This window comes from Tachyglossus aculeatus, chromosome 26 (genome assembly GCF_015852505.1).
Source record: "Tachyglossus aculeatus isolate mTacAcu1 chromosome 26, mTacAcu1.pri, whole genome shotgun sequence".
Classification (NCBI taxonomy): domain Eukaryota; kingdom Metazoa; phylum Chordata; class Mammalia; order Monotremata; family Tachyglossidae; genus Tachyglossus; species Tachyglossus aculeatus.
Window position 1 is genome coordinate 6,522,916 of NC_052091.1, and position 139,324 is coordinate 6,662,239.

At 52.1% G+C, this 139,324-nt stretch overlaps 8 protein-coding genes and 2 non-coding genes across 14 annotated transcripts in view; 5 read left to right on the plus strand and 5 right to left on the minus strand.

The window, feature by feature from the left end:
* Positions 1–8,840: 8,840 nt before the first annotated feature.
* CLDND2 (claudin domain containing 2) lies at positions 8,841–11,550 on the plus strand. Of its 2 annotated transcripts, none has more exons than XM_038767589.1 (5): positions 8,841–8,910; positions 9,690–9,868; positions 10,543–10,692; positions 10,881–11,000; positions 11,377–11,550. In XM_038767589.1, the coding sequence occupies exons 2-5, from the start codon at positions 9,700–9,702 to the stop codon at positions 11,448–11,450; spliced, it is 513 nt and encodes a 170-aa protein (XP_038623517.1). In that variant the 5' UTR covers positions 8,841–8,910; positions 9,690–9,699; the 3' UTR covers positions 11,451–11,550. The 2 variants fall into 2 exon arrangements, with proteins under 2 accessions (XP_038623517.1, XP_038623516.1); XM_038767588.1 differs by having other exon boundaries at positions 8,845–8,923.
* A 3,845-nt stretch (positions 11,551–15,395) lies between these two features.
* Positions 15,396–22,072, plus strand: ETFB (electron transfer flavoprotein subunit beta). Its single transcript, XM_038767178.1, has 6 exons — positions 15,396–15,474; positions 18,302–18,460; positions 19,335–19,493; positions 19,621–19,683; positions 19,838–19,996; positions 21,841–22,072. Exons 1-6 carry the CDS (start codon positions 15,418–15,420, stop codon positions 22,009–22,011), a joined length of 768 nt encoding a protein of 255 aa, XP_038623106.1. The 5' UTR covers positions 15,396–15,417; the 3' UTR covers positions 22,012–22,072.
* Positions 22,073–23,307: 1,235 nt separating this feature from the next.
* VSIG10L (V-set and immunoglobulin domain containing 10 like) lies at positions 23,308–35,997 on the plus strand. The gene is made up of 10 exons (XM_038767229.1): positions 23,308–23,678; positions 23,935–24,270; positions 25,509–25,775; positions 27,791–28,075; positions 29,121–29,372; positions 32,173–32,451; positions 32,632–32,922; positions 34,190–34,303; positions 34,828–35,009; positions 35,441–35,997. Exons 1-10 carry the CDS (start codon positions 23,360–23,362, stop codon positions 35,492–35,494), a joined length of 2,379 nt encoding a protein of 792 aa, XP_038623157.1. The 5' UTR covers positions 23,308–23,359; the 3' UTR covers positions 35,495–35,997.
* Positions 35,998–37,479: 1,482 nt separating this feature from the next.
* Positions 37,480–69,377, minus strand: IGLON5 (IgLON family member 5). Its single transcript, XM_038766979.1, has 10 exons — positions 69,287–69,377; positions 68,757–68,894; positions 68,638–68,715; positions 50,213–50,291; positions 47,759–47,991; positions 40,404–40,523; positions 40,029–40,160; positions 39,562–39,682; positions 38,545–38,699; positions 37,480–37,838 (listed from the first exon to the last, which is right to left on the minus strand). The coding sequence occupies exons 1-10, from the start codon at positions 69,375–69,377 to the stop codon at positions 37,741–37,743; spliced, it is 1,245 nt and encodes a 414-aa protein (XP_038622907.1). The 3' UTR covers positions 37,480–37,740.
* Positions 57,446–57,637, minus strand: LOC119946264. Its single transcript, XR_005456370.1, has one exon. It is a non-coding gene; the product is annotated as a U2 spliceosomal RNA (small nuclear RNA).
* A 5,892-nt stretch (positions 69,378–75,269) lies between the features above and the next one.
* Positions 75,270–82,399, minus strand: LOC119946046 (sialic acid-binding Ig-like lectin 13). The gene is made up of 8 exons (XM_038767417.1): positions 82,221–82,399; positions 81,344–81,718; positions 80,758–81,057; positions 79,623–79,670; positions 79,198–79,476; positions 77,215–77,320; positions 76,151–76,262; positions 75,270–75,568 (listed from the first exon to the last, which is right to left on the minus strand). The coding sequence occupies exons 1-8, from the start codon at positions 82,282–82,284 to the stop codon at positions 75,371–75,373; spliced, it is 1,482 nt and encodes a 493-aa protein (XP_038623345.1). The 5' UTR covers positions 82,285–82,399; the 3' UTR covers positions 75,270–75,370.
* Positions 82,400–94,443: 12,044 nt separating this feature from the next.
* Positions 94,444–94,581, minus strand: LOC119946289. Its single transcript, XR_005456395.1, has one exon. It is a non-coding gene; the product is annotated as a small nucleolar RNA SNORA7 (small nucleolar RNA).
* Positions 94,582–98,655: 4,074 nt separating this feature from the next.
* On the minus strand, positions 98,656–115,863 carry LOC119946160 (beta-1,4-galactosyltransferase 3-like). 4 transcript variants are annotated; one of them, XM_038767598.1, is made up of 8 exons: positions 115,779–115,863; positions 103,123–103,219; positions 102,305–102,724; positions 101,704–101,939; positions 100,745–100,932; positions 100,190–100,312; positions 99,603–99,707; positions 98,656–99,025 (listed from the first exon to the last, which is right to left on the minus strand). In XM_038767598.1, exons 3-8 carry the CDS (start codon positions 102,582–102,584, stop codon positions 98,875–98,877), a joined length of 1,083 nt encoding a protein of 360 aa, XP_038623526.1. In that variant the 5' UTR covers positions 102,585–102,724; positions 103,123–103,219; positions 115,779–115,863; the 3' UTR covers positions 98,656–98,874. The 4 variants fall into 4 exon arrangements, with proteins under 4 accessions (XP_038623526.1, XP_038623527.1, XP_038623529.1 ...); XM_038767599.1 differs by lacking the exon at positions 115,779–115,863 and adding an exon at positions 112,446–112,543; XM_038767601.1 differs by lacking the exon at positions 103,123–103,219 and having other exon boundaries at positions 115,779–115,848.
* Positions 115,864–119,952: 4,089 nt separating this feature from the next.
* CTU1 (cytosolic thiouridylase subunit 1) lies at positions 119,953–130,240 on the plus strand. The gene is made up of 3 exons (XM_038767382.1): positions 119,953–119,984; positions 125,466–125,961; positions 129,166–130,240. Exons 2-3 carry the CDS (start codon positions 125,466–125,468, stop codon positions 129,738–129,740), a joined length of 1,071 nt encoding a protein of 356 aa, XP_038623310.1. The 5' UTR covers positions 119,953–119,984; the 3' UTR covers positions 129,741–130,240.
* Positions 130,078–139,324, plus strand: part of KLK14 (kallikrein related peptidase 14) — an 11,667-nt gene continuing 2,420 nt past the window's right edge. Inside the window, exons 1-8 of the mRNA XM_038766980.1 lie at positions 130,078–130,094; positions 131,286–131,322; positions 131,452–131,563; positions 135,658–135,711; positions 138,467–138,525; positions 138,620–138,636; positions 138,807–138,883; positions 139,079–139,241. Of these exons, the coding sequence (XP_038622908.1) occupies positions 130,078–130,094; positions 131,286–131,322; positions 131,452–131,563; positions 135,658–135,711; positions 138,467–138,525; positions 138,620–138,636; positions 138,807–138,883; positions 139,079–139,241 (536 nt within the window). The remainder of the gene's footprint in view (positions 130,095–131,285; positions 131,323–131,451; positions 131,564–135,657; positions 135,712–138,466; positions 138,526–138,619; positions 138,637–138,806; positions 138,884–139,078; positions 139,242–139,324) is intronic.

Below are 139,324 nucleotides of genomic sequence, written 5' to 3' on the forward strand. Positions count from 1 at the left end.
TCTGCACAAATATTCAGTCCATGTTTCCCCACTCCTCAAGAACGTCCAGTGGTTGCCCAACCACCTCTGCTTCAAACAGAAACTCCTTACCATTGGCTTTAAAGTAATCACCTTGGACCCTCCTACCTTACCTCCCTGATTTTCTACTACAATCCAGCCCACACATTGCACTCCTCTAATGCCAACCTACTAACTATACCTCAGTCTCATCTATCGCAACACCGACCCCTCACCCACATCCTGCCTCTGGTGTGGAACGCCCACCCTCGTCATATCTAACAGAGGATTACTCTCCCCACAAACAAAACCTTGATAAAAGCTCATCTCCTCCAAGAGGCCTTCCCTGACTAAGCCCTCATTTCCGCTTCTCCCTCTCCCTTTTGCAGCACCCTTGCACTTAAATTTGCACCCTTTATTCGCCGCTCCCTCAGCCCCACAGCACTTATATCCATATCCATAATTTACATATTTACATTAATGTCTGTCTTCTCCTCTAGACTGTAAGCTCACTGAAGGCTGGAAACCTGTCTACCAACTCTGTTTATCTTGTACTCTCCCAAGCACTTAGTATAGTGCTCTGCACATAGTATGCACTCAATAAATACAATTGATTGATTGACAATAGAGTAAATGGACATGATTCCTGCTCTCGGGGAGCTTACAGTCTGATCGGTGGGAGGAGGCAGACATAAAAATAAATTACAGTTAAGGGAACCAACCTTCTATCTCTCTCTCCTCCCCACCCAAGATTATTATTATTGTATTTGTTAGTCAATCATATTTATGGAGCATTTACTGTGTGTAGACCATTCATTCATTCATTAAATCATATTTATTGAGCACTTACTGTGTGCAAAGCACTGTACTAAGCACTTGGGAGAGTACAATATAACAGAATAAATGACACCTCTGCTCACAATGAGCTTACAGTCTAGAGAGGGAGACGGACACTAATATAAATTTTAAAAAATACAGATGTGGACATAAGCGCTGTGGTTATTGTGTGTTAAGCACTATTCCAAGTGCTGTTTTAAGCACCCCTCCCAAATCCAAGAGGGATTTGGTCCCACCAAGTCCTTGGTGGGAGAGACTGGGGCCTGGGGCTGTCATCACTGAGAAGAAGGCTGGTGGGGGGAGGGATGACTCTGGGGGGGCAGAAAGGCAGTGGTTGTGAGGGGCATCCCAACTGGGAGGAGGGGTTGGGGGGGAGGGGGAGGGCAAGCCTGTGTACTGACAGGGAAAGGAGTGGGTAGGAGTAAACTTGGCCTGTAAGGGAGGAGGTGGGTGGCCCGTTTCTTTCCTCAGAATAGCCCATCAGTGCCTCGCTGCCAGCGGCTCAGCTGTGACTTCAGACCATTTACTGGGTCTACCCAGGCTTCCCCTTTGCCCACCCTCCCATCCAAGCTCCCCTCCCCTTTCCCCTCCAGGCCCCTCCAGCCCCCACACTCTTGCTGAATCCATAAACATCTTTCCCTCCTGGACCTGGACATGGAGATAGGGAGCGTAGTGAGGGTTGAGTTCCTGAGCAAGAACCAAGATGACCCCAAGAGAGGCTGTAGAGGCCCTTCCAGCTGCCTCGGGTGGCAGACTCCTGGAGGAGCAGGGCAGGACCGGGCAGAGAAGCCGGTGATAGCAATGTGGCCTAGTGGAGCATGGGCCTGGGACACAGAAAGACCTGGGTTCTAATCCTGTCTCGGCCAATTGCTTGCTGGGGGACCTGGGGCAAGTCACTTAACTTCTCTGTGCCTCAGTTTCCTCAACTGTAAAAGGGGGATACCTGTTCTCCATCCTACTTAGACTGTGACCCCCATGCTAAATAACTTGTACCTAACCCAGCTTTAAGAACAGTGTTTGATACATAGTTAACACTTAACAAATACCATTAAAAAATGATGAAAAATGGGAACCTGCATCCTTGGGCTTGTGGGGGGAGGGGGCGAGGGGGGACCTTCAGAGCTGCCTCAGCAGGGAATCGAGACCTGAGCCCACCCAACCTCATTTTTCTCCCTCTCTGCATTCTTGTCTTGTTGACTCTGTCTCCCTTCACTTCCACAACAGACCCATCTGCTACGAGCTGAGCCCAAACCTTATTCATTCAATTGTATTTACTGAACACTTACTGTGTGCAGAGCACTGGACTAAGCACTTGGGAAGTACAGGTCAGCAACATACAGAGACGGTCCCTACCCAACAATGGGCTCACAGTCTAGAAAGGGGAGACAGACAACAAAACAAAACATGTAGACAGGTGTCAAAATCGACAGAACAAATAGAATTACAGCTATATGTACATCATTAACAAAATAAATAGAATAGTAAATACGTACAAGGAAAATTAATAGAGTAGTAAATCTGTACAAATATATACAAGTGCTGTGGGGAGGGGAAGGAGGTAGGGCATGGGGATGGGGAGGAGGAGAGGAAAAAGGGGACTCAGTCTGTGAGAGTCACCAAGTGACAAGCCTCAATCTTGCCTCTAAACGTCCCCCCGCCCCACACTGTAACAGGGGAACCGCACCCCAAAACAAGTGAAAAGAATGAGATTCAGAGAACATAAATGGCACACGATCACAAATGTTACAAACATCCACACATAATTGCAGGTCATAGACTGTGAGCCCCATGCAGAACAGGGAATGTGGCTGACCGGATGGCTTTGTAATAATAATGATGGCATTTGTTAAGCGCTTATTATGTGCAAAGCACTGTTCTAAGCGCTGGGGAGGATAGCCATCCTAGCACTTAGAATGGTGCTTGAACCATTATAAACTCTTAACAAATACCTTAATAATAATCACAATGTGTCAGTCAGTCGTATTTATTGAGTGCTTACTGAGCACAGAGTACTGTACAAAGCACTTGGGAGAGTACAATATAACAATACAACAGACATATTTCCAGCCCACAACAAGCATGCAGCCTAAAGAGGGAAACAGACATTAATATAAATAAACAGATTACAGAGTGCTGAGGGGCTGGAAGGGTAGATGAATAAAGGGAACAAGTCAGGGTGATGCAGAAGAGAGAGGGAGAAGAGGAAAGGAGGCTTTAATCCGGAAAGGCCTCATGGAGGAGATGTGTCTTCAGTAAAGTTTTGAACAGTGGGGGAGAATCACTGTCTATTTAAACATGAGGAGGGAGGGTGTTTCAGGCCAGAGGCAGGATGTGGGCGAGTTGTCAGCGGCGAGGTAGATTGAGAAGGTTAGCATCAGAGGAGTGAATAGCAGGAGAACTGGCAAGGTGGGAATAACCGCAGTTTAGGCCGAGTCAATCAGAGAGGACCTCCTAGAGGAGGTGGACTTCCTTTTCAAAGAGAGAGGAACAGGTTTGGGGAAAGGGAGGTGGATTGGAATATTTCTGGGGGGGAATGCACTGGCCCATGCATCAGAGGCAATCCCCACTGATTACCGTTCAATTCAGAAACAAACCATTGGAAGCCAGTCCATCAGAATGTAAATTCCTAGTGGGCAGGGATTGTATATCTACTAACTGTATTACACTCTCTTAAGTGCTTAGTACAGTGCTCTGCACATAGTTAGTGCTCAATAAGTATGTTTGATCGAAGCCAAATTCATCCCTGCAAAGGACCCCCTCTTCTCTTCTCCCAGCAGGGACATTCACTTTGCATTGGCACCAAGCCACACTGTTTTCCTCTTCCTGTCTCACTGGTTGACAGCCATTCATTCATTCAATCAATCATATTTATTGAATGCTTACTGTGTGCAGAGCACTGTACTAAGCGCTTGGAAAGTACAATTCGGCAATAGTCGAACCAACACATTCCACACCCTGGCTGAGGACAAAGTGCTTGCTCCCTCAGCTGAGGACAAAGTACTCACTCACTCAACCCAGGATGAAGTGCTCATTCACTAAGCTGAAGACAAAGAACTCACTTGCTCAGCTGAGGATGAAGTGCTTGCTCAGTCAAGGACAAAGTGCTCCTTTGCTCAGCTGAGGACAAAGATACCACTCCTTTGATAACTATGCTGTTCCCCTCCATCAGGCAAGTGGGAAATCCACCTCTCTCCCAGTTTCATAATAATAATAATAGTATTTTTTCAGTGCTAACCTTCTAAACTGTAAGCTCATTGTGAGCAGGGAATGTGTCTGCTATATTGTTATATCATACTCCCCCAACCTCTTAGTACAGTGCTCGGCGCACAGTAAACGCTCAGCAAATACAGCTGATTGACGGATTGTGCCAAACTCTACATACTAACAAGATCATCAGATTGGATCTGATCCCCAACCCACATGGAGCCCACAGTCTAAGGGGGAGGGAGAGCAAGCATCTTAGCCCCATTCTACAGATGAGAAAACTAAGGCCCAGAGAGGTCACGCGGCCAACCCAGGGTCACACAGTGGGTCAGCGACGGAGCTGGGACTAGAATAATAATAATAATGGTGGTATTTGTTAAGCACTTACTATGTGCCAGGCACTGTACTAGGCCAGTAGTCTATGCTACCTCTCGCCAACAGAGCTGTGATTCTTGCCTTCTACTTTCCAGCTCTAGTAGGTTGTTTGTGAATAGGATGTGGCCACTGAGAGAAGTTGTATCAGACACCAGCTTTGGGGGCAGATTCCCTCTTCCTGTTATGGGGTAGGGGTTGGTAATACCTCTCCCCAGGGCTGTAGGCAGCTCAAGCAAGTTTGTCCCCGATCATCTATCAATCAATCAATGATACTTATTGAGTCAGTCAGTTATATTTATTGAGCACTTACTGTGTGCAGAGCACTATACTAAGCAACTGGGAGAGTACAATATAACAACGTAACAGACACATCCCCAGCCCACAATGAACCTACAGTCTAGAGGGGAAGACAGACATTAATATAAATAAATAAACTACAGGTATGGACATAAGTTCTGTGGGGCTGGGAGGGGGGATGAATGAAGGGAGAGAGTCGGCGTGGCACAGAAGGGAGCGGGAGAAGAGGGAAGGAGGGCTTAGTCAGGGAAAACCTTTTGGAGGAGATGGGTCTTCAATAAGGCTTTGATGTGGGGAGGGTGTGCAGAACACTGTACTAAGCCCTTGGGAGAGTTCAGTACAACAGACCTGAGAGACACGTTTCCTGCCCATAAGGAACATACAGTCTAAGAATTCTCCCCTGAGATTCCCGTTCCCCAGAAGTAGATTACCCTCTTCTGGAAAACTGTGGGCATCCAGCCCATTCCAGCCTCGCTGATCTCACCCCAGGGGGCAGGGGCACCTCTGGCTGCCGCTAAAGTCAGATGCTTTCTTGTAACCGTCCCCTAACTGAGGCAAACTGGGAAAAAGTGACCTTTAACTTGTACTATCAGTTGGTCAAGATGGAGGATGTGAGCAACAGCTCAGTATCTGGTGTGAAGTTTGGCTTTTGCTATGTTGGGTGAGGTGTTTGAGGTCCTTCTTCACACGGTAAGCGCTTAATAAATACAAGTGACTGACTGAATGAATTTAGGGCTGACAAAACAAATTGAGTTTTAAGGTGAGAATTGTCGGTGAGATGCTCAGAAGCCCCTCAGAGACTTCTGTCTTCATCTATAGCTTCTCTTTTTCCTTATGAGTCAGCAGCGGTTTGCTGTGCTGTGTTGGCAGAGCTGAGAGCCTTCCATCCTGCTGGTAGCTAAGCCAGACAGATACGATCTCTGCCTCGATATTTTCTGAATTTTAAATAGCCCAGGACACACTTCGCCTCTCATTAGTATAATTTTTGGCATATGTCACTATAATGTCATTATCACATATAATTGTAGTATAATGATGATGCTATCAATCGGTCAAAGGTGTTTATTGAGAGCTTACTGTGAACAGAGCACTGTACTAATCGCTGGGGAGAACGCAATACGTGTTGGTAGTCACGCTCTCTGCCCACAAACAGCGTGGCTTAGTGGAAAGGACTCAGGCTTGGGAGTCAGGGGACGTGGGTTCTAAGCTCAGCTCCGCCACTTGTCTGCTGTGTGACCTTGGGCAAGCTGCTTAACTTCTCTGTGCCTCAATTGCCTCATCTGTAAAATGGGGATTAAGACTGTGAGCCCCACGAGGGGCAACCTGATTACTTTGTACCTACCCCAGTGCTTAGAACAGTGCACAGCACATAGTAAGCGCTTAACAAATACCATAATTATTATTATTATTGTAGTCTAGAAAGGGAGACAGTCATTAAAATCAATCAATCGATGAATGGTATTTATTGAGCACATACTGTGTTCAGAGCACTGTATTAAGAGCTTGGGAGAATACAATACGAGTTGGTAGTCATGATTCCTGTGCACAAGGAGCTTGTGGTCTACAGAGGGAGGCAGACATTAAAATCGATGAGTGGTGTTTATTGAGCACTTACTATGTGCATAGCTCTGTTCTAAGCACTTGGGAGAGCATAACACAACAGAGTTGGTACACAAGGTCCCTGCCCACAGTGAGCTTACAATGTAGAAGGGGAGCAGATGTTAAAAATCACTCAATCAAGCAATCACCTAAAGGTATTTATTGAGCACTTACTATGTGCAGAACACTGTACTAATTGCTTGGGAGAGCACAATACAACAGAGTTTAGAGTTAGTAGACATGATCCTTGCCCACAAGGAGCTTTCAGTAGATAAGAGAATTGAGAGAGTAGAAGGATATGTACACAACGGATGTGGGGTAATAATAATGGTATCTGTTAAGAACAGCTTTACAAGTGTCTAACACTGCGCAAAGTGCTAGGGTGAAAAGAAGATAACGAGATTGGGACACAGTCCCTGGCCTGAGCTCATAGTCTAAGCGGGAGGGACATTGGGTATTTTATCATTTTATAGATGAGAAAACTGAGGCCTAGAGCAGCAGTTAAGTGACTTGCCCAGGATCACTCATGTGGACAGGGGCAGAGGCGGGGCTGGAAACAGGGTCTCCGCTTGCAGAGGGATTCTTCACCTGAAGTCGCCAGCCCTGCTCGGCCACAGTTAGATTTTTCCAGGCCTTAAACGAACCCTAAACAAACAGAGAAGCAGCATGGCTTAGTGGGTAGAGCCCAGAGCTGAGCGTCAGAAGGACCAGGATTCTAATCCCAGCTCTGCCACATGTCTGCTAGATAACTTTGGGCAAGTCACTTAACTTCTCTGTGCCTCAGTTTCCTTATCTGTAAAATGGGGATGAAGAGCTTGAGCCCCATGTGGGACAGGGACTGTGTCCAACCTGATTAACTTCTATCTACCCCAGTGTTTAGAAAAGTGCTTGGCACACGGTAAGTGCTTAACAAGTACCATATTTATTAATATTTTTAGTATTCATCAGCACAAAGACCACAGAGCAGTACACAAAGAAAACAGGGCTGAGGAGAAACCCGAGGATGGAGAAGATTCTGGAGGAGACGGTGAGAAAGTCGTAGGGGTTTCCCGCTTGAAAGTGGAGGAAAAAAATGACACGGGTTATCCTGAAACCAAATCCGGGAAAAGATTCATCCCAAGCCCCAATTTTTTGCTGTCCATCTGTCCAGATGTGCAAAATTCTACAATAAAATACAGGGAGGAAGCAATAGTCCTCTAGACTGCAAGCTTATTGTGGGCAGGGAACAACATGTCTATCAACTCTGTTATACTGTACTCTCCCAAGAGTTTAGTACAGTGCTCTGCACACAGTAAGTGCTTAATGAATACAATTGATTGAAGCAATAGATTATAATGATGTATAATAAGGGCTCCAGTGAGGTATAACTACCTCAAAGGCTGAGGTGACACGGAGTGCTGAGGTGAGGTTGGGAGGAGAGGTTAATCAGGGAAGACCTCCAGGAGGAGATGAGAATTCAACTGCTGACTGCCCCATCTCCTCTGGGACAGTGGGGCCTCAGACAAGTCCCTTCACTTCTCTGTGCCTCAGTTTTCTCATCTACATAATGGGGATGAAATACCTGTTCTCCCCCTCCCTGAGATTTGTGAGGCCCGTGTTGGGTAGGGACCGTGTCCGACACGATTACCTTGTACCTAACCCAGTGTTTAATAATAATAATAATAATAATAGCATTTGTTAAGCACTTACTATGTGCAGAGCACTGTTCTAAGCGCTGGGGGGGTATACAAGGTGATCAAGTTGTCCCACGTGGGGCTCACAGTCTTAATCCCCATTTTACAGATGAGATAACTGAGGCTCAGAGAAGTTAAGTGACTTGCCCAAGGTCACACAGCAGACATGTGGCAGAGCCGGGATTCAAACCCATGACCTCTGACTCCAAAGCCCGGGCTCTTTCCACTGCGTCATGCTGCTTCTCACATAATGAACACTTAACCAACTCCACAATTATCATGACAATTATAATGAAACAACATGGCCTAGTGGAGAAAGCACAGGCCTGAATTCTAATCCCGCCTCCATCAATTGCTTGCTGTGTGACCTTGGTCTAGTCCTTTAACTTTTCTGGGCCTCAGTTTCCTCGGCTGTAAAGTGGGGATAACTGTTCTGCCTCCTACGTAGACTGTAAGCCCTATGTAGGACTTGCCTGTCTACTTGTTTTGTTTTGTTGTCTGCCTCTCCCCTTCTAGACTGTGAGCCTATTGTTGGGTAGGGACTGTCTCTATTTGTTGCCAAATTGTACTTTCCAAGTGCTTAGTACAGTGCTCGGCACACAGTAAGTGCTCAATAAATACAATTGAATGAATGAATGGGACAGGGACTGTTTCCAACCTAATTAGCTTGTACCCACCCCAGCACTCAGAACAGTGTTTGACATGTAGTAAGCGCTTAACAAATACCATATAAAAAAATTACTCTTAGGGATGGGTCCAGAACAGGTCTGCAGAACTCTGGTGGGGTAGTGATGCTATCATAGGGGGAAAGGGTGGGGGATTCCAGAACGTGCCACCTCACAGAGCCTCCCTGCCTCTTGGGCCTTCACTCCTCACGCCGTCTCCCCTCAACGAGGGAAGGACTCCGATCAGGACGGCGGAGCCGGGTGTGAGTCCTGCAGGTATCCATAGGTTGGGGAGGGGCAAAGCAGCCTGGGGTTGGGGAGACCTAGGACACAGCAATGGGAAGGAGCAGCGTGACTTAGTGGACAAACCTGGCTCTTATCCCAGCTCCGCCACTTGTGTGCTTTGTGTCCTTGGGCAAATCACTTCACTTCCCTGTGCCTCAGTTACCACATCTGTAAAATGGGGATTGACACTGTGAGCCCCATGTGGGACAGGGACTTTGTCCAACTCGATTTGCTCGTATCCACCCCTGATACAAGTTCATAGTTCATTCATTCAATCGTACTCATACTGTGTGCAGAGCACTTGGGAAGTACAAGTTGGCAACATATACAGACGGTCCCTACCCAAAAACGGGCTCACAGTCTAGAAGGGGGAGACAGACAACAAAATCAATCGTATTTAATCTATCAATCGTATTTATTGAGCACTTACTGTGTGCAGAGCACTGTACTAAGCACTTGGGAAGTACAAGTTGGCAACATGTAGAGACAGTCCCTACCCAACAGTGGGCTCACAGTCTAAAAAAACAACAAAACAAAACATGTGGACAGGTGTCAAGTCGTCAGAACAAATAGAATTAAAGCTAAATGCACATCATTAACAAAATAAATAGAATAGTAAATATGTACAAGTAAATTAGAGTAATAAATCTGTACAGACATATATACATAGTGAGAGCTTAAAAAGTAGCATGATAATTCTTATTATTATGGGGAGGGTGAGCCTCAACAGGCTTTCCATCTTCCCGTGCTCCCCCAGATGCCCTGGGATGGGGGTGAAGCGGAGCTTGCAGATTGCAGGGCTGAGCCTGAGCATCTTTGCTGACCTACTCCTGTTGCTGGCCGCCGCCACCGACTTCTGGATTCGCAGCCCCGAGGGTCACCGGGGCCTCTGGCGGGAGTGTCACCAGGGCACCTGCTCCGCCGCCACCTGCGAGAGTGAGATACAGCCCGTCCTGGCCCCTCACCTACCCTCAATCCCACCCCTCCCCATTGTCTCTCCTCTCACCCTCACCCCCAGATTCTACCCGCCTCACCGCCTCTTCTCTTTCCCTCATCCCTAGTCTCTACCACCCCACTATCTCTCCTTTCCCCCTCACCCCTAACCTATACCCTCCCCACCATCTCTCCTTTCCCCCTCATCCCTAGCCTCTACCCACCCCACCATCTCTCCTTGCCCCCTCAACATCAGCCTCTATCACCCAACCTTCTCTCCTCCTCCCCGACCCCCAGTCTCTCCCCACCCCACCATCTCTCTTCTTCTCCTAACCTCCAGTCTCTACCCACCCTACCATCTGTCCCCTTCCCCTCGTCCCCAGCCTTTACCAGCCCCCCTGCCTCTCCTCTCTCCCTAACCCCCAGCCGCTACCCCAATTCCACAGACTCTCCCCACCTCCCATCCTCTCCTCTTCCCTTCATCCCCAGTCCCTACTCAGCCCCACCGCCTCTCCTTACCCTCCAATCTCTCCACACCCCACTGTGTCTTCCCTTCCTCCCAGCTTCTTCACACTCTGGCACCCACCCTCGCAGCCTCTCCCCTTCCCCTCAGCCCCTACCGACCAACGTCCCCTCTCCTCTTCCCCTCACCCCACTCTCCCCTCTCATCCTCACAGCCATGGTGGCGATTTCAGCTGCCTGCCTGATGCTGTCGATGGGGGCGGAGGTGACGGGCACCACTCTGGGCATCTGGGTCCTACAGGGTCCGAAGAACACAATGGGGGTGCATCGGGGCCGTACAGCCTGGGCCCTCAGCTTCCTGTCCAGTGAGACTCAGGGTGGCAAAGGGGTGGGACACAGGGAGATGGAGAATGATGTGTGGGTGGGTGCTTTGGGGGGTGGGAAGAGGGCTGGAATTGGGTGGCCATGTAGGCAGTGTGGATGCCAAGGGTGGGAACCAGGTGCCTGGGGAGGTTGGGGCAGGGAGAGAGGTGGCCAATGTCTGATCCATTAGCGTTCCTGCTGATCATGGCCATGGTGGTATTCACCATGCGAGAGGTGATGCGTGGAGACGTCTTTTTCTCCTGGAGCTATTTCTGCAGCTGGTTGGCCCTGCCCTTCACTATCCTCTCCGGTGAGACCTCCCCTTCCCCACCCGGGACTCCCGACCCTTCCCCAGTTCCCTCCCGCCCGGATTTTCGCCACCAGCTCTCCCTGATCTTGTACCCGGCCCAACCCTACGCTGGGTCCCTACTACCTCTAACCCATCCACGGGGACACAGACCCTCTCTCCAGGCCCCCTGCCCAATGACCTACTCTTTAGCTAATCTTCCCTTTCCCAGCCTGAGACCCACCCACCAGAAACCCATCAGTCAATCATTCAATCCTATGCATTGAGCGCTTACTGTGTGCAGAGTACTGTACTAAGCGCTTTGCAGACTTCCCCCAGCTCTGCTCCTAGGCTCGCCAACCCCCTCTCACTCCATCTTCCCCCTTCCCCTCCTTGCCAGGCCTCTGCTTCCTCTTCGCCGACATGATCATCCAGGGGAATGACGCAATCCGAGAGTTTCCCGTCTGCCTGTGACTGCCCCTCGCCTCCTGCCCATCACAACTCCCACCCCCTCTGAGCATGGTGGGGACCCCCCAAGACCGATATGAGGCAATAAAGGAGCCGCCCCGTTTTACCCCAACCTCGGTGCCTGAGACGTCTTGTAATGGGGAGGGAAAGGGCCCAGAAAGGTGTCATGGGGAAGGTGCTTTGAGAAGCAGCATGGTCTAGGGGATAGAGGACACGCCTGGGAATCAGAAAGTCCTGGGTTCTAATCCTGCCTATGCCACTTGTCTGCTGCTTGACCTTGGGCAAGTCACTTCACTGTGCCTCAGATCCCTCATATGTAAAAGGGGGATTAATACTGTGTGCCCCATGGCATAGTGGATAGAGCACGGGCCTGGGCACGGGCCATGACCCTTCTGGTCATGGGTTCTAGTCCCAGCTCTGCCATTTGTCTGCAGTGTGACCTTGGGCAAGTGGCTTCACTTCTCTGGGCCTCAGTTACCTTCTCTGAAAAATGGGGATTGAGACTGTGAGCCCCATGTGGAACAGGGACTGTGTTCAACCCGATTTCATTGTAACCACCCCAGTGCTTGGCGCATAGTTAAGTGCTTAACAAATACCATAATTTATTATTATTGTACCATTTGCAATTCCCAAGCGCTTAGGACAATGCTCCTCAAAAATCTCCAGTGGGTACCAATCAACCTACGCATCAGGCAAAAACTCCTCACCCTCGGCTTCAAGGCTGTCCATCACCTCTTCTCCTCCTACCTCACCTCCCTTCTATCCTTCTCCAGCCCAGCCCGCACCCTCCGCTCTGCCGCTAATCTCCTCACTGTGCCTCGTTCTCACCTGTCCCACCGTCGACCCCAGGCCCACGTCCTCCCCCTGGCCCGGAATGCCCTCCCTCCGCACATCCACCAAGCTAGCTCTCTTCCTCCCTTCAAAGCCCTACTGAGAGCTCACCTCCTCCAGAAGGCCTTCCCAGACTAAGCCCTCTCCTTCCTCTCCCCCTCCTCCCCCTCCACATCCCCCAGCCTTTCCTCCTTCCCCTCCCCACAGCACCGGTATGTATGTATATGTTTGTACATATTTTTTACTCTATTTATTTATTTATTTTACTTGTACATATTTATTCTATTTATTTTATTGGTTTATATGTTTTGTTTTGTTGTCTGTCTCCCCCTTCTAGACTGTGAGCCCGCTGCTGGGTAGGGACCGTCTCTATGTTACTAACTTGTACTTCCCAAGCGTTTAGTACAGTGCTCTGCACACAGTAAGCGCTCAATAAATACAACTGAATGAATGAATGAATGCTCTGCACATAGTAAGCAGTCAATAAATACGATTGAATGAATGAATGAATGAACCCAATAAGTCTGTATCTACCCCAGTGTTTAATACAATGCCTGGAACCCAATAAATTTGTATCTAACCCAGTGTTTAATACAGTGCCTGGCTCGTAGTAAGCACTTAACAAATACAAAAAAAAAAAAAAGTGCCGAGGCTGCAGGGCTGGGGGTCACTGGAGAAGAAGGGTGGGTTGGTTTCCTTCTCCTACTTCCCCAGCCCCCAGCCCCCAGCCCCCAGCCCAGCATTGATTATTATTATTAAGGCCCAGGAGGCCTTCCCAGACTGAGCCCCCTCCTTCCTCTCCCCCTCCTGCCCCTCCTTACCTCCTTCCCCTCCCCACAGCACCTGTATATATGTATATATGTTTGTACATATTTATTACTCTATGTATTTATTTATTTATCTTACTTGTATATAGCTATTCTATTAATTTTATTTTGTTAGTATGTTTGGTTTTGTTCTCTGTCTCCCCCTTCTAGACCGTGAGCCCACTGTTGGGTAGGGACCGTCTCTATATGTTGCCAACTTGGACTTCCCAAGCGCTTTGTACAGTGCTCTGCACACAGTAAATGCTCAATAAATATGATTGATTCATTGATTGATTTATTACTCTATTTTGTTTTATTTGTACATATTTATTCTATTTATTTTATTTTGTTAATATGTCTTGTTTTGTTGTCTGTCTCCCCCTTCTAGACTGTGATCCCGCTGTTGGGTAGGGACCGTCTCTATATGTTGCCAACTTGGACTTCACAAGCGCTTAGTCCAAGTGCTCAATAAATACGATTGAATGACCTCCTTCCCTTCCCCACAGCACCTGTATATATGTATATATGTTTGTACATATTTGTTACTCTATTTATTTATTTATTTATTTATTTTACTTGTACATATCTATTCTATTTATTTTATTTTGTTAGTATGTTTGGTTTTGTTCTCTGTCTCCCCCTTTAAGACCGCGAGCCCACTGTTGGGTAGGGACTGTCTCTATATGCTGCCAACTTGGACTTCCCAAGCGCTTAGTCCAGTGCTCTGCACACAGTAAGCGCTCAATAAATACAATTGATTGATTGATTGATTACTCTATTTTATTTTATTTGTACATATTTTTTCTATTTATTTTATTTTGTTAATATGTCTTGTTTTGTTGTCTGTCTCCCCCTTCTAGACTGAGCCCGCTGTTGGGTAGGGACCGTCCCTATATGTTGCCAACTTGAACTTCCCAAGCGCTTAGTCCAAGCGCTCAATAAATACGATTGAATGACCTCCTTCCCTTCCCCACAGCACCTGTATATATGTATATATGTTTGTACATATTTGTTACTCTATTTATTTATTTATTTTACTTGTACATATCTATCCTATTTATTTTATTTTGTTAGTATGTTTGGCTTTGTTCTCTGTCTCCCCCTTTTAGACTGTGAGCCCACTGTTGGGTAGGGACCATCTCTATATGTTGCCAACTTGGACTTCACAAGCGCTTAGTCCAAGCACTCAATAAATACGATTGAATGACCTCCTTCCCTTCCCCACAGCACCTGTATATACGTATTTATGTTTGTACATATTTGTTACTCTATTTATTTATTTATTTATTTTACTTGTACATATCTATTCTATTTATTTTATTTTGTTAGTATGTTTGGCTTTGTTCTCTGCCTCCCCCTTTTAGACTGTGAGCCCACTGTTGGGTAGGGACTGTCTCTATATGCTGCCAACTTGGACTTCCCAAGCGCTTAGTCCAGTGCTCTGCACACAGTAAGCGCTCAATAAATACGATTGATTGATTGATTGATTACTCTATTTTATTTTATTTGTACATATTTTTTCTGTTTATTTTATTTTGTTAATATGTATACGATTGATGACGATGATGATGATTGTTGTCTGTCTCCCCCTTCCAGACTGTGAGCCCGCTGTTGGGTAGGGGCCGTCTCTATAGGTTGCCAACTTGGACTTCCCAAGCGCTTCGTCCAGTGCTCTGCACACAGTAAATGCTCAATAAATACCATTGATTGATTGATTGATTACTCTATTTTATTTGTACATATTTATTGTTTATTTTATTTTGTTAATATGTATACGATTGATGATGATTGTTGTCTGTCTTCCCCTTCTAGACTGTGAGCCCGCTGTTGGGTAGGGGCCGTCTCTATATGTTGCCAACTTGGACTTCCCAAGGGCTTAGTCCAAGCGCTCAATAAATATGATTGAAGGAATGAATGAATGAATCCTTTTAGTCCAGTGCTCTGCACACAGTAAGCGCTTAAATAAATAGGGCTGAAGGAATGAATGAGTGTATCCTTTGACATACTTGGCGTGAGAACCTCGAGGAGGGCGGGGGGGAGGAGGGCGGGGACTCGCGCCTTTCGCACCTCCCTGCCCTCCTCGGATTGGTCGTTGGCTCCCACAGCCCGCGCTCCCATTGGCTGTCCTTCCCTCCCCCTCCCGCCCCACCTCTTCTGATTGGGCCGGAGATTCGAGCCCCTCCTGACGACTCCGCCTTCTTTTTCTGGCGCTCTGATTCGCCAATCGCCGCGGGGGCGCCGGGCGCCCATTGGAGGAGCCGACCCTGATGGGCGGGCGGGGGAGGAGAGGAGCACGCAGGCGCAGAGAGCGTGAGGGAGGTGGTGGCAAGGGCAAGATGGCGGAGCTGCGGGCCCTGGTGGGCGTCAAGCGGGTCATCGATTACGCTGTGAAGGTAACATCCGGGGACCTTGACTTCGGCCCTGAAGGGAGAGGCCTTCCTTTCAGGCGTCGTGAACTTGGAGGCCTTGTGAGGTCATACATAAAATAAAAAAAAAATAAATGATAGCCTGGTTAAGCGCTTACCATAAATAAAATAAAAATAAATGATGGCACTGGTTAAGCGCTTACAATGTGCCAAACACTGTTCTAAGCGCTGGGAAGGTGATCAGGCTCTATCAATCAATCAGTCGTATTCATTGAGCGCTTACTGTGTGCAGAGCACTGGACTAAGCGCTTGGGAAGTCCAAGTTGGCAACACATAGAGACGGTCAGTCAATCAATCAATAGTATTTATTGAGCGCTTACTGTGTGCAGAGCACTGGACTAAGCGCTTGGGAAGTACAAGTTGGCAACATAGAAACGGTCAATCAATCAAACAATAGTATTTATTGAGCGCTTACTGTGTGCAGAGCACTGGACTAAGCGCTTGGGAAGTACAAGTTGGCAACACATAGAGACGGTCAATCAATCAATCGTATTTATTGAGCGCTTACTGTGTGCAGAGCACTGTATTAAGCGCTTGGGAAGTACAAGTTGGCAACATATAGAGACGGTCAATCAATCAGTCGGTCGTATTCATTGAGCGCTTACTGTGTGCAGAGCACTGGACTAAGCGCTTGGGAAGTACAAGTTGGCAACACATAGAGACGGTCAATCAATCAATCAATCATATTTATTGAGCGCTTACTATGTGCAGAGCACTGGACTAGGCGCTTGGGAAGTACAAGTTGGCAACACATAGAGACGGTCAATCAATCAGTCGTATTTATTGAGCGCTTACTGTGTCCGTACCCAACATTGGGCTCACAGTCTAGAAGGGGGAGACAGACAACAAAACCAAACATACTAACAAAATAAAATAAATAGAATAGATATGTACAAGATAAATAAATAAATAGAGTAATAAATATGTACAAACATATATACATGTGTACAGGTGCTGTGGGGAAGGGAAGGAGGTAAGATGGGGGGATGGAGAGGGGGATGAGGGGGAGAGGAAGGAATGGGCTCAGTCTGGGAAGGCCTCCCCTCCCCAACGGTGGGCTCACAGTCTAGAAGATTGTGGGTAAGGACCGTCTCTATATGTTGCCAACTTGGACTTCCCAAGCGCTTAGTACAGCTCTCTGCACACAGTAAGAGCTCAATAAATACGATTGAATGAATGAATCAGGTTGTCCCATGTGGGACTCCCAGTCCTCATCCCCGTTTTGCATCTACCCCATCTGTAAAATGGGGATTAAGACTGTGAGCCCCATGTGGGACAACCTGATCCCTATTAGATTAGCGTGGCTCAGTGGAAAGAGCACGGGCTTTTGAGTCAGAGGTCATGGGTTCAAATCCTGGTTCCGCCGCATGTCTGCTGTGTGACCTTGGGCAACTCACTTAACTTCTCTGAGCCTCAGTTATCTGTGAAATGGGGATTGAGACTGTGAGCCCCACGTGGGACAACTTGATCACCTTGTATCCGCCCCCAGCACTTAAAACAGTGCTCTGCACATAGTAAGCGCTTAACAAATGCCATCATTATTATTATTATCACCTTGTAACCTCTCCAGTGCTTAGAACAGTGCTTTGCACATAGTAAGCGCTTAATAAATGCCATTATTATTATTATTATTTACAGAGGAGGTCACTGAGGCCCAGAGAAGTTAAGCAACCTGCCCAAAGTCACACAGCTGACAATTGGCAGAGCTGGGTTTTGAACCCACGACCTCTGACTCCCAGTAGTAATAACAATGATGGTATTTGTTAAGCGCTTGACTATGTGCCAGGCACTGTACTAAACGCTGGGGTGGATACAAGCAAATCGGGTTGGACACAGTCCCTGTCCCTTGTGGGGCTCATAGTCTCAGTCCTCATTTTACAGATGAGGTAACTGAGGCCTAGAGAAGAGAAGTGACTTGTCCAGGGTCGCCCAGCAGACAAGTGGCCAAGCCGGGATTAGAACCCATGACCTTCTGACTCCCAGCCCCGTGCTCTATCCACTAGGCCATGCTGCTTCCCAAGCCCGGGCTCTTTCCACTGACCTCGTACAGATTGAGAGGGGATTGCCCTGCATCAGGTTCTGGTGAAGGTCATGACCTCTTGTCTTTTCCTCTCCTCCTCCCCACCCCCCGGCCCTACCTCCTTCCCCTCCCCACAGCACTTGTATATATATTTGTACAGATTTATTCCTCCATTTATTTTACTTGTACATATTTACTCTTCTATTTATTTTGCTAATGATGTGCCTCTAGCTTTAACTCTATTTGTTCTGCCGACTTTGACACCTGTCCACATGTTTTGTTTTGCTGTCTGTCTCCCCATTCTAGACTGTGAGCCCGTTGTTGGGTCGGGACCGTCTCTATATGTTGCCAACTTGTACTTCCTAAGCGCTTATTACAGTGCTCTGCACACAGTAAGTGCTCAATACGATTGAATGAATGAGTGAATGGAGGACGCAGCCTGACGCCCCCAAGATTGAGTCCCCTCTGCCCCATTTTTCTCTGCTCCCGTCCCTCTCCTGCACGTGACCTGAGGGGCAAAGGTTGTTGGGGAAGAGGACTTGGGCCCTGGGCTGAGCAGAAGAGAGGGAGGCAGGGGCTTGGCGGGCCTGGGAGGAGCCAAGCCAGGAGAGAGTAGACCCAGAGCAAAACCTGCATTCTCTGATCCCCGGGCATCACGGAAGGCGATGGACCCCTCCAGAGTTGAGGGGTCAGAGGATCCTGGGTTGGACCACACAGTCGTCTACCTCTCTCTTTGCCATCCCTGTTTTTCCACGTCCCTTTCTCCTCCGACAGATCCGGGTGAAGCCGGACCGATCGGGCGTCGTGACGGATGGCGTCAAACACTCCATGAATCCCTTCTGTGAGATCGCCGTGGAGGAGGCCGTGCGGCTCAAGGAGAAGAAGTTGGTGAAGGAAGTGATCGCGGTTAGCTGCGGTCCCCAGCAGTGCCAGGTGCCGATGGACAGCTGGGGACTGTGCGGAAGACGCCGCTCCCCTCACCGCACAGCTCCCCTCACAACTATGAGAAGCAGCGGAGCTTAGTGGAAAGAGCCCGGGCTTGGGAGTCAGAGGTCATGGGCTTTAATCTTGGCCCCGCCACTTGTCAGCTGTGTGACTTTGGGCAAGTAGCTTAACTTCTCTGCCTCAGTTACCTCATCTGTAAAATGGGGATTGAGACTGAGCCCCACGTGGGACAACCTGATTACCTTGTATCTACCCCAGTGCTTAGAACAGTGCTCGGCACATAGTGAGCGCTCAACAAATACCATAATTATTATTAACTCCTCTGATTTCCCCCTTCACCCCTCCACTCGTGCTCTGCATTGGACCCAATATTCGCTCCAGGAAATGCCCTAAACCCCTCTCCAGGCTATTTCTCATACACCTTTCCCCCTTTGCTTTTTCATCCCTACCACCCCCCGCCTTCAATAATAATAATAATGATGATGATGGTATTTGTTAAGCGCTTACTATGTGACAGACGCTATACTAAGGGCTGGGGTGAATACGGGCACATTGAGTTGGACACAGTCCCTGTCCTTGTGTGGGGCTCACGGTCTCAATCCCCATTTTACAGATGAGGTAACCGAGGCCCTGAGAAGTGACTTGCCCAAAGTCACACAGCCAAAAGGTGGAAGGTCTGTTTGTTATATTGTACTCTCCCACATACTTAGTACAGTGCTAGTAAGCCCTCAATAAATACGATTGAATGTATGAAGGTGGAGGATTCAGGATTAGGACTCCCAAGCCCGTACTCTATCCCTAGGCCATGCTACTTGTACTTCTCTCCTCTCGACCCCAAGCTAACATGTCTCCTTCCTTCCAGGAGACACTGCGCACAGCCCTGGCCATGGGAGCCGACCGAGGGATCCACGTGGAGGTGGCGGCCGCTGAAGCCGAGCGACTGGGGCCCCTCCAGGTGTCGCGGGTCTTGGCGGCCCTAGTCAAGCGGGAGAAGGTTGATCTTGTGCTTCTGGGCAAGCAGGTCTGACCTCTACCCCCTCTCCCTCCTCTCCGACTTTTCTCTCGACTTCTGCCACCTCCCTTTTTCGTCTCCTCCTCTCCCTTCTCTTCCCCCCCCCAGCCCCTCACTCTCCCCGTCTGCCCCCCAGGCCATCGATGATGACTGTAACCAGACGGGACAGATGACGGCTGCCATGCTGGACTGGCCCCAGGTCGGTGTGGGGGGATAGGGAGGGTCCCGGGCGCTGGGGCTGGGAGCCGAAGCGGAAGAGAAGAGAGGGAGGGTGAGAGTGCGGAGGGGAGGGGGTGGGAGGAGCTATGGAGTGGGGGTGGGAGTCACCGCTGTAACCACTTCCCCTTCCCCAGGGCACATTTGCGTCAATGCTGACCCTGGAGGGGTCGGCAGTGAAGGTGGAGCGGGAGGTGGACGGGGGCCTGGAAACCGTGCGGCTCAAGCTACCCGCCGTGGTGACCGCCGACCTCCGCCTCAATGAGCCACGCTACGCCACCCTGCCCAATATCATGGTGAGCAGGAGGACGGACAGTACACGGTCACCTACAGGGACGTGAGGGGTGGGGAGGGCCCAGCACCCCCTCAATCCCCTACGCTTGATTGCAGGACTCACCATCGTAGGTCTTTGCCGGAAAAAGTCCGTGACCTGAACTTTCACCCCCTCACGTTGCTGAGGGAAGAAATCACTGGGGCCCTGTAACCAATCAATCAGTAGTATTTATTTCCCCTTTACTCTGGGAGACTAAGCACTTAGCCCTCAAGGACCTTACAATCCAATGGCAGGGACCGACATAAAATTGGCACTTAAGTGCTACTGAAGTACCCCTTGTGAGGGCAGGAGGTAAGTACCCAAGTGATTAAGTGACATGGAAGTGCAGAAGTAGCAGGGGAAAGGGTAGGGAGATGACACATTAATCAGGGAAGGCTTCCTGGAGGAGATGTGCTTTCAAAAGGGCTTTGGAGATGGAGAGAGGAGTGGTCTGCTGGATGTGAAGGGGCGGGGGAGTTCCGGACAGGGGATAGAGTGTGAGCGAAAGGTCAGGTGGTTTCAAGAACTAGACACAGTGTGAGTAGGTTAGCTGGCAAGCCGGGGTGTGGCGGGAGAGGGGTGAGGATCAGTAAGGGGGAGAGCCTGCAGCAGTGCCTTAAAGCCAGCATTTAAATGCCATCATTATTATTGTTACTAACAACAGTCAGAAATTTCTGTATGAGGTGGAAGATAGATGGGCAACCATCAGAGGTTTATGAGGATTGGGGAGACCTGGGCCAAACGATGTTTTAAAAATTAATGAACCGGGCAGCAGGGTGAAGTAATGACAGGAAAAGGGAGAGATTGGAATAAAAGAGATGGGTGAGAAGGCTGATGCAATAGTCAAGTCAGGATGGAGGAGAAAGGGAAGATCCTGGAGATGTGAAGGAACAAACGACAGGATTTAGTCAGAGACTGAGTAGAGGGGTTGAAAGAGAGAGGGGAGTTGAGGATGATGCCACGGTTGTGGGCTTGAGAGTATGTGGAGCGTGGCCATGTTGACACACTGTGATGGGAAAATTGGGGATGAGAGGATCTGGGAGGGGAAGGGTTCAGTTTTGGACATTCATTCATTCAATCGCATTTATTGAGCGCTTACTGTGTGCAGAGCACTGGACTAAGCGCTGGGGAAGTCCAAGTCAACATATAGAGACGGTCCCTACCGAACAACGGGCTCACAGTCTAGAAGGGGGAGACAGACAACGAAACAAAACATGTAGACAGGACGTGTTGAGGTGGCGATGGGACATCCGTGCCGTACCGTCCTGGAGGCAGCAGGAGCTGTGAGTGCAGAGAAGAGAGGTTGGCGTCAAGGGAGGCGAGTGGAAGGTAGCTTTTCCTGGAGGTGGGGGAGTAGACTCGATGACATCTGAGGGCCCTCCCCCATGATGGTATCATGAGTCTCTCCCCACCCCGGACCTGCGTGACAGCCACACTAGGGAGGAGTCCCGAGGCTCCCGACCAAACAGGAAGGAATGAGATGACGGCTGGGAGGCAGCGGAGTCACCCGACGCGACCAATGAGGGTGGTGCCAATACCCACAGGGAGAGGTCATTCCAGTCATCCCCCTGCCTCCACGTGGGGTGGTTCCTCTTCCCCTCCAGACTAATGGCGGGGGGAGGCAGGAAGCCTGGGAGCGGGATGGGGAAGAGGGCCGAACTGGACCCAGCTGCAGTGGTCAGTCAGCAAGGCGGCGGTATGCGGCCTGACTGGTCAGGAAAGGGGCTGGGGTCCTGTGGAACCTGGGCAGTTGGGGGGTGGAGGTGCTCCACTCCGTGTGGCCTCCCTCACCATCTCCTCCCCTCCCATCTTTCCGGTGCTCCCCAGAAAGCAAAGAAGAAGAAGATCGAGGTGGTGACGCCACAGGGTCTGGGCGTAGACACGAGCTCGCGGCTGACGGTGCTGAGCGTGGAGGAGCCGGCTCAGCGCACGGCGGGAGTCACCGTGGCCACCGTGGAGGAGCTGGTGGCCAAATTGAAAGAAGCCGGACGCGTCTGAGCCCTCAGGCCCGCACCTCCTCTTCCCCAGTCACCCAATAAAGTTTCTAGGGCAAACCCTCTCCAGGTTATCTCTTATCTGGGGAAAGGCAGGGCTGCATGGGGTTTGGCAGGGTGGAGAATGCGGTATGCTGCCTACTGGCCTTTCTTCTGAGGCCATCGATAACTGGAACCTGATGCTAGACTAGGTGGGGGAGCACCAGAGAAAAATGTGAAACACTGAGTGCTTCCGCGGACCCCAAATGTGTGGCTTGTACCCCAAATTCCAGGGCTGTGACTGAATGGGTGGACTAGGATCAGGGGTGAGAGTAGCAGGCCCAGGGGCCTTCTTTTCCCATAGAGAGCAGTAATAATAATAATGTTGGTATTTGTTAAGTGCTTACTATGTGCTTAGCTTACTATAGCTTAGCATAGTGCTTACTATGTCCCCCCTTTTAGACTGTGAGCCCACTGTTGGGTAGGGACTGTCTCTATATGTTGCCAACTTGTACTTCCCAAGCGCTTAGTACAGTGCTCTGCTCACAGTAAGCGCTCAATAAACGTGATTGATTAACACAGTCTAAGCACTGAGGGAGATGCCTCCCCACCCCCCCCCCACCCTACCTCCTTCCCCTCCCCACAGCACTTGTATATATATTTGTACAGATTTATTACTCTATTTTACTTGTACATATTTACTATTCTATTTATTTTGTTAATGATGTGCATATAGCTTTAATTCTATTCTGACGATCTTGACACCTGTCTACATGTTTGGTTTTTGTTGTTTGTCTCCCGCTTCTAGACTGAGCCCGTTGTTGGGTAGGGACCATCTCTATATGTTGCTGACTTGTACTTCCCAAGCGCTTAGTACAGTGCTCTGCACACAGTAACTGCTCAATAAATGATTGAATGAATGAATGAACAAGGTTGTCCCAGCTGGGGCTCACAGTCTTCATCCCCATTTTAGAGGTGAGGAAACTGAGGCCCAGAGAAGTGAAGCGACTTGCCCAAGGTCACACAGCTGACAAGTGGAAGCGTGGCTCAGTGGAAAGAGCACGGGCTTTGGAGTCAGAGGTCATGGGTTCAAATCCCAGCTCCGCCAATTGCCAGCTGTGTGACTTTGGGCAAGTCACTTCACTTCTCTGGGCCTGTTACCTCATCTGTAAAATGGGGGTTAAGACTGTGAGCCCCCCGTGGGACAACCTGATCACCTTGTAATCTCCCCAGCGCTTAGAAAAGTGCTTTGCACATAGTAAGCGCTTAATAAATGCCATCATTATTATTAGAGCCGGGATTAGAAGCCACAACCTCTGACTCCCAAGCCCGGGCTCCTTCCACTTAGCCCCTCTGCTTCTCAGTAACCCCAAATGACTGAGGGGGGGGCTTGTCCTCCCCTGCTTCCAACTCAGGTGGGCCTCAGGGAGGGTCTCTGCACTCCAAGGGGCAGAGACCAGCTATCCCCCTCTTTCTGTCCCCCTGTTGAGCACCCACTCCCCGCCCAGGAAGCGGCTGAGCCCGTCCGACCCGTCTGTCCCGGGCTGGGCGGGAGATGCGGGGCGGGCACCAGAGGAACAGGATCCTGGAAGGAGGTGGGGGAGCGACCTGTTGTCCAGCTTCAAGCCGTGCCCATCACTGCCATGGAGCCCTGCCAACCCCTGCCTCTGCTCCTGCTCCTGCAGCTGCTTGGTAAGGTGCCCCTGGGCCTGGGAAAGATTCGGGGGAGAGGGGCAGTGTCCAGTGGGGATGAGGCTGAGGCCTCGGTTGCCTGGGTTTCCTTCCTTGTGGTTTGTGCCCATCCGCAGGGTGCCCAAGAAGGGGACGTCTTAGGGTCCTTCGCAGCTCCTGGGATGGGCGACAATGCCTTCCTTGTGGCCTAGTGGATGGAGGGGAAGGAGGAGGGGGTCCCGGTCACCCCCAGCCCGGTGTGTTGGTCCTTCCGCAGGCCAGGCAGGGGCGGACAGCCTGTCGGTGAGCCGGAGCCCGGTGGAAGTCCTGAGCGGGAGCCCGGTGACCCTGCGGGTCTCCCTGACCCCACCGGAGCCCTTTCCCCTCCTCGTGTGGCGCTGGAATGGCACGGCGCTGGTCACCGGCTCCCTGGACCCCGGGGCACCCCCACCCCTCCTGGCGCCCACCTACCAGTCCCGGCTCCGCTTCAACCGCTCCGACGGGACCCTCCAGCTCGGCCAGGCCAGGCCCTCGGACTCCGGAGTCTACGCCGTCGAGGCCATCCGCGTGGGCCGGGAAACGCTGCAGGCCCAGGTCACGGTCCTCGTGTACGGTAAGCGGGCCTGGGGAGGGAACCCCCAGGGAGCGGGGACGTGTATAGCTTTAGTTCTATTTGTTCGGACGACTTGGACACCTGACTACATGTTTTGTTGTCTGTCTCCCCCTTCTAATAATAATAATGTTGCTATTAAGTGCTTACTATTGAATCATATTTATTGAGCGCTTACTGTGTGCAGAGAACTGGACTAAGCGCTTGGGAAGTACAGGTTGGCAACATATAGAGACGGTCCCTACCCAACAGTGGGCTCACAGTCTAGAAGGGGGAGACGGACAACAAAACAAAACATATTAACAAAATAAAATAAATAGAATAGTAAATACGTACAAGTAAAATAGAGTAATAAAATGTACGAACATATATACAGGTGCTGTGGGGAGGGGAAGGAGGTAAGACGGGGGGTGAGGGGCAGAGGAAGGAAGGGGCTCAGTCTGGGAAGGCCTCCTGGAGGAGGTGAGCTCTCAGTAGGACTGTTCCAAGTGCTGTGGTAGATACAAGGTAATCAGGTTGTCCCACGTGGGGCTCACAGTCTTCATCCCCATTTTGCGGATGAGGGAACTGAGGTCCAGAGAAGTGAAGTGACTTGCCCAAGGTCACACAACTGACAAGTGGCAGAGGTGGAATTAGAACCCACGACCTCTGGCTCCCCAGCCCATGGTCTTTCCACTGAGCCAGGCTCCTTCTCTAACTGTGAGCCTGTTGTGGGGTAGGGACCATCTCTATATGTTGCTGACTTGTCCTTCCCAAGCGCTTAGTCCAGTGCTCTGCACACAGTAAGCGCTCAATAAGCCCTACGGAGAGCTCACCTCCTCCAAGAGGTCTTCCCAGACTGAGCCCCCTTTTTCCTCCCCTCCTCCCCATCCCCCCGCCCTACCTCCTTCCCCTCCCCACAGCACTTGTATATATATTTGTACAGATTTATTACTCTGTTTATTTTACTTGTACATATTTACTATTCATTTTGTTAATAACGTGCACCTGGCTTTAATTCTATTTGTTCTGAATACTTTGACACCTGTCTCCATGTTTGGTTTTGTTGCCCGTCTCCCCCTTCTAGACTGTGAGCCCGTTGTCGGGGAGGGACCGTCTCCATATGTTGCCAACTTGGACTTCCCAAGCGCTCAGTCCAGTGCTCTGCACACAGTAAGCGCTCAATAAATACGACGGAATGAATGACAGGGCGGGACTAGCCCGGGGGGCTGTAAGAGACGCCTGTCCCCCTCTGCCCGCAGAGCCCTTGGGGAATGTGAGCATCAGCCCCTCGGCCCCGGAGGCCGAGGAGGGGGGCGCGGCGGTGACCCTGCGCTGCGGGCCCGAGCGGGGACGGGTCAGCTGGAGCCGGGACGGAGGAAGGGCGCTGGCCGGCGACCCGGGAGTCCGGCTGGCCGGAGCCGTCCTCTCCATCAACCCTCCGAGCCGCTCTCACCAGGGCAATTATACCTGCCGCATCTCCAACCCCTTCGGCCACGGGGCCAGCACCGTCCCGCTGACCGTCTACTGTGAGTGGCCCAGGAGGGGGGCTGGAGAAGGGAGGAAATGGGAGGGGGTCTCTGTCTGATTGCTGAATCTCAGGACCACAGCTGTGAACCCCCTCCTTCCTCCCCTCCACCTTTCTACCTCCCCCCTTTCTCCCTCCTGCATCCCCTGAACTTTCGACCTCCTCTCCCATTTCTCCGGCTTGTTTTCTCCCTCCTTTTCTTCCTCCCCTCCTACCTGCTTCCCCTTCTGTTCTACCTTCTTCCCCACCTGCTTCCTTCCTTCCCCCCTCCTACCTGCCTCCACTTCACTTTCGACCTTCTCTCTCATTTCTCCGGCCTGTTTTCTCCCTCCTCCTCTCCGTCCTTCCCTCCTACCTGCTTCCCCTTCTGTTCTACCTTCGCCCCCATTTCTCCCTCTTGCTTCCTCCTTCTCTCCATCCTCCCGTTTCCCCTTCACTTTCGACCTTCTCTCCCATTTCTCCCGCCCGTTTCCTCCCTCCTCCTCTCCTTCCTCCTCTCCTTCCTCCTCTCCTTCCTCCTCTCCTACTTGCTTCCCCTTCACTATCGACCTTGTCCCCCATTTCTCCCTCCTGCTCCCTCCGTCCCTCCTATTTGCTTCCTCTTCACTTTCTACCTTCTCTCCCATTTCTCCCAATTTATTTTTCCCTCCTCCTGTCTCGTCTCCTCCCATCTGCTTCCCCCTCACTTTCTACCTTCTCCCTATTACTCCCACTTGTTCTCCCTCCTCCTCTCCTTCCCCCTGCACTTTCTACCTTCTCCCTATTACTCCCAACTTGCTTTCTCCCTCCTCCTTTCCTTCCCCCTCCACCTTCTACCTTCTCCCTATTACTCCCACTTGCTTTCTCTCTCCTCCTCTCCTTCCCTCTTCCTACCTGCTTCCCCTTCACTTTCTACCTTCTCCCCCATTACTCCCGCCTGCTTCCTCCCTCCGCCTCTTCCTCTTCCCCTTCTATCTGCTTTCCTCCTCCCTCTTCTCTATTTTCTCCCCCTCCTACCTGCTTCCTCCTCCTCCCCATTCCCACCTTCTCCCACATGACTCCTGCCTGTTTCCTCCCTCCTCCTCTCCTCCTTTCTCTTTTCTTACCTGCTCCTGCTTAACTTACCTGCTCCTCCCTCCCTTTCTGCCTTCTCCCCATGACTCCCACCTGCTTCCTCCCTCCTCTCCCCTTTCGACTTTCTCCCCTCCTCTTCTTCCTCCTCCGGCTTCCCCTTTTCTTTCTACCTTCTCCCCTATGACTCCTCTCACCTGATTCCTCCATCCTCTTCTCCCTCCTCCCGCCTCCCCTTCCCTTTCTACCTTCTCCCCCATGACTTCCACCAGATTCCTCCCTCCTCCCATCCTACTGCTTCCCCTTCCCTTTCTACCTTCTCCCCGATGACTCCCACCAGATTCCTCCCTCCTCCCTCCCTACTGCTTCCCCTTCCCTTTCTACCTTCTCCCCTATGACTCCCACCAGATTCCTCCCTCCTCCCTCCTCCCATCCTACTGCTTCCCCTTCCCTTTCTACCTTCTCCCCCATGACTTCCACCAGATTCCTCCCTCCTCCCTCCTCCCATCCTACTGCTTCCCCTTCCCTTTCTACCTTCTCCCCGATGACTCCCACCAGATTCCTCCCTCCTCCCTCCTCCCTCCCTACTGCTTCTCCTTCCCTTTCTACCTTCTCCCCTATGACTCCCACCAGATTCCTCCCTCCTCCCTCCTCCCATCCTAGTGCTCCCCCTTCCCTTTCTACCTTCTCCCCCATGACTCCCGCCTGGTTCCTCCCTCCTTTCTGCTTCCTCCCTCCTCTTCTCCTCCTTTCTCTTTTCCTCCCCCTTCCCTTTCTACCTTCTCCCCCATGACTCCCTCCTGGTCCCTCCCTCCTTTCTGCTTCCTCCCTCCTCTTCCCTGCTCCCCCTTCCCACCTTCTCCCCGCATTTCTCCCGCCTGGTTCCTCCCTTCTTCCACCGGCTCTACCGTCCCACCCAGGCTACCGCCTCCTCCATGCCGCCCGCCTTTCTTCCTTCGTCCCCAGACGGTCCGGACCCTCCCCGCATCACCATCTCCTCGGCCCGTGACCCGGATCCGGGCCGCTACGTGACGGTGGGCAGCAACGTGAGCCTGCAGTGCGTGGCCCCGGCCCGGCCCCCGGCCCTGCTGGCCTGGAGCCTGGCCGACCCGGGCCAGCGGGCAGTGCCCTGGGGCCCCAGCCTCCTCCTGCCCCGGGTCACCCCCGCCCACGCCGGGCCCTACGCCTGCCTGGCCACCAACCCCCGTACCCAGCGTCGCCTCCGGGCCGTGGCCAACCTCACTGTGGCCGGTGAGACGGGGAACCGGGGGGACAGCGTGGGAGACGCCCCCGCCCCCCACGGGCTGGGGACAGCGAGAAGATGCCCTACCCTGGGACAGCGTGGGAAACGCCCTTTGCCTCCTGGGCCTTTAATAAATACTGTCACCCCACCTCCACCTTGGGATAGCATGGGAGACGCCCCTTTCCCCTTCCCGGGATTGTAGGAGATGCCCTTTCCCTCCACCCCCGAGGACAATGTGAGAGATTGATTCAATCGTATTTATTTACTGAGCGCTTACCGTGTGCAAAGCACTAGATGAAAAGCAGCGTGGCTCAGTGGAAAGAGCCCGGGCTTTGGACTCTGAGTTCATGGGTTCAGATTCCGGCTCCGCCAATTGTCAGCTGTGTGACTTTGGGCAAGGCACTTCACTTCTCTGGGCCTCAGTTGCCTCATCTATAAAAGAAGAATTAAGACTGTGAGCCCCCTGTGAGACAACCTGATCACCTTGTAACCTCCCCAGCGCTTAGAAGGTGCCTTGCTCATAGTAAGGGCTTAATAAATGCCATCATTATTATTACTAAGTGCTTGGGAGAGTACAATGTAACAACAGACACATTGCCCCTTTTCCCATTTCGAGAGAGTGTGGGAGGTGCCTCTTCCTCCAGCTCCCCCTTCCCTCCACACACACACACACAACCTCTGGGTATAGAGGATCCTCCCTAGGACTGTGGGAGATGCCCCCAAGGGACAATGAGAGGGACGCCTCATTCCCCCTTTTTTAGACTGTGAGCCCACTGTTTGTTAGGGATTGTCTCTATATGTTGCCAACTTGTACTTCCCAAGTGCTTAGTACAGTGCTCTGCACACAATAAGTGCTCAATAAATATGATTGATTGATTGATTGATTGATTCCCCCACCCATGGGGGACAGTGAGGAAGATGCCCCTACCAGAGAACTGTGTTGAGGCCCCTCTGTGGGTTTCAAAGCTTTGGAGCTTCGGGGACTTCACCCCCGCTCCCCTGTCTCTGTCTCTCTCTGTCTCAGTGTCTCTCTATCTCTGTCTCTCCCTCCAGAGCCGCCTCCTGGGGTCCCGCGCTGCACAATGGAAGGGGGTCCGGGGGAGCGGAGCCTGCGGTTCCTGTGCTCGTGGCCGGGGGGGACCCCAGCCCCCTCCCTGCAGTTTGTGGGGCTCCCGGGGGTTGTGAGACCCCCAGGCCTCTCCCCGCTGGAAGTGACCGTCCCCGCGCGCCCCCAGCTCAGCGGCGTCTCGGTCACCTGCCTCGCCCACCACCTGACTGCTTCGAGGAACTGTACCATGACCCCAGGTGAGTGGGGCAGCGGGATCATCCTTAACCTTCTCAGAAGAAGAATTATAGCATTTGATAAGCACTTACTATGTGCCAAGCACCGTTCTAAGAGCTGAGGTAGATGCAAGCTAATCAGGTCGGACACAGTCCCTGTCCCATTAGGGGCTCACACTTTTAATCCCCATTTTCTAGATGAGGGAACTGAAGCGCAGAGACGTTCAGTGACTTGCCCAAGGTCACACAGCAGACCCGTGGCAGAGTCGGGATTAGAACCCACGGCCTTCCGACTCCCAGGCCTGTGCTGTATCCATTAAGCCAGGCTGCTTCTCATCATTATCGTCATCATCGGTGGTATGAATTGGGCAGAAGCGGCATGGTCTAGGGAAGGAGCACAAACCTGGGAGTCAGAGGACCTGGGTTCTAATCCTTACTCGGCCAATTGTCTGCTGTGTGACCTTGAGCAAGTTACTTAACTTCTCTGAGCCTCAACTGGAAAAGGAGGGTTAGATACCTGTTCCCCTTGCTAGCTCCATGGGGGACATTGTGTCCAACCTGATTAACTTGTATCTACCCCAGGGTTTAGAACAGTGCTTGACACATAGTAAGGGCTTAAGTAAAGGGGGAACGGGAGAGGAGGAGGGAGGAAGCAATAATAGGGAGAAGGCAGAAAGTGAAGGGGAAGCAGGTAGGAGGGGAGGAGGGAGGGGAAGAGGAAGGAATAATAGTAACAATATTACAGAGCACCTGGGAGAAAACAATACAAGTTGGTAGACACATTCCCTGCCCACAGAGAGCTAACAGTCTAAAGGGGAAGGCATGATCATGATGGGGTGGGTTGTGTGCTTGCCCTGTGCATAGCACTGTTCAAATTTCTGGGACAGATCCAAAATAGGTCGATAAAAACACTGTCTTGCATGGACATAGAGGAAGTCCAAAGGAGTGGTGGGTCTTCCCTTACACCAACTCCCCTGTCTAGGCTGTAAGCTTATTGTGCGCACGGAACATGTCCGTTAATCCTGTGGTATTATACTCTCCCAAATGCTTAGTACAGTGCTCTGCACATAGTAAGCATTCAATAAATATGATTGATTGATACCAACCCTCAAAGTGGAGTGGAGGGATGACTGGAAATTCCTGGAATAGAAATGGTAGTAGCAATAATAGCAATAGTAGTTATCAGTTAATAATGCTTTACTGAGCACTTCCTGGATGCAGAGCATTCTACTAAGCGCTTGGGAGAGTACCATACAACAGAGTACAATGTAATTGAATTGGTAGACAGGATCCTTGCCTGCAAGGAGCTTTCAGTCTACGGGGGAAATGGGTATTAAAATATAAATTACAGGTAGGGGAATCAATCCGAGGTATTTATCAATCAATAGTATTTATAGAGTGCTTCCTGTCTGCAGAGCACTGAACTAACAGTTTGGGAGTGTACAATACATCAGAATTGGTAGACAAATTCCTTGCCAACAAGAAGCTTACAGTCTAGCATGGGGAAACAGATTTAATCTAAATAAATAATAAAAATAATAGAACATAAGGATATTTACATAAGTGCTGCAGGGCTGGGGTGAGGAGTAGCAATAGTAATAGTAGAAGAACCTGTGAACTTAAACACTGTGATCCCTGAGTCCCAAAATACTTATGTAAATATTTTTAGGCTCTACTATTTCCCCTATCCCTAATCTATTTTAATGTTTGTCTCAAGCTCCTTCGGGGCAAGGATTGCATCTACAAACTCCATCATACTATACTTTCCCAAGCACTTAGTTCAGTAGATGCTCAGTAAATACCGTTGATTGATATACTTCACTGTGGGCAGGGAATGAGTCTGTCAACTCTGTTTTATTGTACTCTCCCAAGCACTTAGTCACTGCACACTATAAGTGCTCAAGAAATATAATAGATTGCAAAGTCTATTATAGTAGTAACATTTATTGAGTAACATTATATATAGTAGTAACATTTATTGAGAGCTTACCAGATGAAGTCCTCTGTACCAAACACAAAACAAAGAAGCACTCCACTCTTTGCCCACAAAGAGTTTATAGTCTAAAGGGAGAAGCCTATATACAAATATTTACAAATAGAGTGCTCAGAATGTATAGTTGATTAAGAGTGTGTACTACAGTGCTGTTGATGATAGGTGTAAATACAATGGTGGAGGGTTTACATGAATTAAAGGGAATTAAAGGGGAAACGCTTACTGAAGGAGGTGAGATTTTAGGAGGACTTTGAATGACGGGAGAGTCGTGGCTGGTTGAATCTGGGGAGGGAGACTGAAGGTCATTGTGGGCAGGGAATGTGTCTGTTATATTGTTCTCCCAAGCGCTTAATACAGTGCTCTGCACACAATAAGTGCTCAATAAACATGATCGACTGAGGAGATGGGAGGTGACAGAGATATACGTTTAGAGGGCAGGGAATGTCACTGTTTATTGTTGCATTGTACTTTCCCAAGTGCTTAGAACACTGTACTAAGCGCTTGGGAGAGTACAATACAGCAACAAATAGTCATATTCCTTTTAGACTGTGAGCCCACTGTTGGGTAGGGACTGTCTCTATATGTTGCCAATTTGTACTTCCCAAGCGCTTAGTACAGTGCTCTGCACATAGTAAGCGCTCAATAAATACGATTGATGATGATATTCCCTAAGTGCTTAGTTGGGCTTTCAGCTCACCGAGAGGGCTCAGCAAATTGACTTTTGTTGGAGGATTGCGGTCGGTGGGAATCGTCCCTCCAATGGAGGGAAGGGTCTTCCTCTGCCCCCCCGGATGGAGTGGAACTTCCCGTCCTCCCCGTGTCTCTCCCCAGAGGCCCCGCGGGCCGTGCTGCTAAAGCTGTCGGTGGAAGAGAGTGCCCAGGGCGGGGTGACGGTGACCCTCTTGGCCTCCGGCTGCCCTCCTCCGGCCAGGACCATGTGGGCCCGTGAGGGGCGACCCCTGGCCACCGGGGCCGGGGGGCGGCTGGAGGTGAGGGAGGACGGGCGGCGGCTGCTCATCCGCAACTTCAGCCTCAGCCATGACCTGGGCAACTACTCGGTGCTGTGCAACGGAGCCCTGGGCGCCGGAGGGGACCGGATCACGCTGACCGGTGAGCCAGACCAGCTCTCTCCGAACCAAACCTTGCCTTTCTTCCCAGAACCCCCGGCCCCAAACCGAACCTTGCCTTTCTTACCAAGACCCTGCTCCCTTCTTGGTCATCCCTCCTCCCCCAGCCCCGGCCCTCGGCCCAAGGGTCCCCACAGTCCACCTCCCGCCCCTCAACCCTCAGGTCCCTCCATCTTATCGTGGCGACTGCAGCGGGTGCAGGAAGCGGTGGTGCTGACGTGGGACGTGGACCGTGGGGCCGTGCTGAGTGGCTTCCAGGTGCAGGCCCGGATGGCCGGATCGGCAAAGGCCTCTGGGGCCGCGAACTGGCGCTCCTTGCTGGTCCTGGGCCCTGGGGAGCGGTCAGCTGTGGTGCCCCTCCCCTCCCAGACTGGGGGACCCTGGGACCTCCGGATCCTCCCCACCCTGGGGACCCAGCCCGGCATTCCCTCCGGCACCAAGACCTATCAGGCAGGTAAGTCGGGGTACCGGTGCTCGAGGCATTGGCGGCAGAGCCGCGCATCATCATCAGTCGTATTTATTGAGCGCTTACTATGTGCAGAGCACTGTACTGAGCGCTTGGGAAGTACAAATTGGCAACATATAGAGACAGTCCCTACCCAACAGTGGGCTCACAGTCTAAAAGGGGGAGACAGAGAACAAAACCAAACATACTAACAAAGTAAAATAAATAGAATAGATATGTACAAATAAAATAAATAAATCAATAAATAGAGTAAAAAATATGTACAAACATATATGCATATATACAGGTGCTGTGGGGAAGGGAAGGAGGTAAGATGGGGGAGATGGAGAGGGGGACGAGGGGGAGAGGAGCATTGTGCAGTGGATAGAGCCTGAGCCTGGGAGTTAGAAGGTCATGGGTTCTAATCCCTGCTCCGCCACTTGCCTGCTGGGTGACCTGGGGCAAGTCACTTCACTTCTCTGGGCCTCGGTGATCTGTAAAATGGGGATAGAGACTGAGAACCAGGTGAGACAGGGGCTGTATTCAACCCAATTTGCTTCTATCCACCCAGGCACTTAGTACAGTGCCTTAGTAAGCGCTTAACAAATACCGCAATCATTATTATTAATACAATTACTAAGGAAACGCTTGTAAAGGGCTGTAAATTCCTCCGGGGCAGGGGCTGTGTTTTTCACTGGTCTGTGGGGTCTCCAGGCGCTCAGTACAGGGGACCCACCTACAGGAGATACCGTTGGCCCTGGAAATGATGAGATGATAGGATGAGAAGCAGCATGGCCTAGTGGCTAGAGCACAAGCCTGGGAGTCAGAAGGACCTGCGTTCTCTAATCCCTGCTCTGTGACCTTGGGCAAGTCACTTTATTTCTCTGGGCCTCCGTGACCACATCAGTAAAATGGGGATTAAGAGTGTGAGCCTCATGGGGGACAGAGGTTATGTCCAACCTGATTTACTTTGCATTCACCCCAGCGCTTAGTACAGTGCCTTGCACACAGTAAGCACTTAACAAACACCAGTATTATTATTATGATAGGATGAGGCATCCGAGCGCCTGGGAAACAGAGGCTTTATTTATTTCTATTAATGCCTGTCTACCCCTCCCGACTGGAGGCTCGCTGTGGGCAGGGAATGTATAGTATTGTTATACTGTAGTCTCCCAAGCGATTAGTACAGTGCTTCGCACAGAGTAAGTGCTCAAAAATTGCTAATGAATGAATGAGCTGGGAACTGGGTTCTAATCCTCCACTTCCTCCCTTCCAGGTCCCATCCTCGGCCCCGGCGCCATCGCTGGCATCGTGCTGGGCTCCTTACTGGCCTTTGGTCTCCTCGCTACGCTCCTCGGCCTTCTCATCTGCTGCCTCTGCCGGAGGAAGGGTCAGTGAGGGGGTGGGGGAGAAGGGGCCTGGCATGGAGAGGGGCTTGTTCCACTCAGGGAAGAAGGTCAGGAGAGGAGGGAAGGGTGGATGACAGCATCCAGTAGGAAGGTTAGGTGTGACAGCAAATCATTAATATTCTCCCAAGCGTTTAATACAGGGCTCTGCAAAGAGTAAGAACTCAATAAATAGGACCGAATGGATGAATGAAAGAGCTAATGGGAAGGGAAGGGACAAGTGGGGATGGGATGGAGGAGGGGGTTGGAGCCAGTGGGAATTTGGAGGTGGGGGTGGAAGTAGGAGCCATGGGGAAGGAGACTATGGCCAGTCGATTGGAATGGGGAAGGTCCAGGACACCCCCACCTTCCCCTCCCAAAGAAAATGGACCCTTCCCAACCCCCACCCACCCAGTGAGAACCTTGTGGATCATGTGGCTCCAATTTCTGGCCCATCTTTCCCTACTGGCCAGGGTGAATGGAGAGGGTGGATGCCCGGCCAATCGGAAAACTCTCATTTTCTTCCCAGGCAAGAGCGACAAGGAGCCATTGACCCTGGCACCCATCCCCCCAGTCCTCTCAGCCCCCTCCACCCCTACAAAGAAGACCCAGAGCGTGACCCCCGTCCGGGCTCCCCAGGCCCCACCCCCGCCTCCGTCCCCCATGGACACCACCGTCCTTTCCGCCTACTCTCTGGATCCCCGCCGAGCCGTGAGTGTGGGGGATGGCCCAGGGGCCAACGAGGTGGGAATTCATACTCCCCTTCCCTAGATCAGTCTGCTGTGTGACCTCAGGCAAGTCACCTCACTTTTCTGGACCTCAGTTCCCTCATCTTTGCAGAGACTGTGAGCCCCACATGGGACAGGGGCTTGCATCCAACCCAATTGATTTGTATCCACCCCAGTGCTTAGCACATAGTAAGCACTTAACAAATACCACAGTTATTATTACTTCTCCCAACATGGGGGAAACTGCCATTTTCATCCTCGTTCATGACTGATTCTTTTTCTGCTGCACCCCATCTTGGAGAGGGGGATCCAGGGAGGTTGAGTGCCTAATGAACTGGGAAGAGGAAATAGGTTAGGGTCCTAATTGGGATTAGAGGGCCTGGGTCTCAACCTCCTCTCCCGCTTTCTTTGTAGCCCATCGTGCTCCAGAGCCCCACACTCACAGTCCGAGCGGCCACGCAGGTGTGAGCGGGGAAGGCGAAGCAGAATTTTGGGGCCTCCACACCCCAAGGCCCAGGGGTGTGGACACGCCCCCAAGCCCGACACCCCCTGATGGACCTGGGCCTCAGAGAGCAGGTGACCACGGGGCCTGCTTTCCATGGGACGTCCATCACCCACGTCCATCACTGAACGGCCTGGGACCAGGACTTCCGGTCTTGGACCAGGGAAGAAGAAAAACTTTCCATCCTGAAACTGAGGAGTGGAACTTCCTGACCTTGCCCGGTCAAGGCCTAGGACCATTGGATTTGCACATTCAAAGGACGGGACTTCCTGTCTCCTCCACCCAGGGGAGGGGCAGGAGGACTTAGCCTTGCACAAATGAAGGACTGGATTTCTTTCTGCCACCCACAGCGGGGGCCTGACTTCTCTTCGGCAGGTGGTGGGAGCGGGGTTTGCTACCAAGCGGGCAGAGCTTAACGGGCAGTGAGCCAGTTGGGGGGCTTGGAGGGCCGGAATGAAGAATAAACTTGACCGCGAGGTTGGCCTCTTGTTCTGGGGCTCAGGGAGCAGAACGCCTGGGTCCTGTGACACCTGTCAGGACCGGGATTTGGGTCGGAAAAATCCCACTCTGCCTTCCCTTTGACCAAGAGATGCCAGTCATCCCTGGCTCTCGGGCACAGAGCTGAGGCGGCAGTTTGGAAAAGGCGTTTATTGGTGTGGTGGCGGCAACACTCCCCATGGATCGGGACACATAATCCCCGGGGCCCGGTCCCCTCCCCTCTCCCTACCCCTTCCCCCACCCCCACCCTGCCAGGCCCCGGGCATGGAAGACGATGTCAGATGTGTGGGCCCCACGCCCCCCTCTGAGGTACTGTCACTCCCTCCCACCACCCCCCCGCCACCCTCACACCCCTCCGTGTCCCCCAAACCCTCCGGCTCAGTCACTGTCAGTCTCACGGGTTTTCCGACCATAACGGGTTTTGTTTACACAGGGTCTCCAAGAACCAGTTCGGTTGTCAGGTGGTCTCTGAGGTTGGGAGCAGCTTCTCCCCTCGTTCCCACTCCCTCCTCCTCTTCTCCCCCTCACCCCGGCTGAGGCCGGTTTCGATGGTGCAGGGTGGAGAGGAGCAGTGGGTGCCCTGGTGCAGCTGCCAGTCAAACTCAGGAAAATGGCCCCCTGTGCCCCTCAGGCCCCCTGACCCGCCCGGCAGGGGGGCAGCCACCGCCGGCTGTGGAGGAGCTGGACTCAAGGCCAAGACACAGCTGGTGCTGGGGAAATATGGCTGAACTCAGCCGCTGGTGAGTCGGGGTGGGGAAGGGGGCGAGGGGACACGGTGCAGATGGCTGGGGGGTAGGGGGAGGCGGTCTTAGGCTTGAACGTCAAGACCACCAGTTACGTCCGGGAGCCCTGCCGGGGGGCAGGCAACGGCCCACCAGAGCTACAGGAAGCTTTGGGCGGTTTGGGAGGTGGGGGTGTAGGCGGCAGGTCTGGCTGGAGGGGAATGGGCGTGGGGGGGGTAGGGGGAGAGGGGTGGTCCGGCCAGGGGACGGAGCTTAGAGGCCAGCAGCCGGAGTTCAGGGCCTAGTCACCAGCCGGACAGTTGTGTGGAAGCCCTGAGGGAAGAAGGACTGAAGGTCAGGATGGCAACAAGAAGACTGCTCCAGGTGGCCCCCACCGGCTCTTACCCAGGAGACGCAGGCTGCCGCCCGAGATCCCGGGGAGCCTGGAAGGCCCCCATGATGGCGATGGCTGGGACCAGTGTGGGGAGGCTGCGGCCAGCTGGAGGGGGCCCAGGGAGAGGGGCAGACGGGAGCTCTGTCTTTCCCCCTGCTTCCCCTGCTCTCCCCCCTCCCTCACCCCCCTCACCCCAAGATGGCCACAGGTGGGGTCACCCACACCAGGTACAGTCGCAGGCATGAGAGGTGGGTGGGGCAGGGGATGAAGGCCTCACTCCTGGTGACTGGCAGGTGTCAGGAAGAGCTGAGAGGAGGGTGGGGGGGGCGGGGGGGGAGGGAGGTAGGGGGCACAGTCAGAAAGGTGGACGGTGACCAGAAATGGCTGTAGAAACGATGCATAATTTTCCATTTATCCCTCACAGTGATGGGTTCTCAAGATCCTTTTTTCCTGCTCCTCTTCCTCCTCCTCCTTCCCGGCTTGGAGACATCTCTGGGTCTCTTCCTTTCCTTGCGTCTCTCTCTTTCTCTCTCCCCTCCGTCCGTCTCTTGGCTCTGGCCGGGCAAGCAGATGCTCCGAGCCGAGCAGCGACGTGGTCTTAGATCTGCCACCAGAGCGTCCCCAGGGCGGAGAGGAGGGCGAAGGGGGACAAGGGGCGTCCCGCTGGGAAAGCCGAGTTCTCCAGGGCGCCGGGACCTGAGGAATACAGGAGTCACCAGAAAGCTCTTCGCCACCTGGCACCTCTCTGTCTCTGTCGCTGATCCTAACTCACATCCGTATCTGCCTGTCAGCCTCTCTGGCTTCTCCCGGGTCTCTATCTTTCTGTCTCTTCCCCTCTCAATCCCTGTTAGACCATCTCTGTGATCGACTGCCTCCCTGTCTCTGTCTGTCTGGCACTATCTCTTACCCCGTCGATCCCTGTTAGACTATCTCTTTGAATGCCCTGTCTCTGTCACTTACTCTATCAATCCCTGGTAGAACGCCTCTGGGACTCTTCCCCCCGTCCGCCCCTGTGTCTCTGTCTCTTCATCTCTATCTCTTACCCCACCAGGCCATTAGACTATCTCTCTGAATGTCCCTGTGTCTCTGTCTCTTGCTCCACCAGTCCCGCTTAGACTATCTCTTTGACTACCCTGCAGCTCAGTCTCTTCCCCATCGGTCCTTTAGAGACAAGAGGGGAGTCACAGAGATGGTCTCTGTGCCTCGGTCTCTCTCTTTGTCTCTTTCCCCGTGTGTCCCTGGTGGATTATCTCTTCGACACCCCCTACGTCTCTGTCTGCGTGGAGCTGTCTCTTACCCCGTCGGTCCCTGGCGACTGATCTCTTTGACCGATCCCCGTGTCTGGGGCTGTCCCCCTGTCCCCACGACCCCCCACCCCATCCCCCCCGAGGCCTGGACGCACGGAGCAGCCGCATGCTGGCGTTGGATGTGCCCAGGCGGTTGGAGGCGAGGCAGGTGTAATTTCCGTAGTGGCGGGCGCTCACATTGGCAAAGAGCAGCATCGAGCGAGTCCGCTCCGTCTGGATCTTCAGCCCTTCCAGGGCCCCGCTCAGTCTGCTGGGGGCGGGGTGGGGAAGGGAATAATAATAATAATGATGCTAATAATAATAATTGTGGTATTTGTTAAGCGTTCACTATGCGCCAGGCACTGTACTAAGCTCTGAAGTGGATGGATACAAGCAAATTGGGTTGGACGCAGTCCCTGCCCCACGTGGGGCTCACAGTCTCCATCCCCATTTTACAGATGAGTTCACTGAGTCCAAGCCCGCGCTCTCTGAGAGCTCACCTCCTCCAGGAGGCCTTCCCAGACTGAGCCCCTTCCTTCCTCTCCCCCTCGTCCCCCTCTCCATCCCCCCATCTTACCTCCTTCCCTTCCCCACAGCACCTGTATATATGTATATATGGTTGTACATATTTATTACTCATTTATTTATTTATTTATTTTACTTGTACATTTCTATCCTATTTATTTTATTTTGTTGGTATGTTTGGTTCTGTTCTCTGTCTCCCCCTTTTAGACTGTGAGCCCACTGTTGGGTAGGGACTGTCTCTATGTGTTGCCAATTTGTACTTCCCAAGCGCTTAGTACAGTGCCCTGCACATAGTAAGCGCTCAATAAATACGATTGATTGATTGACTGATTGATTTCCACTAAGCCACGCTGCTTCTCTCACAGTCTTAACCCTCATTTTACAGATGAGGTCACTGAGGCCCAGCGGAGTGAAGTGGCTTGTCCAAGATCGCCCAGCGGACACGTGGCAGAGGTGGGATAAGAACCCACGACCTTCTGACTCCGAGGCCCGGGCTCTAGCCTCTATGCAAGGGAAGGGAAGGGGGGCGGCAGAGGTGGTGAGAACCCCCCAGGCTCTCGGTGCCCCAAACCCCTCCATCCCCGCCAGCCCCCCAACGCCCCGCTCACTGTTTATCGTCCTTGAACCACTCAAAGTCGGCGGGCGGGACGGCCATGGCCTCGCAGCGCAGGAGCGCGGCCTTTCCGGGGCCGGTCCTCGCGCTCTTGACGTCCGTGATGGTCGGAGGGTCTGGGTGGGTGGCGGGGGGCGGGGGGCCTGGCTGGGTTGGGGGGGGATCGGCCCCTTCCAACACCCCCTCCCCCTCCTGGCATGAGATGAGGCCCCAAAATCCCCCCCAAGAGGGGATCTATTGCCCTGCCCTCTCCCCTCCCCAGGCTGGGCTGGACCGGCCAGATTTTCACCGTCGGTTGGTGATCAGGATGGGCCCCCCCTGCGCCCACCCCCTTCCCCCAGGTGTCCTGGACCGGACCGGCCCCTGCCAGACTCTCACAGTTGACAGTGACGGGGCCCCTGCCACCCTGTGACCCTCCCCCGGGGGGTCCCCAGTCCGGCCCGGCCCCTGCCGGCCTCTCACAGTTGACGGTGACCGGGACCCTGCGGCTGTCGGCGGCGCTGACCCCGTTGTGGCTGACGCACTCGTAGTCTCCGGCCTGTCCGCGCTGGATCTCCGAGATCTCCAGGATCTCGCCCTCCGAGGTGAACCCGTCTGGTGGGGCGGGGGGTCAGACACAAACACAAAACACACACTTACACACGGGACACGGGACAACGCACAACACGGACACAGGTCAGAGGAGGGGCACAGTCGGGGGGGGAGGGGAGAGGAGGGATGGGGAGATGAGGGGGAAGGACTGACCTGGGCCCGGGGGCAGGAGGAAGGAGGGGGCCTGGGCCATGGGGACAGGGGTTGGGGATGCCGGTGGGGGGGAAGGAGGAGCGGGACCCCTACCTCTGAGTTGCCTCCAGGTGACGGTGGGCTCGGGCCTCCCCACGGCCAGACACAACAGGTTCACATTGCCCCCCTCGTTCACCGTCACGGCCGAGGAAATGTTCACGATCCGGGCGGGGACTGGGAAGGGGCACGGGGGTGAGGGCCTCTCCCCTGAGCCCTCTTTCCCTTCTCAGGACCCAGCCGTCCTGCCGCCCAGGCTCCGGCTGGCCCCTCGCCCACCAGCTGCTCAGGTGTCCGGCTTCCCCTCCCCTTCCCCCCCGCCCCCCCACCGAACCACTGGTTTTCCAGGGAGCGGGTGGGCGGGAACCTCTTTTTCAGTTTACCCTGCACTCCCCCTAAGCGTTAATTATTATTATTATTATTATTTTTGATGGCATTTATTAAGCGCTTACTTTTAGACTGTGAGCCCACTGTTGGGTAGGGACTGTCTCTATGTGTTGCCAATTTGTACTTCCCAAGCGCTTAGTACAGTGCTCTGCACATAGTAAGCGCTCAATAAATACAATTGATGATGATGATGATGATATGTGCAAAGCACTGTTCTAAACACTGGAGAGGTTACAAGGTGATCAGGTTGTCCCACCGGGGGGCTCACAGTCTTAATCCCCATTTTACAGATGAGGGAACTGAGACCGAGAGAAGTACCTCCTTCCCTTCCCCACAGCACCTGTATATATGTATATATGCTTGTACATATTTATTACCCTATTTATTTTACTTGTACATATCTATTCTATTTATTTTATTTTGTTAGTATGTTTGGTTTTGTTCTCTGTCTCCCCCTTTTAGACTGTGAGCCCACTGTTGGGCAGGGACTGTCTCTATATGTTGCCAATTTGTACTTCCCAAGTGCTTAGTACAGTGCTCTGCACATAGTAAGCGCTCAATAAATACGATTGATGATGACGATGTTGGGTAGGGACTGTCTCTATATGTTGCCATCTTGTACTTCCCAAGAGCTTAGTACAGTGCTCTGCACAAAGTAAGTGCTCAATAAATACGATTGATTGATTGATTGATTAAGTGACTTGCCTAAAGTCACACAGCTGACAGGTGGCGGAGCCAGGATTTGAACCCATGACTTCTGACTCCAAAGTCCAGGCTCTTACCACTGAGCCACGCTGCTTCTCCATACTATAATAGCATAGTATAATAGTATACTATATAGTATAATAGTATAGTATAATGGTATAGTACTATAATAGTATTATTATAATATCATCATCATCAATCGTATTTATTGAGCACTTACTGTGTGCAGAGCACTGTACCAAGCGCTTGGGAAGTACAAATTGGCAACATATAGAGACAGTCCCTACCCAACAGTGGGCTCACAGTCTAAAAGGGGGAGACAAAACCAAACATACTACAAAATAAAATAGAATAGATATGTACAAGTAAAATAAATAAATAGAGTAATAAATATGTACAAACATATATACATATACACAGGTGCTGTGGGGAAGGGAAGGAGGTAAGGTGGGGGGGATGGAGGGGGGACGAGGGGGAGAGGAAGGAAGGGGCTCAGTCTGGGAAGGCCTCCTGGAGGAGGTGAGCTCTCAGTAGGGCCTTGAAGGGAGGAAGAGAGCTAGCTTGGCGGATGGGCAAAGGGAGGGCATTCCAGGCCCGGGGGATGACGTGGGCTGGGGGTCGATGGCGGGACAGGCGAGAATGAGGCCCTGTGAGGAGATTAGCGGCAGAGGAGCGGAGGGTGCGGGCTGGGCTGGAGAAGGAGAGAAGGGAGGTGTAGGAGGGGGCGAGGTGATGGACAGCCTTGAAGCCCAGGGTGAGGAGTTTCTGCCTGATAATATTTGTTAAACACTTACTATATGTCAAGCACGGCGGTGAGGGCCTCTATCCTGAGCCCTCGCTCCCTTCTCGGGACCCAGTTGTCCTGCTGCCCAGGCTCCGGCTCACCCCTCGCCCACCAGGCCCTCCCAGAGACCCAGGTGTCCGGCTTTTTCCCCCTTCCCCCCCCATACCACTGGTTTTTCCAGGGAACAGGCCGGCAGGAGCCTCTTTTTCAGCTTACCCTGCTCTTCCTCTAATTATTAATTGTTATTATTATTATACTTGTTAAGCACTTCCTATATGCCAAGCACTGTCTAAAGAACTGGGGTAGACTGTGAGCTCCTTGTGGGCAAGGAATGTGTCTACCAATTCTGTTCTATTGGACTCCCCCAAGCGCTTAGTACGGTGCTTTCTTCACCCAAGAAGCGCTCAAAAAATACCACTGATCGATCGCCCTGCCAAGCAGGGCTCAGAAGAGGAGCGCTGGGTGGGATGGGACTACGGCCTGCAGGACCAGGCGGTATATATACATATGTATATATGTACATATATACAACATATTGTATATATACAATATACATTGTATATATGTTTGTACATATTTTTTACTCTATTTTATTTGTACATATCTATTTATTTTATTTTGTTAGTATGTTTGGTTTTGTTCTCTGTCTCCCCCTTTTAGACTGTGAGCCCACTGTTGGGTAGGGACTGTCTCTATATGTTGCCAATTTGTACTTCCCAAGCGCTTAGTACAGTGCTCTGCACATAGTAAGCGCTTAAATACCGTCATCATTATTATTTTTGTGGTATTTGTGAAGTGCTTACTGTGTACACTAGGCACTGTTTTAAGTGCTGGGGTGGATACAAGCAAATCGGATTGGATGATGATGATGGCGGTGTTTGTTAAGCGCTTACTATGTGCCAAGCACTGTTCTAAGCACTGGGATAGACACAAGGTGATCAGGTTGTCCCATATGGGGCTCACAGTCTTCATTGAAGCAGCGTGGCTCAGTGGAAAGAGCGAGGGCTTGGGAGTCAGAGGTCATGGGTTCGAATCCCAGCTCCGCCACTTGTCAGCTGTGTGACCTTGGGCAAGCCACTTCTCTGTGCCTCAGTTACCTCAACTGTAAAATGGGGATTAAGACTGTGAGCCCCAAGTGGAAAAACCTGATCACCTTGTAGCCCCCCCCCCCACCAGCGCTTAGAACGGTGCTTTGCACATAGTAAGCGCTTAACAAATACCACCATTATTATTATCCCCATTTTACAGATGAGGTCACTGAGGCCCAGAGAAGTGACTTGCCCAAAGTCACCCAGATGACAAGTGGCAGAGCTGGGATTAGAACCCACGACCTCTGACTCCCAAGGCCTGGGCTCTTCCCACTGAGCCCCACTGCTTCCCATTGGGCACAGTCCCTGTCCTGCACGGGGCTCATGGCCTCAATCCCCATTGTACAGATGAGGTAACTGAAGCCCACTGGCCTCCCCCAGGCGCTTAGTACAGTGCTCCCCACGCCAATGGCGCCCCCTCGCGGCCTCGGGGGGGAAAGGAAGGAGCACGAGGTCCCGCCTCCCCTTGAGGATCCGCCCCTCATAATAATAATAATAATAATAATAATAATAATAATAATGGCATTTGTTAAGTGCCTACTATGTGCAAAGCAAGCAGCGTGGCTCAGTGGAAAAAGCATGGGCTTTGGAGTCAGAGGTCATGGGTTCAAATCCCGGCTCTGCCACATGTCTGCTGTGTGACCTTGGGCAAGTCACTTAACTTCTCTGAGCCTCAGTTACCTCATTTGTAAAATGGGGATTAAGACTGTGGGCCCTACGTGGGACAACTTGATCATCTTGTATCCCCCCAGCGCTTAGAACAGTGCTTTGCACATAGTAAGCGCTTAACAAATGCCATTATTATTATTACAAGGTGATCAGGTTGTCCCGCGTGGGGCTTACGGGCTTAATCCCCATTTTACAGATGAGGTAACTGAGGCACAGAGAAGTGAAGTGACTTGCCCAAAGTCACACAGCGGACAGTTGGTGGAGCTGGGATTTGAACCCATGACCTCTGACTCCGAAGCCCGGGCTCTTTCCACTGAGCCACACTGCTTCTCTAATAATAATAATAATGGCATTTGTTAAGCGCTTACTATGTGCAAAGCACTGTTCTAAGCGCTGGGGAGGTTACAAAGTGATCAGGTTGTCCCACGTGGAGTTTACGGGCTTAATCCCCATTTTACAGATGAGGTGACTGAGGCACAGAGAAGTTGAGTTGCCCGAAGTCACACTGCTGACAGTTGATGGAGCTGGGATTTGAACCCATTACCTCTGACTCCAAAGCCCGGGCTCTTTCCACTGAGCCACGCTGCTTCTCTAATAATAATAATAATAATAATGGCATTTATTAAGCGCTTACTATGTGCAAAGCGCTGTTCTAAGCGCTGGGGAGGATACAAGGTGATCAGGCTGTCCCACATGGGGCTCACAGTCTTCATCCCCATTTTACAGATGAGGTAACCGAGGCCCAGAGACGGTAAGTGACTTGCCCAAAGTCACCCAGCTGACACGTGGCGGAGGCGGGATTAGAACCCATGACCTCTGACTCCCAAGATTGGGCTCTTTCCACTGAGCCACACTGCTTCCCTTTTCAGACACTGCAGTGCTATTCTTTCAATTTTATTTAAATTTCCAGTTTTTTAGTCTATTCCTGATCTTCAATTTTGACAGTTAAGGAAAAGATCGTAGCTTTTATATGTGAGAGGTTAAAGCAAGAACTTGGGAAGCAGTGTGGCCAAATGGAAAGTGCTTAGTACAGTGCTTTGCCCCGCCCCTTTTCTTTTTTAATGGCATCCATTCATTCATTCAATCGTATTTATTGAGCGCTTACTGTGTGCGGAGCACTGTACTGAGCGCTTGGGAAGTACAAGTTGGCAACATATAGAGACGGTCCCTACCCAACAGTGGGCTCACACTTATTAAGCGCTTACTATGTGCAAAGCAGTGTTCTAAGCGCTGGGGAGGTTATAAGATGATCAGGTTGTCCCATGAGGGGCTCACAATCTTAATCCCCATTTTATGATAATAATAATAATGTCATTTGTTAAGCGCTAACTATGTGCAAAGCACTGTACTAAGCGCTGGGGAGGTTACAAGATGATCAGGTTGTGCCACGAGGGGCTCACAATCTTAATCCCCATTTTATAATAATAATAATAATAATAATAATAATAATAATAATGTCATTTGTTAAGCGCTTACTATGTGCAAAGCACTGTACTAAATGCTGGAGAGGATACAAGGTGATCAGGTTGTCCCAAGAGGGGCTCACAATCTTAATCCCCATTTTATAATAATAAATAATAATAATAATAATAATAATAATAATAATAATGTCATTTGTTAAGCGCTTACTATGTGCAAAGCACCATACTAAGCGCTGGGGAGGATGCAAGGTGATCAGGTTGTCCCACGTGGGGCTCACAATCTTAATCCCCATTTTACAGATGAGGGAACTGAGGCTCCGAGAAGTTCAGTGACTTGCCCAAGGTCACACAGCAGACACGTGGCAGAGCCGGAATTCGAACCCCATGACCTCTGAGATGAGGTAACTGAGGCACAGAGAAGTTAAGTGACTTGCCCAGAGTCACACAGCTGACAATTGACAGAGGCAGGATTCGAACCCATGACCTCTGACTCCAAAGCCCGGGCTCTTTCCACTGAGCCACGCTGCTCCCCACCCGGCACGAGGCTCCTCCCCTTTAGGATCCTCCCCCTTTAGGCCCCGCCCCTTACTTGGCCCCGCCCCTTGAGGTTCCACCCCACGAAGCCTCCAATGAGAAACCACCCCCGTTAGGCTCCGCCCCCTCAAAGCCCCGCCCCTTGAGGCTCCGCCCCTTGGAGGATAGAGCCTCAGGATAGGCTCTATCCCGCGAAGCCCCGCCCCCCTCAGCTCCTCCCCATGAAGCTCCGCTCCCACAAGGCCCCGCCCCCCTCAGACGCCCCACCCCCTTGAGGTCCCATCCCGCGAGGCCCCGCCCCTCGAAGCCCCGCCCCTCACAGGCCACACCCCCTTGACGTCTCATCCCGTGAAACCCCGCCCCGTCCGAGGCTCCGCCCCCTCGAGGCTACACCCCACGAGGCTCCGCCCCACTGATCTCCGCCCCTTTGAGGCTCCACCCCACGATGCCTCCAATGAGAACCCACCCCGTGAGGCTCCGCCCCTCAAAGCCCCGCCCCCTCGAGGCTCCGCCCACCAGAGACTCCGCCCATTCGAGGATAGCGCCTCAGGATAGGCTCTATCCCGCGAAGCCCCGCCCCCCCGAAGCTCCTCCCCATGAAGCTCCCCTCCAACAAGGCCCCGCCCCCCTCAAACGCTCCACCCCCTTGAGGTTCCATCCCGCGAGACCCCACCCCTATGAGGCTCCGCCCCCTCGAGATTTCACCCACGAGGCTCCGCCCCTCATAGACCCCGCCCATTACCTGGCTCCGCCCCCTTGTGGTTTCGCCCCGCGAGGCCCCGCCCCCTTGAGGCTCCACCCCACGAAACCTCCAATGAGAACCCGCCCCATGAGGCTCTGCCCCCTCAAAGCCCCGCCCCATGAGGCTCCGCCCCTCCAAAGCCCCGCCCCCATGAGGCTCCGCCCCTCGAAGCCCCGCCCCCTGAGGCTCCACCCCTTCGAGGATAGAGCCTCAGGATAGGCTCCATGTCTGCTGTGTGACCTTGGGTAAGTCACTTAACTTCTCTGAACCTCAGTTCCCTCATCTGGAAAATGGGGATTAAGACTGTGCGCCCCACCTGGGGCAACCTGATCACCTTGTATTCCCCCCCACCATTCATTCATTCATTCATTCAATCGTATTTATTGAGCGCTTACTGTGTGCAGAGCACTGTACTAAGCGCTTGGGAAGTGCAAGTCGGCAACATACATAGACGGTCCCTACCCAACAGTGGGCTCACAGTCTAGAAGGGGGAGACAGAGAACAAAACAAAACATATTAACAAAATAAAATAAATAGAATAAATATGTACAAATAAAATAAACAGTAATAAATACATACAAACATACATACGTATATACAGGTGCTGCGGGGAGGGGAAGGAGGTAAGGCGGGGGAGGAGGCTCAGTGTGGGAAAGCCTCCTGGAAGAGGTGAGCTCTCAGTAATATTAATAATAATGGCATTTGTTAAGCGCTTACTATGTGCAAAGCACTGTTCTAAGCGCTGGGGAGGATACAAGGTGATCAGGTTGTCCCGCGCGGGGCTCACAGTCATCATCCCCATTTCCCAGATGAGGAAACCGAGGCTCTGAGAAGTGAAGTGACTTGCCCCAGGTCACACAGCAGACACGGGGCAGAGCCGGGATTTGAACCCACGACCTCTGCCTCCAAAGCCCGGGCCCTTTCCACTGAGCCAGCCTGGCGGATGTGCGGAGGGAGGGCATTCCAGGCCGGCGCTTAGAACAGTGCTCCGCACATAGTAAGTGCTTAACAGATGCTGTTATTAGTATTATTAGTAGTATTATTATCCCGCGGGGTCCCCTCCGAGACCCCCGCCCCCGCACCGTGCACGATGAGGTAGACCTGCGTGGTGTGCGGCTGCTGGCGGGTCTGGAAGGAGCAGGTGTAGAGGCCTTCATCCCACAGTCCCACCCGGGAGACCACGATGGAGAACTCCGCCGCCGAGTTGGTGAGCAGCTGCACGCGGGGGTCGCTGCTCCACTTGTCGTTGCCCGCGTACAGGATGTTGGAGCGGTTCAGCCAGGCCACGCGTGTCACCTGCTCGTCGATCTCGCAGCTGCGGGGACAAGAAAGGGGCTCCCGCTGCCGCGCACCCACCCCCGAGCCCAGGGGGGCCAACGAAAAGCAGAACAATAGCAATCATAACGACGAGCGCTTCCTATGTGTATATATGTTGCCAGCTGGTACTTCCCAAGCGCCTAGTACAGTGCTCGGCACACAGTAAGCGCTCAATCAATACAATCGACTGATTGATTGATTGACCACGGCCAACTTGTACTTCCCAAGCACGCTCTGCACACAGTAAGCGCTCAATAAATATGATTGATTGATGTGCAAAGCTCTGTTCTAAGCGCTGGAGATGTTACAAGGTCATGATGATGGCATTTATTGAGCCCTTACTATGTGCAAAGCGCTGGGGAGGTTACAAGGTGAGCAGGTTGTCCCTCGTGGGGCTCACAGTCTTCATCCCCATTTTACGGATGAGGGAACTGAGGCCCAGAGAATCAATCAATCAATCGTATTTATTTGCCCACTGTTGGGTAGGGACTGTCTCTATATGTTGCCCACTTGTACTTCCCAAGCGCTTAGTACAGTGCTCTGCACATAGTAAGCGCTCAATAAATACGATTGATTGATTGATTGATTGAGCGCTTACTGTGTGCAGAGCACTGTACTAAGCGCTTGGGAAGTACAAGTTGGCAACATACAGAGACAGTCCCTACCCAACAGTGGGCTCACAGTCTAGAAGAAGTGAAGTGACTTGCCCAAAGTCACACAGCTGACAAGTGGAGGAGCTGGGATTTGAACCCATGACCTCTGACTCCAAAGCCCGGGCTCTTTTCACTGAGCCACGGTCATCAGGTGGTCCCCCGGGGGGCTCACAGTTTCAATCCCCATTTTACAGATGAGGTAACAGAGGCACATTCATTCTTTCAATCGTATTTATTCTAGACTGTGAGCCCACTGTCTGGTAGGGACCGTCTCTAGATGTTGCCAACTTGTACTTCCCAAGCGCTTAGTCCAGTGCTCTGCACACAGTAAGTGCTCAATAAATACGATTGAATGAATGAATGGAGCGCTTACTGTGTGCAGAGCACTGGACTAAGCGCCTGGGAAGTCCAAGTTGGCAACATCTAGAGACGGCCCCTACCCAACAGTGGGCTCACAGTCTAGAAGGGGGAGACAGAGAACAAAACCAAACATGCTAACAAAATAGAATAAGTAGAATAAATATGTACAAGAGCACAGAGAGTGCTTCAGCGCTTAGAACAGTGCTTTGCACATAGTAAGCGCTTAATAAATGGCGTTATTATTGTTAAGTGTACAGATCACTGTAAGCGCTCAATAAATACGATTGAATGAATTATTATCGATAATAATAATAATGAAGCGCTTACTATGTGCCAAGCGCTGTTCTAAGCAGCGTGGCTCAGTGGAAACAGTGAGGGCTTTGGAGTCAGAGGTCATGGGTTCAAATCCCAACTCCGCCACGTATCTGCTGTGTGACCTTGGGCAAGTAGACTGTGAGCCAACTGTTGGGTAGGGACCGTCTCTATACGTTGTACTTCCCAAGCGCTTAGTACAGTGCTCTGCACACAATAAGCGCTCAATAAATATGATTGAATGAATGAATGAATGAATTAAGTGACTGGCCCAAAGTCACACTGCTGACAGTTGGCAGAGCCCGGATTTGAACCCGTGACCTCTGACTCCAAAGCCCGTGCTCCTTCCACTGAGCCACGCTGCTTCTCCACTACGCAATAGGCTCCGCCAATCGTCAGCTGTGTGACTTTGGGCAAGTCACTTCACTTCTCTGGGCCTCAGTTACCTCATCTGGAAAATGGGGATTAAGACTGTGAGCCCCGTGTGGGACAACCTGATTACCTTGTATCCCCCCCCGGCGCTTAGAACAGTGCTTGGCAGAAGTAAGCGCTTAACAAATATGAAAAATTATTATTAATTAATATGCAGAGTCAATTCATTCAGCTAGTATTCGCATATAACTTTTAAATGCAATATTTTTATATAAATATGCAAATAATATTCAAATTATTCTAGACCGTGAGCCCGTTGTCGGGTAGGGCCCGTCTCTGTATGTTGCCAACTTGTAGTTCCCGAGCGCTTAGCACAGTGCTCTGCACACAGTAAGCGCTCAATAAATACGATAGAATGAATGAATGAAATGAATCCTGGCATTTGGAGTCAGGGGGTCCGGGGGTTCCCGTTCCCGATGGGAGGGAGACTGGAATGGGGGGCGTATGGGGTCGTTGCCTCACCTGAACGTAGCATTGTCCCCCTCGCACACGGTGTAGTTGTCGGCCAGGGAGTTGAACTCGGAGCTCTGGGACAGCAGCCCTGGGGGGATTGGGGGGAAGAGGGTCTGGCTTTCACCCCGATCCTCCTGCCCCCGACGCCCCCATCCACAGCAGATCAGTCGCCAGGACCCCCAGGGACCGGGAACGGGCAGTTGGATTCCCGCAAAAGTTCCTGTCACACCTGCCAACTGGACCCCCAGAGAGCGGGTCTGCTGTCTTCTGTCTTTAGGGGCCAATCGCCCAGACCCCTTACTAATAATTATAATAATAATAATAATAATTCTGGTATTTGTTGAGCACTTTCTATGTCCCTGCACTGTTCTAAGCGCTGGGTTAGATACAAGTGTATCGGGTTAATAATAATAATAATAATAATGGCATTTATTAAGCGCTTACTATGTGCAAAGCACTGTTCTAAGCGCTGGGGAGGTTACAAGGTGATGAGGTTGTCCCATATGGGGCTCACAGTCTTCATCCCCATTTTCCAGATGAGGTAACTGAAGCCCACTGTGAGCCCACTGTTGGGTAGGGACTGTCTCCATATGTTGCCAATTTGTACTTCCCAAGCGCTTAGTACAGTGCTCTGCACACAGTAAGCGCTCAATAAATACGATTGATGATGATGATAAGTGACTTGCCCAAAGTCACACAGCTGACAACTGGCGGAGCGGGGATTTGAACCCACGACCTCTGACTCCAAAACCCGGGCTCTTTCCACTAAGCCACGCTGCTTCATTCAATTGTATTTACTGAGCGCTTACTGTGCGCACAGCACTGTACTAAGCGCTTGGGAATTACAAGTCGGCAACATATAGAGACGGTCCCTACCCAACAGTGGGCTCGCAGTCTAGAAGGGGGAGACAGACAACAAAACAAAACATATTAACAAAATGACATAAATAGAATAGTAAATATGTACAAGTAAAATAGAGTAATAAATACGTACAAACATATATACAGGTGCTGCGGGGAGGGGAAGGAGGTAAGGCGGGGGGATGGGGAGGGGGAGGAGGGGCTCACATGGGGCTCACAGCCTCAATCCCCATTTTACAGATGAGGGAACTGAGGCACAGAGAAGTGAAGTGGCTTGCCCAAGGTCACACAGCAGACAAGTGGCAGAGCCGGGATTAGAACCAACCTCCTCTGATTCCCAAGCCCGTGCTCTTGCCACTTAGCCACAGTGCTTCGACGTATTGGATCCGTATTGGATCCCAAGCAATGGATCATAGTGACCTCAACACCACAGGAAGGATCTTTTTTTACGGTATTTGTTAAGCGCTTACTATGGGCGAGGCACTGTACTAAGCACTGGGATAGAGTTAAGCTAATCAGGTTGGACACAGTCCCTGTCTCAGTTGAGGCTCACAGTCTCAATCCCATTTTGTACGTGAGGTAACTGAGGCGAAGTGACTTGCATACAGCAGACAAGTGGCTGAACAGGGATTAGAACCCAGGTCCTCTGACTCCCAGGGCCGGGCTCTCTCCACTGGGCCACGTTGCTTCTTGTGGCCTGCCTGACCACCCCTTCTCCTGGGATGGAGGGGTGAGGAGCAGGCCTCTGGACGCCCCATTCTGCAGGGCCGAGGGCCTTCCCTCCCGATGGGAATGGCGCCAGGGTGCCCATGCCAGGGACACCGTGCCAAGGGGATCTGCAGGACAGCAGGTGGGCCCCCTTCCAAGACGCTGCCTAGCACAGCTCAGAAAGCCCCTGGACTCCCGGCTCCATCCCTTGTCTGCTATGTGACCTTGGGAAAGTCACTTCACTTCTCCGGGCCTCGGTTACCTCATCTGAAAAAGGGGGATTGCGCTTGTGAGCCCCACACGGGAAGGGGCCTGTGTCCAATCCGATTTGCCTGTATCCTCCCCAGCGCCTGGCGTATAATAAGCGCTTAACTAATACCATTAGTCAGATGGAGACCCCCACGGGGAGCCCCAGAAGCCCTTAGCTGTGAGGTTCGGAATCGCCCACCCACTGTCTCGTTCAATCAATCAATCAATCGATCATATTTATTGAGCGCTTACTATGTGCAGAGCACTGTACTAAGCGCTTGGGAAGTACAAATTGGCAACATATAGAGACAGTCCCTACCCAACATTGGGCTCACAGTCTAAAAGGAGGAGACAGAGAAAAAAAAAAAACAAACCAAACATACTAACAAAATAAAATAAATAGAATAGATATGTACAAGTAAAATCAATAAATAATTTTATTTATTCACCGTTCACCGATGGAGGGGGGTTGGGGGCGGACTGAGCGTGGAAATGGACCCCGGGGACTTTGTTCCGCTGCTGCCCTTTAACCTTTCTCAGGCCCAGTTGTCTCAATCCCCATTTTACCGATGAGGGAACTGAGGCACAGAAAATGAAGTGACTTGTGGAGGAGCCGGGATTTGAGCCCAGGTCCTTCGGACTCTCAGGCTGGTGCTCTCTCCACTACCCCCAGAGAGGTTGGTACCCACTAAAAGCGAGGGGGCTGGCAGGGAGGGTGGGCGCAAAGCTGCTGGGCACTGGGGCTGAAACTTAGCTCTCCATGAAGACGTCTGAGGGAACAGCTGGATTCGGCTTTGAGCACTTGTCCCGAGGCCCACTCCCCCTGCCTGATGGCTACAGGCGGACTGAGGAGGGGGAGGATGATGATGATGATGGGATTTGTTAAGCACTTACTATGAGTCAAGTGCTGTTCTAAGTGCTGGGGTCAATACAAGCCAATCAGGTTGGACACAGTCCATGTTCCCAGCTCCAGCTCCCCAAATCCCCGTCCCCTTCACCGACCTCGGCGACCTGTCCCTGCCCGCAGAACTTCCAGGCCTAAACCCACTAATGCATATGCATGAAAACTGTCAGCCGCTGCCTCCTCTGTCTGGTCGGTCGTGGCCCTGGGCCTCAGACCATCCTGAGGGAGGGAAATAATGGAACAGCAGTGGAGTGGGAGAGTGCCAGGAGCCAAAGGTACACAGACTTGACCTCTCCAACCCCTGAGCTGGGATCTTTGCTAAGACAGAGGCAGTAAATTTGGACCAACCAAGCCAGGCGGGGTAGGGGGGGATGTATCTTTCCCAAGCCAGGCTGGGGGAGAGGATGGAGAGCACCAGGCTGCAGAGTGGCAGAGCAGCTAGAGGTCCGGCCTGGGAGTGAGAATGACCTGGGTTCTTTCTAATCACTGCTCTCGGCCACCCTGTCTGCTGAATGACCTTGGGCAAGTCACCTCAAACCTAATTTGCTTGTATCCCTCCCAGCGTTCAGTACAGTAAGCGCGTAATACCACAATTATTATTATTACAGAACCCGGGCTTTGGAGTCAGAGGTCATGGGTTCAAACCCCGGCTCCACCAATTGTCAACTGTGTGACTTTGGGCAAGTCAGTTAACTTCTCTGTGCCTCGGTTACCTCATCTGGAACATGGGGATTAAGACCGTGAGCCCCCCGACTGTAACCTCCCCAGTGCTTGGAACAGTGCTTTGCACATAGTAAGTGCTTAATAAATGCCATCATGACTAACGGGGATTAAGACTGTGAGCCCCCCGAGGGAACACCTGATCACCTTGTAACCTTGCTTTGCACATAGTAAGTGCTTAATAAATGCCATCATTACTATTAACTTCTCTGTGCCTCATCATCATCATCATCAATCGTATTTATTGAGCGCTTACTATGTGCAGAGCACTGTACTAAGCGCTTGGGAAGTACAAATTGGCAACATATAGAGACAGTCCCTACCCAACAGTGGGCTCACAGTCTAAAAGGTGGTGGTGGTGGGGGGCACAGTTCCCTCATCTGTAAAATGGGGATTGAGACTGCGAGCCCCTTGTGAGACACGAACTGCATCCACCCTGAGTAGCTTGTATCTACCCCAGCGTTTAGAACAGTGCTTGACACATAGCGCTTAACAAATACCATAATTACCATAATTATTATTATTATCTATGGCCCCCAGGTCCTGGCCAGATGAGCCCAACCAGGCCAGGAGTGGGGGCTGGGCATTGAGCTGGGGCAGTGGGAGGGAGGCCAGAGGGGTCAGTGGGAGGAGCTGGGGTGTCTACAGGGGACTGAGTCTGGGGCGGGCAAGAGTATCAACACCATCATCATCATCATCATCAATCGTATTTATTGAGCACTTACTATGTGCAGAGCACTGTACTAAGCGCTTGGGAAGTACAAATTGGCAACATATAGAGACAGTCCCTACCCAACAGTGGGCTCACAGTCTAAAAGGGGGAGACAGAGAAACCACAGATTGGATCGTGATCTTGGCCGTGGCGTGAAGGGTGGGAGGAAGGCCGGGGGGCGGCGGGGAGACAGACATCAATACAAGTAAACAGACATCAGTATAAATAAATAAAATTGCAGATAGATCTGTGAGTTCGTTGTGGGCAGAGATTGTCTCTCTTTATTGCTGTATCGTACTTTCCCAAGTGCTCAGTACAGTGCTCTACAAACAGCAAGCATTCAATAAATATGATTGAATAATAATCATGATGGTATTTGTTATGCACTTACTATGCCCACCCGGGCTTCGAGTGCGCATGCGTCGCACTCTCTAGGGCTGAAGATACAGCTTTGGGGACTATATCGTTCATTCATTCATTCAATCAATTATATTTTTTTATTGAGCGCTTACAGCGTGTAGAGCACTGTGCTAAGCGCTTGGGAATGGGATAGTATGTCGTATATTACAGTATAGTATAGTACAGTATAGAGAAGCAGTGTGGTTCAGTGGCAAGAGCCCGGGCTTTGGAGTCAGAGGTCAGGCGTTCAAATCCCAACTCCACCGCTTGTCAGCTGTGTGACCTTGGGCAAGTCACTTCACTTCTCAGGGCCTCAGTTCCATCTGTAAAATGGGGATGAAGACTGCGAGCCCCGCGGGGGGCAACCTGATCACCTTGTAACCCCCCAGCGTTTAGAACAGTGCTTTGCACATAGTAAGCGCTTAATAAATGCCATTATTATTATTATGTGCTAAGCGCTGGGATAGATACAAGGTAATCAAGTTGTCCCACGCGGGGCTCACAGTCTTAACCCCCATTTTACAGATGAGGGGACTGAGGCACAGAGAAGTTAAGTGGCTCGCCCAAGGTCACAGAGCAGACAAGTGGCGGAGCTGGGATTAGAACCCACATCCTCTGACTCTCAAGCCCAGGCTCTTTCCACTAAGCCACGCCGAATGAGGAGAAAGAGGGATGAGGGGTGGCCGCAGGGGATGGCTTGTCTTTCCTCACTCCCCTCAGCGTTTCCTCCAGATCGATTCTCCCAGGAGAAGGGGCCATTATTCATTAGGCAGAGCGGAGCTGTCACTGAGGCCAAGGGGCCATGCTGCCCTCTCCTCCAGCTCTGCCCACCCCCTTCCCCTCAGCCACTTCCCCTCCCTCCCGCCGTCCTGTGCCCCCGTCCCTCCATTTTCCCTTCCCCGCCTCTTTCTCAGACCAATCAATCAATCAAACGTATTTATTGAGCGCTTACTGTGTGCAGAGACCAGGCTTCCAGGCCTTCATGACCCTCTGCCCAAATCCTGGGCCAGAGTCCGCATCTCGTCTCCCTGTCTCCCTAATAATAATTATTATTATGGTACTTCTTTTTTAATGGCATTTATTAAGCGCTTACTATGTGCAAAACACTGTTCTAAGCGCTGGGGAGGTTACAAGGTGATCAGGTTGTCCCATGGGGGCTCACAGTCTTAATCCCCGTTTTACCAATGAGGTAACTGAGCCCAGAGAATAATAATAATAATAATAATAACAGCATTTGTTAAGCACTTACTATGTGCAAAGCACTGTTCTAAGCACTGAGGAGGTTACAAGGTGATCAAGTTGTCCCACGGGGGCTCACAGTCTTAATCCCCATTTTACCGATGAGGTAACTGAGGCCCAGAGAATAATAATAATAATAATAATAATAATAATAACAGCATTTGTTCAGCACTTACTATGTGCAAAGCACTGTTCTAAGTGCTGGGGGGGGGGATACAAGGTCATCAGGTTGTCCCACGTGGGGCTCACAGTCTTAATCCTCATTTTCCAGATGAGGTAACTGAGGCTCAGATAAGTGAAGAGACTTGCCCAAAGTCACACAGGCTGATAATTGGTGGAATTTGAACCCATGATCTCTGACTCCAAAGCCCAGGTTCTTTCCACTGAGCCACGCTGCTTCTGTGTACTGTAGTCTGGTGTAGTGTACTGTACTCTAGCGTAGCTGGTAGAGAAGCAGCGGGGCCTAGTAGGGCCGAGAATCAGAAGGACTTGGATTCTAATCCCAGCTCCACCATTTGTCTGCTGTGTGACCCTGGACAAGTCACTTCATTTCTCTGCGCCTCAAATTACCCCATCCACAAAATGGGGATTAAGGCTGTTAGCCCCATGTGGGACATGGATTGTGTCCAACCAGATTAGCTTGTATCGACAACAGCGCTTACTACAGTGTCTGGCATATAGTAGGCGTTTACCATAGGAGCAGCTTGGTCTGGTGGATACAGCACGGGACCGGGAGTTAGGAGGAACTGGATTCTAATTTCGGCTCCCCACCACTTGTCTGCTGTGTGACAAGTCACTTCACTTTGGCTCAGTGGAAAGAGCCCGGGCTTTGGAGTCAGAGGTCATGGGTTCAAATTCCGGCTCCGCCGATCGTCAGCTGTGTGACTTTGGGCAAGTCACTTAACTTCTCTGTGCCTCAGTTCCCTCAACTGTAAAATGGGGATTAAGACTGTGAGCCTCCAGAGGGACAACCCCATCTTACCTCCTTCCCTTCCCCACAGCACCTGTATATACGTATGTATGTTTGTACATATTTATTACTCTATTTATCTTACTTGTACATATCTATTCTATTTATTTTATTTTGTTAGTATGTTTGGTTTTGTTCTCTGTCTCCCCCTTCTAGACTGTGAGCCCGCTGTTGGGTAGGGACCGTCTCTATATGTTGCCGACTTGTACTTCCCAAGCGCTTAGTAAAGTGCTCTGCACACAGTAAGCGCTCAATAAATACGACTGATTGATTGATTGACAACCTGATCACCTTGTAACCTCCCCAGTGCTTAGAACAGTGCTTTGCACATAGTAAGTGCTTAATAAATAATAATAATAATAATAATGGCATTTATTAAGCGCTTACTATGTGCAAAGCACTGTTCTAAGCGCTGGGGAGGTTACAAGGTGATCAGGTTGTCCCATGGTGGGGCTCACCGTCTTCATCCCCATTTTACAGATGAGGTAACAGGCCCAGAGAAGTTAAGTGACTTGCCCAAAGTCACACAGCTGACAGTTGGTGGAGCCGGCATTCGAACCCACGACCTCTGACTCCAAAGCCCGGGCTCTTTCCACTGATCCACACTGCTTCTCATTAAACTGATAAGAACAGATACTACACTTGATCTTAGCCAAAAGGCCGAGAAGCGATGACATTATTATTATTATTATTATTATTCTCTGTGCCTCAGTTACCTCATTTGAAAACAGGGATTAAGACTGTGAGTCCCATGTGGAACAGGGACTGTGTCCAACCTGATTACCTTGTATCTACCCCAGTGCGGAGAACAGTGCCCGGCACATAGTAAGCGCTTAACAAATACCATTACTGTTATTATCATCATTATCAAATACCACAATTATTATTACTCTCCCAAGTGCTTAGTACTGTCCTCTCCCTGCAGTAGGTGCTCAACAAATACCATCGATCGATTGATTGGCTTCCTTCCTCTCCCCCTCTTCCCCCTCTCCATCCCCCCATCTTACCTCCCTCCCCTCCCCACAGCACCTGTATATATGTATATATGTTTGTACATATTTTTTTACTCTATTTATTTATTTATTTAATTTACTTGTACATATCTATTCTATTTATTTTATTTTGTTGGTATGTTTGGTTCTGTTCTCTGTCTCCCCCTTTTAGACTGTGAGCCCACTGTTGGGTAGGGACTGTCTCTATGTGTTGCCAATTTGTACTTCCCAAGCGCTTAGTACAGTGCTCTGCACATAGTAAGCGCTCAATAAATACGATTGATGATGATGATGATGATGATGATGATGATTGCTTAGGAACTTCTATCCATTAACTCCTCCTCGAGATGCCACAGCCTCTCTGTCCTGGGACCCTCCCATGCTGTCCCTCCTCATCCCCTGCTCTCTCCCCCCATCACACGGAGCTTCCCACCTCACAGCCCAAGCTGCTCCCACCAACTAAAGTCAATCATACTTATTGAGCGCTGACCGTGTGCAATCAATCAATCAATCGTATTTATTGAGCGCTTACTGTGTGCAGAGCACTGTACTAAGCGCTTGGGAAGTACAAGTTGGCAACACATAGAGACGGTCCCTGCCCAACAGTGGGCTCACAGTCTAGAAGAAAAGTCTAGTCACAGTCTAGTCTAGTGCAGAGCACTGTACTAAGCGCTTGGGAGAGTACAATATAACGGAGTGGGAAGACATGCTCCCTACCCACAAGGACTAGAGAAGCAGAACAAGAGAAGCAGCGTGGCACGGTGGAAAGAGCCCGGGCTTTGGAGTCGGAGGTCATGGGTTCAAATCCCGACTCCGCCACTTGTCAGCTGTGTGACTCTGGCCAAGTCACTTCACTTCTCTGGGCCTCAGTTCCCTCATCTGTAAAATGGGGATTAAGACGGTGAGGACCCCCGAAGGACAACCTCATCACCTTGTAACCTCCCCAGCGCTTAGAACAGTACTTTGCACATAGTAAGCGCTTAATAAATGCTATCATCATAAGCGCTTAGTACAGTGCTCTGCACATAGTAAGCGCTCAATAAATACGATCGATGACTAGAAGCGGGTACAGACATTATGACAGATTACGGGTATGTATGTGGCGTAGTGGATGGAGCACGGGCCTGGGAATCAGAAGGTCATGGGTTCTAATCCCGGCTCCGCCACTTGTCTGCTCTGTGACCTTGGGCAAGTCACTTCACTTCTCTGGACTTCAGTTCCCTCGCGTAGTGGATGGAGCACGGGCCTGGGAATCAAAAGGTCATGGGTTCTAATCCCGGCTCCGTCACTTGTCTGCTCTGTGACCTTGGGCAAGTCACTTCACTTCTCTGAACTTCAGTTCCCTCATCTGTAAAATGGGGATAATAATAATAATAATGTTGGCATTTGTTAAGCACTTACTATGTGCAAAGCACTGTTCTAAGCGCTTGGGGGGATACAAAGTAATCAGGTTGTCCCACGTGGGGCTCACAGTCTTAATCCCCATTTTACAGATGAGGTAACTGAGGCTCAGAGAAGTTAAGTGACTTGCCCAAGGCCACACAGCAGACATGTGGCGGAGCCAGGATTCGAACCCATGACCTCTGACTCCAAAGCCTGTGCTCTTTCCACTGAGCCACGCTGGGACTGTGAGCCCCACGTGGGACAGGGGCTGTGCCCAACCCCATCTGCTTGTGTCCACCCCAGGGCTAAGTACGGTGCCTGGCACATAGTTAAGTGCTTAACAAATGCCATTATTACTATTATTATTATTATTATTACTACATAAGTGCTGCGGGGCTGAGGGTGGGGTGAATGAAAATTACAAATCCAAGTGCAAGGATGACTCAGAGGGAAGAGGGAGTGGGGGAAATGAAGCCTTAGTCAGGGAAGTCTTCTTGGAGGAGATGCGATCAGACTCTCTGTATTGTACTCTACTATATTGTACTCTCTAAACACTTAATCCAGCGCTCTGCACCCTGCAATGACCTGACAACTATCCGACCAATCGTCCTCTCTCCCCACCTCCAAGTGCTTCCTCCTCCAGCAAAGGAAGAATCGTCCCACTCCTCTCAGCCTGCTTGGGGTTCCCCAACCCTGACACAATGCACAATAATAATAATAATAATAATAATAATGGCATTTATTAAGCACTTACTATGTGCAAAGCACTGTTCTAAGCACTGGGGAGGTTACAAGGTGATCAGGTTGTCCCACGGGGGGCTCACAGTCTTCATCCCCATTTTCCAGATGAGGGAACTGAGTCACAGAGTAGTGAAGTGACTTGCCCAAAGTCACACAGCTGACAATCGGCGGAGCCAGAATTTAAACCCATGACCTCTGACTCCAAATCCCGGGCTCTGTCCACTGAGCCACGCTGCTTCTCTAACACACCCATTCTACACACACACCCTGAAGCGCACACGTACGTCATACACACACACTCATTCATTCATTCTATCATATTTATTGAGTGCTTACTGGGTGCAGAGCACTGTACTAAGCACTTGAGAAGTACAATTCAGCAACATATAGAGATAATCCCTGCCCACAGTGGGCTCACAGTCTAGACAACGGGCTCACACTCCAACACAACTCATAGGACATATATACCCAGAAGTGCACACACAACCTTCTCTCACACGTGTGACACACATAGACACTTACAGCCCAGGCATGCATGCACGCACACACCCACATTAGTTCCCAGAAACACTCACATCTACTCCCAACCACAGAGATGTCCACAGACCTTTACTTTCAGCCGCCTGCATTTCCCCCTTCCTCCCAGATACGCAGACCCCCAGACCCTCCTCACACCAGCTTGCTTCCGGCCCTCCCTACCCTGTCTCTGAAACACCCAGTTTGTTCTTTTTTTTTTTTCCTTTAGGCACTTGTTAAGTGCTTACTATGTGCCAATCAATCAATCAATCATATTTATTGAGCGCTTACTATGGGCAGAGCACTGTACTAAGCACTTGGGAAGTACAAATTGGCAACATATAGAGACAGTCCCTACCCAACAGTGGGCTCACAGTCTAAAAGGGGGAGACAGAGAAAAAAAAAAAAAAAACAAACATACTAACAAAATAAAATAAATAGAATAGATATGTACAAGTAAAATAAATAAATAAATGAGTAGAGTAATAAATATGTACAAATATGTGCCAGGCACTGTACTAAGCTCTGGGGTAGATATAAGCTGATCAGGTTGGACCCAGTCCTTGTCCCACTTGGGGCTCACGGTCTTAATCCCCATTTTACAGATGAGGGAACTGAGGCTCAGAGAAGTTAAGTGATTTGCTCAAGGTTACAAAGCAGGCAAGTGGCGGAGCCAGGATTAGAACCCAGATCCTTCTGACTCCCAAGCCATGCTGCTCCCTCTGCAGGGATTGTACTTGGTGGCCTGATTGCCCTCCACCCCAGGGCCTCTGTCCGGTGAAGGGGGCACGTGAATGGTGCCCCCTTCTCCTTCTCCTGCCCCTTGTTCTGCAACCGCCTTACTCTTTCTGGCACCGTTTCAGCATATGGATTTTTACCTGGACAGCTCCTCCCCTCCACCTCAGGAGCCCCCACTTTCATCAAGGTTGGTAGTAGCACCTCCCTTCCTGAAGGCCTTTAGTCTCCAGCTAGTTTGACTGAAGCGGGAGGATGGACACAATGACCTCCACTAGGCTCCATAGCTTTTCTGTCATCAGGGCTCTCCCTGACTTTTCTCCTCCCTCCATTCATTCATTCAATCGTATTTATTGAGCACTTACTGTGTGCAGAGCACTGTACTAAGCGCTTGGGAAGTACAAGTTGGCAACCTATAGAGACGGTCCCTACCCAACAACGGGCTCACAGTATGGAAGGGGGAGACAGACAACAAAACATGTGGACAGGTGTCAAGTCATCAGAATAAATAAAGGTAAAAAGCTAGATGCACATCATTAATAAAAATAGAATAGTAAATATGTACGAGTACAATAGAGTAATAAATCTGTACAAACATACAGGTGCTGTGGGGAGGGGAAGGAGGTAGGGCGGGGGGATGGGGAGGAGGAGAGGGAAAGGGGGCTCAGTCTGGGAAGGCCTCCTGGAGGAGGTGAGCTCTCCACCAGTGTTGGGGCAGGGGGGAGGGAGAAAAGGGTCTGGGGAGAAAGGGCACAGGGTGGGTGAGGAGAGGGAGTAGAACCCCAACCAGAAAAGTCAGCACCTGCCGTGAACCCAGAGCGGCAAGGAATTTGGGAAATCCAGCACCACGCCTGGTCAGACCAGCGGGGAGGGATCTGATGAAGCGATGGGGCGGAAAGGCCTTCGGAACCGATGAGTCCGATGATTCCCTCGGCAGCCCCAGGCCAAGGTCACAGGCAAGGTCTTTGATCTTTCCCATCAAGAGAAATGAACGGACCACCCCACTACACACCTTCCCCAAATCCCTCCCCCAGCCCTAACAATAACTCCACTGGGGGCAAAATGGGATATGAATAAACATAGAACCGCAGAAATCAGGCTGTGGACATAAAGGCAGAATAGGTAAAGAGATGTGGAAAATCTCCTTCCTCCTCCCTATCACCAGTGGTATTTATTTAGTGTTTACTGTGTGCAGAGCAATGTATTAAGCGCTTGGGAGAGTACATTTCATCTTTCCCGCCGCCTAGCTCTCACCCACGTCCTGCCTCTGACCTGGAATGCCCTCTCTCTTCACATCTGTTAGATAATTACTCTCCACTCCTTCAAAGCCTTATTGAAGGCACATCTCCAAGAGGCCTTCCCTGACTAAACCTTCGTTTCCTCTTCTCCCACTCCCTTCTGCATCGCCTTGACTTGCTCCATTTGTTCATCACCCTCCCAACCCCACAGCACTTATGGACATATTTGTAATTTTATTTATTTATATTAATGTCTGTCTCCCCCTCTAGACTGTAAGCTCATTGCGGGCAGGGAATGTATCTGTTACATTGTTATAGCGTACTCTCCCAAGCGCTTAGTAATAATGAATGATGGTATTTGTTAAGTGCTTACTATGTGCCAAGCACTGTTCTAAGCACCCCGTGGGGGGGGGGGGGGAGGGATACGAGGTAATCCCCATGTCCCACATGGGGCTCACAGTCTTAATCCCCATTTTGCAGATCAGGCACAGAGAAGTTAAGTGACTTGCCCGAAATCACACGGCTGACAAGTGAGGGAGCCGGGATTAGAACCCATGACCTCTGACTCCCAAGCCCGGGCTCTTTCCACTGAGCTTCTCATATTCTGCTCTGCACACAGTAAGAGCTCAATAAATACGACTGAGTACACTACTGCAATTCAACAGAGAGGTTGGACACGTTCCCTGCCTACATCTATCTTACTTTCTAGACCATCTCCAGTCTCTGTTCTGATCTTCTTCAGACCATCAGTGGCATTGATATTAGGATCTAATGTGTTAGGGGTGATGGGGAAAGGGGGTTGTCTTCTGAATCCTCCTCCTCCTCCTCCTCTTAATAATGATGGTATTTATTAAGCGCTTACTCTGTGCCAAACACTTGGGTAGGGACCGTCTCTATATGTTGCAACTTGTACTTTCCAAGCGCCTAGCACAGTGCTCTGCACACAGTAAGCGCTCAATAAATACGATTGAATGAATATAAAGCACTGGGATAGAAGCAAGATAATCAGATCAGAGCCAGACCCTGTCCCCCTCCGGGGCTCACAGATTAAGAGAGTGGGAGAATAGTGGTTTTTTCATCCCCATTTTACAGATGAGGAAATGGAGGCACAGAGATGTTAAGGAACTTGCCCAAGGTACCACAGCAAAACTGGGACTAGAACCTGAGTCCCCTGAGACTCTGATCTGTCCCCCGCCCCCTCCGTGCTCCAACCATGCTTTGAATCTTGGGGTCTTTCTGCCATCCTTTTCTCTCATTCCCCCCACATTCAATCTGTCCCAAGTCCCAGATCGCTCCTTCCTCACCTCCCTGATGAGTCCCACGAGGCAGAGGTTCATAGACGTTATTATTATTACTATAGCCCTCCTGGCTGGTTGACTAAAACAGCCTCTACAGCAGGCTCCCTACCTCCTCACCACCCCTCTTCGGCCTCTCCTACATCCAGATGTTTGAAGGGACTTTCTGAAATGCCTTTTCATTCATATCAATCCATCAGTGGTATTTATTGAATGCTTATTATGTGCAGAGCACTAAACTATGCGCTTGGGAGAATACAACGCAACAGAGTTGGTAGGTACAGTCCCTGCCCCCCACAGAATTTTCCCTTTTCACCTGCCATGCCCCAGCTCTCTCTCTTTTTGCCCCTTTCAAGCTCACCTAAACTGTACCTCATTAATTCAGCTCTCCGGGTCTGGAACTCCCTCCCCTCCAAAATCCGCCAGCCCCAAATCCAGCGGGCCACAACTCCCCAAGGTCCAGACTCTGAAAATCTCACCTCCCCCAACAAGCCTTCCCAAGTTAATTTCTGACACTCCAAGTTATACCATTTCACCAGCCCTCTCTGGCACATCTGTATTTATTTTGTCCCCATCCTTACCACCAGTGTACATGTATATTTATTCATTTGTGCATTCAGTTATTTATTCTGATTACTCTATTTATAAATATTTTTATGTCTGTCTCCCCCACGTCCGCCCCATTAGAACGCCTTGTGGTCTTTTTTCTGTTGTACGTTCCCAAGCACTTAGTACAGTGCATTGCACTGAATGGGTGTTCAAGAAATACGACTCTAATAACGATAATAATAATAATAATAATAATTTTATTGAGCACTTGCTCCTTTTCTTAGGTATTTGTTAAGCACGTACTATGTGTAAGGGCCTGCACTAAGATACAAGGTGGTCAGGTTGGACACAGTCCTTGTCCCACATGGGGCTCACAGTCTTAATCCCCATATTTCTAGACTGTGAGCCCACTGTTGGATAGAGACCGTCCCTATATGTTGCCAACTTGTGCTTCCCGAGCGCTTAGTACGGTGCTCTGCACACAGTAAGCGCTCAATATGATTGAATGAATGAATGAATATTACAGATGACATAACTGAGATGCTGAGAAATGAAGCGACTCTCACAAGGTCACACAGCAGACAAGTGGCAGTCAGGATTAGAACCCAGGCCCTCCAGACTCCCAGGTGTGTCCCCTTATCCATTAGGCCACACTGCTTCTCACGCCGCTACTCTATGCCAAGGACTGTACTAAACACTGGGGTTGGTATCATACAAGTAGATCAGACAAGTCCCTGCTCCACATGGGGCTCCCAATGCAACGGGGAGGTAGAACTGGTATTTTGCCCATTTTAAAGATGAGGAGACTGAGTCCCAGAGAAATTAAGTGACTTGCTCATGGTCTCACACACAGCAGGCATCTGGCAGAGGTTTCCAGGCCCGGGTTTTTGCCAGTAGGTTACGCTGCTTTTCAAAAACCTCCAATGGTCACCCACTGCCCATTCCATAAAACACAAGCTTCTGACTCCACTGACTTTTTTAGTTAGCACTCACTATATGACAAGCACTGTTCTAAGTGCTGGGGTAGATGCAAGCTTCCAGGTTGGACACAGTCCTTTATTTGTAGCTATTTATTCTATTTATTTTATTTTGTTAATATGTTTTGTTTTGTTCTCTGTCTCCCCATTCTAGACTGTGAGTCCACTGTTGGGTAGGGACCGTCTCTATATGTTGCCTACTTGTACTTCCCAAGCGCTTAGTACAGTGCTCTGCACACAGTAAGCGCTCAATAAATACGATTGATGATGATGATGATGATGAATAAATACGATTGAATGAATGAATGAATGAATGAATGAATGAATGTCCCACCTGAGGCTCACAGTCTAAGAGGGAGAACAAGTATTGAATTCCCATTTTTCGGTTGAAGTCCAGGGCTCTTTCCACTAGGCCATGCTGCCTCTTAGATACCTGCCAATCCCAAATCCAGTAACTACTCCAGCCAGAGTTCTCTTTCCTGTTCCCTCCCTGCCAGCAGCTCAACAATCTGCTCTCCTCAAGAGACTCTCCAGATCATCTCTCAGACTTGACACATTTCCCTCCCCATCGCCTGGAACTCTTCTCCCTTCGGCCTTTCCAAACCAAGTTCCTTACTGCCTTCATACCCTTCTAAAACCCCCACTTTTCCGTGAAGCCTTCCCAAATAACCTCTGATGTCCACCTCAGCACACCTGCATCATTGTGTTTGCAATTGTTCTTTATTGATTTATTCGTGGATCCCTTTGTGCTTGTTATTCCAAACATCCTTATCTAATTGAATGTTCATTTTCAGGTGCTTGCCTGCCTCCCCATTCTTCCCCAAATTCCCCAGCACCAGTAGCTCGTCCAATAAATGCTACTGAGAGCGGTGATGCTGCTGATGTGTCCTGTCCACTTCCCCTGTCTCTAGGCCAGACGGTCAATCAATAATTATTTTCTGAGCACTTACTCTGTGCAGAGCACTGCACTAAGCACCTCGTATGGGATTTTTTTTTAAAGCCAGACAGTTGACTAAGCACTGGGATAACTACAAGCTAATCAGGTTGGACACAGTCCCTGTCTCCCTTAGGGTTCCCAGTCTTAATCCCCATTTCACAGATGAGGCAACTGAGGCACAGTGAAGTGACTTACCCAAGGTCACACAGCAGACAAGTGGCAGAACCAGGATTTGAACCTAGGTCCTTCTAACTCCCATGCCCATGCCCTATCCACTAGGCCACACTGCTTCTAAGCACTTAGAATCAATCAATCAATCGTATTTATTGAGCGCTTACTGTGTGCACAGCACTGTACTAAGAGTACAGTGAAGAGTACAATAGGATTAATAGAACCGATTCCTGCCCTCAAGGAGCTGACAATTTAGCAGGATTGTATGCTCTCCATCTCCTCCCCTCAACCTGGCTTTGGGGTTGGGAAGTCTTCCCTGCTGTCTACCTGCCATTCCTCCTGCTGCAATCTCAGCCAGTTTCCTCTACGATGATGTTAATGGTATTTGTTAAACCAGTCACATTAATACTAAACGCTGCGGTGGATACAAGCAAATCGGGCTAGACATAGTCCCTGTCCCACATAGGGCTCACAGTCTTAATCCCCCTTTGACAGCCGAGGTAACTGAGGCACAGAGAAGAGAAATGGCTTGCCCAAGACAAGTGGCAGGGCTGGGATTCGAACCCACGACCTTCTGTCTCCCAGGCCCGTGTTCTATCTATTACGCCCCACTGGAGCCGGACACGCCAGCAATTTCTGGGACTTCAACCCCCTCAGCCACTCGGTTTTCCCAAGCGACTCCCAGACTTCCCCAAGCTTCCCTCGGGAGAGTGAGGGATGGAGAGGGGCAGGGAGAAAGGGAAAGAGATGGCCAGAGACCAGGATTCCAAGACAGTTGGAGACTGAGAGTGAGACACATAAGGACCGAGAAGGGACAGAGACAAAGACTCAGCGGGGACTTTAACCCTCTCCCTGCCTTGTCACCTCCATCCATCACCTCCCAGCCCCTGCCGGCGCGGCGGCAGGGGACCGGCTCCCTTGACCTTTCCTTGACGCCTCGGCCCGACGATGGTTGAAGGGTGAGGACCACCCCCCAGGTCTGCTCGGAGGGGGGCTTCCCACCCTGCAGCCAGGCGTTATAAGCGATCAGGGCGGCTCTTATAAGGGAGGGCGATGGGCGGGTGACCCCGCATCCCAGGTAACCCCTTCGCTGCCGGACAACCGGAGTCATTAGTGACAGGCCCAGATTTCTGGAGCACAAAGTGGGGCAGGGGGTGGGGGCTTCCAGGGGGGGCAGGGCCGAAGGACCGAACAGCGGGGGGGAAGAAAAGGGGACAGAGAGAAGGATAGAGATGTCAGGTGGACACAGGGGAGAGACAGGGAGGGCGAGACAAAGACAGACGCGGAGAGACCCGCAGGCCGCGGCGGGCTTGCCGCCCCCTCCTCACCTTGCGTGGGGGGCGACCAGGACCTCCCCCGGAGTTCTAGGGGGATGGGGGTCTCCCCCAGAGGTCTCGGGACTGGGGGGGATGGGGCACACTTCAGGAGCAGCCCCCCCATCACACAGTCTTCTAGACTGTGAGCCAGCTGTTGGGCAGGGATGGTTTCTGTTGCCGAATTGTACTTCCCAAGCGCTTAGTGTAGTGCCCTGCACACCGTAAGCGCTCAATAAATACGATGGGATGAATGTTGCCGAACTGTACTTTCCAAGCGCTTAGTCCAGTGCTCTGCACCCAGTAGGCGCTCCATAAATAGGACTGACTGACTGACTGACTGAATCACACCTCCTCCAGGAGGCTGAGAGCCGAGGTAGAGAGCACCCCGGCAGTCGCCTGGGGGTCCGCCCCGCCCCGCCCCCGGGCCCTGCCCCAAATTACTCCCTCCCCCCTCCCCCCCCAGCCCGGCGCCAAACTCGCCCCCCTCCCCTGCCCGGACCCAGGCATCCTGGCTCCCAGTTGCTGTTAATAAGAGGAACAACTATGGCATCGGGTAAGCGCTCACTGTGTGCGGAGCACCGTCCTTGGCATCTTGCCGTTCATCTCGGAGCCCCCCGCACACTGAGGGTCCCAGCCCATCGCCCCCTCCCCGCATCCTCCCCCTCCTCCTCCATCCCCACCCCCCCACCTCCCCGAGGCCCCGTCCTTGCCCCCACCAGGGGGGTCTGCTGGGTCTGGGGGTAACACGGCTGCCCCCCAGCCCCCGGCCCATCCCCCCCCCCCCCAACAATGTTACCCTGAGATTATCCGGCGCTGCGGTACCTTGGCAGATGAAGGCCAGGCCGGCCAGGGCGGAGGCGGCGAGCAGGCGGGCCCGGGGGGCGGGGGGCATGGTGCCAGCTGCGGGGGGGGGCTCCGGGGGGCAGCGGGGGGGACCCCACCCCGCCTGCAGCACCGGGCGGGGGGCGCGAGGAGCCGGCGCGAGCCCTGCTGCAGACCCGGGGAGGGGGCGGCGCTGACGGGCGGGGGGACCGGCCAATCCGGGGAGGAGGCGGGGGGCCGGGAGGCGGGCTCGGGGGCTGACGGATGGAGAGGCCTTTGTTACTGCGGCTCTCCCCCCCCCCCCCCACCAACCCCCAGGCATCCTGCCCTTCCTTGACCCCCCACCTGAGTCCAGGCATCCCCAGTTCTTCCCAGTTCCTTTAGACTGTGAGCCCACTGTTGGGTAGGGACTGGCTCTATATGTTGCCAACTTGGACTTCCCGAGCGCTTAGTCCAGTGCTCTGCACACAGTAAGCGCTCAATAAATACGATTGATGATGATGATGATGGTGATGATGATGATTCCCTCCCCCTCTCAGGCCCCCTGCCCTTCCAGCCCTGAATCTTTTCCTTTCCTCCCTCCCTTCCCGCCCCCTCCTCCTTTGGCAGAACCCAGGGGACCGGGCTCCACTTCTCCGCCGCCCCCAGCCTTCCTTCGAGGCAGCTGCTGCAGGGGGACAGCTCCCTGTGGTGGGCACCCCTGTCAGGGGCTCCTCATCAGGGACCACGGGCGAGAGCATTTAGCGCAGTGTTGGCGACGTACGGACAGGAGGGAATGATGGAGTAGCAGCATGGCCTAGTGGCTAAAGCCAGGGCCTGGGGGTCAAGAGGTCATGCTTTCTCGTCCCAGCCCCTCCCCTTGTCTGCTGGGTGACCTTGGGCGATTCAGTTCACTTCTCTGGGCCTCAGTGACCTCATTTGGAAAACGGGGATCGAGACTGTGAGCCCCACGTAGAGCAGGGAGTGGGTCCAACTCGACTTGCTTGTATCCACCCCAGCACTTAGAACAGTGCCTGGCACATAGTTAAGCGCTTAACAAATATTATCATTATTATTGTTATTGACAGATCCAGTCCCAGGTGACCGCCCCGGGTCCCCCATTTCGGCACCCCCGCTTTAGCTCAGGGGGTCTGGAGAGTTGGGTCTGAGGTAGGCCCCTGATCCCGGTGCGAGAGATGGGGCAGAGTCCTGAGAGGGCGTGGGCAAAGCAAGGGCAGCATCATAAACTTCTCTGCAACCCTCCTTATCCCGGTCCTCGGCTCCAGCAGGGTCCCATGGGTCCCGGGATTAGAAGACACAGCTCTTGCCCTCCAACATCCCCCAGTCCAGCCGGAAAGACATGAATGGACAAACACACATTTAACCTCTCTGGGCCTCAGTTACCTGTTTGCCCTTCTCCACTCCACTGAAACTGTCCTCTCTGAGGTCACCAATGACCTTCTTTTTATCAAATCCAACCACCTCTCCTCCATCCTAATCTTCCTTGACCTTTCAGCTGCCCTTGACACTCTGGACACCCCCCCCAACCCTTCGCCTGGAAACGTTATTCAACCTTGGCTTCACTGACACTGTCCTCTCCTGCTTCTCCTCCTATCTCTCTGGTGGCTCCTTCTCAATCTCTTTCACAGGTTCCTCCCCTGCCTCCCTCCCTCTAACTGTAGTTGCACATAGTAAGCGCTCAATAAATACGATTGATGATGATGTAGGAGTCCCTCAAGATTGAGTTCTGCATCCGCTTCTACTCTTCCTCTACACCCACTCCCTTGGAGTACTCATTTGCTCCCATGGCTTCACTATCACCTCTATACGGATGCTTCCCAAATCTACATCCCCGGCCCTGATCTCTGTCCCGCCCTGCAGACTCCCATTTCCTCCTGCCTTCAAGACATTTCTACCTGGTTGCCCCACAGAACTCCTCCCCATCTTCCCACCCAAACCCTGCCCTCCCCCTGTCTTTCCCATCACTGTAGACAACACCACTATCCTTCCTATCTCACAAGCCCGTAAGACTTGGTATTGTGCTCGATTCATCTCTCATTCAATCCATATATTCATGCTGTCACCAAATCCTGGTCGATCTACCTTCACAGCATTGTTAAAATCCACTCATTCCTCTCCATCCTAACTGCTAAATGCTGATCCAACCACTTATCGTACCCCACCTGGACTACTGGGCAAGTCACTTCACTTCTCTGGGCCTCAGTTACCTCATCTGTAAAATGGGGATGAAGACTGTGAGCCCCCCGTGGGACAACCTGATCGCCCTGTAATCTCCCCAGCGCTTAGAACAGTGCTTTGCACATAGTAAGCGCTTAATAAATGCCATCATTATTATTATTTTTACTGCATCAGCTTCCTTGCTGACCTCCCTGCCACCAATCTCTCCCTACTTCGGGCCATACTTCACTCTTCTGCCCAGATCATTTTTCTAAAAAAAGTTCAGTCCTTGCCTCCGCGCTTCTGGAGAACCTCCAGGGATTGCCCTTCCACCTCCGCAGCAAGCAGAAGCTCCTTACCATCTACTTTAAGGAAGTCAATCACCTCGCCCCCCTCCTGTTTTATCTCGGTGGTTTCCTATTATAACCCAGCCTCCACCCTTTGTTCCTCTAATGGTAATTTATACTGCACCTCAGATCTCTTCTATCTCCTTGCCACACCCTTACGTAGGTCCTTCCTCTGGCATGGAACTTCCCCCCTCCTATGTGACAGATTACCACCCTCCCCACCTTCAAAGCTTTATTGAAATTACTCCTTCAAGAGGCCTTCCCTGATTAAGCCCTCTTTTCCCAGCCTCCCTCTCCCTTCTGCATCGCCTATGCACTTGAATCAGTGCATTTGGTGATCGCCCCACACTCAGCCCTGCCGCATTTATGTACCTGTCTGTCATTTATTTATTTTAATGCCTGTTTCCCCTCAAGACTGAGAGATCCCTTTTTTTATGGTATTTGTTAAGTGCTTACTATGTGCCAGGCATTGTACTGAGCACTGTTTTAAACTCTGAGGTAGATACAAGCCCACCTGGGGCTTCCAATTGATCCCCTTTTTACAGATGAGGTAACTGAGGCTCAGAGAAGTTAAGCAGCGTGTCCAAAGTCACACAGCAGACAAGTGTCAGAGCTGGTATTAGAACCCAGGTGCTGAACCCCAGGCCCGTGCTCTATCTGTTTGGCCATACTACCCCTCCCTCGTTGTGGGCAGGGAGTGTGGGAAGCAGCATGGCCTAGTGGCAAGAGCCCGGGGGCTTGGGAATCAGAGGACAGGGTTTCTAATCCCGGCTCCGCAGCTTGTCTGCTGTGTGACCCTGGACAAGTCACTTAACTTCTCTGGGCCTGTTACCCCATCTGTAAAATGGGGATTATGACTGTGAGCCCCAATGTGGGACAGGGACTGTGTCCAACCTGATTACCTTGCATCTACCTCAGTGTTTGGAACAGTGCTTGGCACATAGTAAGCGTTTAACAAATACCCAAATTATTATTATTATTATTACCAACTCTGCTGTACGTGCAGTCGTCCGCACACAGTAAACCCTCAATCAGTATCATTAATTGATTGATTGGAGCTGAACCAGGGAGACAGGGGTGAGACGTTCTGCTGCTTCCCAGGCCGGAGGTGGAGGGGGGCTGGGGAGGGGGCTGTCCTCACAACTGCCAAGTCTCCTGTTGTGATCCTGTGGCCTCTGCCCCTTCGTGGGATGGGGGAGGAGTTGTGGGGGGCTCTGGATGGGAAGAATCCAGCTAATGCCAGGCTTCCCCAGCACTGACCGCCCCCCCCCCCCAACCCCTGCTCCACAGTAGCACCTCCCACTCCTGCTCTCTTTCCCCCGCCCCAATCTGTCATCTCTGCTGAACCCCCAAGGATGGCCTCAGTTGATTAAGCCTGTGGTAAGCTCTTTTTACCTCCTTCCTTGCGGCTTCCTCACCCATCCTTCCAGGGGTCCGGAGCTGGCTCTGCCACTCCAACCACGGTGCATTTCTCCAGTGCCCCTTCCCCGCAGGGATCCGGCCACCTCCTCCAGCCCGGGGAGCACCGACCCCCTCCCCTCCGCCCATTCGTCCCTGGGCTGATCCACCTCTTCTGCCCTGCTCCTTCCCCCTCTTATAATAATAATTATGGTATTTGTTAAGCATGTGCTTTGTGCCAGGCACTGTACTAAGCACTGGGGTGGATACAGCAAATCGAGTTGGACATAGTTCCTGTCCCATGTGAGACTCACAGTCTCAATCCCCATTTTTCAGATAAGATAACTGTTGCACAGAGAAGTTAAGTGACTTGCCCAAGGCCACACAATAACCGCCTCTCCCCTTCACCCCCGAACACTTACTCTTTCATTCTCGTTTCCTTTGGCTCTTTCCCCTCTGCTGCCCCATGGGCTGGCCTGGCTCGCCCCCGCGACTGCCCCACTTCCCTCTTCCTCTGGTCATTCACTACACGAATCCCTTGGAAGTGTTAGCCCCAAGACAAGGAGCCTAGCTTTCAGCACTGAGTTAAGTAAGGGAGCTCTCAATTATTATAAATAATAATCATCATTATCATCATCATCATCATCATAATTGTGATATTTGTTAAGCGCTTACTATGTGCCAGGCCCTGTACTAAGTGCTGGGGTCGATACAAGCACATTTGAGTTGAACACAGCCCCTGTCCCTTATGGGGCTCACAGTCTTAATCCCCATTTGACAGATGAGGGAACTGAGGCACAGAGAAGTGAAATGACTTGTCCACGGTCACACAGACAAGTGGTGGAGCCGGGATCAGAATGCAAGTCCTTCTGACTCGCAGGTCTGTGCTGTATCCACTAGGCCACACGAATACAGTGTGGGGATCAGGGGGATGATGATGGGTCTGGGAGATGAGGGGCCTAAGCACTGAAACAGTAATGAAGCTCTCTGGGCCTCAGTTTCCCCCTCTGCAAAATGAGCTAATTATCCCCATTCTCAATCAATCAATGCTATTTATTGAGGGCTTACTCTGTGCAGAGCACTGTACTAAGCATTTGGGAGAGTCCAATGCAACAGTAAACAGACATTCCCTGCCCACAACGTTTTTTGTAGAAAAATGATCCAGGTAGCCGGTGAGGTATGGACTGGAGTGGGGAGAGACAGGAGGCTGGGAGGTCAGCAAGGAGGCTGATATAGTAATCAAGCCAAGATAGGAGAAGTGCTTGGATTAATGTGGTAGCAGTTTCAGTGAAGAAGAAAGAGCGGATTTTAGCGATGTTGTGAAGGTGGAACTGACAGGATTGAGTGATGGATTGCATATGTGGGGTGAATGAGACAATGGAATCAAGGATAATGCCCAGGTTAAGGGCTCTACTAAGCCCTTAGGAGAGTACAATATAACAGTGTAACAGAGTTGGTAGACATAGTCCCTGCCCACAATGATCTTAAAATCTAGTAAGGGAGACAGACATTAATATAAATAAATAAATTACAGATATGTACATAAGTGCTGTGGGGCTGAGCGAGGTGTGATTAAAGGACGCAAATCCAAGTGCAAGGGTGACACAGAAGGGCGTGAGAGAAGAGGAAATGAGGGCTTATTCAGAGGTGGCCTCTTGGAGGAGATGAGTCCCCTCCCTCGGTGGGTTGTGACGGTAAATGAGGAAAATCAAGGCACCGGGGATTTGTTATTCTCCGCCTACCCTGGGCCCTCTGTACAACTCCATCTGCCCGAGAGCCTCACTGGCCTCGTTGACCCCTCCTCATCCATCCGGTCCACAAAGGGCAGACTGCTCCAGACCCCCTCTGGCCCTGAAACCTTGGTCTCCCTCCCAGGCCCACCCCCGGCCAGATGACCGTCACCATAGGCAACTCTGCCCCTCCCCGAGGTCCAAGTTGGAAACCTCCATGACACCGCTGGCTCTTCTCTGGGCTTCTCTCTGCCAGTTGAGACACAGTTCTGGCCTTGGCCTTGCCTCGTTCCCGATCCCGGGCACAGTCTCAATCTAGGGCCTGAGCCTCTCCTGGGTAGACTGCCTGTACTTTCTCCTCCATCTCCTCATCTTCCTTCTCCTCATTCTCCTTCTCCTCTTCCTCCTCCTCCTCCTCCTCCTTTTTGGTGGTATTTGTTAAGGGGTTACTAAGTGCTGAGTAGATACAAGACAATCCAGTTGGACACATTCCATGTCTCTAGGCTCTTCTAGACTGTGAGCCCACTGTTGGGTAGGGACCATCTCTATGTGCTGCCAACTTGTACTTCCCAAGCGCTTAGTACAGTGCTCTGCACACAGTAAGTGCTCCATAAATACGATTGAATGAATGAGTGAATAAATACGGTTGAATGAATAAATGAATGTCTCATACGGGGCTCACAGTTTTAATCCCCATTTTACAGATGAGGTGACTAAAGCACAGAGAAATGAAGTGACTTGTCCAAGGTCACCCAGCAGACAAGTGGCAGAACTGGGATTAGAACCCTCTGACTTCCAAGCCGTTGCTTTTTCCACTAGGCCACACTGCTTCTCTCCAGAACCAGGGAATCTTCCTGCCTCTGCCCTCTTCCCCCTAGGGTCCCGGGGGGTGGTCGCCAGAAGCAGTAAGGAGCAGGAAGCCTGGGTGCTGGAGAAGAACCCTGGCTTGGGGAGGGGAGGATTCAAGCGATCACGGCAACGGCTGCATCCAGTTCATCTTTATTTCTCATCTATCTCAGCCTCGCCTGGCCGTGGCCCACCAGCAAGCATCCCTCCCACGACTCAGCCCCATTCTCACCCCCCAACCTCCGCCCTGGTCCCTCAGTGGAACTTGATCTCTGAGTACTCGGTCATCTCTCCGGACCGGATAGTGTCCTGGAGCTGCCGGGGCTGAAAGGTCAGGGATGCATAGTACTGCAACTCCTCCTCCCCCTCCTCATGCCCTTCCTCAGCAGGGTTGGGCTTGGTGAGGGACGGGAGCTCCTGAGTGCTGTCCGGCCGGGACTCCTGGGGCTCTTTCTGCCGACAGAGAATCCATCAGTCAGTCACTCGGTACGTTGTGAGACAGATATTAATGTAAATATATAAATAACAGATATGGACATAAGTGCTGTGGGGCTGGGATGAATAAAGGGGGCAAGTCAGGGCAGTGAAGAAGGGAATGGAAGAAGGGGAAAGGAGGGCTTAGTCAGGGAAGGCCTCTTGGAGGAGACGAGCCTTCAATGAGGCTTTGAAGTGGGAGAGAGTTATTGTCTGTCAGTTATGAAGAGGGAGGGCGTTCCAAGCAAGAGGCAGGATGTAAGCAAAAGGTCGGCGGCAAGATAGACGAGATTGAGGTACAGTGAGAAGATTGGCATTGAAGGAGAGAAGGGCGCAGGCTGGGTTTGTAATAGAAGAGCAGCAAGGTGACTGAGGGTTTTAAAGATCAGCGCTGGAGGGGAGAGCCAGATCCGAAGGGCAGGAGCTGGGGACCCGGGCGGGGGCCAGAGATGGGGATGGGGTGGGAACTAAGGGTACTGGAGAGTCTGGGCTCTGGGAAGGCTGGGCTAGTGGGGAGTGGGGGGCGGGGGGACTGGGCGGACAGGCCCCCCGGTCACTCACCGGCAGCGGGATAGTGTTGGACACCAGATTGACGCTATCGGCCTTGGAGATGCCCTGGGCATTGAAGGTCACCGGTGCTGGGCCGGCCGGCTTCGCTCTAAGAGTCTTCACACTGCGGGAAGGAGCCCTGGGTCCATCTCTCAGTCCGAGCCTGACCCCCGCCCCTTCACCTCCCCCTCCCCCAACCACCCTCTTCACCCACCCAGCCAGAAGGGCTGGAGGTCCGGGGCCCAACTCCTGCACCCAAGGGCCTGGAATCCATCTGGTCTTCAGCCCCGGGAGCTCCTTTTTTTTTTTAATGGAATTTGTTAAGTGCTTACTATATGCCGGGCACTGTACTAAATGCTGTGGTAGATGCAGGCTGATTAGGCTGGACACAGTCCCTGTCCCACATGAGGCTCACAGTCTTAATCCCCATTTTACAGATAATAGTAATGGTATTTGGTAAGCACTTACTATGTGCAAAGCACTGTTCTAAGTGCTGGGGGGGACACAGATGATCAGGTTGTCCCACGGGGGGCTTACAGTCCCCATTTTACAGATGAGGTAACTGAGGCCCAGAGAAGTGAAGTGACTTGCCCAAAGTCACACAGCTGACAAGTGGCGGAGCCGGGGTTAGAACCCACGACCTCCAACTCCCAAGCCCGTGCTCTTTCCATTGAGCCATGCTGCTTATCTACCTCAGATGAGGTAACTGAGGTTTAGAGAAGTTAAGTGATTCACCCAAGGGCACACAGCAGACAAACAATAGAGGTGGGTTTAGAACCCAGGTCCTCTGACTCCCAAGCCCTGGCTCTATCCACTGGACCACGCTCCTTCTCGGTCAGTCTGTCGTATTTAATGAGTGCTTACTGTGTGCACGGCACTGTATTCAGTGCTCGGGAGAGTACAATATAACGGACACGTTCCCTGCCCACAGCGATCTTATAGTCTAGAGGGGTAGTCTCGAGCTCTGAGTCTCGTCCCCCCCAAACGGCGCCCCTCGTGTGGTGGGCTCGGACGATCGGACAGACAGATGGACGGACGGATGGATGGATGGATGGACGGACGGGGTGGAGACTCACATGAGGAGGATGAGGCAGAGGGAGATGAGGGCGGTGACCCCAACTCCAGTGGCGGCCCCCAGGATCAGCCCTTTGCTGTAGGATCCAGAGTGGCCCAGAGGCTCCCCTGCACCCAGGGGAGAAATGAGACCAGCCCTCACCCCCTTCCACAGCCCAGATCCCTGACTGGCCCCCGCTCCTCTCTTCCCCCCAGTGCCCCGGGGGGACATACAAGGTAATCAGGCAGATACAAGGGGTAGAAACAAGGTAATCAGGTTGGACACAGTCCCCGTCCCACATGGCCTCCCAGTCTTAATCCTCAGATGAAACAACTGAGGCACAGAGAAGTGAGGTGACTTGCCCAAGGTCACACAGCTGCAGAGTCTGGGTTAGAACTCAGGCCCTCTCACTTCCAGGCCCAGGCTCTTTCCTCACCTTACTACGAGCCACTTGTCAGCTTCACTTGTCTGGACCTCAGTTCCCTCATCTGTAAAATGGGGATGAAGACTGAGAGCCCACCGTGGGACAACCTGATCATCTTGTACCCCCCCCACCCCGCCACCAAGGCTTAGAATAGTGCTTTGCACATAGTGAGGTGAGAAGCAGCGTGGATCAGTGGAAAGAGCCCGGGCTTTGGAGTCAGAGGTCGTGGGTTCAAATTCCGGCTCCACCAATTGTCAGCTGTGTGACTTTGGGCAAGTCACTTAACTTCTCTGCGCCTCAGTGACCTCTTCTGTAAAATGGGGATTCAGACTGTGAGCCCCCTGTGGGACAACCCGATCACCTTGTAACCTCCCTGGCGCTTAGAACAGTGCTTTGCACATAGTAAGCGCTTAAGAAATGCCATTATTATTATTATTATTATTATTATTTCCATTAGACATCGTCGTTTCTTGTTCTCTTGGGGGAGATGTGACCTTAAAAAAGGCTTTGAAGGTGGGGAGACTGGTGGTTAGGCATATATGGGGGGGCGGTGGGAGGGAGTTCCAGGCCAAAGTAAGGACATGGGCAAGGGGCTTGGGGGGGTGAGATAGGTGACCATCTCTATATGTTGCCATCTTGCACTTCCCAAGCTCTTAGTACAGTGCTCTGCACACAGTAAGCGCTCAATAAATATGATTGAATGAATGAATGACCTCAGGGCACCATGAGCAAGGTGGTGCTAGAAGAGTGAAGTGAGCAGACTGGGCTGGAATAGTAGTGAGGTGAGCAAGGTGGGGGAGAGCTGACTGAATGCTTTAAACCTGGTGAGAAGGAGTTTCTGTGTGATGAGAAGGTGGAAGGAAACCACTGGAGGCTCTCGAATAATAATAATAATAATAATGGTAATTAATAATAATAATGATGATGGTATTTTTTAAGCACTTACTATGTGCAAAGCACTGTTCTAAGCGCTGGGGAGGTTACAAGGTGATCAGGTTGTTCCACCGGGGGCTCACAGTTTTAATCCCCCTTTTACAGATGAGGTAACTGAGGCACAGAGAAGTTAAGTGACTTGCCCAAAGTCACACAGCTAACAGTTGGCAGAGCCGGGATTTGAACCCATGACCTCTGACTCCAAAGCCCGGACTCTTTCCACTGAGCTATGCTGCTTCTCCTGAACCGTTTAGTGCTTTCTATGTACTATGCACTGTTCTAAGTGCTGGGGTAGATACAAGTTAAGCAGGTTTGACACAGCCCCTGCCCCACCTGGGGCTCACGCTCTTAATCCCCATTTTCCAGATGAGGCAACCAAGGCCCAGAGAAGTGAAGTGACTTGCCCAAGGTCACACAGCAGACATTCATTCATTCAATCATATTTATTGAGCACTTACTGTGTGCAGAGCACGGTCCCAAGCAGACATGTGGTGGAACCGGGATTAGAACCCAAGTCCCCTTGATTCCCAGGCCTGTGCTCTAACCACTACAGCACGCTGCTTCTCCGAGTGGGGGAGATGTGGCCTGAACGTTTCTCATGGACTGACTTAAACAGTTCCCGCCACCCTCTCCGAACCTTGAACCTACCTGGACTCTCGCGCTGCAGAGCCAAGGTGAGGGAGACGAGGCGGGTCCCCCCGCGTGGGTGATGAGCTTGGCAGACGTACTCCCCTCCATCATCGGGCCCCATGTGGGCCAGCTCCAGCTCCAGGCCCTCGGGCCCCAGGAGTGGGGAGAGATCTAGGCCGGAGCCAGCCCGTGTCCAGCTCAATGTGGCCGGGGGGTTGGCGGGCGCGGAGCAGACCAGGCGCAGGGTCCCACCCTCCGGGACCATCAGGGACGACGCATTGACTGGGGAGGTGGGTGCTGCGGGGAGAGATCAGCCCAGTCCCCCCATCGCCCTCTGACCCCCGATCAGGGACCCGGGCCCAGTCCCTCTTCCCCCCTTCCCTCCTCCCCATCCACTCGGCCCTCTCCATCACATGTGGGTACACGCACACATATACCCCTACCTGTGCTGTTCCCCAGGTAAACGCGGATCGTCGGCGGCATGGGGAGATCTGCAACACCACCAGGCGACCTTTTTTAGTTGTTTTATGGTATTTGTTAAGCGCTTTCTATGCATCCTCTAGACTGTAAGCTCGTTGTGGGCAGGGAATGTGTCTGTTATATTGTTAGCTTGCAGTCACCCAAGCGCTTACTATGGGGCTGTGCACACAATGAAGCACTCAATGACTGACTCAATTTCCGCAGCTAATCTCCTCACTGTACCTCGTTCTCGCCTGTCCCGCTATCGACCCCTGGCCCACGTCATCCCCAGGGCCTGGAATGCCCTCCCTCTGCCCATCCGCCAAGCTAGCTCTCTTCCTCCCTTCAAGGCCCTACTGAGAGCTCACCTCCTCCAGGAGGCCTTCCCAGACCGAGCCCCTTCCTTCCTCTCCCCCTCGTCCCCCTCTCCATCCCCCCCATCTTACCTCCTTCCCTTCCCCACAGCACCTGTATATATGTATATATGTTTGTACATATCTATTACTCTATTTATTTATTTATTTATTTTGCTTGTACATATCTATTCTAATTATTTTGTTTTGTTAGTATGTTTGGTTTTGTTCTCTGTCTCCCCCTTTTAGACTGTGAGCCCACTGTTGGGTAGGGACTGTCTCTATATGTTGCCAATTTGTACTTCCCAAGCGCTTAGTACAGTGCTCTGCACATAGTAAGCGCTCAATAAATACAATTGATGATGATGATGACCGACCGACCAACAAAGGGCTCAGGTTCTAATCCTGACTTCCGCCACTTGTCTTAAGAAGTCACTTCACCTCTCCTCGCCCCAGTTCCCTCATCTGTAAAATGGGGATGAAGACGGTGAGCCCTGTGTGGGACAGGAACTATGTCCAACCATATTATCTTGTATCTACCCCAGCACTTAGGACAGTGTCTGACACACAGAAATAATAATTATGGTATTTGTTAAGCGCTTAGCATGTGCCAAGCACTGTTCTAAGTGCTGGACACTGTTTTAAGGGGTTAACAAATACCATAGTTATTATTAATTATTATTAGTCCTACCTGAGCTCCCCTCCCCTCCCCGATCCCCGCACCGATCCACCCTCTTCACCCCCTGCCCCTGGTCCCTGGGCTCACAGGTGACGTTGAGCCGGACGGTTGTCTGTGTGGTGGCATTAGTTCCAGGGAAGGTCACCCGGCAGGTGAGGTTGGAGCCGTGGTCCCTCGGCCCCGGGGTGAAGGAAAGCACAGAGAAGGGAGGAGGGCCGGGGCTGTTGGTCAGGGAGGGGCTTCTCCTGGGGGAGAGGACTGTACCCGTCCAGGAGAAGGTCAGGGGCACCCCGTTTCTGCAGTTCCCTGGGGCCGAGCAGGTCACTGCCGCTGGACAGCCGGCCCGCAGAGCCTCTGTTCCCTGGACTTCGGGCTCCTGAGTCAGGGCTGGATCAGGGCAGGGTGCAGAGAAGGGGAGAGGGGGAGGCCAAAGAAGCAGCTTAGCTCACCACCTAGACTGTGAGCCCACTGTTGGATAGGGACTGTCTCTATATGTTGCCAACTTGTACTTCCCAAGCACTTAGTACAGTGCTCTGCACACAGTAAGCGCTCAATAAATATGATTGATTGATTGATTGATTGATCTGGGCCCCTCCCTGCCCTTCCCTCCTCCCCCGGGGAGGTCCCACCGCCCACCTCCCCTTCTCCCCCCCAACATCCATCCGATCCTTACCAGTCACCTCGACGGAGACCGCCTGATATCTGTAAGTATACTTGATGTTTCCCTTCTGTAGTCTGAAGTAGTAGGTGCCGGTGTCTTCTTTCCGGGCACTAGTGATGCTCAGGGTGCAGTTCCTTTCCTGCAGGTTTCCGGTGAGGTGGAACCGGCCCTGGGTTTCTGTCCTAATCTCCACCGTGGGGTCAGTCGCCGCCACGGCAGGACTGAAGATATTGTCCTCACCCCGGAACCAGTAGCCATGGATCATTTTGAAGTTCTCCATGTAGTTGGGGTAGGTGAAGGTGCAGGGGATGGAGACACAGAGGGCCTCCTGCACCGTCACTGACTCCGGAACCTGCAGGGTGAACTGCGAAGTCTGGGAAAGGGACCCTATTGGAGAGAGAGGGGACACTGAGGCAGAGCCCTCCCCCTTCTCCCCCTACCGCTACCCAGCTCCCCTCCCCTCTCTGGTCAATGCCCCCAACCTGCTCTAGACTGTCAACTCATTGTGGGCAGAGAATGTGTCTGTTTATTGTTGTATGGTCCACTCCCAAGCCCGGGAGTCAGAAGGTCACGGGCTCTAATCCTACTCTGCCACTTGTCTGCTGGCTGACCTTGGGCAAGTCACTTCACTTCTCTGGGCCTCAGTCCCCTCATCTGTAAAATGGGGTTTGAGACTGTGAGCCCCATGTGGGACAGGGACTGGGTCCAACTCAATTTGCTTGTATCCACCCCCGGCGCTTAGTACAGTGCCTGGCACATAGTAAGCGCTTAACAGATACCATCATTATTATTATTACAGTGCTCTGCACACAGTAAGTGTTCAATAAATAGGATCGAATGAATGCCATATCTACTCTCCACCCCCGACTGGGCCCTCGCCTGCACTTACCCCCACAGAGAAGGGACAGGAGGGACAGGAGGGGCAGCAGGGGAGGCGGTGGTGGTGGCATCATCCCCAGGCCTCGTCCCGGCGACGGTTCAGACGGCGACCCCCATTTCTCTGGTCTGGCCCAATCCGGCCCGGTCCAACTCAGGAAGAAGAAGCCCAGGGACGGAGGGTAGGGCAGGGCTCTGGGCTGGTCAGGGGCAGTGGGGAATAATAATAATAATAATAATGATAATGATATTTGTTAAGCACTTACTATATGTTCTAAGTGTGTTCTTACAGTACTAAGCACTGTTCTAAGTGCTGGGGGTAGATACAAGGTAATCAATCAAGTTGTCCCACATGGGGCTCACAGTCTTAATCCCCATTTTACAGATGAGGTAACTGAGGCAGAGAAGTTAAGTGACCTGCCGAAAGTCACACAGCTGACAAGTGGTGGGGCAGAGACTGGGGAAGACAGGTGGGTTTGGTGAGATGGGTTGCGGGGGGGGTTCGACTTCTCCGGATCTCCCGTCCCCAGACCACCTAGCTCTGGTCGAGGGAGGACCCTGGCTGGGTTGGCACCCAGGGGCCAGGCTGGCACCCATGGGGCAGGGAGAGGGAGGGCACATCTGGCCCTGAGGGGCCCAAGGGGAGAGGGAAGGACCGGGGGAGTGGGAGGGAAAATCTTTGGGTTGGAAAAGGTGCTGGGGAGCAGCAGGGAAAGGAAGGGGGCAGGGGAGACAAGAGGGAAAGGAGAGGGGGAGCGGAAAGGGAAAGTACGAGGCGGTGGGAAGGGAAGGCACCGGGGAGCGGGAGGGGAAAGTGCAGGGAAGCAGAAGGTGAAGGATTGGAGGAGCGGGAGGGGAAAATGCAGGGAAGCAGGAGAAGGATTGGGGGAGCGGGAAGGGAAAATGTGGGGAAGCAGAAAGTAAAGGATTGGGGGAGCGGGAAGGGAAAGTGCAGGGAAGCAGTAGGTGAAGGATTGGAGGAGCGGGAGGGGAAAATGCAGGGAAGCAGAAGAAGGATTGGGGGAGCGGGAAGGGAAAGTGTGGGGAAGCAGAAAGTAAAGGATTGGGAGAGCGGGAAGGGAAAGTATGGGGAAGCAGAAAGTAAAGGATTGAGGGAGCGGGAGGGGAAAGTGCAGGGAAGCTAAAGGATTGTGGGAATGGGACGGAAAAGAGCAGGGAAGCAGAAGAAGGATTGGGAGAGTGAGAAGAGAAAGTACGGGGAAGCAGAAAGTAAAGGATTGAGGGAGTGGGAGTGGGAAGTGCGGGGAAGCAGAAGGTGAAGGGTTGGGGGAGTGGGAAGGGAAAGTGTGGGAGAGCTGGAGCTGAAGTTTCAGGGAGCGGGAGGGGAAGGTGTGGGGGAACAGGAGGGGAAATATCAGGGAGCGGGAGAGGAAGGTGTGGGGAGCAGGAGGGAAAGATGCAGGGAAGCGGAAGGAGAAAGTGAGAGGGAGTGGGAGGTGAAGGCTTGAGGAGCTGGAGGGGAAGATGCTGGGGAAAGGGAGGAGGAAAGGTTGTTGGTATTTGTTAAGCGGTTACTATGTGTCAAGCACTGTTCTTAGCGCTGGGGTGAATACAAGGGAATCAGGTTGTCCCAGGTGGGGCTTAGTCTTCATCCCCATTTAACAGATGAGGTCACTGAGGCCCAGAGAAGTGAAGTGACTCCCCCAAGGTCACACAGCTGACAAGTGGCGGAGCCGGAATTAGAACCCACGACCTCTGACTCCCAAGCCTGGGCTCTTGCCACTGAGCCAGGCGAAGCAGGCCGGGAAGGATGGGGAAAGGGAGGATAAAGCAGAGGGGAGTGGGAGAGGGATTCATTCATTCATTCAATCGTATTTATTGAGCACTTACTGTGTGCAGAGCACTGTACTAAGCGCTTGGGAAGTCCAAGTTGGCAACATATAGAGACAGTCCCTACCCAACAACGGGCTCACAGTCGAGAAGATCAATCAATCAATCATATTTATTGAGCACTGTGTGCAGAGCACTGTACTAAGCGCTTGGGAAGTACAAGTTGGCAACATATAGAGATGGTCCCTACCCAACAACGGGCTCACAGTCGAGAAGATCAATCAATCAATCAATCGTATTTATTGAGCGCTTACTGTGTGCAGAGCACCGTACTAAGCGCTTGGGAAGTACAAGTTGGCAACATATAGAGACAGTCCCTACCCAACAGTGGGCTCACAGTCTAAAATGCGGGGGAGCGGGAGGGAACGGGTGGAGGGAAACGCGCCTGCGGGACGGATGGTGGAGGAAAGCTGTTATACCGGGACTGTCCCAGGCCAGGGGCGTCCCAGGCTCACCTCGCCCCCGATCCCGCCATCCATCAATACCGCTACCCTGCTCGTTCAAGCTCTCATCCTATCCCGTCTGGACTACTGCATCAGCCTTCTCTCTGATCTCCCATCCTCGTGTCTCTCTCCACTTCAATCCATACTTCATGCTGCTGCCCGGAATTATCTTTGTCCAGAAACGCTCTGGGCATATTACTCCCCTCCTCAAAAATCTCCAGTGGCTACCAATCAATCTGCGCATCAGGCAGAAACTCCTCACCCTGGGCTTCAAGGCTGTCCATCCATCCCCTGGCCCCCTCCTACCTCACCTCCCTTCTCTCCTTCTACAGCCCACTCCGCACCCTCTGCTCCTCCGCCGCTAATCTCCTCACCGTACCTCGCTCTCGCCTGTCCCACCATCGACCCCCGGCCCACGTCATCCCCCGGGCCTGGAATGCCCTCCCTCTGCCCATCTGCCAAGCTAGCTCTCTTCCTCCCTTCAAGGCCCTACTGAGAGCTCACCTCCTCCAGGAGGCCTTCCCACACTGAGCCCCTTCCTTCCTCTCCCCCTCGTCCCCCTCTCCATCCCCCCATCTTACCTCCTTCCCTTCCCCACAGCACCTGTATATATGTATATATATTTGTACATATTTACTACTCTATTTATTTATTTATTTTACTTGTACATATCTATTCTATTTATTTTATTTTGTTAGTATGTTTGCTTTTGTTCTCCGTCTCCCCCTTTTAGACTGTGAGCCCACTGTTGGGTAGGGACTGTCTCTATATGTTGCCAATTTGTACTTCCCAAGCGCTTAGTACAGTGTTCTGCACATAGTAAGCGCTCAATAAATACGATTGATGATGATGATGATGATCCCGCCCCTCGGGAGCCCCCAGCCCGCTCCCCCGAAGCCCTCCGCCTCGGTCCTCGCCCTCACCGGTTCACCCCAACCCCCGGCCTTGGGCCCCTTCCCCATTTCTGCCCCTTTGGCCCCACCCCCGGATGCCCGGGCCCCTTCCCCATTCCTGCCCCGTTTGCCCCATCCCCGGATGCCTGGGTCCCTTCCCCTTCCCCCACCCAGTTGTCCGGATGCCCGGGGCCTCGGGGACCGAGAGGGTGACTCACTTCAATCAATCATTCAATCGTATTTATTGAGCGCTTACGGTGTGCAGAGCACTGAACTAAGGGCTTACCTCTCTGGGCCTCGGTTGCCTCTTTTGCAAAATGGGGCTTGACACCGCGAGCCCCACGACGGACAGGGACTGTGTCCAACTCGATTCACCTGTACCCACCCTGGCGCTTAGTACAGTACCTGGCACAGAGGAAGCGCTTACCAAATGCCATTGAAGCGGGTGACTCACTTCACTTCTCTGGGCCTCAGTTGCCTCATCTGTAAAATGGGGCTTGAGACCGCGAGCCCCTCGACAGACAGGGACTGTGTCCAACTCGTTTCGCTTGTACCAACCCCGGCGCTTAGTACAGTGCCTGGCACAGAGGAAGCGCTTACCAAATACCATCGGAGCAGGCGACTCACTTCACTCCTCTGGGCCTCAGCCGCCTCATCTGCAAAATGGGGCTTGAGACCGCGAACCCAAAGAGGGACAGGGCCTGGGTGCAACTCGATTCGCCTGTACCCACCCCGGCGCTTAGTACAGTGCCTGGCACAGAGGTAGCGCTTACCAAATGCCATCAAAGCGGGCGACTCACTTCACTTCTCTGGGCCTCAGTCGCCTCATCTGCAAAATTGGGCTTGAGACCGCGAGCCCCACGACGGACAGGGACTGTGTCCAACTCGATTCGCCTGTACCCACCCCGGCGCTTAGTACAGTGCCTGGCACAGAGGAAGCGTTTACCAAATGCCATCAAAGCAGGCGACTCGCTTCACTTCTCTGGGCCTCAGTCGCCTCATCTGCAAAATTGGGCTTGAGACCACGAGCCCCACGACAGACAGGGACTGTGTCCAACTCGATTTGCCTGTACCCACCCCGGCGCTTAGTACAGTGCCTGGCACAGAGGTAGCGCTTACCAAATGCCATCAAAGCGGGCGACTCGCTTCACTTCTCTGGGCCTCAGTCGCCTCATCTGCAAAATGGGGCTTGAGACTGCGAGCCCCACGACGGACAGGGACTGTGTCCAACCCGATTCGCCTGTACCCACCCTGGCGCTTAGTACAGTGCCTGGCACAGAGGAAGCGCTTACCAAATGCCATCAAAGCGGGCGACTCGCTTCACTTCTCTGGGCCTCAGTCGCCTCATCTGCAAAATGGGGCTTGAGACCGCGAGCCCCACGACGGACAGGGACTGTGTCCAACCCGATTCGCCTGTACCCACCCTGGCGCTTAGTACAGTGCCTGGCACAGAGGAAGCGCTTACCAAATGCCATCAAAGCGGGCGACTCGCTTCACTTCTCTGGGCCTCAGTCGCCTCATCTGCAAAATGGGGCTTGAGACCGCGAGCCCCACGACGGACAGGGACTGTGTCCAACCCGATTCGCCTGTACCCACCCCGGCGCTTAGTACAGTGCCTGGCACAGAGGAAGCGCTTACCAAATGCCATCAAAGCGGGCGACTCGCTTCACTTCTCTGGGCCTCAGTCGCCTCATCTGCAAAATGGGGCTTGAGACCGCGAGCCCCACGACGGACAGGGACTGTGTCCAACCCGATTCGCCTGTACCCACCCTGGCGCTTAGTACAGTGCCTGGCACAGAGGTAGCGCTTACCAAATGCCATCAAAGCGGGCGACTCGCTTCACTTCTCTGGGCCTCAGTCGCCTCATCTGCAAAATGGGGCTTGAGACTGCGAGCCCCACGACGGACAGGGACTGTGTCCAACCCGATTCGCCTGTACCCACCCTGGCGCTTAGTACAGTGCCTGGCACAGAGGAAGCGCTTACCAAATGCCATCAAAGCGGGCGACTCGCTTCACTTCTCTGGGCCTCAGTCGCCTCATCTGCAAAATTGGGCTTGAGACCACGAGCCCCACGACAGACAGGGACTGTGTCCAACTCGATTCGCCTGTACCCACCCCGGCGCTTAGTACAGTGCCTGGCACAGAGGTAGCGCTTACCAAATGCCATCAAAGCGGGCGACTCGCTTCACTTCTCTGGGCCTCAGTCGCCTCATCTGCAAAATGGGGCTTGAGACCGCGAGCCCCACGACGGACAGGGTCTGTGACCAACTCGATTCCCTTGTACCCACCCCGGCGCTTAGTACAGTGCCTGGCACAGAGGTAGCGCTTACCAAATGCCATCAAAGCGGGCGACTCGCTTCACTTCTCTGGGCCTCAGTCGCCTCATCTGCAAAATGGGGCTTGAGACCGCGAGCCCCACGACGGACAGGGTCTGTGACCAACTCGATTCCCTTGTACCCACCCCGGCGCTTAGTACAGTGCCTGGCCCGGAGGAAGCGCTTACCAAATACCATCGGAGGGGGCGACTCACCCAGGGCAGGTTGGAGTGGCGGGGCAGCGGAGGGGACAGGAGGCAGAGGGGGCTGGGAAGGACTCACCCAGGGAGAACTGCCTGATGGGGAAGTGGATAATGTCGTAACCCAAGGGCCCACGACATGGTCTTCCCCTTTGGGGCGGGGGTGGCGGCGGCCAGACTCAGTGCTGTGCCCCACCGTCCCACCGTCGGGGTCCAAACTGGTGTTCACACCTTGTGCGTAACACCACGCTAAGCTCTTGCTGGTGGGCAGTTGAGGAGACTATCCTCAAGGAGCATACAGTTGCTTCATTCGATTTATCGAGTGCTCACTGGGTGCAGAGCACTGTACTAAGCGCTTGGGAGAGGACAACACAACAGTAGACACCTTCCCTGCCCACGCGAAGAAGCAGCATGGCTCAGTGGCAACAGCCCGGGCTTGGGACTCAGAGGTTGTGGGTTCTAATCCTGGCTCTGCCACTTAGCTGTGTGGCTTTGGGCAAGTCACTTCACTTCTCTGGGCCTCAGTTCCCTCATCTGTAAAACGGGGATTCAGACTGTGAGTTCCATGTGGGACAGGAGCTGTGTCCACCCTGAATAGCTGGTATCTACTTCAGTACAGTTCAGTACAGTTCAGTACAGTTCAGTACAGTTCAGTAGATACTGAAGCTACTACTTCAGTAGTAGCTGGTATCTACTACTAAACTTCAGCGTTTAGTAGTTTCTGGCACATAGAAAGTGCTTAACAAATTCCATTTTCAAAAATGGTGAGAACTTGTGCTGGCGGAACCGAGGTTGGAGAGTGTTTTCAGGAGATGGGAGTGGGCGACAGTGTCAAAGGTGGTGAGCGATCAAGGAAGTTTAATAGGGAATAGAGTCCATTAGATTATAATAATAATAATAAATACTATACTAAATGTTAATATAATATTTATTATATAATATATAACAAATATAACTATAAAATATATAGCAAATATAATAATATATAATATAATAATAATTGTGGTATTTGGTAAGTACTCGCTATGTTCCAGGAACTGGGGTAGAAACAAGATAATCGGGTTGGACACAGTCCCTGTCCCAAATGGGGCTCACGTTCTTAATCCCCATTTTACATATAAGGAAACTGAGGCATAGAGAAGTAAAGTGACTTGGCCAAGTTCACCCAGCAGACAAGTGGCAGCGTGGGGATTAAAACCCGGGTCCTCTGACTCAGGCCGTGCTGCTTCTCATTTGGCAAGGAGAAGATTATCGGGGACCTGGAGGATATATTTCCAGTTCAGTAGGTGACGAGGTCCTCAGGGGCAAGAGAGGGAAGGGATGGGGACAGAAGGGAATTCAAAATCTGGAACTTTCTGTCTTCTTCCCTGGGCTCCAACATGGCAGAACAGCCCAACCCCTTCTCCAAATCAGCCCTCTCAGGCTGATGCTTCCAAGAAACCCTAGCGAGGGGGGGAAGTTGTGGTCTGCTCAGCCGTCAATTTCACATAACTTCTCCTTTGAATGCTATCAGATCTTGGTTGTATTCTCCTGATTCTCCTCCTAACCTCTCCAACTGCTACTTCTCTGTTTCATTCCTCTTCCAACGCTGGTTCCCTTGCTCTTCAATCAATCAGTCAATCAATCAGTCAATCAATCAATCAAGCAGTCAATCAATCAAGCAGTCAGTCGTATTAGTGCTTACTGTGTGCAGAGCACTGTATTAAGTTTTGGCGAGAGACTGTAGGTCGTTGTGGGCAGGGAATGTGTCTGTTTATGGTTATATTGTACTCTCCCAAGCGCTTAGTACAGTGCTTTGCCTACAATAAGCACTCAATAAATACGATTGAACTGAATTACAGTACAGCAGAGTTGGTAGACACCTTCCCTGCCCAAAAGGAGCAGTACAGTTCCCCCCCTCCACACTAATAATAATAATGATGGTACTTGTTAAGTGCTTATGATGTGTCAAACACTGTTCTAAGCACTGGGGAAGATACAAGGTGATCAGTTTGGACACAGTCCCTGTCCCACCTGGGGCTCACAGTCTAACTAGGAGATAATAAGCTTTAATCTCCATTTTACATATTACTCCCCTCCTCAAAAACCTCCAATGGCTACCGATCAATCTGCGCATCAAGCAGAAACTCCTCACCCTGGGCTTCAAGGCTGTCCATCACCTCGCCCCCTCCTACCTCACCTCCCTTCTCTCCTTCTACTGCCCAGCCCGCACCCTCCGCTCCTCCACCACTAATCTCCTCACTGTACCTCGCTCTCGCCTGTCCCGCCATCGACCCCCGGCCCACGTCATCCCCAGGGCCTGGAATGCCCTCCCTCTGCCCATCCGCCAAGCTAGCTCTCTTCCTCCCTTCAAGGCCCTGCTGAGAGCTCACCTCCTCCAGGAGGCCTTCCCAGACTGAGCCCCTTCTTTCCTCTCCCCTCGTCCCCCCTCTCCATCCCCCCCGTCTTACCTCCTTCCCTTCCCCACAGCACCTGTATATATGTATATATGGTTGTACATATTTATTACTCTATTTATTTATTTATTTATTTATTTATTTTACTTGTACATTTCTATCCTACTTATTTTATTTTGTTGGTATGTTTGGTTCTGTTCTCTGTCTCCCCCTTTTAGACTGTGAGCCCACTGTTGGGTAGGGACTGTCTCTATGTGATGCCAATTTGTACTTCCCAAGCGCTTAGTACAGTGCTCTGCACATAGTAAGCGCTCAATAAATACGATTGATTGATTGATTGATTGATTGATTTACAGATGACAGAACTGAGGCACAGAGAAGTCGAGTGACTTTCCCACGATCAGACAACAGACATGTGGCAGAGCTGGGATTAGAACCCAGGTGATGATGATGATGATGGCATTTGTTAAGCGCTTACTATGTACCAAGCACTGTTCTAAGCGCTAGGGTAGATACAAGGTAATCAGGTTGTCCCACATGGGGCTCACAGTCTGATTCATTCTTTCAATCGTATTTATTGAGCGCTTGTGGGGAGACCCAGAGAGGGCAGAGGAGGAGGGGTGACTGGAGAGGAGCAGGGGAGATTCTCTCACCCTCTTACCTGCTTTTGATGCTACCGACTATCTAGCCTCGATTTTGCTGGAAGTACTAACCTAAAAACCAATCAATTAACCCTATTTATTGAGTGCTTACTGTGTGCAGAGCACTGTACTAAGCCCCAGGGAGAGTACAATATGAAAGAGCTCATAGTCCATCCAGGTGCTTATTTGAATTCCTATGATTTACCCAAAATATCTGCAGAGTATTTCACGTAAATACTCTTGTAAATAAGTCTTTTAGACTGTGAGCCCACTATTGGGTAGGGACTGTCTCTATATGTTGCCAACTTGTACTTCCCAAGCGCTTAGTACAGTGCTCTGCACACAGTAAGCGCTCAATAAATACGATTGATGATGATGATGTAAAAAAAAGTATTACGATTTTTGATTCTTGGGATGAAAAATTTGTAACAGAGCACTGCAGTCAGTGGTTGTTCAGTAAGTACTATTACTGCTGCTATTGTGGCTACTACTACTGTGGCTACCACTGTGGGGTCAGGGGGGGACAAAAGGGGCTGGGACGGAGCAGAGAAGAGTTGGGGGTGGGGCAGAGGGGAAGGGTGGGAAAGATCAGCAGGAGAGACCAGCTCTCAGCAGACTCAATTTTCACCAAATTCATTCAGTCGTATTTATTGAGCGCTTACTGTGTGCAGAGCACTGACTCCTACGCCCATCCTATTTCCACTAGACCATGCTGCTTCTCTTCTCTCTTTCTCTTTCTCCAGGAGCTCATCCATTCCCGTGCTTCAGTTCCAACATCTATGGGGGTGATTAACCACCACTCCACCCCTCCAGCTCTCACTTCTTCCCAGCTGTCCAATCCTCCTTCTCCTCTTGCCTCCAGGACATCGCCCCTCGGACAGCCCACTGTTACCTCAAACTTTACATCATCCCTTAACTTTCAGTGTCCCTCCTTAACCTCCCCATCTCCATTCATTCATTCATTCATTCAGTCGTATTTATTGAGTGCTTACTGTGTGCAGAGCACTGTACTAAGCGCTTGGGAAGTCCAAGTTGGCAACATATAGAGACGGTCCCTACCCAACAGCGGGCTCACAGTCTAGAAGGGGGAGACAGGCAACAAAAACAAAACATGTGGATGGGTGTCAAGTCATCAGAATAAATAGAAATAAAGCTAGATGCAAATCATTAACAAAATAAATAGAATAGTGAATATGTACAAGTAAAATAAATAGAGTAATAAATCTGTACAAACATACATACAGGTGCTGTGGGGAGGGGAAGGAGGTAGGGCGGGGGAGTGGGGAAGAGGAGAGGAAAAAGAGGGCTCAGTCTGGGAAGGCCTCCTGGAGGAGGTGAGCTCTCAGTAGGGCTTTGAAGGGAGGAAGAGAGCGAGCTTGGTGGAGGGAGGGCATTCCAGGCCAGGGGGAGGACGTGGGCTGGGGGTCGACGGCGGGACAGGCGAGAACGAGGTACAGTGAGGAGGTTAGCGGCAGAGGAGTGGAGGGTGCGGGCTGGGCTGCAGAAGGAGAGAAGGGAGGTGAGGTAGGAGGGGGCGAGGTGATAGAGAGCCCTTTTCCCTAAACCCAGAAAACTTGGAATATCTTCGACTCTTCACTGACACTCTGCTTTCACAACCAAACTACTGCTAGAACCTGCTGAATTTTCCTCAGAAACATTTCATGGCTCCTTCTTCTTCTCGCAAATAAGCCACCACCTTGGCTTAAGAGCTTGTCAATTCATGCATTCATTCAATCGTATTTATTGAGCGCTTACTGTGTGCAGAGCACTGGACTGTGCGCTTGGGAAGTACAAGTCGGCAACGTATAGAGACGGTCCCTACCCAACAACGGGCTCACAGTCTAGAAGGGGGAGACAGGCAACAAAACAAAGCACGTAGACTGTACTATTGGATCGGCCTCCTCGCTGGTCTCCCTGACTCCAGACCTCTCCCTCCTTCAGTTCATATTCCACCAGTCTATTGCCTGGGATCATCTTCCTAAAATAATAATAATAATAATAGGAATAATAATAATAATAATAATTTAGACTGTGAGCCCACTGTTGGGTAGGGACTGTCTCTATATGTTGCCAACTTGTATTTCCCAAGCACTTAGTACAGTGCTCTGCACACAGTAAGCGCTCAATAAATACAGTTGATTGATTGATTGTGGTATTTATTAAGCACTTACTACAATAATAATAATAATAATAATGGTATTTGTTAAGTGCTTACTATGTGCCAGGCACTATTCATTCAATCGTATTTATTGAGCACTTACTGTGTGCAGAGCACTGTACTAAGTGCTTGGAAAGTACAATTTGGCAACAAACAGAGACAATCCCTACCCAAAAATAGGCTCACAATCTAGAAGATATACTAAGTTCTGGCGTGGATAAAAGGTAATCGGGTTGTATACAGTACCTGTCCCACATGGGGCTCACAGTTTTAATCCCCTTTTCACAGATGATGCAACTGAGGCCCAGAGAAGTGACGTGACTTTCCTAAGGTCACACAGCAGACAAACGGCAGTGCCGGGATTAGAACCCAGGTCCTTCTGACTTTCAGGCCCGTGCTCTATCCACTAGGCCATGGTGGTTCTTAGCTCATGTCTCCTCTCCTCACAACCCTCCAATGGTTGCTCATCTCCCTCAGCCTCGAGCAGAGACTCCTTATCTTTGGCTTCAAAGCCTTCCACCAGTTCCTCTTTTATCTATCAGTCTTCTAGACTGTGAGCCCACTGTTGGGTAGGGACTGTCTCTATATGTTGCCAGCTTGTACTTCCCAAGCGCTTAGTACAATGCTCTGCACACAGTAAGCGCTCAATAAATACGATTGATTGATTGATTGATTGATTATCTATCAGCTCTCCTCCCCTCTCCTCTCCCCTGCTCGCACTCTTTATTCCTCTCAAACCCACCTTCTGGCTACCCTCCACTCTCACCCTGTCTCCCAAACTTAAAAGTCCGTCCTCCCTCCAATCCCCCAGACCTCCTACAATCCCACCTTCTCCGAAAGCCTTCCCAGACATGTCATCAACACCACGAATCAACCCTTCAGCCTCCTCTTGCACTTACAAGTTGGTGTATTTACGCCCATCCTCACTCAGCACTTGTCTACCCGTGCATATTCGATGGAACATTTCATTTCATTTACAAATCACTAAGTGAATAAATATTCCCTCATATCAACAATATCACTCAATCATATATATTGAATGCTTACTCTGTGCAGAGCACTGTACTCACCGCTTGTCTTGTCACGCTGTCGAGTCATGTCCGGCCGACGGCGACGCCACGGATGCAACAGCACTTGGCACATAGTAAGCGCTTAGCAAATACTATATTATCTTTCCCGGAATGCCCCGCTTCCACCCGCAATCGTTCTGGTTGTGCATCCGTAGTTTTCTTGGTTAAAATACAGAAGTGGTTTACCATCGCCTCCTTCTGCGCAGTAAGCTTGAATCTCCGCCCTCGACTCTCTTCCGCGCCGCTGCTGCCGGCACAGGTGAGTTTTGACTTGTAGCAGATTGCCTTCCACTCGCTAGCCACTGCCCAAACTAGAAATGGAATGGATATGCCTCTGCTTGACTCTCCCTCCCGTAGCTGAGACTGGTAGAGGACTGGAAACTCTCCAGGTGCCACCCTGAGAGGGGAACCCAGGGCTTAGGAGAGGACAATAGACCAGAGTTGGTGGATACATTCCCTTATTTCTGTGAGTGCCTTCCTCATTTTAGAGGAAGCTACTTATGGGCAGGAAATGCATCGCTTTCTTCTGTTGTACTTTCCCAAGTGCTAATACGATGCATTGCATGCAGTGGTGCTCAAAAATATCGCTACTATGCATCCTCTCCCTACTACTGCTGTGGCAGCATGGCCGAGTGGATAGAGCACATGCCTGGGAGTCAGAAGGTCATGAGTTTGAATCCGGGCTCTGCCACTTGCCTGCTGTGTGAACTTGGGCAAGTCACTTCATTTCTCTGTGCCTCAGTTACCTCATCTGTAAAATGGGGATTAAGACTGTGAGGCCAGTGTGGGACAGGGGCTGTGTCCAACCTGATTTGCCTGTTTCCACCCCAGTGCTTAGTACAGTGCCTGGCACATAGTAAGTGTTTAATAAATACCACAATTATTATATTATCATTACTACTACTACTAATAATAATAATAATGACGGCATTTATTAAGCACTTACTATGTGCAAAGCACTGTTCTAAGTGCTGGGGGGGAATACAAGGTGATCAGGTTGTCCCAGTGGGGCGCACAGTCTTAATCCCCATTTTACAGATGAGGTAACTGAGGCCCAGAGAAGTGAAGTGACTTGCCCAAAGTCACCCAGCTGACAAGTGGTGGAGCCAGGATTTGAACCCATGACCTCTGACTCCAAAGCCCGTACTCTTTCCACCGAGCCCCGCTGCTTCTCATTCTCACTTCTCTCACTTCTACTACAAGTGCTTAGTACATTGCACTGCACTCAGGAGGCACTCAACAAATTCAATTATTACCACTCCTAGAGGGAGATGGTCTTTTTTTTTGGCATTTGTTAAGCGCTTACTATGTGCAAAGCCCTGTTCTAAGCGCTGGGGGGATACAAGGTGATCAGGTTGTCCCACGTGGGGCTCACAGTCTTAATCCCCATTTTACAGATGAGGTAACTGAGGCTCAGAGAAGTTAAGTGACTTGCCCAAGGCCACACAGCAGACATGTGGTGGAGCCGGGATTTGAACCCATGACCTTTGACTCCAAAGCCCGTGCTCTGTCCACTGAGCCACGCTGGTCTTCTAGACTGTAGACAGTGTGGGCAGGGACTGTCTCTATTGCTGAATTGCGCTTTCCAAGCGTTTAGTACAGTGCTCTGCGCACAGTAAGCGCTCAATAAATTGAATGAATGACTGGGATAGGAGAGTCCTGGCTTCTTAGGGGTTGGCAACAGGGATGCTGCGGGCTCAGGGGATCTTTCCCATGCGGTCTCATTCCCAGTATCGACCACCGAGAGGTCTCAGGGAGGTTTAATTTGCCCCACTTCCCTCCTCCTGTTCAGTCTAGTAAAAAGGTGGGATGCAAGACTGAGGTTAGACAAGAGGAAGAAATTCCCATTCATTCAGTCGTATTTATTGAGCGCTTACTGTGTGCCGAGCACTGTGGGCTGGTTAACCCCATTTGATCACAGGAGGGAGGGGTCGGTGCCCCGTCCCTGGAGATGGCGGGGAGGAGGGCGGGTAGTGGCCTGATGTCATTATAGGACTCTTCTCTATTGGAAGGGGTTTGCCCCAGGCTGGGCCAGTTGTGGCTAAGCAATTCTAGACTGTAAGCTCATTGTGGGCAGGAAACGGGTCTGCTAATTCTGTTGGACTGTACTCTCCCAAGCGCTTCAAGATATAGTAAGTATTCAATAAATACCACTAATTGATTTACTGATAAGCGCTTAGGGCTTAGTCGAGCAGTGTGACCTAGTGGATAGAGCACGGGCCTGGGAATCAGAAGGACCTGGGTTCTAATCCCAGCTCCGCTACTCGCTGTGGGACCTTAGGCAAGTCACTTCACCTCTCCATGCCTCAGTTCCATCATCGGCAAAATGGGGACTTACAAACTGTGAGACCCTCATGGGACAGGGATTGTGTCCAACCCAATTTGCTTGTATCCACACCAGTGCTTAGTACAGTGCCTGACACATAGTAAGTGTTTAACAAATACCACAATTATTGTTATTACAGAACTCTGCACTCAGTAAGCACTCAATAAATACAACTGATTGATTCACCTCTACTTCGGAATCACACGGGATCCTCCGTTTGCCCACCTTCCAGTTTGTTCGGGACGTTTTGGGGGACCTAAGCATGCCCCAAGGCACCCATGATGGCTGCTAGGCCAGCCTCGCTGGTACCCCTCGCAGGGGTAAGGGATGCTGTGCCCCTCTGGCCCCAGGGATTGGCTGGTCTTCTCTGCCCCCGGGCTCCAGGAGGCTGGTTGAGGGCGGGATAGCCGGATAGAAGCAGCGTGGCTCAGTGGAAAGAGCCCGGGTTTTGGAGTCAGGGGTCATGGGTTCAAATTCCGACTCTGCTAATTGTCAGCTGTGTGACTTTGGGTAAGCCACTTAACTTCTCTGTGCCTCAGGTACCTCATCTGTAAAATGGGGATTAAGGCTGTGAGTCCTCCGTGGGACAACCTGATCACCTTGTAACCTCCCCAGCGCTTAGAACAGTGCTTTGCACATAGTAAGCGCTTAATAAATGCCATCATTATTATTATAGTTTACTGCCTGCCAAGGGCAGACCATCAGTTTGAGCGCAATCCATGTCCCACATGGGGCTCACAGCTTTAAATCCTCAATGTACAGATGAGGTAACTGAGGCACAGAGATATGAAGTAAGTTGCCCAAGTTCAATCGGCAGACAAAGTGGCAGCCCTGGAATTACAACCCAGGTCCTCCGACTTCCAGGCCTGGACTCTTTCCATTAGGCCACACTGCTTCTCTATTGGATTGGGCTGGGGGGACCGCCCTGGAGGGTAGTAGCACTTAGCCAAATTTCTCCTTTCCAGCTCTGACCTCGGCTGGGGAGAGGCGTCAGAAGTGTGTGTGGGAAGTGTGTGTGTGTGTGTCAAATAATGATGGCATTTGTTAAGCTCTTACTATGTGCAAAGCACTGTTCTAAGCGCTGGGCGGGATACAAGGTGACCAGTGACTTTGGGCAAGTCACAACTTCTCTGTGCCTCAGTGACCTCATCTGTAAAATGAGGATTAAGATCATGAGCCCCCCGTGTGACAACCTGATCACCTTGTAACCTCCGCAGCACTTAGAACAGTGCTTTGCACATAGTAAGCGCCTAATAAATGCCATCATCATTACTATTAATTTTATCAGGTTGTGTATGTGGATTGGGGTGGGGGGCACACATGGTCCCGTGTTTCCTCTTCCTCTTGCAGAAATCTGAACTCCCAGAAATCACTTTCAAGATTTGGTGAACCCTAAGGCCCGTGCCTGGAGACCCGGGGAGGGGATGGAGAGGGGCGGACCAAATTTTCCTAGACAGTTTGCCCCCTGCCCCTGTGTGCCTGATCCACCCTCATCTCCAAGATTCAGCCCCGGCTGGCTGGCTGGCTGGCTGGCAGGGGAGAATGATGGACCAAGGTGGTCAGCTGGGGTGCAATCAGGGGTTCTCTCCCATCATTTCCAGAAGGCGTTCTGCTTTTTCCTCACCCATCTCCAGAGCCACCGGAGGCCAAGAATACAGCCATGTGATGGGTGGGGGTGTTGGCAGAGAAGCCCTGGCACCCCTATCCTCATCCCAAATGGCTCATCTTCACCCAGCTAAAAGAGGCTTGGCGTTGGGGGGGAGTGGGGTAGAGTCACCACCTGCCCCCAACCCACGTGAGGGAGCGGCCGCAGTTCAGAGTCCAACCCAATGGCTCCCAGAACGAGGCAGGGAACGGGCGGCTGTACAGAGTCACCCCAGCCTCCCTCCTCACCCCGCATTTATTTTGTTTTGTTAGTATGTTTGGTTTTGTTCTCTGTCTCCCCCTTTTAGACTGTGAGCCCACTGTTGGGTAGGGACTGTCTCTATATGTTGCCAATTTGTACTTCCCAAGCGCTTAGTACAGTGCTCTGCACATAGTAAGCGCTCAATAAATACGATTGATGATGATGATGATTGGCCGCGCTTAGGGGTGGGGCTCTCTGGAGCCTGGAGTGGGGTGGGGGACGAAGCAGCAGAGGGGGGCAATCAGAAAGTAAAATAAATTGCACTTTAATAAGAAACCGACTGGAAACAAAGGGGGGGTGAGGACGCTGCAGCTCAGAGCCTCCCACCCCCCAGCCCTTCCGGCCCGAGTTCTGCTGGGAGAGGAGGGGGCCGCACTTCCCCCACCCCCCGCCAGCCCTGGGGAGTCTTTGGTCTGCAGGGGCCAGGAAGGGCCAGTGGAGCGGTCGCAGGGAGTGGGAGGGGAGGGGTCAGGACCGGGTCCGGAGACCACGGTCGGTGCCGATGTCCACCGTGAGGTTGGTGTACAGGGGCTGCCGCTTCTTGGTGAGCAGCGTGTACTCGAGCGTGTTCATGCCGTCCTGGCGCCACGTCCGCCGGGTCTTGGCCAGAAGGTTAAACCTGACAGAGGGAGGTCGGGTCACGGTGGCCCGCCCGGGGACGGCTTACCTGAACCTTCCTGCTTCCCCCCCCACGAGCCCAGATGTTGGTGATGAGACAGAGCAGCCAGGGAAAGGGAGAGGGACGTGGGACTTGGGGGAGTGGGAAGAAGATGGATTTGGGGATCCCCAGCCAACCTGTGGTCAGCGCTTAGAACAGTGCTTTGCACATAGTAAGCGCTTAACAAAAACCATTGTTATTATTATTATTATTTTAGCCCTCTGGCCCCCTGGGGTCTTCCCTCTCTGCCCCAAAGGGAGCTCTGGCCAACTTCCCCCTGGCAGGATCCTCCAGCACTGGACAGGAAAAGCAGCCAGCAGAGGGCGCTTTGGCCCTAAAGGATGGGCAATCAATCAGTCGTATTTATTGAGCGCTTACTGTGTGCGGAGCACTGTACTAAGCGCTTGGGAAGTACAAGTTGCCAACATACAGAGGCACCTCCTACGAGCCCAGGGAAGGGACTGGGGAGGGGGCCACAGAACCGCCCCCCACCCCTCCACCCCCGCCAAGCCGACCAGGGCTCCCCGGCCACACTCACCTCCTGGGGTTTTGCTCATTGCCTTTGTCGTGCCCATGCTTGATCATGCGGTAACGACCCAGCTGCATCGATGGGCGAGAGATCAGCATCCCACTCAGTGCCACCCTGGGGGGATCGACAAGCTGAGACCCTGCCCAATTCCTCCCCCCCACCACATTGCTCCCCCCTCCCTGCCATGTCCCACTTGCTGTCTCTCTCCTCTACCTCCTCCTGCCCCTCCGACTAGTCACAGCCCTCTCCAGCCTAATGATGTGCATCTAGCTTTATTTCTATTTATTCTGACGGCTTGACATCCGTCCACATGTTTTGTTTTGTTGTCTGTCTCCCCCTTCTAGACTGTGAGCCCGTTGTTGGGTAGTGGACCGTCTCTATCTGTTGCCAACTTGTACTTCCCAAGTGCTTAGTCCAGTGCTCTGCACACAGTAAGCGCTCAATAAATACGACTGAATTGAATGTATCCGGCCCCTCCCCAGCCCTTACCTGATGACCCCCCTCACCTCTCCCAGCCCCTGCTCGATGGCCACGTAGCGCCTCATCCCCCTCCACTGACCCCCTCCACGAGGGCGATGTCATCATCCGGCCCCCACCTGATGGCGATGTCGTCGTCCTCGCCCCCCCAGCCCCAGTAGTTGTTGGGGAAGCCGTTCATCCGCATGTAGTGTTCAGGGCTCAGGGCAGACACACCGCCGAAGTACGACTTGTACGGAAGCCTTGGGGGAGAGGGGAAAGGGTGGCCTTCGGACTCCAATCAGCGTCAAGGCCCCCGGGGTCCCACCCCGGCTGGCTCCGGTGGGCAAGAGGAAGGGTGCGGGGGGGCCAGTAGTTACCTCACAGCTGCCTACCCCCAACAGGGGCCACCCCCCACCATGGCACACCTAGGCCGCAGCGGCCCCCTCGCTCTTACTGGTCCCCCTGCCCCCGCAGAAAATCCCCACCAGCTGCTCCAGGTCCTAAGGGACCCCACCTCAGTCGCGAGTTCAGGTCCCTGGACCCGGGGCAACTCCCCCCACCTCCATCCCTGCGACCTGCAGGACCCTGGCCAACACTGGTCGCCCCCATCCCTAGGAGCCCAGCAGGAGGGGTTAGCAATGGGCCCTCGGCTCCCCTCGGCCAACCCCTCCCAATCCCTGCAGGAGCCTCACTTGTAGCCAAACTTGTCCATGGCGATGGCCACGTGCTTGGGGAAGACGTCGCAGGTGTACAGGTTGCGGTCGTCCTCGGGGATGAGGTCGACATCGTGGAAGAACAGACAGTCCCAGTCTTCATCCTTCATGGCCTCCCGGAAGCCCACGTTCAGCAGCTTTGCCCGGTTGAAGGTGTAGTTGGCGGCCTGGTGAGGGACAGCAGGGGTGTTAGGTCTCCAGGCAGGGGGACGGACAAGGTGGGGGCTGGGATGGTGGGCGGCCGGGACTCAACACCATCACTAGCAGAGACCGCTATAAGTGGTAAGTTCCTTGAGGGTGGAGACTGTCTCTCATTCATTCATTCAATCGTATTTATTGAGCGCTTACTGTGTGCAGGGGACTGGACTAAGCGCTTGGGAAGTACAAGTTGGCAACATATGGAGATGGTCCCTACCCAACAACGGACTCACAGTCTAGAAGGGGGAGACAGACTACAAAACAAAACATGTGGACGGGTGTCAAGTCGTCCGAATAAATACAGATAAAGCTAGATGCACATCATTAACAAAATAAATAGAATAGTACATATGTACAAGTAAAATAAATAGAGTAATAGAACTGTACAAACATATATACAGGTGCTGTGGGGAGGGGAAGGAGGAGAGGAAAAAGGGGGCTCAGTTTGGGAAGGGCTCCTGGAGGAGGTGAGCTCTCAGTAGGGTTTTGAAGGGAGGAAGAGAGCTAGCTTGGCGGATGTGTGGAGGGAGGGCATTCCAGGCCAGGGGGAGGATGTGGGCTGGGGGTCGACGGCGGGACGGGTGAGAATGAGGTACAACTCTCCTAACTCTACCAAACTCCCCCAAATGCTCAGCCCTCAATAGGTGCTCAGTCCACATTATTGCCGGGCTGAGTCGGGGGGGACCGGGGCGTGGGGGTGCAGGGGGCTCGGTGGCCGCAGGGCAGGTGGGGCAGAGCACCTGGTGGACGATGTAGATGCCGTAGCGGAGCTGCTGGCGCTGCAAGAAGGGGTGCAGGTGGTATAGCAGCAGCTTGAGGTGCTGCTCCCGGCCGCGGTGTGGGATGATCACAGCCGTGCGGTGCCGTGGATCACAGTCCGGGGGCTGATACTGGCCCCCCGGCTGCACCAGTGGATTCCTCTGCACGATCTCCTGGAGCAGCAGCCCAGGGGGGAACGTCACCCGCAAGGGGCCACCTGGGGGCCCAACCAGAAGGCAGAGAGAGATGAGAAATGGTCCAGAAGCCCCCCAACCCTAAGACCGGACTGCAGGGGGAAAAGGGGTAGGAAACGGTCAAGAAGCCCCACCCCGGCTCTACTGCCTGGGGTGGGAAGAGGAGTGGAGGGCAACAGCCCGACCCTTCCCATGTCTCTGGGTGGGATGAACAAATGTCAGCCCTACCCGTGCCCTGCCGGATCCCCTGAGGACCCCAGTGCCTCCCCTACCCCCAGTCTCTGGGTGCAAGGCTAAGGGGACTTCCTGGTTCTAGTGTTCTCAGGCAGCTGTCCTCTTCCCCCCGTCCCACCCCGTCCCCTCCCCCCAGCAGCGGCCCCCTCCTCACTGAGGTAGGGCGAGGTCTTGGGGCAGTAAGGCAGCTGGTCCGTGGACCTCCCGGGTGGCCGCAGGACGCTGAGGTTGGCATAGACATCTCCTGGCCCAGAGGCGTTGTGAGGGTGGCCCCTGGGCAGGGCTTCCCTGGCCCCGGCCCCGCCCCGGGTGAAGATGCCCAGAAAGTAGGTGACGCGGCGGCGGGAGCCCTCGCGGGACAGCAGTGCCAGCACCACCAGCTGCAGTCCCACCAGCAGCAGCAGGATGCGGGCCCTGGCCGGGAGCATGGGCATTCCGGGGGGCGGGGAGGCAACGCTGGTAGCCTCAGCCCTGCCCCCCCTGCCCCATCACCCACCCCCCTACCGCTGGCCCACAGGCAACACCTCCAACTGGCAGGATGGGGGGCTCAGCTCTGGGATCTGGCCAGGAGAACCTGCGGAGAGAAGGGGTAGGTTCACTGGTGGAGGTGCCAATCCCAGTGTACCCCTGGGGAGCCCCAGGTGGGCAGGTGGGGTGGCTGGGGGATGGAGGAGGACCCAGGAAGTCCTTGAACCTCGGGGGGGCGGGGGGGCGGTGGGACCTGGTGGGGCTGATCCCTGGGTCCTGGACCCCTGCACCCAACCCTCAGTAACTGCAGCCTGGTTTCTCCCGTGTCCAAGGGGGCCGTGCCTTGAGCTCACAGGGAGAAATGGAGGTTATGGTAGTGCGGGGGGGAAGCTGCAGGCTCTCTGAAGAGACCACCCCTCCCAGCCTGAGCCTCTGACCCATCCTGGAAGTGTGACCCCCCCCAACACCCTGCCCCTCAGGGTGTCCCGTTTCCTCCCAGCTCACCCCAGCTGCTGGCAGCTTCCTCTGGACACTGGCTCTCTGGAGCTGAGAGAACTGTGGGCTCCCTGACCCCTGGAAGCACGGGCACTTGGGTTTTCCCCTGAAGAATGGGATCAGAGTTGGCCAATCACAGTTGTCCTTCCCCCCCTCCCCGCTTTTCTATGCCCCACCATTCCAGTCCCCTCTCTGGTAGGGGGAGGAGGGGAGGAGCCTGAAGGGGCGGGGAGAACTCCTTTGAGGTTGGTGTCCCTATCTCAGGGTGGCGAGGCCACCCAGTTGCCCCCATCCTCCTGGGAGAAGCTGGGGAAGGGCAAGCAGCGGATGCCCTGCCATGGCAGGAGCAGAAGGCGCCCGGGAGCAGAGGGCACTTGGGAGCAGAGGGCCTGCCCACCCAGGAGGGAGCCCTGGAGGAGGAGAGAGGCAGAGGGGCCCCTTCTCTCTACCCTCAGGGCCCCTCTGGCCCAGTGAGGATGGAATTTGCCTGGGAAACAAAGAAGGGGGAGGAACCTGCTGAGCCAGTTAAGTAGGATGAAGACAGAGGGGGTAAAGGACAAACCTAGGTCCCCCCCTCAGCCCCCAAGCAGGATGGGGTGTGTGTTTGGTGGGGGGAGGTGACAGGGTGCACACAGATGCACGTGTGCAAACAGGCATGCATGCATGCACACACACACACACACACACACAGAGCCTTTCCCATCTCCCCCCATGGCCAGCAGTTGCCACCTCTGCCACCTCTGGACCCAGGCGCCCTGCCCTCCTGGGCCCCGCCCCCCCAACCTCCACCTCAGGACGTCCCATCTCCCAGACCAGTGCCCCTTCAGCATCCCAGCCCCCAGCTTGGCAGCAGCCCTGGCAAGACAGGGGTCCCCAGAAGGGCAGGGGGCTTTCCCTGCTTCAATCCCTTCTCCTCAGCTGAGGCCCTGAGGGTGCAGGGAACTGTGGGTGGTCCTGGGAGGTGTGGGCGCCTGGGTCCCCCATGTCTGACTAGCTCAAGGCCCCTCCCAACTGTCAAAGGACCTGCTCCCTCACCCCAGGCCTGGGAAGACTGCCGCATTCCAGCTAAGGAAGTTTGCCCTCTCACCACCTCCTCCGTCCCCTCGGCCTGGGGCCCTGAGGACTCCAGCTCTGAACCGAACCAGAACGGGGCTGGCGAGTTCCCTCCCCCTCACCTCCCTGCCCTCTTCTCCACTGGGCAGTCCATTCACCCATGCATCCCCTCTCCTGTACAGAAGCACAATGACTGACCCCCACCTCCATACCCACCCACGCATACCAAATCCCTTCCTCCTGCAGCTCCGTGGGCTTAAAAATAAAAATGCCCAGCAACGTTGTGCATATTTTTGGAGAGAAACAAGGCTGGGGTTACCCTGGGCCGGCTTCCCCTCCAGTCACAAAGCCGCTGAGACCGGGGGGTTGGGGGGAACGGTAGGGGCTGGGGGAAGGGAGAAGGAAGTGGCTGTTCTTGGGCAGGACTTGGGGAGAGGAGCAGAATTGTTTCCCTGGGCCTCCTCGGCCTGGGGTCTGCTCAGCTCCCCACCCACGCCAGCACACCCCAAAGCAGGAGGCGCTTTGGGAAGGAAAAAGCTAATAATCAGATTCTCCCATGCACTGGGCAGGTTCCTCCCTGCGCCCCAGGCTTATTTCTAGAAGCCACGGCGGGAAGGTTCGGGACCCCACAGGTGCTCTGATTGGAGGTCTTAATAGTGCCCTTGTTCTCCTATGGGGGGGAGGACAAGGGGGAGGAAACTGAGGCTCAAAGAGGCAGAAGGAGTCGTTTTTGGAAGAGAATGGAAGAACCCAGTCATCTTCCCTCACTTCTGCCCACTGCCCACCCTACTCCCTCCACCAGAGAGGGAAGAAGCCACCCCGCCCCCACGCTGCCTAGAGTTCTCCAAGGAGGCTTTGCAGAGGCGCTGGAAGTCTGGCTCCCATTTGTGCCCGCCCCTTGCCCCCCTCAACATCCCGAAGCCTGGGCTGAGCCCCTCCGGCCACACCCCAGGATCTGTCCCGGTTTCTGTTGACATTTCGGCTGAGCTGGCGGCGTCCAGGTCACCGCGTCACTCCACACACGACACACGGAAATGCCCCAGGGTGGGTGGAGGTGGAGGGGGCACAGTGCCCTGGTGGCCCCAGCCCCCACACATCCGCCTGCAGTACCTGGTGGGGCAACAGGAAATGCCACAGGGCTGGGCCACCCGGTGGGGGGGTGGGAGGGACAGGAAGGGGGAAATGGGAGAAGAGGGAGGAAGAATAGAGCACATTCCCCATCCGTTGGCTTTCATCCTGCCCTTGAAACTCAAAGCCAGGTAAGCCCCTGCCAGCCTGAGGTGGGGGTGCGGGGCATCTGATGCCAAGGCCCCAAGTCTTCCAATTACCCTGCAGGAGCTCACGTTACCTAACTCACAATGCTATCTATCTTCCATACCCAAACTACCTTCCCTTGACGAACAAATTTGACGCTCTCCAGGCTACCCTCTCTACTGACCCCAACTCACACACTTCCTTATCCCTTTGTCGATCTTGTACCAGTAACCCACAGCCCTGGATCACCTCACAGACTGCCTCCTTTGCTCTTGTGCACCAGCCGCTGAGCGCTGCAGGCGGAAATCTATCAGGCCGACCTCATCCGCTTCAGGTTTATCGTTACGTTTTTTAACTCTACCCTCTCCTCCGGCTGACAAAATGATCTCTCCATTCTTATTGACACCCGTTCCCATAGCACTTACTGGTTGTTCCAGACGTTTAACTCCCTCCTCAAACCCCATATCCCCCCGGCTTCACCCGTCCCTTGCTCCTAATGATCTGGCCACCTACTTTATTGAGAAAATTGAAACTATCAGGCATGATTTCCCTAAAATCTCCCCTGTCCCTTCTTCGACTCGCCCATCTTTCCCAGCAATATCTCAAGAGGAGATCTCCTGCCTCCTCTCAAAATCCACATGTTTCCAACCCCATCCCTTTTCACTTGCCCCCTTCCTCCTTCCCTCCCTAACTGCCATCTTCAACTGTTCCCTCTCCAAAGGCTTCTTCCCCACTGCTCTCCAACATGTCCATGTCTCCCCTATCCTAAAAAAATCCTCCCTTGACCCCACTGCTCCCTCCAGCTATCGCTCCATCTCCCTCTTACCATTCCTCTCCAAACTCCTTGAGTGATTTGTCTACACCTGCCTTCTCAAATTCCTCTCCTCCAATTCCACCCACTGACTCAAACTCCTTTCCTCCAATTCTCTCCTTGACCCCACCTCCAATCTGGCTTCCATCCCCTTCACTCTACAGAAACCATCCTCTCAAAGGTCACCGATGATGTCCTTCTTGCCAAATCTAATGGCCGCTACTCCATCATAATCCTTCTTGACTGCTCGGCTGCCTTCCCTCCTTCTGGAAATATTATCCAAACTTGACTTCTCTGACAGTGACCCCTCCTGGTTCTTCTCCTATCTCTCTGGCCGCTCATTCTCAGTCTCTTTCGCGCATTCCTCCTTTGCCTCCCATCCCCTTCCTGTGGGTGTCCCTCAAGTTTCAGTTCTGGGTTCCCTCCTATTTTCTGTTTACATCCACTCCCTTGGAGAAATCATTCACTCACATGGCTTTAACTACCACCTCTATGCGGATGACAAACAAATCTACATTTCCAGCCCTGATCTCTCTCCCTCTCTGCAGTCTCACATTTCCTCCTGCCTTCAAGATATCCCTACTTAGATGTCCTCCCATCACCTTAAACTTAACATGTCTAAAACAGAAGTCTTTCTCTTCCCACCCAAACCCTGTCCTTCCCCTGACTTTCCCATCACTGTAGACCATCCTTCCTGTCTCATAGGCCCATAACCTTGGCCTTATCCTCTCTCTCACTCAACCCACATATTCAATCCATTACAAAATCCTGTCGGTTCGACCCTCGCAACAGTGCTAAAACCCACCTTTTCCTCGCCATCTAAACTGCTAGCACATTTAGTCTAAGGACTTATCCTATCCCGCCTTGATTACTGTATCAATCGCCTTACATCCCTGCCTCCTGTCTTTTCCCACTCTGGTCCATACCTCACTCTGCTGCCCAGCTCATTTTTCTACAAAAATGTTCAGATCAAGTTTCCCCACTCCTCAAGAACCTCCAGTGGCTGCCCATCCACCCCGACATCATACAGAAACTCCTCTCCATCTCCTTTAAAGCAATCCATCACCTTGCCCCTCCTACCTCACTGGCTACTCGTCTAGTACAACCCAGCCTGCACTTTTAGCTCCTTTAATGCTAACCTTCTCACTGAGCCTCGATCTTGTGTATCTCACCACAGATCTCTCCCCAGCTTCCTGCCTCAGATCTGGAACACCCTGCCTCTGATCTGACACACAATGACTCTCCCCCACTTCAAAGCCTTATTGAAGGCACATCTCCACTAAGAGGCCTTCCCTTTTCTCCCATTGCCTTCTGTGTCACCCTGACTTGCTCTTTTTATTCATTCCCCGACCCCCCAACCCCACAGCACTTTAGGTACACATCCGTAATTTTATTTAATTATATTAATGTCTGATTCCCCCTCTAGACCGTAAGCTCGTTGTGCGCAGGGAATGTGTCTGCTATACTGTTCTGTCCCAAACACTTAGTACAGTGCTCTGCACACAGTAAGTGCTCAATAAATACAACTGACTGACTGAGTACCTACTGAGCACTTGGCAGGGGACAAAATACTGAGAAGCTATGATCCCTGCCCTCAAGGGAGCTTACACTCCCAGCTTTGTTGTATTGCCCTCTCCCAAGCACTTAGTATAGTGCTCTGCACACAGTAAACACTCAGTAAATTCATTCAAACATATTTATTGAGCACTTACTGTGTGCAGAGCACTGTACTAAGCGCTTCCGAAGTACAAGTCGGCAACATATAGAGAGGGTCCCTACCCAACAACGGGCTCACAGTCTAGAAGGGGGAGACAGATAAGAAAAGAAAACAAAACAAAACATGTTCAGTTGTCCACAGAGTAAAAGATGAACATGGCCGGCATGCAGAAAGAGCTGCAAGTACAAACTAACTTCATATTCGACCCCTGCAACTCCCAACCCTTTAGAAAGAAGTACAGTTACCTGGTAAGGCAGTGATGAAGTCCCGCTGTAACACAGGCTTCAAGTAAGAGTTAATGTGACCATGCTGATAATGACACATCCGTGAAATAAGATGCTCCACAAATTTAACCTCATCTGATTCAGACCACTGGTCGAAATATTTAATACACAAGTCTTTTTCCTTTTCGTAACTGCCCTCGGATGGCCGTTTTCTGGACACTATCACAGATGACAAGTAAATTTAACTTGTAGACACTAATGTAAGTTTTAGCTGGTGGGATGAAAAAAAATACCACCACCTTGATTTTCTAGATAAAGCACTTTCACTCCTCCCCAAATTCCTCATTATTCGGGTCAGTTTTTCCCACACGACAGCCCTGTAAAGTCGGGAAAGGCAGGGATTACCCTACTTCCAGGTCCATGGCTCTCATGGTGTTGGGTGAGGGAGAGGTCAATCCAGGTGTTGACCCTTCTGGGAAGGGGGAGGAGAGGGGCTACATCACAGCTCCATAGTGGGATTTGGGGGCCTGGGAGCTAAAGAGCTGGCTGATTTTATGACTGGTAATCACAGACTTTGTGGAGAAGATAACCAGGCAGTTTAAACTGTCACTTCTTGGCCAGCTCCCAACTCAGGCCCTTTCAGCTATACCCTTCCCAAGACGGCTCTCGGAGTCTTCCTGCACAGTCCTGTCCTCAGAGCTGAGCAGCTCAGACTCTCATCGTGCTCTGGGAATCGTCTCCTCCAGACCCCCTGCCATCCGCCTTCCCGGCCAAACGTTCCCTGACCGATAGGCCGGGCAGGAGGGACTGGAAACCTGGGGCCGGGGCCAGGGGAGGGGGCAGGCACCACTCTGGCCAGGGAGGACTGTGTCACTGAGGCCTGAGCCAGACAACCAGAGGACAGAGGGAGGGAGGCCTGGCCTCATCCCTGGACTTCCCAGCTGCAGGCCCTGCCGCCAACCTAATAATGATAGTATTTCTCATGCGCTTACTATGTGCCAGGCACTGTTCTAAGCGCTGGGATAGATACAGGGTAATCAGGTTGTCCCACATGGGGCTCACGGTCTTAATCCCCATTTTACAGATGAGGTCACTGAGGCCCAGGGAAATGAAGTTACTTGCCCAAAGTCATACAGCTGACAAGTGGCAGATCCGGAATTAGAACCCACGACCTCTGACTCCCAAGCCCAGGCTCTTTCCACTAAGCCACGCTGCTTCTGGACACTCATCATGGGCAAGGGAATGGGTCTGTTTACAGTTATACTATACTCTACCAAGTGCTTAGTACAGTGCTTTCCAGTCATTCATTCATTCAATCGTATTTATTGAGCGCTTACTGTGTGCAGAGCACTGCACTAAGCGCTTGGGAAGTCCAAGTTGGCAACATATAGAGATGGTCCCTACCCAACAGCGGGCTCACAGTCTAGAAGGGGGAGACAGACAACAAAACAAAACATATTAACAAAATAAAATAAATAGAATAAATATGTACAAGTAAAAAAAATAGAGTAATAAATACATACAAACATATATACATATATACAGGTGCTGCAGGGAGGGGAAGGAGGATGGTGAGGAGGGGGAGAGGAAGTAGGGGGCTCAGTCTGGGAAGGCCTCCTGGAGGAGGTGAGCTCTTGGTAGGGCTTTGAATGGAGGAAGAGAGCTAGCTTGGCGGATGTCGGGAGGGAGGGCATTCCAGGCCAGGGTGATGATGTGGGCCGGGGGTCGACGGCGGGACAGGCGAGAACGAGGCATAGTGAGGAGATTAGCGGCAGAGGAGCAGAGGGTGCGGGGTGGGCTGGAGAAGGAGAGAAGGGAGGTGAGGTAGGAGGGGGCGAGGTGATGGACAGCCTTGAAGCCCAGGGTGAGGAGTTTTTGCCTGATGCGTAGGTTGACTGGTAGCCACTGAAGATTTTCGAGGAGGGGAGTAATATGCCCAGAGCGTTTCTGCACAAAGACGATCCAGGCAGCAGCGTGAAGTATGGATTGAAGTGTGGGGAGACAGGAGGATGGGAGATCGGAGAGGAGGCTGATGCAGTAGCACAGTAAGCACTCAATAAACATGAATGAATGACACCCCATCGCCCTCGTCTGTGAACTGACAGAGCATGGCAGCTCACTTGGTACCTCAGTGGGGGTCATGGGGATCAAAATGGCCTCCTCGCAACATGTCCCTGGCCTGCTCCCCACTCTTCCCACCTCCACCCACATCAAGGACTCCCACAGCCCCTTTCCTCTGCGATATGGAAGGCCGGGACAGAGGGGGATCAGGATCCCAGGACAATGAAAGCAATCCCTCCCTCTGAGCCCTCTGGCCCCACCCTGGAAACCATCACGGTTCCGCCTGGCTTTTCTAGGCAACCATTTTCCTCTCCCTAGGAAGAGGCCGGAGAGCACTAGCATGTCTGTCGCCTGCTGGGAATGGCAGACGGAGCCCTCCCCTTTCCCTCTGCTTCCTCGGGTGGACCCTCACCCTCAACCCCTGGGCTCCAGTTGCGTTAGAGTCCCTTTCCCAAGGTCAGAATGTCCCACCAGGCCTAGGTTTCCTGGACAGCGAGCCCACTGTTGGGTAGGGACTGTCTCTATATGTTGCCAATTTGTACTTCCCAAGCGCTTAGTACAGTGCTCTGCACATAGTAAGTGCTTAATAAATACGATTGATGATGATGATGACAGCGACAGGCCCCTGAGGAGAAAGCACTCCCATCCACTCCCTATCTGACAGACTATCACCCTCCCTGCCTTCAAAGCCCTATAAAAATCACATCTCCTCCAAGAAGCCTTCCTTGACAAGGTCATCATTTCCCCTATTCACCTGCCCTTCTGTGTCACCTGTACCTTCTCACCTATAACTGAGAAGCAGAGCGGCTCAGTGGGTAGAGCCCGGGCTTGGGAGTCAGAGGTCATGGGTTCAAATCCCGGCTCCGCCGCTTGTCAGCTGTGTGACCTTGGGCAAGTCACTTAACTTCTCTGTGCTTCAGTTCCCTCATCTGTGAAATGGGGATTAAGACTGTGAGCCCCACGTGGGACAACCTGATCACCTTGTATCCTCCCCAGCGCTTAGAACAGTGCTTTGCACCTAGTAAGCGCTTAACAAATGCCATCATTATTATTATTATTATTATTATACACTTAGATCCGTACCCCTTAAGACCTTGATATTCATCCCACCACCACAGTGCTTACAGGCATACACCCTATACTCTCCCATTTTCCCTCTGATATTTATTTTAATGTCTATCTCCCCTTCTAGACTGTAAGTTCCTTGTGGGTACGGAACGTGTCTACCAACCTTATTCTAAAGTACTCTCCCAAGCGCTAGTATGGCACTCTTTACCCAGTAAGCGCTCAACAGATATGACTGATTGATTGATTGCTTCTCACCGTCTCACCCTTCGGCTCTTCCTCTCCAGAGGGTTCGACTTTCCACCATCTGGTAAGGGGAAGTGGGGGCGGTGGCAAAGAACTCCCGGAAGCATGAGCATTTCCAGCCTTATGGAAGCTGTAGCTCACAGCAGCTGTGCCAGGTTGCAGGACTCTGGAGAGAAGCCTCCTACAGTGGAGCCCGCTCAGGCCCAGGGCACCGATCCCCTCCGGCCTCAGATGGGGCCCGTGAGCTCGAGGGACAGCAGGGAGTGGGCGGACTGCAGGCTGGGGCACACCAATGTCCGGGGCGAGGGAAAACCGAGTCGCTGTCGCAGACTCGACTTCTGCCCCTTTCTCCATCCCCCTTTCCTTTCTGACTTCCTGTGTTTCCTCACAGATCCTGCTCCTATTTGACAAACCGTGTCCCCCCTCACTATACGTCGCTCACCGCACAGGACTCCGGGACCCCTTCTCTCAACCCTCAGGCCTTCCCCCCCAGCACCTGTCTCCTTCTGGGCCCTCCATTCAGGGTGGTTTTGAATGTGGGAGAGGAATTACCTAATTAGCTGGGGAAGTGGTCCCTGACTCTCTCCCAAGGGGCCCCCAAACTCTGCTCACTGGGGCTGATGAAGCACTAGAAAGAAGAGAAAATTGTCAGCAGAAGATCATAAGGTGAGAAAGACCCAAGACCATGCAGAATTTGAACTCGATTCCCCCAAAGCCACAGGCCCCAGCCCCTCCCTCACCACCACTCTATCCTTCCAGGCTGGTGTGGGAACCCAGGCATCCTGCCTCCCCCATGGGGCCCAAGCCCACTCTCCCAGATGCTCTGGAGGCATGGAGTCCTCCACCTCCTCCCTCTCTCCTCCCCTCTGGAACCCCAGTTTGCCCACTCTGGAACCAGTACCTGGGGTGGGTGAAGAGGTCCAGTTGTTGCTGCCTCTGGTCAGGACTGGGATTGGGTTTCTTGGAAGGGGACGGTAGGAGGAAAGGGGATGGAAGGGAGGAAGGGGTGGGAGGGGAGGAGGGTGCCGTTCCCAAGGGGAGGGGCCTCAGCCAACCAACCGGGATACCCCGAGCCCCACCCCAGGCGTGAGGGTTGCCAGGCAACAATCAAGAGCCTTTCGCTTGTGGGAAGGAGCCGCACAGGGATGCACTAAGGACACCCACACCACACGCACATACATACACAGACATGCCAGTGATGCACTGCCACAGACCCTTCAAAATAACTGTTATTTGTCAAGTGCTTACTCTGTGCCAAGTGCCGTACTTACTGCCCTTTGCCCAGATATACCCACACCCACCTCAGCCTCAGCAAATGCCCTTCCGCTCTCCAGCGGGGAACTTTTTACCCTACAATCCCTCATCTTGTCCAAGGATGAATTGGGGCACCACTATTTGAAGAGTGGGGCTTCACCTCACAACAGGGAAGATGATGAGATAGGCTGCCATCTGAGGCCTGTGATGGCGAATACCGGTGGAGTCTCCCAGAGAGGGCAGGGAGACCCTGACCAGGGTTCAAATCTACACACCCGTCTGGGGCTGGTGGAGCCCCCAGGAAGTACCATGGCTGAATATCCCAGCACTGCCACCAAATCGGCTCCCCGGATGAAAGGAGGGGTGGCAGGGAGGAGGGTCCTGATCCCCCAACCACTCAACGGTATTAATTCCTGCTGGGCCAAGGTCTGCCCCACCACTAATAATAGTAATAACATAATAATAACAGTGGTACTTGTGAAGTGCTTTTTATACACCAAGCACTGCACTAAGTACGGGGACAGATTCACTTGGGGCTCGCAGTCTATGTAAGAGGAAGAACAGATACTGAACCTCCAATTTGCAGATGAGGGAACTGAAGCCCAGATAAGTTAAGTGACTTGCCCAAGGCCATCCAGCAGACGAGTGGTGGAGCCAGGACTAGAACTTAGTTGACGGAGCACGGGCCTGGGAGTCGGAAGGTCATGGGTTCTAATCCCAGTTTCACCACTCGTCTGCTGCGTGAACTTGGGCAAGTCACTTCACTTCTCTATGCCTTAGTTACCTCATCTGTAAACTGGGGAGTGAGACTGTGAGACCCATGTGGGATAGGCACTGTAACCAACCCGAATTGCTTGTATCCACCACAGTGCCTAGCATGTAGTAAGCACTCAACAAATACCATTATTGTTATTATTATTATTATTACTACTACTAATCTGAATCCCAGGCCCTGATTCTTTCCACTAGGCCATGCGGCTTCTCCTCCTCACTGCCCTGCATGTTTAACCCCAATTCAGATTCCCATGAAGCCCCATTGCTGCCCACCCAGCTCTGCCTTGGCCTCCCTCCTCGGCTCTTTTATCCTTCCCCTCGGCTGGATCCAGTCAGCAGAGGCTGAGTCTTCTCCCCTTTTCTCTGTTTTCACCCATCCAACCCTCTCTTCCCCTCAGGGGAGCTCACCAGGGCCCCACCGCGAGGCACGTGGACCCAAACTGGGCCTTACAGAAGCTGGGCTGGAGGCTCAGAGGGTGGGGAGAGCTGGCAGGGAGAGGGAGAAAAGAAAATTGTTGTGGGGGGGACAGGGATGGGGACAGGGGAAGGAAAACAGCAAAACAAGAGTGGGAGGATAGAGATACTGGTTTGATGGCGGTTGGGGAGGGGGGCTAAGGGAAAGGGAGCCTAGGTGAGGTGGAGAGGAGGGGGGTCTTAAGTGGGGGGAGGCTGAGGAAAGGGGTACCTGGGGGGGAGAGCATGAGAGAAGGGGGGGCTTGAGTGGGGAGGCTTGAGGTTAGAGGGGCTGGAGGGGGGAGGCCTGAGGGGGGAAATTGAGGGTAGGGGGGCTTTGAGGGAAGGGAGGATTGAGGAGGGGGACTTGAGGAGGGTGTCTGGAGGGGAGAGGGTAGGGGGGCACCTGTGGGGGAGAGACTTGAGGAGGATGCCTGAGGGGGGCTTGAGGGTAGGGGGGCTCTGAGGTGGGAGACTTGAGGGTAGGGAGGATACAGAGGGGAGGCCTGAGGGAACAGGGTGCCTGAGGGGGGAGGCTTGAGGTTAGAGGGGTTTGAGGGGGGAGGCCTGAGGGGGGAAATTGAGGGTAGGGGGGCTTTGAGGGAAGTGGGGACTGAGGAGGGGGATTTGAGGAGGATGCCTGGACGGGGGTTTGAGGGTAGAGGGGCTCCTAAGGGGGGAGACTTGAGGATAGGGGGGCTGGAGGGGGGAGGCTTGAGGAAAGGGGGGCTGGAGAGGGGAGGCCTGAGGGGGGAATTGAGGGTAGGGGGGCTTTGAGGGAAGGGGGGATTGAGGAGGGGGACTTGAGGAGGGTGTCTGAGGAGGGGTGTCTGGGGGAGAGAGGGGAGAGAGTAGGGGGGTGCCTGACGGGGGGGGGAGACTTGAGGAGGATGTCTGAGGGGGGCTTGAGGGTAGGGGGGCTCCTGATGGGGGAGATTTGAGGGTAGGGGGGCTAGAGGGGGGAGGCCTGAGGGAACAGGGTGCCTGAGGGGGGAGGCTTGAGGAAAGGGGGGCTCGAGAGAGGAGGCCTTGGGGGGGAAACTGAGGGCTCTGAGGGAAGGGGGACTTGAGGAGGATGTCTGGAGTGGGGGGCTTGAGGGTAGGGGGGCTCCTAAGGGGGGAGACTTGAGGGTAGGGGGGTTGGAGGGGGAGGCCTGAGGGAACAGGGTGCCTGAGGGGGGAGGCTTGAGGAAAGGGGGACTGGAGAGGGGAGGCCTGAGGGGGGAAATTGAGGGTAGGGGGGCTTTGAGGGAAGGGGGACTTGAGGAGGGTGTCTGGGGGGAGAGGCTATGGGGGCGCCTGGGGGGGGGGGGGGGGACTTGAGGAGGGTTCCTGAGCGGGGCTTGAGGGTAGGGGGGGCTCCTGAGAGGGGAGACTTGAGGGTAGGGAGGCTGGGGGGGGAGGCCTGAGGGGGGAAACTGAGGGCTTTGAGGGAAGGGGGGGATTGAGGAGGGGGACTTGAGGAGGATGTCTGGAGGGGGGCTCCTAAGGGGGGGGAGACTTGAGGATAGGGGGGCTGGAGGGGGGAGGCCTGAGGTAACAGGGTGCCTGGGGGGGGGGGGGGCTTGAGGGTAGGGGGGCTGGAGAGGGGAGGCCTGAGGGGGGAAATTGAGGGTAGGGGGGCTTTGAGGGAAGGGGGGATTGAGGAGGGGGACTTGAGGAGGGTGTCTGGAGGGGCTCCTGAGAGGGGAGACTCGCGGGGAGGGGGTCTCGAGAGGGGAGGGGTGTCTGGGGCCCCGGGCCGCTCCCTCACCTGCAGGAGGAGGAGGAGGAGGAGGAGGAGGCGGCGGCGGTGGCGACCCCCGCCCGAGGTCCGGGCCGGGCCTTCTCCCGGCGGGGGGCGGGGGGCGCGGGGCCGGGGGGCGGAGGGGTGGGGGTCCCCACTTCCGCTTCCGGGGGAGCTCGGGGAGGGCCGGAGGGCGGACTAGGGGACCCCCCTCCCCTCCCCTCCTCCACCCACTCGGGCGGGAAACGGTCGGAGCTCGCGCCCCTCTCCCCTTCTCCCTCATTCGTTCATTCAATCCTTCATCCGTACGTACTGAGCGCTCCCTGTGTGCAGAGCACTGGGCTAAGCGTTTGGCCAAGCACACTACATCCAGAAACTGACACGCGCTTACAGCCTAGCTACAGTCACTCATTTATTCATCGTATTTACTGAGCGCTTACTGTGTGCGCAGAGCACTGGACTAAGCGTTTGGGAAAACGCACTACATCAAGAAGCAGTCACATTCCCTGCCCACCACAAGTTTACAGCCTAGCTACAGTCATTCATTTATTAATGAGTAGGAAAATACACATATATCAATAAACAGTCACATTCATTAAAATCGTATTTATTGAGCGGTTACTATGTGCAGGGCACTGGGCTAAGCGTTTGGGAAAATACACTACATCAATAGACGCATTCCCTGCCCGCCACGAGTTTACAGCCTAGCTACAGTCATTCATTTATTAATCGTATTTATTGAGCGCTTACTGTGTGTGCAGAGCACTGGACTAAGCGTTTGGTAAAACGCACTACATCAATAAGCAGTCACATTCCCTGCCCACCACGAGTTTACAGCCTAGCTACAGTCATTCATTTATTCATCGTATTTATTGAGCGCTTACTGTGTGTGCAGAGCACTGGACTAAGCGTTTGGGAAAATACACTACATCAAAAGACACATTCCCTGCACACCACGAGTTTGCAGCCTAGCTACAGTCATTCATTTATTCATCGTATTTATTGAGCGCTTACTGTGTGTGCAGAGCACTGGACTACGCGTTTGGTAAAACGCACTACATCAATAAGCAGTCACATTCCCTGCCCACCACGAGTTTACAGCCTAGCTACAGTCATTCATTTATTAATCGTATTTATTGAGCGCTTACTGTGTGTGCAGAGCACTGGACTAAGCGTTTGGGAAAATATACTACATCAATAGACGCATTCCCTGTCCGCCACGAGTTTACAGCCTAGCTACAGTCATTCATTTATTCATCGTATTTATTGAGCGCTTACTGTGTGTGCAGAGCACTGGACTAAGCGTTTGGTAAAGCGCACTACATCAATAAGCAGTCACATTCCCTGCCCACCACGAGTTTACAGCCTAGCTACAGTCATTCATTTATTAATCGTATTTATTGAGCGCTTACTGTGTGTGCAGAGCACTGGACTAAGCGTTTGGGAAAATATACTACATCAATAGACGCATTCCCTGTCCGCCACGAGTTTATAGCCTAGCTATATTCATTCATTTATTAATCGTATTTATTGAGCGCTTACTGTGTGCAAAGCATTGTACTAACCGTTTGGGAAAATACACTTATATTAATAAACAGTCACATTCATTAATCGTATTTATTGAGCGCTTACTGTGTGTGCAGAGCACTGGACTAAGCGTTTGGGAAAATACACTACATCAATAGAGGCATTCCCTGTCCGCCACGAGTTTACAGCCTAGCTACAGTCATTCATTTATTAATCGTATTTATTGAGCACTTACTGTGTGTGCAGAGCACTGTACTAAGTGTTTGGTAAAACGCACTACATCAATAAGCAGTCACATTCCCGGCCCACCACGAGTTTACAGCCTAGCTACAGTCATTCATTTATTAATCGTATTTATTGAGCACTTACTGTGTGCAGAGCACTGGGCTAAGCATTTGGGAAAATACACTACATCAGTAGACACATTCCCTGTCCGCCACGAGTTTACAGCCTAGCTATATTCATTCATTTATTAATCGTATTTATTGAGCGTTTACTGCGTGTGCAGAGCACTGGATTAAGCGTTTGGGAAAATACACTACATCAATAAACAGTCACATTCCCTGCCCACCACGAATTTACAGCCTATATTCATTCATTTATTAATCGTATTTATTGAGCGCTTACTGTGTGCAGAGCACTGTACTAAGCGTTTGGGAAAATACACAGTGCTTGACACAGTAAGCGCATAACAAATACCATCATCATCAACAGACACATTCCCTGCCCACCACGAATTTACAGCCTAGCTATATTCATTCATTTATTAATCGTATTTATTGAGCGCTTACTGTGTGCAGAGCACTGTACTAAGCGTTTGGGAAAATAGACATATCAATAAACAGTCACATTCATTAATTGTATTTATTGAGCACTTCCTATGTACAGAGCACTGGACTAAGCGTTTGGGAAAATACATTACATTAATAGACACATTCCCTACCCACCACGAATTTACAACCTAGTTATATTCATTCATTTATTAATCGTATTTATTGAGCGCTTACTGTGTGCAGAGCACTGGGCTAAGCTTTTGGGCAAGTACACTACATCAAGAAACAGTCACATTCCCTGCCCACCACGAATTTATAGCCTAGCTATATTCATTCATTTATTAATCGTACTTACCGAGCGCTTACTGTGCGCAGAGCATTGTACTAAGCGTTTGGGAAAGTACACAGTGCTTGCCACATAGTAAGCGCTTAACAAATACCATCATCATCATCATCAATCGTATTTATTGAGCGCTTACTGTGTGCAGAGCACTGTACTAAGCGCTTGGGAAGTACAAGTTGGCAACATATAGAGACAGTCCCTACCCAAAGTGGGCTCACAGTCTCATTATTATTAAATACGATTGATTGATCGATTGATAGTCTCAGTCATTATGCAAAATAAGGTTGCCGCTCTGACCCATCTCTCAATCAATCAATCAATCAATCGTATTTGTTGAGCGCTAACTGTATGCAGAGCACTGTACTAAGCACTTGGGAAGTCCAAGTTGGCAACATATAGAGACGGTCCCTACCCAACAGTGGGCTCACAGTCTAGAAGGGGGAGACAGAGAACAAAACCAAACATATTAACAAAATAAAATAAATAGAATAGATAGGTACAAGTAAAATAAATAAATAAATAGAGTACTAAATATGTACAAACATATATACATATATACAGGTGCTGTGGGGAAGGTAATGAGAAGAGAGTCAGCCCTCGCTGCTCAGCTTTAGGGCGGCTCCAGCCGGGCACCGGGCCGATAGGGTCTCCACCGAGGGTCTCCACTCGTTGCGGACCAGCGGGCCTCAGTTTACCTCTTGGCGAGGGATTCCCTCTGGCAGAGTGGGCAGAGGGCTGTCAAGCCTCAGGCCTCCTGGGCCTTAACACTGTCCTCCGAGGGTGAGAACTGCCCTGATGGGTGGCCTGGGTGGGACTGGGTTCACCCTCGATTCCTCCCCCAGGATCGCCTCTTCTTCCTCCGATCCGGACCCCCGGAGCTGCTCAGTTCCCTCATCTGTAAAATGGGGATTAAGACTGTGAGCCCCATGTGGGAGAGCTCACCTCCTCCAGGAGGCCTTCCCAGACTGAGCCCTCTCCTCAGCCTCCTCTCCCCCCATCCCCAAGCCTTACCTCCTTCCCCTCCCCACAGCACCCGTATATATTTGTACCTATTTATTACTCCATTCATTTTACTTGTACGTGTTATTTATCTCTTTATTTTATTTTGTTAAGATGTTTTGTTCTGTCATCTGTCTCCCCCTTCGAGACTGTGAGCCCGCTGTTGGGTAGGGACCGTCTCTATATGTTGCCAACTTGGACTTCCCAAGCGCTTAGTACAGTGCTCTGCACACAGTGAGCGCTCAATAAATACGACTGAATGAATGAATGAATGCTCCCTTCGAGGAAGAGCGGGAATAACGGGAAAAAGATGATGCGCCGCCCCGGGATGGTACCGCGCGGGGATCGGGGACCAACCCGGCCGCTAACAGAGGAGCGGTCGACAGAGGGCGCCCGCGGCTCCGCATTCGGCCGACGCTCTCCCGGGGCACGCTGGGAGTTGTAGTCCAGAGCGGGCGGTTCCCCGGATGAATGCCGGGCGAGGGGGCGGCCCCCGCAGCCGCCCCGTGGCATCCTGGGAGTTGTAGGCCGGGGAGGGCCACTTCCGGGTGGGAGTTCCACGTGGCCTCGCGGCGGTCGGAGGCCTGCGCGGTGAGTGACACGTTCTCCCCGCCGGGGCCTTGGGAAAAGGGACAGGGAAAGTTCCCGAATCCTGTTTTTCCTAACCTCCTTCCCAGCTCACCTCCTCCAGGAGGCCTTCCCAGACTGAGCCCCTTCCTTCCTCTCCCCCCCTCCATCCCCCATCTTACCTCCTTCCCTTCCCCACAGCACCTTTATATATGTTTGTACATATTTATTACTCTATTTTACTTGTACATATCTATTCTATTTATTTTATTTTGTTAGTATGTTTGGTTTTGTTCTCTGTCTCCCCCCTTTTAGACTGTGAGCCCACTGTTGGGTAGGGACTGTCTCTATATGTTGCCAACTTGGACTTCCCAAGCGCTTAGTAGAGTGCTCTGCACACAGTAAGCGCTCAATAAATACGATTGATTGTTGATTGATAGAAGGGGGAGACACATCCGCCAAGCTAGCTCTCTTCCTCCCGTCAAGGCCCTACCGAGAGCTCACCTCCTCCAGGAGGCCTTCCCACACTGAGCCCCTTCCTTTCTCTCCCCCTCGTCCGCCTCTCCATCCCCCCCATCTTACCTCCTTCCCTTCCCCACAGCACCTGTATATATGTCTGTACATACTTATTACTCTATTTATTTATTTATTTTACTTGTACATATCTATTCTATTTATTTTATTTTGTTAGTATGTTTGGTTTTGTTCTCTGTCTCCCCCTTCTAGACTGTGAGCCCACTGTTGGGTAGGGACTGTCTCTATATGTTGCCAACTTGTACTTCCCAAGCGCTTAGTCCAGTGCTCTGCACACAGTAAGCGCTCAATAAATACGATTGATTGATAGAAGGGGGAGACACATCCGCCAAGCTGGCTCTCTTCCTCCCTTCAAGGCCCTACTGAGAGCTTACCTCCTCCAGGAGGCCTTCCCACACTGAGCCCCTTCCTTCCTCTCCCCCTCATCGCCCTCTCCATCCCCCCATTTTACCTCCTTCCCTTCCCCACAGCACCTGTATATATGTATATATGTTTGTACATATTTATTACTCTATTTATTTAATTTACTTGTACATATCTAGTCTATTTATTTTATTCTGTTAGTATGCTTGGTTTTGTTCTCTGTCTCCCGCTTTGAGACCGTGAGCCCACTGTTGGGTAGGGACTGTCTCTATATGTTGCCAACTTGTACTTCCCAAGCGCTTAGTACAGTGCTCTGCACACAGTAGGCGCTCAATAAATGCGATTGATTGATTCCCCTCCCCACAGCACCTGTATATATGTATATCAATCAATCAGTCAATCGTATTTACTGAGCGCTTACTGTGTGCAGATCACTGTACTAAGCGCTTGGGAAGTCCAAGTTGGCAACATCTAGAGACGGCCCCTACCCAACAGTGGGCTCACAGTCTAGAAGGGGGAGACAGAGAACAAAACCAAACATATTAACAAAATAAAATAAATAGAATAGAAATGTACAAGTAAAATAAATAAGTAAATAGAGTAATAAGTCCGTACATATATATACAGGTGCTGTGGGGAAGGGAAGGAGGTAAGGCGAGGGGGAGAGGAAGGAGGGGGCTCAGTGTGGGAAGGCCTCCTGGAGGAGGTGAGCTCTCAGTAGGCCCTTGAAGGGAGGAAGAGAGCTAGCTTGGCGGATGTGGGGAGGGAATATGTATATATGTTTGTACGTATTTATTACTCTATTTTATTTGTACATATTTATTTTATTTTGTTAATATGTTTTGTTTTGTTCTCTGTCTCCCCCTTCTAGACTGTGAGCCCACTGTTGGGTAGGGACCGTCTCTATATGTTGCCAACTTGTACTTCCCAAGCGCTTAGTCCAGTGCTCTGCACACAGTAAGCGCTCAATAAATACGAATGAATGAATGAATGAATCTCCCCAGAGAAGGGGATAATAATTATCCCTTCCCTTTTCATTATTATTATTAATAATAATATCTATATGTTGCAAACTTGTACTTCCCAAGCACTTAGTACAGTGCTCTGCACACAGTAAGCGCTCAATAAATACGATTGAATGAATAAATAATGGCATTTGTTAAGTGCTTACTATGTGCCAAGCACTGTTCTAATCGCTGGGGAGGGGAATACAGGGTGATCATGTTGTCCCACGTGGGGCTCACAGTCTTAATCTCCATTTTATTCATTTATTCAATCAATCGTATTTAGTGAGTGCTTACTGTGTGCAGTGCACTGTACTAAGCGCTTGGGAAGTACAAGTTGGCAACATATAGAGACGGTCCCTACCCAACAGTGGGCTCACAGTCTAGAAGGAGGAGGAACTCATTTATAAATAAGGAAGTGAGGCACAGAGAAATTAAGTGACTTTCCCAAAGTCACACAGCTGACAAGAGGTGGAGGCGGGATTAGAACCCACGACCTCTGACTCCTAAACCCGGGCTCTTGCCACTGAGCCACACCGAGATCGGTTAGCCGCTTCCAGGAAGAGCCCAAACCCCACTACGTCCGGCCTCAGTCCCCTCCCAATAATAATAATAATGATGGTATTTATTAAGCGCTTACTATGTGCCAAGCACTGTTCTAAGTGCTGGGGGGGGGGGTGCAAGGTAAACCACGTTGTCCCACGTGGGGCTCACAGTCTTCAACCCCATTTTACAGATGAGGGACCTGAGGCCCAGAGAAGTGAAACGACTTGCCCAAAGTCACACAGCCAAGTGGCGGAGTCGGAATTGGAACCCATGACCTCTGACTCCCAAGCCCGGGCTCTTTCCATTGAGCCACAGTGCTTCTCAACCAGGCATGGAGTTTGAGGGGCAAACAGGAGATGTGGAAAGGGAGGAAGGGGCAGGGGGCATGATTGGTAGACCTCCATCAGAAGCAGCGTGGCTCAGTGTGGAAAGAGCCCGGGCTTTGGAATCAGAGGTCATGGGTTCGAATCCCAGCTCCGCCACATGTCTGCTGTGTGACCTTGGGCAAGTCACTTAACTCCTCTGAGCCTCAGTTACCTCATCTGTAAAATGGGGATTAAGACTGTGAACCCCACATGGGACAACCTGATCACTTTGTATCCCCCCCAGCGCTTAGACCAGTGCTTTGCACATAGTAAGCGCTTAGCAAATGCCAACATTATTATTATTATTATTATTATCTCGTCTATTTCGCCGCCGACCCCTCGCCCACGTCTTGCCCCTGTCCTGGAACGTCCTTCCTCCTCAAATCTAACAGACAGTGACCCTCTCCCCACTGCCTCAAAGCCTTATTGAAGGCCCAACTCCTCCAGGAAGCCTTCCCTGACTAAGCCTCCCTTTCCTCTTCTCCCACTCCCTTCCGCGTCGCCCTGACTTGCTCCCTTTATTCATCCCCCCTCCCAGCCCCGCTGCACTGATATCCAGATCTGTCATTTATTTATATTAATGTCTATCTCCCCTGCTAGCCTCTAAACTCGTTGTGGGCAGGGAATGTGTCTATTTGTCTGTTGTGTGACTTGGGCAAGTCGCTTAAATTCTCCGTGCCTCAGTTACTTCATCTGTACAATGGGGATTGAGATTGTGAGCCCCACAATGGGACAGGGACTGTGTCTAGCCCGATTGACGCCTGTCTACTTCATCATCATCATCAGTCGTATTTATTGAGCGCTTACTGTGTGCAGAGCACTGTACTAAGCGCTTGGGAAGTACAAGTTGGCAACAGATAGACACGGTCCCTACCCAACAGTGGGCTCACAGTCTAAAAGGGGGAGACAGAGAACAAAACCAAACATGCTAACAAAATAAAATAAATAGAATAGATATGTACAAGTAAAATAAATAAATAAATAAATAGAGTAACAAATATGTACAAACATATATACATATATACAGGTGCTGTGGGGAAGGGAAGGAGGTAAGATGGGGGGGATGGAGAGGGGGACGAGGGGAACTTGTTTTGTTTCATTGTCTGTCTCCCCCTTCTATCATCATCATCAATCGTATTTATTGAGCGCTTACTATGTGCAGAGCACTGTACTAAGCGCTTGGGAAGTACAAGTCGGCAACACATAGAGACAGTCCCTACCCAACAGTGGGCTCACAGTCTAAAAGTCTTCTAGACTGTGAGCCTGTTGTTGGATAGGGACCGTCTCTATATGTTGCCGATTTGTACTTCCCAAGCGCTTAGTACAGTGCTGTGCGTGCAGTAAGTACTCAATAAATATGATTGAATGAATGAATGATTTGCTTGAATCCACCCCACCGCTTAGTACAGTCCCTGACACCTAGTAACCTCTTAACAAATACCGTAATTATTACTGTACTCTCCCAAGTGCTTAGTAGTGTTCTCTACACATTAAGCACTCAATGAATACGATTGAATAAATGAATGAAAGTTAGGGGCCCGACAAAGCTCTCAATAAATACTCTGGATTGCTGTTAGGAGCAGCACGGTGTAGTGGATAAAGAAGGTCATGGGTTCTAATCCAGGCTCTGCCTCTTCTCTGCTGTGTGACCTTGGGCAAGTCACTTAACTTCTCTGGGCCTCAGTTACCTCATCTGTAAAATGGGGATTGAGACTTCGAGCCTCAGGTGGGACAGGAACTGTCCAACCCAATGATCTCGTATCTACCCCAGTGCTTAGTACAGTGCCTGGCACTTAGTAAGTGCTTAACAAACACCGTAATTATTAAGTGGTTGGGAGTGAGGGGGCAGGGGCACAGGGAGGAGAGGCATTCATTCAGTCATATTTATTGAGCACTTACTGTGTGCAGAGCACTGTATTAAGCGCTTGGAAAGTACAGTTCGGCAACAGAGACGATCTGTACCCAACAACAGACTTACAGTTTATGAGAAGCAGCGTGTCTCAGTGGAAAGAGCCCGGGCTTTGGAGTCAGAGGTCAGGGGTTCAAATCCCGGCTCCGCCAATTGTCAGCTGTGTGACTTTGGGCAAGTCACTTAACTTCCCCCTGGCCTGGAATGCCCTCCCTCCCCACATCCTCCAAGCTCGCTCTCTTCTTCCCTTCAAGGCCCTACTGAGAGCTCACCTCCTCCGAGAGGCCTTCCCAGACTGAGCCCCCTCCTTCCTCTCCCCCTCCTCCCCCTCTCCATCCCTCCCGCCTTACCTCCTTCCCTTCCCCACAGCACCTGTATATATGTATATATGTTTGTACAGATTTATTACTCTATTTATTTACGTTCCTTGTGCGTATCTCTTCTATTTATTTTATTTTGTTAATATCTTTGGTTTTGTTCTCCGCCTCCCCCTTCTAGACTGTGAGCCCACTGTTGGGTAGGGACCGTCTCTACATGTTGCCAACTTGGACTTCCCAAGCGCTTTAGTCCAGTGCTCTGCACACAGTCAGCGCTCAGTAAATACGTTTGATTGATTCTCTGTGCCTCCATCTGTAAAATGGAGGTTAAGACTGTGAGCCCCCCCGTGGGACAACCCAGCGCTTAGAACAGTGCACATAGTAAGCGCTTTATAAATGCCATCATCATCATGATTATTAAGATGGGAGTGAGAAGCGACTCTGACGCGGCTTTCTTCTTGTCCTAGATGCCTCCAGCGTGCAAAGCCTGCGGAGCCAACCGGGCCTCCCTGCGCCGCCCCAAGACTGGGGACGCCCTTTGCCGCGGCTGTTTCTGCGCGGCCTTCGAGGCCGAAGTGCTGGCCACGGTGCGGGGGGCGAGGCTGCTGCCCGCTGGGCAACGAGTGGCCGTGGGGGCTTCGGGCGGGAAGGACTCCACCGTTCTGGCGCACGTCCTCCAGCGCCTGAACAGCCAGCACGGGCTGGGGCTGGACCTGCGGCTCCTGGCAGTGGACGAGGGCATCGCCGGCTACCGCGACGCCGCGCTGGCCGCCGTGACCCGCCAGAGCGCCCGCTGGGGGCTCCCCCTGACCGTGGTCTCCTACCGCCAGCTGTACGGCTGGACCCTGGACGCCATCGCCCTCCAGACCGGACGCCGCTCCAACTGCACGTTCTGCGGAGTCCTGCGGCGCCAGGCCCTGGAGCGCGGGGCCCGGCTGCTGGGCGCTGACCGCATCGTCACGGGTAGGAGCAGGAGCGGGGGGAGGGGGCGGATCGGCGAGTAATGATAATAATAGTGGTGTTTGACTGTGAGCCCATCATCATCATCATCAGTCGTATTTATTGAGCGCTTACTATGTGCAGAGTACTGTACTAAGCGCTTGGGAAGTACAAATTGGCAACATCTAGAGACAGTCCCTACCCAACAGTGGGCTCACAGTCTAAAAGGGGGAGACAGAGAACAAAACCAAACATACTAACAAAATAAAAGAAATAGAATAGATATGTACAAATAAAATAAATAAATAAATAGAGTAAAAAATATGTACAAACGTATTTATCGAGCACCTCCTGCGTGCCGGGCACTGGACCGAGCGCTTGGGAAGTCCGAGAACAGCCCTTCCGGGCCCACGCTGATGAAGTTGCCATTGGAGACGGACGGCCAAGACGCTTCCTAGCCCAACGGCCGGTTCGTTCCGATTTGTTTTGAAAAATTCATTCCTTCGTTATCATTTATTCCCGACTTACTCCTCGAACAGATCGGGCGTTAGCTCAGTGGAAAGAGCCCAACTTGGACGTCCCGGGCACTCAGCACACGGTAGGCGCTCAGGAAATACGACCGAATGAATGAATGAGTGGGGTCGGGGGTCCCGGGCTCGAATCCCGGCTCTGCCAGCCATCAGCGGGGTGACTTCGGGCAAGTGGCGTCACTTCTCCGGGGCCTCGGCGACCTCAGCTGGGAAATGGGGATTTAAGACTGCGAGAACCAACCGTGGGACAACCGGATCGCCTCCCCGGCGCGCAGAACGGTGCTTTGCACCTAGTAAGCGCTTGATAAATGCCGTCATCGCTGTCGCTACGATGATAAAAGCGAATCTCGGGGTCCGAGTGGCAATCCTTTCCAGACCGTCCTCAACTTCTTCAAAAGTCACCTCCCTACGGGACGCATTTCGCGCTGCCCGTACATTTCCCCAGTATCCAAGCACCCCTTCGGGGTCTTGGGCTTCCGGAGCTTCTCGGGAAACTTTCCAGGTTGCGAAAAAGGGAAGGAAAAAAAAAATCACTTTTTTAATCTAAGCCCACTGTTGGGTAGGGACTGTCTCTATATGTTGCCAATTTGTACTTCCCAAGCGCTTAGTACAGTGCTCTGCACATAGTAAGCGCTCAATAAACACGATTGATGATGATGTTTGTTAAACGCTCACTATGTCCAATGCACTGTTCTAAGCGCCGGGGAGGCTACAAGGTGATCAGGTTGTCCCACGGGGGCGGCTCACAGTCTTCAGCCCCATTTTACAGGTGAGGGAACTGGGGCCCAGAGAAGTTGACTTGCCCAAAGTCACACAGCCGACGGTTGGCCGAGCCAGGATTTGAACCCCTGGCCTCTGACTCCGAAGCCCCGGCTCTTTCCACTGAGCCACGCTGCTTCTCTGGCGTTGTACTAAGTGCTGGGGTGGATTCAAGCAGATTGGGTTGGACACAGTCCCTGTCCCATGTAGAGCTCACAGTCTTACTCCCCGTTGTACAGATGAGGAAACTGAGGCATGGTAAAGTGACTTGCCACAGGTCAGGGGAGACAAGTGGTAGAACTGGGATTAGAGCCCATTCATTCAGTCAGTCAGTCGTATTTATTGAGCGCTTACTGTGTGCAGAGCACTGTACTAAGTGCTTGGGAAGTGCAAGTTGGCAACATATAGAGACGGTCCCGACCCAACAGCAGGCAGGCCACTACACACTAGGCCATGCTGCTTGAGGGCCGGTGAGGTGGCTCTCTGGGGGAAGACTCACAGAGGATATTGGTGGGAATTCTGTAGTAAGGAGGGGAGTCAGGAGACCTGGCCTGAAGTGTGACCTTGGGCTAGTCACTCAACCGTTTTGGGCCTCAGTTTCTTCATCTGAAAAAGGGAATAAGATATCTGCTGTCCCTTCCTTTTGGGCCCCAACTGGGACAGGGATCGGGTCTGATCTGATTATCACAAATCTACCCCAGATAGAGAAGCAGCATGGTCTAATGGATAAATCACAGGCCTGAGAGTCAGAAGGACATGGGTTCTAATCCTGGTTCTGCCATTTGTCTGTTGTGTGACCTTGGGCAGGTCACTTCACTTCTCTGGGCCTCAGTTGTCTCATCTGTAAAATGGGGAGTAAGAGTGTGAGCCCCAGGTGGAAGAGGGACTGTGTCTATCCTGACTAGCTTATATCTGCGCTAGGGCTTAGGCAGTGCTTGACACATAGTAAGCGCTTAACAAATATCATCCTTATTATTGTTATTATTAGCTCAGTGCAGTGTGTGGCCCAGAGTAAGCACTTTTTCATTCATTCAATCAATCGTATTTATTGAGCGCTTACTGTGGGCAGAGCACTGTACTAAGCACTTGGGAAGTACAAGTTGGCAACATATAGAGACAGTCCCTACCCAACAGTGGGCTCACAGTCTAGAAGGGGGAGACAGAGAACAGAACAAAACATATTAATAAAATAAAATAAATAGAATAAATATGTACAAATAAAATAAGTAGAGTAATAAATATGTACAAACATATATACAGGTGCAGTGGGGAGGGGAAGGAGGTAAGGCTGGGGGAGGGGGAGGAGGGGGAGAGGAAGGAGGGCTTCCTTATTAAACTCTCAAGACCGTAAGCTCATTGTGGGCACAGAATGTCAGTTTTATTTATTTGAACCCTTACTGTGTGCATTCATTCATTCAGTGGTATTTATTGAGCGCTTAGTGCATGCAGAGCACTGTACTAAGCGCTTGGGAAGTACAAGTTGGCAACATATAAAGACGGTCCCTATCCAACAACGGTCTCACAGTCTAGAAGGGAGAGACAGACAACAAAACAAAACATGTGGGCAGGTGTCAAGTCGTCAGAACAAACAGAATTAAAGCTAGATGCACATCATTAACAAAATAAATAGAATAGTGTGCGGAGCGCCGTACTAAGCACATGGGAGAGTGCTATACGACAAACCTGTCTGCCATATCTGTTGTACTCTCCCAATAATTGTGGCATTAAGTGCTTACTACATGTCTAGCATTGTACTAAGTGCCGGGGTAGGTACAGGACGGCCAGTCCCAAGCGCTTAGTACAGTGGCTTCTACACACAGTAAGCGCTTGATAAATACCATCCATGGTGGTGACACGTGTGAGAGGGGAGCAAAATGGTGATGCCCTTACTCTTCCCCTCCCACTGTCCGGTTTTAACCCTTTTCCTCCCCCTCCTCAGGCCACAACGCGGACGACATGGCCGAGACCGTGCTGATGAACTTCTTGCGGGGGGACGCCGGGCGGCTGGCCCGCGGCGGGGGCCTGGGGTCGGCCGGCGAGGGGGGAGCCCTCCCCCGCTGCCGTCCCCTGCAGTTCGCCTACGAGAAAGAGATCGTCCTCTACGCCTATTTCCAGGGCCTGGACTACTTCTCTACCGAATGCGTCTACGCGCCGGACGCCTTCCGCGGCCGCGCCCGCGCCCTGCTCAAGGACCTGGAGGCCGCCCGGCCCAGCGCCGTCCTGGACCTGGTCCACTCGGCCGAGCGCCTCACCCTGCGCCCCGGCACCGGCCCGCCCCCGCCCACCACCTGCACCCACTGCGGGAGCCTCGCCAGCCGCCCCCTGTGCCAAGCCTGCCAGCTCCTCGACGGGCTCAACCGCGGGCTTCCCCGCCTGGGCATTGGCGGGGAAGCCCGGCTGGGAGACAGGGTCCGGCCAAGGGAAGGGCAGGCCCCAGGGGAGGGGCAGGAGTCGGGAAAGCCCCCTGGGAAGGGTGGAGGGGGTCCTCTGCTCCCGGCCACTTTGGCCTTTTAGAGGAGGGGAGAATTAGACTTGGGCAGGAGGAGAACCACCCCCGGGCGAGCACCCAACCCTTCATCCCTGCCTCACTTCAAGGGATTGAGTCCCCACCACGGGCAGGCTTTGGGGGAATCCACTTCACATGGATGAAGATGGTTGGTGACCCCGTTTGATCCGGACCCCTCCGGGACCTCCCTCACCCGAGTCCCAGGAGCTCACCATCGGGTGGGAACGAAGCCGCGTCCAGCAAGTATCGCCGGAGGAGACTGTGGCCCTCCCGGGTTTAAGGTGGAGAAATCGGGACGTCCACCACGGGGTTCCCTAGGTGGACTCATTAGCTAAATCTCACACCATGGGGGACGCCCAAGGGTGCAGGACAGCAGCTAACAAAAGGAAACCAACCTGAGCGAGCCCAGGGCCATCGCCGTGGACCCCATCCCGGGGTGAGATAAATCAATCAATCGTACTTTTTGTGCAGAGCACTGTTCTGGTTCTGTTTTTTCTGACCACTTTGACACCTGTCTACATGTTTTGTTGTCTGTCTCCCCCTTCTAGACTGTGAGCTCGTTGTTGGGTAGGGACCGTCTCTATATGTTCCCAACTTGTACTTCCCAAGCACTCAGTACAGTGCTCTGCACACAGTAAGTGCTCAATAAATACGATTGAATGAATGAATGAATGAGACACTTCTGCATCCGAGTGAGTCAGCACTGGCAGCGTGCGACCAGGCGGAGAAGGTCCTGAACTAAATCGTGGCTCAGTGGAAAGAGCCCGGGCTTTGGAGTCAGAGGTCATGGGTTCAAATCCCGGCTCTGCCAACTGTCAGCTGTGTGATTTGGGGCAAGTCACTTCACTTCTCTGGGCCTCAGTTACCTCATCTGTAAAATGGGGTTGAAGACTGTGAGCCCCCCCCATGGGACAACCTGATCACCTTGTATCCTCCCCAGTGCTTAGTACAGTGCTTTGCACATAGTAAGCACTTCATCATCATCATCATCATCAATCATATTTGTTGAGCACTTACTATGTGCAGAGCACTGTACTAAGTGTTTGGGAAGTACAAATTGGCAACATACAGAGACAGTCCCTACCCAACAGTGGGCTCACAGTCTAAAAGGGGGAGACAGAACAAAACCAAACATACTAACAAAATAAATAGAATAGATATGTACAAGTAAAATAGAGTAATAAATATGTACAAACAAATATACATATATACAGGTGCTGTGGGGAAGGGAAGGAGGTAAGATGGGGATGGAGAGGGGGACAGGGGGGAGAGGAAGGAAGGGGCTCAGTCTGGGAAGGCCTCCTGGAGGAGGTGAGCTCTCAGCAGGGCCTTGAAGGGAGGAAGAGAATAATAATTGATTAATAATTAATAAATGCCATTATTATTATTATTAAATGTCATGCAGCTGGACAGGGCATGGAGTGAAGCATTGATAAGGACACCAGGGGTCTGGGTGATTCCCGGGACCCGCTAGGTCTCCGTGCTTTTGGAGAGGGCAGGCGGGAGACAGATGAACTATGGACGAGAGCCCTTTTATCGTGTGTTTGTCGTAGTAACCGCTCCACAGCCCTGGCAGCGAGTGGATTTGAGGTGGGGTGGGTTTCTGACCTGTCCCAATCCGGCATTTCTGTCATATCTTCCCACACAAATACACAGGCGTCCGAACGGGTGAAGCCCAGTGTCCGTTCTTTCTCTCCGTGTTCTTGCTGCCTCTCCAAGCTGCTCCACCTGACCGGGTCTCTGTGCTTTCCCGTATGTCGCCCTGGCCTCTACCGTGCCCCGGAGAGGGGCCTTGTTCATCTCTTCGCAGTTAGCTCTGGCTTCAGTTCTGGTAACTCTGTTCTCCCGGAGCTGAAGAGGGTTGGAAAAGAAAAGCCAAGCGACATTTAGGGCCTACAGGGGTCATAAGGGGCATGGGGCTTTCCGGGAAAAGGGCTAGTCATGATCCATGATCTGGGAAAGCTGCTTGGAGTAGGTGGACTTCTAATGGAAGTTCATTCATTTAATCGTATTTATTGAACGCTTACTGTGTGCAGAGCACTGTACTAAGCGCTTAGGAAGTCCAAATAGGCAACATATAGAGACGGTCCCTACCCACCTATGGGCTCACAGTCTAGAAGGGGGAGACATGTCAATACCATCAGAATAAATAGAATTATAGCTATATACACGTTAATAGAGTAATAAATATGTACTGTGGGGAGGGGAAGGGGGTAGGGCAGAGGGAGGGAGTTGGGGCAATAAGGAGGAGGAGAGGAAAAGGGGGGCTCAGTCTGGGAAGGCCTCCTGGAGGAGGTGAGCTCTCAGGTGGCAGCAGTGTGGTCTAGTGGAAAGAGCGCGGGCCTGGGAATCCGAGGGCATGGGTTCCAATCCCTGCTCCGCCACATGTCTGCTGTGTGATGTTGGGCAAGTCCCTTAATTTCTCTCCTCAATTCCCTCATTTGTAAAATGGGGTTAAGATTGTGAACCCCCTGTGGGGCAGGGGCTGTGTCCAACTTGATTCTCTTCATTTATTCATCTAATCGTATTTATTGAGCGCTTACTGTGTGCAGAGCACCGTACTAAGCGCTTGGGAAGTACAAGTCGGCAATATATCTCATATCTACCCCAGCGCTTAGAGCATTGCACGTAGCGCTAAATAAATACCACAATTACTATTATGTTTAGGTTTGCAGGAAGGAGCTGGGTACTAATCTCAGGTCTGCCACTTGTCTGCTGTGGGAACTTGGGCAAGTCACTTAACTTCTGTGCCTCAATTACATCATCCATAAATGGGGATTAAGACTGAGCCCCATATGCAGTATGGACCGTGTCCAATCTGATTAGCTTGTATCTGCCCCCGGGCTTAGTACAGTACCTGGCACGTAGTAAGGACTTAACAAATACCATTCAAAAAACAAAACAGGGGGTTCTGGGTGTTGGGGAAAATGGCCTGCACAATGGCGTGGAGACCAGAGCGTTGGGTGTGGGGGCCTGGGAACAGGTTGGTTTGGGTGAGGCAGAGGAAGAAGAGGGGAGTTGGATGGGGTGGGGAGGAATGAGTGGAACAGAGCAGCCCAAGAGCCAAGTGGGGCCTCCGTGCAGGGGATGGGCTGAATAATGGAGGGACGGGAGTATGGCCAACGGGTGGGGGGAAGGGAAGGGATGGCCCTCTTCCCCCCACTTCCCTTAACCACCCCTCCCCCAGGCCTGGACCACCAGGACCAGCTGCTGGACCACCAACCCATTGGGTTGGGGATGGGATGGGATGGGAGAGTTCCCATGATGGCCTGCTCCTCCTCCCCCCAGCCCTTGTGTCTACCTATTTATTATTCTGCTGTATTAATGCTAATAATGATGGCGTTTACTTCCACATATTTACTATTGTATTTATTTTGTTAGTCATTCATTCAATCGTATTTATTGAGCGCTTACTGTGTGCAGAGCACTGTACCAAGCGCTTGGGAAGTACAGGTTGGCAACATACAGAGACGGTCCCTACCCAACAGTGGGCTCACAGTCTAGAAGGGGGAGACAGACAACAAAACAAATCATATTAACAAAATAAAATAAATAGCCTTGTGCATATACTGGAAGGGGCACGAGCTTTGGAGTCAGGGGTCAGGGGTTCAAATCCCGGCTCCGCCACTTGATACTAGTAATGATGATGGCATTTATTGAGCGCTTACTATGTGCATGTTCTAAGTGCTGAGGTCACAAGGCTATTTATTTTTTTTTTGTTAATATGATTTGTTTTGTTGTCTGTCTCCCCCTTCTAGACTGTGAGCCCATTGTTGGGTAGGGACTGTCGCTATATGTTGCTGATTTGGACTTCCCAAGCGCTCAGTCCAGTGCTCTGCATACAGTAAGCGCTCAATAAATGCGATTGAATGAATGAATGAATGAATGTTGCCAACTTGTACTTCCCAAGCGCTTAGTACAGTGCTCTGCACACAGTAAGCGCTCAATAAATACAATTGAATAAATGAATGACGCTGGAGGCTGGACGCCTGGGTTCAACCCGGCCTCCCCTGCGTTGTGGCAGAAACGCCGCTAGGTGGAGCCCGCTCCCCGCCCAGGCTTCGGCGCAGGCGCCCTGAGGACCTCGATGTGCCGCGGCTGATGCCTGGGCTTCATTCATTCATTCACTCAATCATTCATTCATTCATTCACTCATTCGTTCATTCATTCATTCATTCATTCACTTATTCATTCAATCATATTTATTAAGCGCATACTGTGTGCAGAGCACTGGACTAAGCGCTTGGGAAACTGCAACAGTAAGCAGTGACAATCCCTTCCCACAATGAGTCCACAGTCGGGGTTGCAGGGCAGGGGGGAGATAGACAACCATATAAATAAACACATCACGACAAATAAAGAAAATTACAGATTCATTCAATCGTATTTATTGAGCGCTTACTTTGTGCAGAGTGCTGGACTAAGCGCCTGGGAAGTACAAGTCGGCAACATGCGTGGCTCAGTGGAAAGAGCATGGGCACAGGCGGCAGGAGTCATGGGTTCGAATTCCGGCTCCGCCACATGTCTGCTGTGTGACCTTGGGCAAGTCACTTAAGTTCTCTGAGCCTCAGTTACCTCATCTGTAAAGTGAGGATTAAGACTGTGAGCCCCACGTGGGACAACCTGATCCCCTTGTATCCCCCCAGGACTTAGAACAGTGCACATAGTAAGCACTTAACAAATGCCATCATTATTATTATTATTATATAAAGATGGTCCCTACCCAACAACGGGCTCACGTATATGTAATAATGATGGCATTCATTAAGCGCTTATTAGGTGCAAAGCACTGTTCTAAGCACTGGGGAAGTTACAAGGTGATCAGGTTGTCCCACGGGGGACTCACAGTCTTAATCCCCATTTTACAGATGAGGTAACTGAGGCACAGAGAAGTCAAGTGACTTGGCCAAAATCACTGATCACCTTGTATCCCCCCAGCGCTTAGAACAGTGTTTCGCACATAATAAGCGCTTAACAAATACTGTAATTATTATTATTACAAGTGTTGTGGGGCTGGGTGGGGGGGAGAGCAAAGGGAGCAAGTCAGGGCGATGCAGAAGGGAGTGGAAGAAGAGGAATAGTGGGGCTTAGTCTGGGAAGGCCTCTTGGAGGAGATGGGCCTTCAATAAGGCTTTGAAGTGGGGGAGAGTAATTGGTGGATTTGAGAAGGGATGACATTCCAGGCCAGAGGCAGGATATGGGCCAGGAGTTGGCGGCGAGACAGGTGAGATGGAGGCACAGTGAGAAGTTTAGGCCCAGAGGAGCGAAGAGGGCTGGGTTGTAGAAGGAGAGAAGCGAGGTGAGGTAAGAGGGGGCAAGGTGCTGGAGAGCTTTAAAGCCAATGGTGAGGAGTTTTTGTTTGGTATTGGCCAAGTGGGTGGGTGGCTGGTCCCAGACTCTTTGCTCGGGTCCGACCTCCGGTGTCATGTGACCACAGAGCCTCTTCCCATGCAGCATCCTGGCCCAGAACAAAGAGTCTGTCCTTTGCTGTTTGACCTTGGCCAAGTCGCTTCACTTCTCTGGACCTTTGTCTCCTCATCGGTATAATGGGGATTCAAGACCTGTTCTCCCTCCTATTTAAACTGGGAACTGTGGGTGAGACAGGGTATCCAACCTGATTTATCTACCCCACTGCTTAGAACAGGCCTTGACAGATGGTAAGTGCTTAACAAAATGCCATAAGTAATAAAAATAATAACGATGGTAATAATAAAATAACAATAAAAACTCTCCCTCCCTGACCCAGCCTGTCAGTGAGAGTGGCCGGATTCTTGGGCCCAGACTCAGTGGCTTTACAGGTGGATGATGGCAGCGGAGCAATTATGTTAACAAGCCTGTGGCTGACTCCGAGGCCGGGAGGGGCTCCTAGAGGCTCGGTCCCTCCATCCCCAGTCCCTCGGTCTCTTGGTCCCTACTGGGTCCCAGACCTGGGCCTGGGGACGGAGAGGGCACTTGAGGAGAGGCCCATGCTGCTGCCCGGTGAGGAAGACGGGACTTTACTGCTAGGATCCAGGCATTGGCCCCTTCCAGGACCCAAGCTTCCTAAGTAACTTCACCCCACTGTCCAGGCTTCTGACCCAACAGTGTTCTCTGTCCTGTGGACTTGGGGTGTCCCGGGGTGGGGATTTCAAGCCCAAAAAAGCCAGAATGGCGACCAGCCCCCTCCCCCCAATCCATCCCCTTGTGCTCTTCCAGGGCAGGGCTGGGCTGGACAGCGGGCAGGGATGAACCCCAGACTGACCAAGCAGGGCATGGAGGTCCCCAAAGACACAGGGATGGAGAAGCACCATGGCCTAGTGAAAGGAGCCTGGGCCTGGGAATCAGAAGGACCTGGGTTCTAATCCCGACTCTGCCACTTGTCTGCTGTGTGACCTTGGACAAGTCACTTAGTGTCACTCTACTGACTTCAAGTCACTGTACTAAGTGCTTAGTACAGTACTCTGCACACAATAAGTGCTCAATAAATACAATTGAATGGACTTCACTTCTCTGTCTCTCAGTTACCTCATCTGTAGAATGGGGATTATTCATTCATTCATTCATTCATTCAATCGTATTTATTGAGCACTTACTGTGTGGAGAGCAATCAATCAATCAATTGTATTTATTGAGCACTTACTGTGTGCAGAGCACTGTACTAAGCGCTTGGGAAGTACAAGTTGGCAACATATAGAGACCGTCCCTACCCAACAGTGGGCAGAGCACTGTTCTAAGTGCTTGGGAGAGGACAATATAACAAGGAACAGTCACGTTCCCTGCCCACAACAAGCTTAACGTCTATAGGGATTAACTGTGAGCACCATGTGGAACAGGGACTGTGTCCAATCCGATTTGCTTGTATCCACCCCTGCGCTTAGTACAGTTTCTGCCACATCAATCAATCAATCAATCGTATTTATTGAGCGCTTACTGTGTGCAGAGCACTGTACTAAGCGCTTGGGAAGTCCAAGTTGGCAACATATAGAGAACAGTCCCTACCCAACAGTGGGCTCACAGTCTAGAAGGGGGAGACAGAGAACAAAACCAAACATACCAACAAAATAAAATAAATAGAATAGATATGTACAAGTAAAATCAATCAATCAATCAAATCACATACGAAGCCCTTAACAAATACTGCAGAGGCCCCAGCCAGTCTCCTCTACAGCTCTTCCCCTTCCCAAGCCACTGAGCTGGGGACTTTGACCCAATCATCAATCAAACAATGGCATTTATTGAGCACTTACTATGTGCAGAACACTGTACTAAGTGCTTGGGGAAGTACAATAGGACAGAGTTGATAGACATCAATTGTATTTATTGAGCGCTTACAGTGTGAAGAACACTACTAAGCATGATTGAATGAATGAACTGAGTGTTTAGAGAGAAGTAGCATGGCCTAGTAGAAAGAGCACAGGCCTAGGAGTCAGAGGTCGTGGATTCTGTCCCATGTCTGCTGTGTGACCTTGGGCCAGTCACTTAACTTCTCTATGCCTGTTATCTGTAACATGGGGATCAAGACTGTGAACCCCACGAGAGACATGTGTCTCTACTCCAGACTTGGTATCTACTCCAGCACTTATAACAGTGCAGGGCACATAGTAAGTGCTTAACAAATACCACTATTATTATTATTATCATTATTACTGTATGACAGAGTTGGTAGACACTTCCCCTGTCCACAAGAAGCTTACAGTCTAGAGGACAGGAACAGCTTAGGGAGATCAAGTCTGTGACCCCCTTGAGGGCAGCTTTGAGGGCAGAACCCCTTCCCACTACCTCTTGCTACTAAACTTTCTGAACCCTGGTACCCCCATGCCCTTTCACTGTGGTGCCCTGTCCCTGGCTTTGGCCACAGCAGGGGCAGCTAGTCCTGGCCATGCTTGCCTCACAGTGTCTAGCCTAGCATCTAGAGAAGCAGCGTGGTGCAGTGGAAAGAGCCCGGGCTTTGGAGTCAGAGTTCATGGGTTCAAATCCTGGCTCTGCCAATTGTCAGCTGTGTGACTTTGGGCAAGTCACTTAACTTCTCTGTGCCCCAGTTCCCTCATCTGTAAAATGGGGATTAAGACTGTGAGCCCCCCGTGGGACAACCTGATCACCTTGTAACCTCCCCAGCTCTTAGAACAGTGCTTTGCACATAGTAAGTGCTTAATAAATGCCATTATTATTATTATTATCTAGACTGTAAGCTCCTTTTTCTTTTTAATGCTATTTGTTGAGCACTTACTATGTCAGACACTGTACTGAATGCTGTGATAGACACACGCTAATCTGGTTGATCACAGTCCCTGCATGGGATTCATAGTCTTAATCCCCTTAGTCACCTTGTAACTTCCCCAGCGCTTAGAACGGTGCTTTGCACACAGTAAGCGCTTAATAAATGCCATTATTATTATTATTATTATTATTACTCCCTGCCCTCAGACCCACTCCAGCGGCTGCTGTTCCTCTCACTCGCCTTCCACCTCAGTCTCTGCCCATCCGGGCCACTCCCTTCACCCCAAGATCCCAGCCTGGACTATGTAGTCCCTCCCCTGACTCTTCCCTTTGTCCAGTTAATCGCCCTTTAATTTCACAAGGCGGAGGGAGGGTGACGCGCGTCCCAAAAGGCCCGGCACCCCTCCCTGCCCCCTTACCCCTGAGCCCCCTCCACTTCCCAACCTAGTTTGGTCGCACCCACCCACCAAATCCTTTCCCTCTAGGCCTCGGGCTGGGACCCCGCTCCTACCAACTTGAGTTCCTTGCCACCCTCCAGTCCCCGGCACCCCAGATGGCCGCCTAATAGTCCCATGCTCCCTGGCTACCGGGGAGCGGGTGAGGGACAGGAGGGCGGAGGAGAGGTGGCATTAACGAGGCGCGAGGGGTGGTGCCCTGGGCCCCATAAACGCTCTGGCGTCTCCGACGACAGATTAAAAGCAGAGAGGGGTGAGTGGAAACCCCAAGCCTTTGGACACTCTTGGAGCGGACAAGGGTGCGCAGAGAGACCCACCTTTCCGAAACAGACCCGCCACAGAGGACACCTGGGACCCCGGTGTTCTTGGCCCCCAGCCATCCCACTCTTTCTCTGTGTCCCTCTCTCTGTGTCTCTGTCACAGTTGTTTCTCCCTCTCGTGCCCCCTCCCCTACCCCACCATGCTCTCTGGGGTCTTTGCCTTCTTCTTGCTGGCCTCCGGTAAGGTCGGGGCCGAGCTGGGGAGGGCAGGAAGGGGTGGGCAGAGGGTCCGCGGCCCAGGGTGGGGGGTTAGGGTGGAAGCATGCCATTTGGGGGAAACCTCAATATAAGTGGAAGGTGTATGGGGGGGCGGGAGGGGTCTCAGAACTGGGTCAGCCCCCCGTCTCCCTTCGTCCTCCCTGACCTTCCCCGTAGCCTGGGCCCAAGAGGACGACAACAAGATCATCGGCGGCTATGACTGCGCCCCCCACTCACAACCCTGGCAGGCGGCTGTGCAGACCACCCTCGGCCAGCTGCGCTGCGGGGGCACTCTGCTGAGTGACCGCTGGGTCCTCACCGCCGCCCACTGCGCCTATCCGTGAGCCGGGGAGGATGGGCCGGGGGGTTGGCAGGGAGCCGAAAGGTGGAAAGAAGGTTGGTGGTAGGGGGAGAAGGCCGGTA

Coding starts and splice junctions, on each gene's coding strand:
- VSIG10L (XM_038767229.1), top strand. CDS start 23,360: ATGACTGAGGGGGGGGCTTGTCCTCCCCTGCTTCCAACTCAGGTGGGC. Junction 23,679..23,934: donor CCTGCTCCTGCAGCTGCTTG/GTAAGGTGCCCC, acceptor GTCCTTCCGCAG/GCCAGGCAGGGGCGGACAGC. Junction 35,010..35,440: donor CTCTGGATCCCCGCCGAGCC/GTGAGTGTGGGG, acceptor CTTTCTTTGTAG/CCCATCGTGCTCCAGAGCCC.
- LOC119946046 (XM_038767417.1), bottom strand. CDS start 82,284: ATGATGCCACCACCACCGCCTCCCCTGCTGCCCCTCCTGTCCCTCCTG. Junction 81,719..82,220: donor CCTGTCCCTTCTCTGTGGGG/GTAAGTGCAGGC, acceptor TCTCTCCAATAG/GGTCCCTTTCCCAGACTTCG. Junction 79,671..80,757: donor CGTCCGGCTCAACGTCACCT/GTGAGCCCAGGG, acceptor GTGGTGTTGCAG/ATCTCCCCATGCCGCCGACG.
- CLDND2 (XM_038767589.1), top strand. CDS start 9,700: ATGGGGGTGAAGCGGAGCTTGCAGATTGCAGGGCTGAGCCTGAGCATC. Junction 9,869..10,542: donor CTCCGCCGCCACCTGCGAGA/GTGAGATACAGC, acceptor TCATCCTCACAG/CCATGGTGGCGATTTCAGCT. Junction 11,001..11,376: donor GCCCTTCACTATCCTCTCCG/GTGAGACCTCCC, acceptor CCTCCTTGCCAG/GCCTCTGCTTCCTCTTCGCC.
- LOC119946160 (XM_038767598.1), bottom strand. CDS start 102,584: ATGCCCATGCTCCCGGCCAGGGCCCGCATCCTGCTGCTGCTGGTGGGA. Junction 100,933..101,703: donor GCATCTACATCGTCCACCAG/GTGCTCTGCCCC, acceptor GTCCCTCACCAG/GCCGCCAACTACACCTTCAA. Junction 100,313..100,744: donor ATGGACAAGTTTGGCTACAA/GTGAGGCTCCTG, acceptor CTCTCCCCCAAG/GCTTCCGTACAAGTCGTACT.
- ETFB (XM_038767178.1), top strand. CDS start 15,418: ATGGCGGAGCTGCGGGCCCTGGTGGGCGTCAAGCGGGTCATCGATTAC. Junction 15,475..18,301: donor TCATCGATTACGCTGTGAAG/GTAACATCCGGG, acceptor CTCCTCCGACAG/ATCCGGGTGAAGCCGGACCG. Junction 19,997..21,840: donor CCACCCTGCCCAATATCATG/GTGAGCAGGAGG, acceptor GGTGCTCCCCAG/AAAGCAAAGAAGAAGAAGAT.
- CTU1 (XM_038767382.1), top strand. CDS start 125,466: ATGCCTCCAGCGTGCAAAGCCTGCGGAGCCAACCGGGCCTCCCTGCGC. Junction 125,962..129,165: donor CGCTGACCGCATCGTCACGG/GTAGGAGCAGGA, acceptor CCCCCTCCTCAG/GCCACAACGCGGACGACATG.
- IGLON5 (XM_038766979.1), bottom strand. CDS start 69,377: ATGCTCTCGCCCGTGGTCCCTGATGAGGAGCCCCTGACAGGGGTGCCC. Junction 47,992..50,212: donor GGGGACAATGCTACGTTCAG/GTGAGGCAACGA, acceptor TTGTCCCCGCAG/CTGCGAGATCGACGAGCAGG. Junction 37,839..38,544: donor CGCCAGCATGCGGCTGCTCC/GTGCGTCCAGGC, acceptor TGTATTCCTCAG/GTCCCGGCGCCCTGGAGAAC.